Source organism: Schistocerca americana, chromosome 6 (assembly GCF_021461395.2).
Source record: "Schistocerca americana isolate TAMUIC-IGC-003095 chromosome 6, iqSchAmer2.1, whole genome shotgun sequence".
In the NCBI taxonomy this organism is placed as follows: Eukaryota; Metazoa; Arthropoda; class Insecta; order Orthoptera; family Acrididae; genus Schistocerca; species Schistocerca americana.
Genome location: NC_060124.1, coordinates 482,695,876 through 482,835,419, shown reverse-complemented (window position 1 = coordinate 482,835,419; position 139,544 = coordinate 482,695,876). Strand labels below are relative to the sequence as shown.

Here is a 139,544-nt window from a genome sequence, read left to right as displayed (position 1 = left end):
ACGTTTTGTTGTTTGCTGCAAGCTGGAATAATTAAGATGAGTGCTCTAATATAATCAATGCAGACTCAGATTTGGCAAGAAAATAATATACTCTAACTTTATCCTGTTAAACAAACTTGAGCAGCCCTGCTTGAAAAGTTGTTTCGCGCAGAGATGTACAGTCAAATCTTTGTCATCAATTGAATGAAGTGTTTTTGGTGGCGTGAATGTAGCACATTCACGAGACAGGTAGAGCTCACGAATTGTTATTTGTATCAAAATTGTGTAAGAACAAACAATGTTTCTGAATGACGGGACTATTCAGCATAAATGTACGCAAAACTGGCTGTTCTTTTTCACCAATAGAGCAGCATTTTAATGTCAGAGTTTTACCCATGTGCTGCACCTCTCGTTACACGATCAACATTCTCTCCAAATCACCACAAAAACTGTTATGCTTCGTGGTGGAATACTTACATGTATTACCTCATTTGGAGCACTGCAAATGATGGTATGTGAGTGCATCCCTCCAAAGTTAACTCTATGGTAACTTCTATGGGACCTTTGGGAGTGGCCTGTCCGTGTACAGCGGATCTAAACTTTATTTACCTTACACGGAGACGTAGCATCAATGTATGTGTTTATACGGATGTGCCGTTTATATTGAAGTGCTATCGCATCAAAACATACGTGACTAGTTTCACAGAACCATCGCTTGCTATCTTGTGACATACACTCCTGGAAATTGAAATAAGAACACCGTGAATTCATTGTCCCAGGAAGGGGAAACTTTATTGACACATTCCTGGGGTCAGATACATCACATGATCACACTGACAGAACCACAGGCACATAGACACAGGCAACAGAGCATGCACAATGTCGGCACTAGTACAGTGTATATCCACCTTTCGCAGCAATGCAGGCTGCTATTCTCCCATGGAGACGATCGTAGAGATGCTGGATGTAGTCCTGTGGAACGGCTTGCCATGCCATTTCAACCTGGCGTCTCAGTTGGACCAGCGTTCGTGCTGGACGTGCAGACCGCGTGAGACGACGCTTCATCCATTCCCAAACATGCTCAATGGGGGACAGATCCGGAGATCTTGCTGGCCAGGGTAGTTGACTTACACCTTCTAGAGCACGTTGGGTGGCACGGGATACATGCGGACGTGCATTGTCCTGTTGGAACAGCAAGTTCCCTTGCCGGTCTAGGAATGGTAGAACGATGGGTTTGATGACGGTTTGGATGTACCGTGCACTATTCAGTGTCCCCAGTGGTGTACGGCCAGTGTAGGAGATCGCTCCCCACACCATGATGCCGGGTGTTGGCCCTGTGTGCCTCGGTCGTATGCAGTCCTGATTGTGGCGCTCACCTGCACGGCGCCAAACACGCATACGACCATCATTGGCACCAAGGCAGAAGCGACTCTCATCGCTGAAGACGACACGTCTCCATTCGTCCCTCCATTCACGCCTGTCGCGACACCACTGGAGGCGGGCTGCACGATGTTGGGGCGTGAGCGGAAGACGGCCTAACGGTGTGCGGGACCGTAGCCCAGCTTCATGGAGACGGTTGCGAATGGTCCTCGCCGATACCCCAGGAGCAACAGTGTCCCTAATTTGCTGGGAAGTGGCGGTGCAGTCCCCTACGGCACTGCGTAGGATCCTACGGTCTTGGCGTGCATCCGTGCGTCGCTGCGGTCCGGTCCCAGGTCGACGGGCACGTGCACCTTCCGCCGACCACTGGCGACAACATCGATGTACTGTGGAGACCTCACGCCCCACGTGTTGAGCAATTCGGCGGTACGTCCACCCGGCCTCCCGCATGCCCACTATACGCCCTCGCTCAAAGTCCGTCAACTGCACATACGGTTCACGTCCACGCTGTCGCGGCATGCTACCAGTGTTAAAGACTGCGATGGAGCTCCGTATGCCACGGCAAACTGGCTGACACTGACGGCGGCGGTGCACAAATGCTGCGCAGCTAGCGCCATTCGACGGCCAACACCGCGGTTCCTGGTGTGTCCGCTGTGCCGTGCGTGTGATCATTGCTTGTACAGCCCTCTCGCAGTGTCCGGAGCAAGTATGGTGGGTCTGACACACCGGTGTCAATGTGTTCTTTTTTCCATTTCCAGGAGTGTATGTTAGGGTTCTTCGAATACAGCAGACTCGAAAGAATACGTTTTACTGTACTAGGTGTATTATTATTATTATTATTATTATTTCCTGCGCTTGTCATTTCCTTCAGTTTCACTCTAGCTCGCAGTGATTCATTGTCTGTAAACCAAGTTGTCGAGTGACCAGTTTATTTTTTGGCAACATTTTATACACAGAGAAAGCGGCGTTCGATAGAATTCCAACGAACTTCAAATTATTCACTTATTGCAGTTTGTGCCCCCTCAATTATTCTGTTGCTGCCCACTCGGTGTGCGTTCACTGTGTACAAGATATAGTGATAGCGAAGACTGCAAATACAGGACGTAAGTTATTAACGCATATCTGCAAGCTGTATGTACTAGAGATGCGCTGCCAAATGCGACAACAAGATCCGTCCGCAGCTGGTATTAGTTATTGCAGATGCGGTTATTTATCAGAGTAGCAGTTGCAGAACATGGGGCAGTTTCTGCGGTTATCAGTAACGGGCAGCAATATCTGCTCAGCTGTGCCACACTTTCAGTTAATATTGTTTCAAAGGAACATCTTGAGCTAATGTGAAATGTATTTATCTAAGCAACTTCAGGAACTCGGTTTCAAAAGTAAAGTGCACGAAAAATTTAATGGTGCTGTTAAACGAGAAGCAACTTCAGGAACTCGGTTTCAAAAGTAAAGTGCACGAAAAATTTAATTGTGCTGTTAAACGTGAAACTTTTAGTAAGCGTTTGGTCAGGTGTGGTTAATATACACATCAAAGAAAGGTTTGCATCACCTCAGTTCTGAGAGTTCCGTAACCTGTACAGAAAACTGGAATTGAGATTAACATAAACATCATTTCGGCCCTTTTTATTGCATGTTGTACCACCATACAGCGTGACCTTCAGAGGTGGTGGTCTAGATTGCTGTACACACCGGTACCTCTAATACCAAGTAGCACGTCCTCTGCCGCGCGGGATTAGCCGAGCGGTCTAAGGCGCTGCAGTCATGGACTGTGTGGCTGATCCCGGCGGAGGTTCGAGCCCTCCCTCGGGCATGGGTGTGTGTGTTTGTCCTTAGGATAATTTGTAGTGTGTAAGCTTAGGGACTGATGACCTTAGGAGTTAAGTCCCATAAGATTTAACACACATTTGACATTTTGAAGCACGTCCTCTTGCATTGATGCATGCCTGTATTCGTCGTGGCATACTAAAGTTCATCAAGGCACTGCTGGTCCAGATTGTCCCACTCGTCAACAGCGATTCGACGTAGATCCCTCATAGTGGTTGGGGGTCACGTCGTCCAGAAACAGCCCTTTTCAATTTATCTCAGGCATGTTCGGTAGCGTTCATGTCTGGAGAACATGCTGACCACTCTAGTCGAGCGATGTCGTTATCCTAAAGGAGGTCATTCACAAGATGTGCACGGTGGGGGCACGAATTGTCGTCCATTAAGACGAATGCTTCGTCAACATGCTGCCGATATGGTTGCACTATAGGTCGGATGATAGCATTCACGTATCGTACAGCCGTTACGGCGCCTTCTATGACCACCAGCGGCGTACATAGTCCACACATAATGCCACCCCAAAAAAGTAGGGAACCTCCATTTTGCTGCACTCGCTGGACAGTGTGTCTAAGGTGTTCAGCCTGACCGTGTTGCCTCCAAACACGTCTCCGACGATTGTCTGTTTGAAGGCATAAGCGACATTCATCCGTGATGCCAATCCTGAGCTACTTCTGTTAGGGTAAACAAACAAATGCACTTAGACCTGGCTTAAAGCAACTATCTCATATGGCTCATATGGGTCTGAGCACTACGGGACTTGACATCTGAGGTCATCAGTCCCCTAGAACCTAGAACTACTTAAACCTAACTAACCTAAGGACACAACACACATCCATGTCCGAGACAGGATTCGAACCTGCGACCGTAGCAGTCGCGCTATTTCCAGACTGAAGCGCCTAGAACCGTTCCGCCACCCCGGTCGGCAACTATGTCATTATACAAATGATTTTTCCTTTACTTCTTAAATCTGGCGCCACAATTGTTGAAGCCGACAAATTCACTGGTACGTCACAGTTTTGTAAGTATTTAAAAAATTCGTCATCTATAATTTATTCGATCATTTCTTTCGCAGAAATCACAATTCGCGAATTCGTTATCTAAAATAGTGAAGTACGGTAGTTCCACATTTAGTTGGTCCTGGATTTCTTCACCTCGGTACATCTTTTCCTTTGACGACATTTCGTCTTCTCCAGTTATCAAGTATTCCTGTTACCAGTGACGCCTAATATTTCTACATCTTAAGAAATAACTAGTTGTTCCATCAGTTATTTCCGCGGATGTACGAATATCATAAAATCACTGTTCATGATCAACGGCCAGATAGAGCGACACCGAATTAGAAGCACATTCATCAGTAAACATATGGCACCTAGCGTTACTCACCAGTTATTGCCATGGTGGTATGAACATCATATGGTTAATTTATTCACTAAAATAAGGTGGTATTTTCCACCTTTGCTGTAATAATGCCACCTCCTTTCAATAAATTTATTGCTGTGGTACCCGCTATGAAGCAATTGTATTCATTAGTCGTGGTGAGACTAAAATGGTTCAAATGGCTCTGAGCACCATGGGACTTAACTGCTGTGGTCATCAGTCCCCTAGAACTTAGAACTACTTAAACCTAACTAATTTAAGGACATCGCACACATCCATGACCGAGATAGGATTCGAACCTGCGACCGTAGCGGTCGCGCGGTTCCGGACTAAAGCGCCTAGAACCGCTCGGCCACTCCGGCCGGCGTGGTGAAACAGAGCGAGACAGAAGAGGAAATACAGAGTACGATGTATACACGTTGGAAAACAGATGGTACTGGCTGTTATTGAAATAACTGTCAAATACTGATGTCCGCTTATTTTGCTAATTGTGAATACTCAGTAACCTGTTATTTACCCCACCGGAGTTATTTGTTGCCACCTCTAGTACGTTCAGCTTTCACTTCCCCTGTTGATCTTGTCATTTACTTTTGCTGTCTTAACCAAGTATCACGTTTCTTGCGGGGTACAATAAGGAACAAATCTATACTCTTTTTTGTGAATACTGACACTGATACAACTTTATATTTTGCCTTAAGAGTCACGCATAGTTACAGGAGATCAGTGTATTATATGTCCATTGACAAGTTCAGCTTCCATCACCAAATTTTTATCCTCAGAATAAAACCCTTTGGTCCTGTCCCACTCATGTCTCATTTTCACTAATCGACTTACGTATTCCTTGTAATCTCACTTCACCCCCGTTCGCCAAAAACAATGCTCCGTCTCGCACCGTAAATACTCATCCACTGCACACAATAGTTTTATTATTATTGTGAGTACGCTTTTATATATTCTTTTACTTGTTAACACTAACATTGAAGTCAAATGCTGCTGGTTTCTAGGGAACAGAATCAAGATTTTCAAATGTAATATTCAGTATGTCATCAACGTTTGATAGAAATACATATTGCAACTGTTCACTATTTTAACGTAATTTGTTTGCTTCAAAGTTCTCCCATCATCATACGCTACTGGCCATTAAAATTGCTACACCACGAAGATGACGTGCTACAGACGCGAAATTTAATAGACAGGAAGACGATGCTGTGATATGCAAATAATTAGCTTTTCAGAGCATTCACGCAAGGTTGGCGCCGGTGGCGACACCTACAACGTGCTGACATGAGGAAAGTTTCCAACCGATTTCTCATATACAAACAGCAGTTGACCGGCGTTGCCTGGTGAAACGTTGTTGTGATGCCTCGTGTAAGGAGGAGAAATGCGTACCATCACGTTTCCGACTTTGATAAAGGTCGGATTGTAGCCTATCGCGATTGCGGTTTATCGTATCGCGACATTGCTGATCGCGTTGGTCGAGATCCAATGACTGTCAGCATAATATGGAATCCGTTGGTTCAGGAGGGTAATACGGAACGACGTGCTGTATCCCAACGGCCTTGTATCACTAGCAGTCGAGATGACAGGCATCTTATCCGCATGGCTGTAACGGATCGTGCAGCCACGTCTCGATCCCTCAGTCAACAGCTGGGGACGTTCGCAAGACAACAACAATCTGCACGAACCGTTCGACGACGTTTACAGCAGCATGGACTATCAGCTCGGAGATCATGGCTGCGGTTACCCTCGACGCTACATCACAGACAGGAGCGCTTGCGATGGTGTACTCAGCCGGCCGGTGTGGCCGTGCGATTCTAGGTGCTTCAGTCTGGAACCGCGTGACCGCTACGGTCACAGGTTCGAATCCTGCCTCGGGCATGGATGTGTGTGAAGTCCTTAGGCTAGTTAGGTTTAAGTAGTTCTAAGTTCTAGGGTACTGATGACCGCAGATGTTAAGTCCCATAGTGCTCAGAGCCATTTTTTGATGGTGTACTCAACGACGAACCTGGGTGCACGAATGGTAAAACGTCATTTTTTCGGATGAACCCAGGTTCTGTTTACAGCATCATGTTGATCGCATCCGTGTTTGACGACATCGTGGTGAACACACATTGGAAGCGTGTATTCCTCATCGCCATATTGGCGTATCACCCAGCGTGATGGTATGGGGTGCCATTGGTTACACGCCTCGGTCACCTCTTGTTCGCATTGACGGCACTTTGAACAGTGGACGTTACATTTCAGATTTGTTACGACCCGTGGCTCTACCCTTCGTTCGAGCCCTGGAAAACCCTACATTTCAGCAGGATAATGCATGACCGCATGTTGCAGGTCCTGTACGGGCCTTTGTGGATACAGGAAATGTTCCTGCGCTGGCCAGCACATTCTCCAGATCTCTCACTAACTGAAAACGTCTGGTCAATGGTGGCCGAGCAACTGGCTCGTCACAATACGCCAGTCACTACTCTTGATGAACTGTGGTATCTAGTTGAAGCTGCATGGGCAGCTGTACTTGTACACGCCATCCAAGCTCTGTTTGACTCAATCCCCAGGCGTATCAAGGCCGTTATTTCGGCCAGAGGTGGTTGTTCTGGGTACTGATTTCTCGGGATATAGGCACCCAAACTGCGTCAAAATGTAATCACATGTCAGTTCTAGTATAATATATTTGTCTAATGAATACCCGTTTATCATCTGCATTTCTTCTTGGTTTAGCAATTTAAATGGCCAGTAGTGTATTATTAGGTATGTTAGGCTGTCTTAAGGAAACTCCCACGTGAAACTGTTCAGTTACAGAGAGACTAATTTATTGCCGGGACATGGAAGTGAGCAGTTGGGGGTCGCTGTAAGCTTCTGTGCGGTCGCTGTAGATTGATTCATTGCGGGCTGCCTCCGGCTTAAGCTAGGCACAATGAGTGGCTTACCTGACTTGAGCGCAGGGGCTGCTTTGGTGCTAGAGATACTCCCAGAGGAGTGGAGGCGCTCGCATCGCATTCACCAAACAGGTAACACAGTATTGTTAGCTAAAAGGATGTTTCTCCAACGTTTCATTTATATCATTCAGACTGTCTCTTTTGTTTTTGCGCCATTTTATCACTCTTTCACTGTCTTATATTGAAACTATCATCATATGTGTGCACAGATAGGTGGGGGCTTGCTGTCTATAGATTGCCTCTGTCCTTCTTATTCGCTTCTTCAACCGATTTTTCTGCCTCTCCTTGACAGGATCACTATCGGTGGAGGAACCGTTAGTCATCAGACCCGAATATACGCTCTAGACTTCCAGACTATTGAAACAGTTAATGATAAAGATAGACAGCATCACTATAACCACCACGTATCAATCCGATTGCTCAGATGAATTCCAAGAACCGATTGGAAACATAAAATGCAAACAGTCACCGTTTGCATCCAAATATCACACTGCAATACCCTCGTAAATTTCGGTGACAAAATCTCAAGGTAATCAAAGACGTGTAGGTGAAAATGTCACTTCAGCATCAAACACTTTAGCTCCCGGAAATACTGCAAGTTATTCAAACTTCAATAGAATTGAATAACGTCAAGTCGATTTCTTTCTCCATCCCCGATCTAATATAAGTATTCCACCGAGTGGTATCAGCTGTTTGGGCTGTGTCACTGTACATTTGACTCTAGAGGTCACAGCTTCCGATGAGCTAGCACAATCGGAAAACTGCGATCGTAAAATGGTTTCCAATTCTCGTTTAGCTTCTTTCTCATTTCAGAGCAGGCCTGATTCTGATGATAGTGAATGTAAAGTGGTGTCAAATGAAATGTGGTCAAGGCTTTACCATAATTATTTAAGTGTTGGTCAAGACGATCGCTGACCACTACTGAGATTTGTTGTTTTCTGTCAATGAAATAAAACTATAAACCGCGGAGCTAGCGAAATCTCCTGGTCTCGCTTTATTCCGACCACTCGACTCCAACCACGCGGCTCTTACAGCGCGACTCGTAACGTGCGGCTCTTAACGCGCGAGTCTCACTGTACGACCCCAGCTGAGAGTCTCCAGCCACACTTCTCTTGCCGCGCATCTACAGATACGTGACTCCTGCCATGCTACTCCAGCAGTGTTTATTTATTTACATACACGTCAAGAGCCATAGGACCAAATTGAGGAGCAAATCTTCAAGTTCATGGAATATGTCAGTACATTAAATTACAACATAAAAGTAATTACAGAAAAAATGAAATGTTTATGAACCCAAAAAAAATTCAATACACAAGTTTAAGAAAACGCAATCAAAAACACAAGAATGAGCTTAATTTTTTAAGGAACTCCTCAACAGAATAGTAGTGACTCTAGCAGCACAACTCTAGCCGCGGAATCCAGCTGCGGAATGACAGCCGTGCAACTCTGCCCCTGTGACTCCGGAAGCGAGACCCACACCACGCGACTCCAGCCGCCCGACTCCACTGGTGTTTATTTACTTATATACACGTCAAGATCCGTAGGACGAAATTGGGGAGCAAATCTTCAAGTTCATGGAACATGTCAGTTCATGAAATTACACTGCTGGCCACCGTAAATGCAACACCCTGAAGGAAGCATCCGAATCAAGTGAAATTTACACCATGAGTTTGCAGCGATGAGATATGCAACTGATTAGAATATCAGCGCAGACGCACATCACGCGCGCCTGTGGCGCCACCTCATAGCGCCATTTACGGCTTGGCAATTTCGACGAGTGTACGTTCGGCACGTGTGTTTACCTTGAGGTTGTTTCACAAGACGATCAGTTATGCCTCGTAGACAACAGCGAACATCTTTTGATCAAGTATCCGAGTTCGACAGAGGAAGGATAGTGGCTTACCGAGATTGTGGATTATCATACAGAGAAATCGCTAGTCGTGTTGGACGAAACCAAACAACTGTAATGCGGATATGTGACCGTTGGATGCAGGAGGGTACGACGGACCGACGTGGTCGATCGCATTCACCTCGGTGCACCACTGCACGTGCTGATAGGCAAATTGTGCGTATGGCAGTGACGGATCGCTCAGTGACATCCCGAACCGTAGCACAGCACATTGCGTCTGTAACGCATCATCCAGTGTCTGCGCGTACCATTCGACGCCGTTTACAGCAGAGTGGTCTGTCCGCAAGACGTCCATTGCTTCGTCTACCATTGACGCAGAACCACAGACGTCTCCGTCGCCAATGGTGTGATGACAGACGGATGTGGACGGCAGAATGGAATGACGTTGTCTTTACTGACGAGGCACGCTTCTGTCTGCAGCACCACGATGGTCGGATTCGTGTGTGGAGACCCCGTGGAGAGAGGATGCTGGACAGCTGCATTATGCTCCGCCACACTGGTCTTGCACCGGGTATTATGGTATGGGGCGGTACTGGATATTACTCTCGCACGCCTCTAGTACGCATTGCCGGTACTTTAAATAGCCGGCGTTACATATCCGAGGTGCTGGAGCCAGTTGTCCTTCCTTACTTTCAGGGCTCGGCCACAGCCATATTTCAACAGGATAATGCGCGACCACACGTGGCACGCATTGTCCAAAGGTTCTTCGCCAATAACCAGATTGAATTACTTCCCTGGCCGGCTCGCTCTCCGGATATTTCGCTGATAGAAAACATGTGGTCCATGGTTGCTCAACGACTGACCCAGATAACATCCCCAGCAGCCACACTAGATGATCTTTGGCAACGTGTGGAAGCTGCTTGGGCTGCTGTACCCCAGGAACACATCCAACGTCTCTTTGACCCAATGCCGAGACGTGTGGCAACGGTGATCTCCAACAATGGCGGCTACTCTGGCTACTGATTCTGGCAGGAACCACATGTCACAGACGTCTGTAAACGCAATCATTTGATACTTGGTCAACATGTTGTCTACAAAATAAATTTTGTTGTGCTACCTCTTGTCTTTCTTGGTGTTGCATTTACGGTGGCCAGCAGTGTACAACATAAAAGTAATCACAGATAAAAAATAAAATCTTTATGAATCCGCAAAAATTCCATCAACAAGTTTAAGGAAATGCAATCAAAAACACATCAATCTCCTTAATTTTTCAAGGAACTCCACAACAGAATAGTAGTGACCCATGAGGAAACTTCAGTTTCGATTTGAAACTGTGTGGATTACGGCAAAAATTTTTGAATTCCAGCAGTAGCTTATTGAGAATGCTTTCAGCAGTATACTGCACAACATTCTGCACAAGAGTTAAGGAAGTCCGATCCAAATGCAGGTTTCATATCTGCCGAATATTAACTGGGTGCAAACAGCATTTCTTGGAATAAGCTAATATTGCTATCAATACATAACACTAAGAATTATTTATATTGAGAGGCCGATTTGGAAGTACCTGACCCATGAACGTGGGTCAAGGAGTACAAGGAGTACACGACTCTAGTGACACGACTCTAGCAACGTGACTCTAGTAACACAACTCCAGCCACACGACTCCAGCTGTGCGACTCCAAATTAAAGAGTTATAAATCGATGAAGTTATCTCAATTTCATTTACTTCATCAAACTGTGCATATCAATTACGCTGTCTGATGAAACATATTTGGACACCCCTATGTAGCGCGAAATTAGCCACCAGATGTTGTGTGTGGCGAACCCATCAGTATAAAAACTGATGGGGAGTGTTGTGTTGTCAGTTGAGAAGCAGTAACATGAGAATGGGTCAGTCGAGGAAGCTGAGTGACTTCGAGTGTTGACTAGTCACTGGATGTCACCTGAGTATCAGATCCGCCATGAACTGTTCAAACTTTCCAAAGCTTCCCAAATTGGTGATGGGATGTGATGTAGAAACGTGAAGGAAAATCTAAAGCCAAACCAAGACTAGGCAAATCTCATGTACTGATGGAAAACTGCATAATGCTGAGAATGGTTGTTATAATCGCTTGAAACCAGCAGAGAATCACTCATGAGCAGTCCAACTACCATAATGACTCTGCTTAACAGAGTTAAACACAATGAGCGACTCCTAATAAGCCAGGTGTACCTATTCTCAATGCTAAGTGATGCTTGAGGTGATGTAAAACCTAAGCAACACTTGAGGTGATGTAAAGAGCGATGCCACTGGACAATGGACGACTAGAAACGAATGATTTGGAGTGATGAATCACAGTAACCTCTGGCACAGAAAAGGAACAGTTCTGTAGTGGGTGATGCCAGGAGGTGCCATATTGAAACTCATCCAAGCTTTCCAAATGATTTATTTATTTCCACTATAGTGCCCCGATCACCACAGTCGGCATCACAGGGCCCCACAATGCTGAGGCCACCACCCCAGTGACCCAGCACAATGCGCTGCTGTGTGTTGGCCTTATAGGACTGCATTGTCAGAGCTGCGGCTGCAGCAGGCTCAGCGTTCTTCTTCCCCATTGACTCAGTGCTGCTCTGCTGGGAGCCACCATGTGGCTCACTGTGTCCTTCCTCGCTAGCGTAGCTGGCAATAGCAGGCTGTGGAGTGGCCTGACGCTGGCTCGCTGGCTATGGATCCCGCATTGGCCTCAGGGGGTCGAACAAGCGACCCACCGTGGAACGCTGGTGCTCCATCTGCTGCTGTGTGAAGCTGGTGGTGTGACATGCCTTGCCGTCCAGGAGAGCTGCCACACTTGAATAAATCTCGTTAGAAAATGGCACCTACTTATACTCGGCTGCATTCACTCTTTTCAGTAGTTCAACGGGCCTGTGGCCTCCATTCTACTTTGCAACCGTTGTTATGTGTAACTCAATGCAATCTGGCCCGCACCTGGCTGCAACTTGTGCTCAGAATATCACAAAAAACTAACTTTCCCTATCCTAAACGGTGGTTCCACTACAGTTCAGAGACAATGAATGTATCAGAATAACAAACCACCCTGTCATAAAGCAGTGTCTCTGAGAAGCTTATGTCCATGAACCAGCAGGGCTTTAGAAAGGATCACTTGTGCAAAACTCAGCCTGCCATTTGCTCACATGATATATTGCGAGCTATGGGTGAAGAGCAACAGACATGTTCCATATTTCTATAATTTCGGAAATCATTTGACATGGTGCCCAATGCAAGCTGTTAACGTAGGTACGAGCATACGGATTAAGTTAACAGATACGTGAGTGACTCTGAAACAACTTAAGCGATAGAACCCAGTCTGTTTTGCCCAGGGAAGTGTGATAGGACAGCTGTTGTTCTCTATGTACATAAATGATCTGATGGTCAGGGTGGGCAGCAATCTGCTGTTGTTTGCTGATGATGCTCTGGCGTACTGTAAGGTGTCGAATTTAAGTGAGTGAAGGAAGATTCGACTTAGACAAAATTTCTAGTTGGTGTGATGAATGGCAGCTAGGTATTAGTGTGGAAAAATTTAGGGAAGAATTTAAGGAAGAATAAACCTCTAATCTTCGGCTATAGTATTAGTAGTGTCTTGGTTGACACAGTCACATTGTTTAAATATTTGTGCGTAACATTGCAAAGCAATATAAAATAGAATGCGCCTGTGAGAACTGTGTTAGGAAAGGCGAATGGGCGACTCCCGTTCTTTTTTTTTTTTTTTTGGATAATTTTAGGAAAGAGTAGTTCGCCTGTAAAGGAGACCGCATATAGCACTTTGGTGTGACCTATTCTTGAGTATTGTTCGAGTGTTTGTGATCCGTACCAGGTTTGATTGAAGGAAGTCATCGAAGCAATTCAGAGGCAAGCTGCTAGATTTTGTTAGCGATAGGTTCGAGAAACACTGGAAGTGTTATGGAGATACTTCAGGAACTCAAATGGGAATGCCTAGATGGAAGGCAATATTCTTGTCGAGAAAGAGTATTTAGAAAATTTAGAGGACCAGCATTTGAAGCTGACTGCCAGACGGTTCTACAGCCGCCAATAGACTTCTCTTGTAAGGACCATGATGATAATATTTGAAAAATTAGGTCTCATACAGAGACATATAGATAGTCGTTTTCCCCTCGCTCTGTTTGCGAATGGAACAGGAAAGGAAATGACTAGTAGTGGTAAAGGGTCCCCTCCGCCACGCACCATACAGTGGCTTGCGGAGTATCTACATACATATATATGTCGAATATTACTGAAATGGACTGGCTTTCCCTGTGTAGCGACCTGAATCCAATGGAAAGCCTTTGGGGTAGGTTACAAGCTCAACTTTGATCCACACCCCAGCCTCCAAAAGCATAACCTTCTCTTGTTTCCGCTCTTGAGGCAGATTGACTGCCATTCCTCCACACATATATAGAATTCCAGATAACTTATCAAAAGCGTTCCCAGCAGAGATAAAGCCATGACAAAGGTGAAGGGCAGACACATCCCATAATAATGTCGCTAATAGATGTCCAGATGCTTTTGACCAGAAAGTATACAAAAACATTTACTTGTTTTACTGTGAAGCACTGACAAGGTACTATTGTAAGTTATGCATATTCGGTTATGGGCTGTTTCCGCCTGGCGGGAGCAGTAAATGGAGGGTAGTTGTTTGTAGAGGTGACTAAATCAAGAGGAAACACCCAGCATGAGAAACCAACACATCAATCTGCAGCTATGTTGATCAGCTAATAGGCTGAAATATTTAACTAATTTAGGGCCTTGATGGAGACCCATGACTCTGACTGTCTGTCACAACTCAGATGCCACGCAAGAGAAGCAACATATGGATGGATCATAGGACAGCAGACTAAAGAAGTCACATCAGGATCAGCAAACATTACATATATAAGAGCGAAAAAGTGAGACCCATGTTGACGAGTCTAGATATTTTGACATTTGCATCTCAATATAAATATCTCTTATTGTCATTTCTTGATAACAACATCAGCTTACTCCCAAGAAAAGCTGTTTACATCCAGTTAATACTCGACACATATCAGACCTGCATTTCGATCGGAAATCCTTAACTCTTGTGCAGCAAATTGTACAGTATACTGCTGCAATCATTTTCAATAAGCAATCACTCGAATTCAGAAGTCTTAGCCATAATCCACACGGTTTCAAATCGAAAGTGAAGTTTCCACATGGGTCACTACTAGTCTGTTGAGGAGTTCCTTAAAAAATTAAGCTGACTCTTATATTTTTGATTGCGTTCCTTAAACTTGTGGATTGAAATTTTTTTGTTTAGAAATATTTCATTTTATCTGTAATTACTTTTATGATGTAATTTCATGCACTGACATGTTCCATGACCTTGAAGATTTGCTCCTCAATTTGATCCTTTGGATCGCGATGTGTATATAAATAAGTAAACACTGCTGGAGTAGCGTAGCTGGAGTCGCCTATCTGGAGCTACGTGGCTTGAGTTGAGTGGCTGGAGACTCTCAGCTGGAGTTGTTGTGTTGGAGCCGTGCAGCTGGAGTCGCATTGTTGGAGTTGTGCAGTAAGAGTCACACCATAAGGGTCGCATGGCTAGAGTTGCGTGGCTGGAGTCGCAGAGCTCGAGACACGAGGCTGGGGTAACACTCTTAATGGCAAGTTCATGAGTCTGGGCATTTTGACATCGCTCTCTGAATATTGCGCGTGCGAAATCGTGCGGATGGACTCGAGCGCCCGATGTCATGCGCCCGGAGCCGAGCGCCCCGAGTCGAGTAAAGCAAGTACAAAACTGAGTGTACTTCTGTCGATAAATACCGTAGCTAATACGACAGATAGTTATAAATCCTACAAGTCGTTAATATGATATTTTCTGAGTTGAAAATGTTAATAAAGTATGTATATTAGTATCGAAGAATAACTATACAATGTAAAGCCATTCTTTGTGACCACGGAAATCCTATGTCTTTAATGTTAAAAGTACTTGGTTCAAAGATATAGTATTATTTCTGTCTCTACTGTTCAAGAATTACTTCAGTTAACTGTTCTAACGCACTATGTATTTGATGTACTTATTTTCTGTTACAGTATATGGTAAAAAGTGAATTTCCCTGCTCTTATTAAAAATCCTCTCCCTCCCTGTGGAAATATTTAAGTGAAAATAGTTTATTAAAGTGAGTTTTGTAGAAGATTGCCCATCTGACTTTCTTCTGTCGTAAGGGCGCACAGGCGACCATTAACTGGAATTTAATTAAAATATTAAATATTGTCCTTCACCCTCAAATTAACATAATAAATACTTTGAACATCAATGATAATTTTCGTGCATTGATATTTGCAAATTTCATTTTATCAGAATTTTTGCGGAATTGAATTGATAAGTTTAACTGCAGTAGACAATAAGGCTTAGGTTTGCTCCACGATATCTCTGAGTTTGCAATTAAATTTAGTTCTGTCTAGGAAATACTTAGCCTAAAATGAAGCCAGCGTGATATCAATCAAATTGTTTATCGTGAGTACAAATGGCTCTGAGCACTATGGGACTTAACTCCTGAGGTCATCAGTCCCCTAGAACTACTTAAGCCTAACTAACCTAAGGACATCACACACATCCATGCCCGAGGCAGGATTCGAACCTGCGACCGTAGCGGTCCCTCGGTTCCAGATTGTAGCGCCTAGAACCACTCGGCCACCCCGGCCAGCTATCGTGAGTACAAATCCTTACGCTACACAGCTGATTATATTGCCTCTCTCTTCATAACAATTAATCTATTGGATAGTACACTAATAGTTTCACGCTACTTCTGATTATCTTTCAGCTAGCTGTGAGTTTGCGTAACGCAAACCATTGTAAGCAAAACTGTACCTATTTTTACTAGTATCTTTGCCTGTGTAGCAACTTTGATTATCATAGGCGTATATGTAAGCCACATTTACGAGCGTGCAGAATATACGTGACGGCAACAGCGTATTAAATATCCTTTACCTTTTTCCAAATAATCCTGACCACATCTTACATTTAAATCGGTATACATTAACACCAAAGGAGGAAGAGTGAGAGAGAGAGAGAGAGAGAGAGAGAGAGAGAGAGAGAGAGACGATATAACAGGTCCTGGCAGACCCATCGGTACCAACCGACCGCCGTGTCATCCTCCCCAATGTCGTTATTTGATGTGGTATGGAGTGGCCTGGGGTCAACAGACTGCTACCGCTGTCGGCTCCCGTGGCCTTGAGCCAATATTGCTCCTCAGGTAGTTTCTCAATTGGTATCGCGCGGCTCCAGCCATGGAAAATCCCTGCAACTACCAGAATCGATTCCGGCTCTCTTGCATGGTAATCAGCCGCGCTAATCGCTCATCTACTAATCGCTCATCTACAGAGGTGGAAACTTGGCTTACGTAATGTATGGCAATAATTTAAACAACTGATGATCCAATTTGGTCATACACTGCCATTCACCTCTCGCTTACTTAGTGTTGCTGGAGCAATACAAACTTTCAGTGTGTGATTAATGACTCTCTTCTAAATCGCGAATGTGAGTTATGAGGTAGAAAAGCGTCCTATTTCACTGAAACGTTTCTAACAACAATTTCGAGATGATACTGAAAATTATGTTCTACCGCGTCCATATACAGCATCTAATCGAATATCAATTCTTAGGCAACGTATTCCAACACAGAACTGATGATCATAGAACATATTCGGGTTAGTAGTTCGATCCGCGTTTTAAACTGAATGCTACTGGCAATTTGAATCGAGTACGTTTATCTCTTTAGTCTCTGTATCAATATGAATGGCAAGGATGAATGAGTACAAAGGTTTTTTGGCCAATAACTTGCAAATGGAGAATGTTACTCGAATGCATCGAAAGAAACAGAGGTGGCCCTTACAGTGTTTTCTCTCACTTGAGAACCAGGAGGAGGTGTTAGCGCTATTAGAGGAGGAATCATTTATTTGGGCAACCCCTACAAAAACGAGGATTTGGCTAGAGCGTCGTATACCGAAGAGAAAATTTCTTTCAGTGACAGACGACGAATTTGTTTTGGGTTTCATTGAGAGTCTTCGTTGCAGGTTATACTCTAAAATGAAGAGATTGGCATATAAGGTATTATACCAATAGAAGAGCCGATAATGTAGCAGCAGTGCGAAGTACTGAACTTCGGTGCACGTACTGGATTACAACTGAGCCTGTTGTAGTAAATATGAGTTCTCCCAGCACGCCTCTCGGATCAGAACGAATCGTATATCTCACTCTTCTTTGCAAGAAATTAGATGCATAAACATACAAAGTTATGTTACGAAGTTCACATTTATTCCAAACTTTGTACACCTTTAGTAGTCCATTAGGACAACATAGTGTGCAAGCAGCAAGGCGTACTACAAAGGAGATTTAGAGAAAAACGGAAGAGAAGTTTTACGCGTCAATGATGTGTGTCGCGACCCAGAGCACGAGATGGCGGCGATCATGTGTTCAGCGTTCAAGCTATTTGATCAGTGGACCGCTGGATCGAGTCCCGCTCATGGTTTTCTAATTTATATTTTTCCTACATTAGTCCTACTATTTGGCTGGTTGGTTTATAAAGGGGGGGAAGGGAGAAAAGTACGAGGTCATCGGTCCCTTGTTCCTAATAAAAAATGCCACATGTGTGAGAATAAAACGGACGAGACATATAACACAAAACGGAAAGAAAGGAAAAACAACAAGAACGAAGGAAAAGCAACGAACACTAAAAGGAACAAAAGAGGATAAGAAAACACACAGAGACGCTAGAAACAGAAGAGAGTAAAACAAGAAATCAGATTACAGTGGCTGGCCGACCACGAGAATAAAAAGGAAAAGCCAGCCACTCTGCAAGACATTAAAACCTCCACCCTAAAAGCATTATGGTGGAGGACACAGAGGAACAAAGGACATGGGCTAAAATCTACATACAAGTATAAAACAGGGATAAAACGTAAAACTAAAGCTGCTGCTGAGGCATCGTTGCCCATCACCGAAGGTAGCGAGCTGGGAAAAGTCTGTCAAAGAGCGGCTAAAAGTGGGCAGTCCAGCAAGATGTGGATGACTGTAATTTGGGAGCCACAGCAGCACAGAGGTGGGTCCTCACGACGGAGTAGGTAACTATGCGTTAGCCATGTATGGCCAATGCAGAGCCAGCAGAGGACAACTGATTCCCTGCGAGAGGACCGCATGGAAGACTTCCACACATTCGTAGTCTCCTTAATGACACGCAGTTTGCTGTGAGGACTGTTATGCCATTCCGTCTCCCAAAGCTGGAAAGCCCTGCAGCGTAAGACAGAACGCAGGTCAGCTTCGGAGATGCCCATCTCCAGAAGCGGTTTCCGCGTCGCCTGTTTGGCCAGCCTGTCTGCAAGTTCGTTGCCGGGGATTCCGAGTGTCCTGGGGTCCACACAAACACCACTGAACGACGGGATGGACTCCTGGATGGACGCTACCAAAGGATGGCGAGGGAAGCACTGGTCGATAGCTTGTAGGCTGCTCAGTGAGTCAGTATACAGGAGAAATGATGTGCCAGGGCATGAACGGATGTGCTCGAGAGCACGAGGTATGGCCGCCAGCTCTGCAGTGAAAACACAGCAGCCATCTGGCAAGGAGTGGCGTTCCATATGTCCTCCATGAACATACGCAAAGCTTACATGGCCAAGAACCATCGAGTTGCCGGTGTAAACCACGTTAGAGCCCCGGAACACGTCCAGAATCAAGAGGAAGTGACAGTGGAAACCGGTGGAGTCCTTATGGCCATGCAAAAGGTCCGGACAAAGCTGCGGCCGAGGAGTATACCATGTAGGCGTAAGTGAACAGACCGCACATAGAGGTGGTAAAAGGAAGGACTCCAGCTCGGAGAGAAGGGACCGCGCGCGAACCGCAATCGTTAGCCCCGACCTGGGCTGCCGATGCCGGAGATGGACTGCCGCGGGAGGGAAAAGGAGACGGTAATTCGGATGCTCAGGAGAACTAAGAATGTGTGCAAAGTAACTGGCAAACAGTTGTGCACGTCTGACGTCTGATTTGCAATGGGGGGACTCCAACCTCCACCAGTACGCTGGTCACCGGACTCGTCCTAAAATCTCCCATCGCTAGTCGAACACCGCAGTGGTGCACTGGGTCGAGTAAAAGCAACGCTGAGGGCGCTGCCGAACCACAAACCACACTCTCATAGACAATTCAGGATTAGACAAGGGCTCTGTAGAGCTGCAGCAGCGTAGAGCGATCTGCTCCCCAACTGATGTTGCTCAGTCCACGGAGGGCATTGAGGGTGCTGCCAGCACTTCCGCTTAAGCTGACGAAGGTGAGAAAGCCAAGTCAATATAGCGTCGAAAACCAGTCCTAAGAATCGGTATGTTTCCACTGCAGTGAGTGGATCGTCATGAAGGTAAAGTTCTGGGTCCGGATGAACGGTACAACGCCGGCAGAAGTGCATCATACACGACTTTGCGGCTGAAAACGGGAAGCCGTGGATTACTGCCCATGAATGCGCCTTGTGGATGGCTCTGTGTAGGCGCCGCTCAGAAACACCAGTATTGGAGCAGCAGTATGAAATGCAGAAATCGTCTGCATACATAGATGGTGAGACTGAAGGGCCTACAGCTGCTGCTAGACCGTTAATCGCCACTAATAAGAGATACAATCAATACAGAGCCCTGCGGGACGCCACTCTCCTGGATATGAGGGGAACTATGGGAGGCACCAACTTGGGCACGGAAAGTACGAAGCGACAGGCACTTTTGGATAAAAATCGGGAGCAGGCTCCGGAGACCCCGCGCATACAATGTGGTTCAAATGGTTCAAATGGCTCTGAGCACTATGGGACTTAACTTCTGAGGTCATCAGTCCCCTAGAACTTAGAACTACTTAAACCTAACTAACCTAAGGACATCACACACAGCCATGCCCGAGGTAGGATTCGAGACTGCGACCGTAGCGGTCGTATGGTTCCAGACTGTAGCGCCTAGAACCGCTCGGCTACCCCGGCCGACAATGTGGCAAGGATATGATGTCGCCTGGTCGTGTCGTATGCTTTACGTAAGTCAAAAAAGACGGCAACCAGGTGTTGGCATCTTGAAAAGGCTGTTCGGATGGCAGACTCGAGGGATACCAGATTATCAGTGGTAGAGCGGCTCTGGCAAAAGCCGCCACGACGTGGGGCCAGGAGGCTATGTGATTCCAGGACCCAACTCAACCGCCAACACACCACACGTTCCACAGCTTACAAAGAACGTTGGTGAGGCTAATAGGCCAATAGCTGTCCACGTCAAGCGGGTTCTTACCGGGTTTGAACACCGGAATGACGGTGCTCTCACGCCATTGCGATGGAAAGACGCCATCGCAGCAGATCCAGTTGAAGATGACGAGATGTCGCGATCAGACTCAGGAGCTGTGTCAGGGCAATGTGCAAGGGCGCTGAGGAGCTCCCACTCTGTAAAATGGGGCGTTATAGGGTTCACTGTGGCGTGTAGTGAACGAGAGAACCCTCCCTTCCATCCGCCGTTTGAGAGCGCTAAGGCTGGGGGATAATTCTCTAATGCAGAGGCGCGAGCATAGTGGTCAGCAAAGTGCTCAGCAATTGCGTTTGCGTCTGTACACAACACGCCATTGATGTGAACACCAGGGACACCCGATGGGGTGTGGTACCCGAGAAGACGTTTGATCTAGTTCCAGATTTGGGAAGCTGACGTTTGTTAATGGTCGAGACATACCTCTCCCAACACTCCTGTTTCCGTCTTTGTCAGTAAATTTTGGACTCCTCAGCCTCGTCGAGGGGTTATGGCCGTAGGAAGGTTCAGGGAGCTGATCAATCAGGTCAGCCAGGACTTTCAAGGGTACTGCACCATCTGGAGGAAGATATAAGTTGCAGACATTTATTTCCTGCGTCGTCCTTATCCTGACAGCCACAGCTTCTAGAGGAGTTTGAAGGGGTACAGGTTCACTACACACCGAGTTCAGGACACAGAAGCAAACGCCACCTGACACCGTATTATATTCGATACGGTTCTTGTAATATCCCCTACAGCTATGGAGGGCAGGGGTTCGTATTGCTGGGAACCAGGTTTCCTGGAAGGCAATGCAGAAAACAGCGCCTTTATCCAGTATATGAAGGACCAGTTACAGCAGATGTGTAACAGCCTGCTTTGGGTTGATGATGTCCCTCATGGTTGGTGGGAGGGGTGTTGCTCCCAAGGTAGATCATGTGGGAGTAACAGGGAGGGAAGTGCCCCCAACTTTCAAGGGGGCAGGTGGACTCGGACGGCACTGAGAGCCAACTGTATATGGCGAAACAGGAGATGGTAGAACCACTGTCGTAGCGGCGGCGTATGTTTATGTCATACACACAGGATGGAGCCTCTCGTTTTTTCGCTAAGCCTCAGTGTAGGTCAAGTGGTCCAGGGTCTTATATTCCATTATCTTCCATTCTTTCTGTAGAATCCTACAGTCTGGAAAGCAAGGGGAATGGTGATCTCTGCAGTTGACACAGGGCACAGGGCACAGGGCACATGGAACATTGGGATTGGATGGACGTCCACAATCTCGACAGGTGGCGCTGGAAGTACGGTGGGAAAACATATGACTGAATTTTCAGCACTTAAAGCACTGCATCGTGGGAGGGATATATGCCTTGACATCACAGCGGTAGAACATCACCTTGATCTTCTTGGGTAATGTGTCACCCTCGAAGGCCAAGATGAAGGCACCGGTGTCAACCTGATTATCCCTCGGACCCTGATGGACGCGCCAGACGAAGTGAACACCTCGCCGCTCTAAATTGGAGCGCAGCTCGTCATGAGGCTCTAAAAGACGGTCCCTATGGAATATATTATCCTGAACCATATTTAAGCTCTCATGGGGCGTGATGGAAACAGAAACATCCCCCAGCTTCTCACAATCGAGTAATGCACGTGACTGGGCAGAGGATGCTGTTTTTATTGAGAGTGACACAGAGCCCTCCACCTCCCCAAACTTGTCCTCTAAATGCTCCTCAAAAAACTTAGGCTTCGTTGACATGAATGATTCCCCATCAACTCTCGTACATACAAGGTACCATACTAGGGTTAATAAGCTTCGCTGCCATCCTTAGCCATGCATTCCTCCCATGGTGTGGCCAGGGAGGGTAACGATTTGGGGTCATACTTCTGTGCATTGAATTGAGCCCTGGAACGCTTAAAGACTGCTGGTGGGTTGCCACCAGCAAGAGATGACGTACCACACTTCATTCCGTGTCATCCGCCCTGATACCACCCACTCCGACCAAAGGCCCTCCCCTAGGGCGCCAGCCAGCCTCAGCAAGAGCCACCTGGCAGGATGGCCATTGTTGGGAGTGCCTATGCACCAGGAAGACAGGCATCTACTCCTTGGCATATGTGGGGAGTCAACAGCGCAGGCAGCAGCAGAGCGATCCCTGTGTTGTCAGGGGGCCACAACCAAAATGGTACATGGCGGCCCCACCACAACGGACTGGTTCCAGTGCTGGATATGAGGAACCAAGAATTGGTCATCGTCGGAGCAGAAAACGACACTGGATAGTGGGTGGAGGGAAACCCACCCAGGAAGGTGTCCTCGCTCAAGAGATGGAGGATGAGCGGGACTGCAATGCAACGACGAGAAAGTGGGCTAAAGATCTCAGTGCACAATGGACACGATGCACCATGTAAGGCGCCCTTCCCCAATTGGCTCGCTCTTAGGAAAAATTTTGAAAAATGTAGGTCAAACCCTACAGGGGACCAACACATATAGGCCGAAACGTGTGAGACTCCTTTTAGGTGCCTCTTATGACAGGCAGGAAGACCTCGGGCCTATTCTTACCCCTAGACCCGCAGGGGGCTCCTACTATTTCATACATATTTGGAAGGTAATATGATAAAAAGACAAGGACAAGTGTACATGCATGAAATTTTATTGAATTTCGAATCTTATTTTATTGCTTACGAATTTTTATTACTACAACAAATATTTTATATATAACTTCCGGCAGATAAACTGACAAATGAATAAACCTATTCTGAGAAAGTATGCCTGTCGTGATTTCCGAAATCCCTTGTACCTACAATCGTGTAAGATACAGAGAACTGTTTCGCACCTGAACGCTGCGATACAGACAAACGCTTAAACGTCGAGGGACTGGCGTGGAAAGCCCAGATCAAACATCGATAAATAAAGCTGTTAATAACTTTATTTAGTAGTAAAACAAGTAAGAGTATGCCAGAATACGGGGGTAATGTTCAATTAGTCGTCGGATGTCCTTTTGACATTACAAGATTCAAGGTAGTATTTTTCGTGCATACACGCAAAAGACAAATTAAAAATGCATCTGTGACATAGAATGAATGTAGTTTTCCTGCAAGCAAAATGAATCTTCAGCTTTCTAAAGAACAACAAAGCTCGTTGACATCTTGAAAAATTTCTGTTTCTTTCGACAGTCTGGATGCAAACCATGTGTAACGTGACGGTTTTGTTATTATTGGTGCCGAGAATTGGCGTTGTTCGATTGAATGTATTTTAATAGCATCTCCATGAGACGCTGGGAGTGCCTATATGAAGACGTCTGAAGGCGCTAGATAAAGTCTGTAACTCGTCTATAGAAATAAAAGTCGCATAATAAAAAAAAATGGTTCAGATGGCTCTAAGCACTATGGGACTTAACATACGAAGTCATCAGTCCCCTAGACTTAGAACTAATTAAACCTAACTAGCCTACGAACAGCACACACATCCATGCCCGAGGCAGGATTCGAACCTGTGGCCGTAGCAGCAGCGCGGTTCCGAACTGAAGCGCCAAGAGCCGCTCGGTCACAGCGGCCGGCAGTCGATAATATTCGTTGTGATAAAAAATTTAGTAAACAACCAAATAACGTTGGGAATTCAGTAAGAATTCATGCAAGGACGTGTCTTTTCATTATGTTACCTGGCGTATGTAATATGTATGATATATGACTAATGCTGAAAAAAATAAGAATATAAAAACATGAGCGGGACTTGATCGAGCGATCCACTGATTACGGAGCATGAACGCTGACCATAAGACAGGCACCATCTCGTGCTCAGGGTTACAACCCACCAGTACGTCAAGAAGTCTCTTGTGATTTTCTCGAAATCGTCTACGTAGTTCGCCTTAGTATTTGCACATTTTGTCCTAATAGATTACTAAAATTGTACAAAGTTTGAAGCGAATCCGTTATCTGAACGTCGTGGCCTCCCTTTGAAAGTTTAAATTCATGAAGCGCTCATCCCGCTGACCTTTCTTTCTTCTGTGATTAACCGTTTACCTTTTTTTCAGTCCACGTGGTTTGATTCTCTTGTGATTGTTTAAGATTTGTCCTGACGTACCAAAGCAAGTTTTATGTGTTTAAGAAAAGGAAACGTAAAACCAGAAGACAAAGACAAAGATGACCTATGGATCTGCAAAAATAATAATCAAAAGAAATTCATGTAAGAAGGAAGTCTGGGAGCTAAGGCAAAGGTTAACACTTTTTTCTTACTATTAAAAACAGTCTTGATCACAATTTATTCATTAGGGCTATATACAATAAAGAAAATACATAAAGTTATAAAGCTATAAATCGATGAATTACCCATGAGTAAGAACCTACTTCTGCTGGAGAATCACTACTGGAGAAACCAGTGTACGTCTTACTACATACAGGGTGTTACAAAAAGGTACGGCCAAACTTTCAGGAAACATTCCTCACACACAAATAAAGAAAAGATGTTATGTGGGCATGTGTCCTGAAACGCTTAATTTCCATGTTAGAGCTCATTTTAGTTTCGTCAGTATGTTCTTCCACCTACGCTCAGTGGAGCACGTTATCATGATTTCATACAGGATATGTGCACGATGGAGCTCCTGCACATTTCAGTCGAAGTGTTCGTACGCTTCTCAACAACTGATTCGGTGACCGACGGATTGGTAGAGGCGGACCAATTCCATGGCCTCCACACTCTCCTGACCTCAACCCTCTTGACTTTCATTTATGGGGGCATTTGAAAGCTCTTGTCTACGCAACCCCGGTACCAAATGTAGAGACTCTTCGTGCTCCTGTTGTGGACGGCTGTGATACAATACGCCATTCTCCAAGGCTGCATCAGCGCATCAGGGATTCCATGCGACGGAGGGTGGATGCATATATCTTCGCTAACGGAGGACATTTTGAACATTTCCTGTAACAAAGTGTTTGAAGTCACGCTGGTACGTTCTGTTGCTGTGTGTTTCCATTCCATGATTAATGTGATTTGAAGTGAAGTAATAAAATAAGCTCTAGCATGGAACGTAAGCGTTTCCGGACACATGTCCACATAACATATTTTCTTTCTTTGTGTGTGAGGAATATTTCCTGAAAGTTTGGCCGTACCTTTTTGTAACACCCTGTATAATGGAGGCTCCGCTCACTTCTGACGCTATGATGTCATTATTAACCAATGAGTTATAAGTCGAATAGCAATGTAAAGTTTCTTAGTTAAAAGAACGTTGTCAAGAAATAAAAATAAACACACACTAAACTTAGCTTATTTAACAGCTATTGCCAATTAAGAAGCGCTAAAAATACTTAAACATGTAGGAAAATGAACTTCGTTTTGACAGTACATGGGTTCCCCTCTCAAGGCCTGTAAGTGAACCATTTGGAACCACAGGTTGCCATGGTGAAGTTGGACGCCGTTCCAAAAATGAGGCAGCAGGCTTCTTTCCACTGAAGTTGTTGTAAAGTCGATAGGCAAACTAGTGGTTGCCATGTTGATGATAAACGCCAGTGCAAAGATGTGGCAGCAGGCTTCTTTCTAACGGAGTTGTTGCGAAAGTGGAATGGCAAAGGCTGTCACGTCAGACAATGTACTATTCAGCAGCAACATGTCTTTATTGGAACGATTTTCAATGAATAGGCTGCAATAATCTTTAGCTGACAAGTATAGTACATGTTGCACAGATACGATACGAAGTAGTTGTGCATATTTATGAAATTTTGTCTATGAAGTTCTTATGTAGATTGCAAACTTTTATTTTTTAAATTAGATGTGATAATTTTTAAAAAGGTATTGCTATTACTCAAATTGCATGACAGTCTTATAAACAGATAAAAATAATGAAAAATGGAAGGAATTTAAAATTATAATATTATGAGCCGTAGTGTCAAAAATAAAAGGATGTGAATTAGCAATATGCAGTCTAAAAGCGTGTAAGCAAACATCCTAAAACAGATAGTCAGTCATAAAATAATGTTTGGTGACATAAAATTACAAAGTAAAGATAAAATATTTCCTAAAAGTCATAATAATTTTAAAAACGGACAGAAGAGTGAACATTCTAAAGCAGATCATCGAAATGCTCAAAGAAATGTCTTTCTTTGAATTGAAGTTGTTCGTTTAAAACAGATAACGGATTACTTTTATGAAGTGAAAAGATTTCAATTTCTTCTAAAGTATGTAGCAGTAGTCCTTTTGGCGCAGTATGTAATATTTTCAAATTGTTAGAGATGCAACCCTCAGAATGATTGTATCCATCCAGATGTTGACCAAATATTGATTTGGTCCGTGGAGTAGCACCAGTAGTATGTTCTTTAAAACGTGTTAGGAATTTACGGCCAGTTTGGCCAATATACTGTTTCTCACAATCATTACATAGTATTTTGTAAACGCCCGACTTTTGGTATACATTTGATTCCCCAATTGTGTGTTTCAATTTCATCTGTAGTGGGTTATTGGTTTTAAATGCTATTGTCACGCTTATATTCTTAAATAATTTATTTATTTTATTTGAAATAGGTCCCATGTATGAAACTTCCTGGCAGATTAAAACTGTGTGCCCGACCGAGACTCGAACTCGGGATCTTTGCCTTTCGCGGGCAAGTGCTCTACCAACTGAGCTACCGAAGCACAACTGACGCCCGGTACTCACAGCTTTACTTCTGCCAGTACCTCGTCTCCTACCTTCCAAACTTTACAGAAGCTCTCCTGTCATTTTTGTAAATCTCTTCTTGGAATTTATAACAGCATCATTTGTTTCTGGTAATTTTTGGTACAACAGATCAACCTGATGGGAATTATAATTGTTAGCAACTGATATCTGTTTTAATATATCAGTTTCCTTCTGGATTGCATCAAGTAATTAAGACTTGTGGTTGTGGGCTGTTACAGATGCGATCGCGCCGGCGTGACAGCACGACCTACGCCATGCAAGGCACTGGGACTGCCGTGACACTCCTGCTGCTGTTGCTCAAGGTCTGCAGCGCCGCCCCTCACGGTAAGCAACACACATAGGTTGTTCTCTTACACTTCCAACGATACATGTCTCAGCACACTGCTTGCACTTTCTTTACGGAGTGTTTTATTTGTACTTTACACAGATCAGAAGCGCTCTCAACTTTGCAACTTGATATCGTCTTTTAAAGTGCGTTTTCAAAATTTAAAAAAAAACTGAAAATTGGTACAGATTTGTCCTCTTACAAACCTGCTAACGTCGCTAGATGGTAATTGCTGGATGTACGAAATGACCTGCCCGATCTGGACGACTGGTTCGATAACTCCCTGAGAGATCTTGTGACGATGCTGATTTCTGGTACTTTGTCGTAGCTGTAACGGCAGCGAAGAGGCCGAGGTCGCCAGTGGTGAAAAGATTTGAAAGGAAGCAGGCCGTGTACTTTCAAAAGAACCGTCCCAACATTTGTGATGACATTTGGTTTGCGGGGCGGCTATCAGCACCCGTACAGTATCTCAGCCTTTGCACTGTCCAGTCTCGCCATTTTCCCGAATGATGAGGACAACACAAACACCCAGTCTCCAGTGGGGCGGGGGGGGGGGGGGGGGGGGAGAAAATCCCTGACCCGGTCGGAAATCGAACCAGGGACCCCGTGATCCACAGGCATCAACGCTAGCCGCTAGATCACGAGCTGCGGATCGTAACAGTTGTGGCAAACACGCTAAACTTCAGTCTGGATGGCTAGGAGTGGATTTGAACCGGCGTTACCCCAAATAAGAGACCTGTGATTTACCACTGCGACACCTCGCACGGTCCCTTGTAGTAGGGGATACCAGGGAGCTTTGCTTCTGAAAGAGGACAAGGTTGGAGGCTATTTTTCTTCACCTCCTAGTACGAGGACTGCTAAATGTTTATATGAAAACTGATGATCTGTTACATGAAGCTCTCTTTGTCTTTCGGAAAGGTAAGGACACCAGATAGGCAGCTTTGGCGCTATGAAGCAAGAGAAAGAAAATCAGTGCATGCTGAACGAAATCCTGAGAAAGATAAGAGTAAGGTATAGGGAAAGACGAATGGTATACTGTATGTGCAAGAACGAAGAGGGACAAGTAGGAAACGGAGACCAAGAACAAAGAGGGCATTACCGCCCAATTGAAGTCTGCTAGTATTAAACATTGTCTTTAATCTAAGGAAGAAATATTTGATAATGTACAGAATTGTATGATAGTGAATTATATACTATGGGAACACTGCAAAAGCAGACAATCCCAGTGTTTGGGATGTGGTGCTATAGAATGATGTTGAATATGTGGTGGACTGATATGATAAGGAACGAGGAGATTCACATCATACTCGACGAAAAAAGGAATTTATGGAATACACTATCAACAAGAAGCGGCGGAATGATAGGACTCGTGTTACGACGTCAGGGAATAACTGCTACGATACTAGAGGGAGCTGTAGAGGTTAAAAACTGCAGTGGTAGACAGAGACTGGAATATATCCAACAAATGACTGAGGACTTAGGTTGCAAATGTTATTTTGAGATAAAGAGGTTGGCACTAGGGAAGAATTCGTGGCCGATCGCATCGAAACCGTTAGAAGACTGAGGACTCAAAAAAGAAAATCTTGAAATCGCAATGAACAAAACGCGTTAATCGCAGGGGTGCGTGTACGGTATGAGACTCACAAGACGAAGAGAAAAAGTGGTAACTTACATGTCTCAGGAGTTTGATAAGCTGCAGACGTCTAAGTCTGAAGCATACGGCGACATCCGCTCCGAATTAGATGACGAGAGTTTGACTTCTCGGTAAAGCCTCAACTGTCACATGAGTCCAGAGGTTCCGACCCACCTCAGCTCAGCTACTAAGTAATTAAGGAAACACTGGTCTCCTTGTTCTGACTTCCGTCAGATTTCGTGGAGGAAACTGACTCTGAGAACGTCTCCTCGTAAGCTAGGGGGTGTATCTGCGTGATTCAATTGGCTGTTTCTGAGACTCTTGTCTCTACGTGGCGGAAAGCACCTTTTTTAACGAAAGGAGAAAATATAAAAATGCAGCAAATAAAGCAGGCAAAAGGGAACATAGGGTCTAAAAAAAGAGCTAGACGGGAAGTACAAAATAGCATAGCAGATGTGGCAAGACGAGAAATGCAACGATATAGAAGCACTTATAAGTAAGGGAAGATTGCTGTCGTCTATAGGAACATTACAGAATCCGTTGAGAAAAGAGAAGTAGCTGCATGAATATCAAGAGCCCAGATGAAGAAACTAATACCAAGCTAAGAAGAGAAAGGTTAAAGGCTGGAAGGAATATGTTGGGTTGGGTTGTTTTGGGGGGAGAAGACAAGACATCTAGGTCATCGGTCTCGGGAAGAAAGGGGAAGGAAGTTGGCCATGCCCTTTCAAAGGAACCATCCCGGCATTTGCCTGGAGCGATTTAGAGAAATCACGGAAAACCTAAATCAGGATGGCCGGACGCGGGATTGAACCGTCGTCCTCCCGAATGCGAGTCCAGTGTGCTAACCACTGCGCTAGGAATATGTAGAAGCGCTATACATGGGAAACAAAGTACGAATACGTCGGTCAAGAACTTCCGGAAACTTTTGGCAATAAAGTTACCCGCTTACATATTTACCCATTTATATATATTATATATATATATTGAAAAGTGGGTACATAAAAACACGCAAGAATTCGAAAGTAACGATGTTTAAAAATTCAAAGCAACCGATGAAGAACTTAGGAAGGTTTAAGATTTTAAACACACAAACGTTTACATTTTTACCTTTGTAGATCTAACAATTTGCTTCCACAAAATCTTTAATCTCTGGAAGTTCTTCACCGACTGCTTTAAAATTTTGATGCAACGTTGGATTAGAATACACGCATGTCTTTGTATACCTACTGAAGTTCCATATGGCATATGAAGGCACACTACATACATAATAATTTTATTTTTTACGTATATTACATGTATAGCCTATTTATATGGCTTATGTCGCTCCAGTCCGTATCTAAAGTTAAGTATATATTCTAATGCCACGTTGTGTCAAATTTTGAGAGGAATCGGTTTGAGATCTCCCGGATATGTTTTTTGAACACACGAATATTTACGTTTTTATTTACACAGATAAGCACAATGAAAGGTGGCCAAGTCTACATAATTAGGTACAGTAATTAAAAACTTTAAATATCATGTGAGAGATGTTCTTTATGAAAATACCATAATAATTATTGTAAATGTGTAGTTAGGCGCTTTTTAGATTGTTATTAAAAAAGTTGTCGACTTTGTCACATTAACAACCGTGGCTGCTCGATGTTGGCTTTAAGCTGTTTCCCACGTTTGTTTAGGGGGTTGCTGGGCTGGTACCCAATTTTCGCTTCACAAAATGTGATTTACAAACAGACACAGAAAAAAGTTTACACAACTCACAGACAGTTGGCGCTCACGACTTCCCTCCCTTACGAATGCGCCAACAGGAAGGGTTCAAAAAATGGCTCTGAGCACTATGGGACTTAATTTCTGAGGTCATCACGCCCCTAGAACTTTGAACTACTTAAACCTAACTAACCTAAGGACATCACACACAACCATGCCCGAGGCAGGATTCGAACCTGCGACCGTAGTGGTCGCGCGGTTCCAGACTGTAACGCCTAGAACCGCTCGGCCACTCCGGCCGGCTAACGGGAAGGGCATCTGGCCTAAATAAAAATGAAATTTTCTACAACTTGAATACAATAGACCTCTTACTAGACGAGATTCATGTTCAGTAAGTGCAGATAAAGAAATAGGAAATACAGTTGTAGTTGAACATGTACGGTAATTAAAGTGGAGATCAATTTGTAGTAGAGGTTTGCTTGGAAGCGAGAATAGCGCGTAAAACTTCTACGTTTCGTGCTATCTGTGATATCTCACGGTCAATCAAATGTTTTTATTACCAACCTTGCAACGTTCGTTGTGTTAGGGAAATTGAGTACATTATCATTATTACAATAATTTATTCTAAACTGACCTCAATCTATAATCCCCAAAAATACACATGGTGCTACTTTTATCTGATGATCGCACGTGTGGGATTGTGTTTGCCAGCCAACGGATCAGCGCAAGCCAGTCGAATGCTTCCCGGGTCTCCCAGTTAAAGCCACGGTACGCGTAATGTCGGTCATTGTCATTTGAACTGTGAAACGAGCACCACGAGTGTAAAAGCGAAATCTGCGAACTGTTAATAGTGGTAGGACTGAATTATCTCATTCCACAAAGAGTGGGTATTTACGATTTGGGCTGACGTAAAAATAACGAAATACCTAGTTATCGATGTATCTTCCAGAATATATCGATATATACAGGGTGGTCCATTGATCGTGACCGGGCCAAATATCTCACGAAATAAGCATCAAACGAAAAAAAACTACAAAGACGAAACTTTTCTAGCTTGAAGGGGGAAACCAGATGACGCTATGGTTGGCCCGCTAGATGGCACTGCCATAGGTCAAACGGATATCAACTGCGTTTTTCTAAATAGGAACGCCCATTTTTTATTACATATTCGTGTAGTACGTAAGCAAATATGGATGTTTTAGTTGGACCACTTTTTTCCCTTTGTGATAGATGGTGCTGAAATACTCACAAGTATATGGCTCATAATTTTAGGCAACAGTTGGTAACAGGTAGGTTTTAAAATTAAAATACAGAACGTAGGTACGTTTGAACATTTTATTTCGGTTGTTACAATGTGATACATGTACCTTTGTGAACTTATCATTTTTGAGAACGCATGGTGTTACAGAGTGATTACCTGTAAATACCACAGTAATGCAATAAATGCTCAAAATGATGTCCGTCAACCTCAATGCATTTGGCAATACGTGTAACGACATTCCTCTCAACAGTGAGTAGTTCGCCTTCCGTAATGTTCGCACATGCATTGACAATGCGCTGACGCACGTTGTCAGGCGTTGTCGGTGGATTAGGATGGCAAATATCCTTCAACTTTCCCCACAGAAAGAAATCCGGGCTTCGATCACCAATCCACCCGTCATGAAATACGTTATTCAATACCGCTTCAACGGCACGAGAGCTATGTGCCGGACATCCATCATGTTGGAAGTACATCACCATTCTATCATGCAGTGAAACATCTTGTAGTAACATCGGTAGAACATTACGCAGGAAATCAGCATACATTGCACCATTTAGATTGCCATCGATAAAATGGAGGCCAATTATCCTTCCTACCATAATGCCGCACCATACATTAACCCGCCAAGGTCGCTGATGTTCCACTTGTCGCAGACATCGTGGATTTTCCGTTGCCCAATAGCGTATATTATGCCAGTTTACGTTACCGCTGTTGGTAAATGACGCTTCATCAGTAAATAGAATGCGTGCAAAAAATCTGTCATCCTCCCGTAATTTATCTTGTACCCAGTGGCAGAACTGTACACGACGTTCGAAGTCGTCGCGATGCAATTACTGGTGCATAGAAATATGGTACGGATGCAATCGATGTTGATGTAACATTCTGAGCACCGACGTTTTTGAGATTCCCAATTCTCACGCAGTTTGTCTGATACTGATGTGCGGATTAGCTGCGACAGCAGCTAAAACACCTACTTGGGGATCATCATTTGTTGCAGGTCGTGGTTGACGTTTCACATGTGGCTGAACACTTCCTGTTTCCTTAAATAACGTAACTATCCGGCGAACGGTCCGGACACTTGGATGATGTCATCCAGGATACCGAGCAGCATACAAAGCACACGCCCGTTGGCCATTTTATCACAATAGCCATACATCAATACGATATCGACCTTTTCCGCAGTTGGTAACACGGGTAATGTATCACGAAGCAAATACCGTCCGCACTGGCGGAATGTTGTGTCATACCACGTATTTATACGTTTGTGACTATTACAGCGCTATCTATCACAAAGCGAAAAAAGTGGTCCAACTAAAACATTCATATTTATTTACGTACTACACGAATATGTAATAAAAAACGGCGGTTCCTATTTAAAAAAAACGCAGTTGATATCCGTTTGACCAATGGCAGCGCCATCTAGCGGGCCAACCATAGCGCCATCTGTTTCCCCCTTCAAGCTAGACAAGTTTCGTCTTTGTAGATTTTTCGTTTGATGCTTATTTCGTGAAGTATTTGGCCCGGTCACAATCAATGGACCACTCTGTATGTCCAGTATTCCCTACCACAATACATCGACATATCAAAACCGAGATGGCACTATTGAGCTCCAATATTTTTATTTTATATTACAATTTTTGCGCTATTTTCGGTAAATATATGAAATTGTTCTTTTGAAATTGTAGTAGAACGCAATTTTCCTTTCACTGAAGGAGTCTTACTACTCTTTGAGCTCCCATGACGTCCAATCTTTACCTTTAAGTGTGAAGCAAGTATAGGTGGAACAATGAAGAATTATGGTTGTGCTGGTGGTTGTGGTGAAGGTTTGAATGGAATAACAGGATTTCCCATGTGGTGAAACAGCACACCATTTGCATTAAAAATAATTTTTAACACAACTAGTGTGATACTTTCACATCGACATTCATCAAAAACAGTTTCTGAAAATGAAGACCATAATCTAAATGACATGATTGGTTTCTGTGGTGGGCGGAGATGTGTGAGAGTATTTGCTGACGTAATCGGCGCTCGGTGCTACCAATAGAACCTGCAACGTTTAACTTCACCACGCAATTTTGACATTAAAGCTGGTAGGTCGCTGTAGTTTGCAGAAATGAAAAAACAGGGAAGTCGGCATGAAGCGTTCCTGACAAATCCGATATCTGACGAAACGGATCGACGGATCCGTCGGACACCCTTTATTGCGCCACTTACACGCAGTAACTATTGTTGGCTAAGTAGTTATCGCCAAGCCTGAATGTACATCATCTTCCTATCAGTTCTTGCTCCAAGGAGGATAAGCATGCAGCTAACTTGTTGTTATACAGAATATCTAATAATAAATCAATACTTAAATATGCAAACATAAAAATATATCTATACTTATTTCGAAGTATCGACGGCTTATAATGATACTTCGTTAAATGTCGATATATCGGAATCCCGATATTTTTGAAAACATCAACAGTCCTAGATACGATTCGTATCTGCGTACAGAGTCCGTTCGTATTACCCAGAGATTGTTTGAACTGAAATTTCTAGGTGTTCGAACTCCTTGTCGTGATGCAGTTCACAAATTAGTGAAGAAATTTCGTCAAACGTGTAGTGTTCACGGCAATGAACGTAAACTATGATGTACAATTCTCGTAAAACCTCATGTAGATCACATTACACAGTAGCTGGAAAATTCCCCTAAAAAAATCTCTTAGACTTTTTCACAGCAAACGCAACTTTCTCGCCCCTCTGTACAAACAGCTGCTAAGTTCTTCATTTGTGTGATCATAGTGTCCGTAGTTGCTTTATAATTCTTGAGGGTGGAAAAACAAAGATGCGCTAGCAGACGGCATTTCCCGATGTAAGCGAGAAATCAGCCGAAACATCACCGTAAGTACAAATCAACCTACTCTGAACTAACTGTTTTTCGATCTAAAAACAAATCAAAATGTAAATAACTTAATTACAGACCACTGATGATGCTTTACCTCAATAAAGCGAAACGCGTCTGGCGAAAAAAAAAATCACGCAACGATAGAACAAAAATACCCTCAAGCTGCTAAGTTACTTGGGTTAAGCCCTATACAGTAACAAAAGTGCAGGAACTTAAACCTGGTAATCCCACGCACAGGGCTAGATTTTGCGAATGGGTTCTGGAACAAGTGCAGCGTGGTGTGTCGGATCCTTACCTCACTCTGTTTTCAGACGAGCCTCGATTCTGCTATAGAGGTGTGTTAATTCCCAGAATTGACTACATTGGAGCGCCGATGATATACTCTGCTTTATGCGGAACCGCAACACCATCAGAAAATAAGGGTGTAGGGAGCAGTTAGTGGTGACACATTAATAGTGCCAGTCTTTTTATTTTTTTATTATTTCTTTACGATAGAGTCAACAGTGAAAGATATGTACAAAACATTTTGCAAACGTTTTTTAATGAACTGAGTGAAGGAGAAAGAAGCTTCTCCATTTTCCAACATGATTCGGCAAGAACTCGTACGCCCAATGTTTCTTTGTATGCAGTTCACGATTTGTTCAATCGTAGAGTCATTAGCAACAACAACTGGCCCGCTCGAGGTCCCAATTTAACCTCGCCCGATTTATGTTTATGGGGAGCGCTAAAGGATAGAGTCAACATAATAAATCCCCACACGTTGCAGGAAGTCTAGGGTAACATACGCGAGTCAATTAATTCAATTACACAAAGCAAATTACATCTTGTGATGAATATTTTCTTGAGTACATGTCAGGAATGTGTGGAGAGCAACGACAGGCAGTTCCGGCATCTCCACGCGTCGCATGAGTGAGTAAAAGTTTTATCTGCATGTATTTTAAATTTTGTACTGCGGTAGTAGACGAGCGACACAGCATTTGATTCGCCGGGCAACGGAGCGCTCGCTATCGGTCATTCACTGCCCAGTGCACGTGGTCATCACATAAATGGTACACCATGTATTACTCGTATTTTTATCTCTAGTATTGAAGTAAATGGAAACATTTTTAATGCACCCAACTGCGTGTGCATTAGGAGGAGCGGCACCAAAACTCACTTTACATCCAAAGAGAAACCGACCTTCCCAGACATTTCTCCGGGATGGCTGACGCAGTCGGCCACACCGCCACGGCCGCTAATTATCCAGTGGGCCGCAACCCTGACAGAAGGGCATGAGCCGCCAAGAGAGGCTGTGCTGTGGCTGCCGGTAGCGGCCGCCCGCCGTAACGACCTTGTCATTCCGTCTGCCCTGCCACCGCGGCCTGAGGAAGCAGTAGTGACTCCCCTCCCCTAACGGGCCGCTCAGCCGGCTGCTGGACACTGATACCACTCCACCAACCTCGACTAAGAAGGCCTTTGGTCGCCCATTGTTGGCCACTTCCTCAATCCCACCCCTCTTCCAACTTATCTGTCGGTTCCATCCTTTCCCCAAGGGTACTCGGCATCAGAGAGCAATTTCAGTTGAGAGTACTTTAAAATTTGAAAAAAAAAGAAAGTACTGAAATAGCTTTTAAAACAATTTTAACATATCGTAACAAAAATCTCTCTTCTTACAGCCACGACAAGTAGTTTAAAACCCACGAGCTTTCGGCAGGCACTCCTAGGCCACCACCCTATATGGCGCTGGAGCGAGCACTAGTGACGTCACAGAAGGCAGTGCTGCTGTATAAGGATGGTAGCCGCAACCAAAAGACAATCACCAATTGACAATAGCCGAGCAGTACTCGGACGAAAGCTCGTGGATTTTAAACTACTTGAGGCCGCTGGAAGATCATGAGAAATTTGTCAGTACACATCGTTGCGAAAACATGCATTCATAAATTTTTATTCATAGTTTATTATTCAGTCCACGTTGGACATTTTTGTTTACACACAACTAGTTTCATTTTCCCTCGATCATTTTTAGAACTAAAAACAAAGAAAAACTAAATATGGACACCCTATAATTTCACAGAAAGTAAAAAGTAGTGTACGTAAATATTCAATTTACAATGGGCGTTCAGTAGTAATGCAACACTTTTTTTTCTCGGAAATTTCGGTTGAAGAAATGTCGAATTTCCTTCTAGTTTCGTAAAGTTCCTTTAGGTGGTGGCGCTGTATGTAGCCTTCAAAATGGCGTCTGTAACGGAGGTGAGTCCCAAGTAGAGAGATGTCTTTGAGTTTCTTTTGGTGGGAAACTAGGGCATCGCAGGTATTCATAGCCCTTTCCAAAATGTCTGCGGGGAGCTGGCAGTAAACAAAAGCACGGCGAGTCGTTGGATGTGGCGCCCGTCATCATAGAAACAAGATCACGCAAACTTGTCCGACCTCCCGGGTGCAAACTTGTCCGAACTCCCGGGTGGGGCGGCCGGCCGCACGCAGCTCTAACTTTTACGAAGTACTGCCCTCACGAAGGTAAAGAAAGGACTTGTCCGTCGCCACGAAAATGCGAACGAACTTCTCCTTTCCATGTCTACGTAAGGCCTCACACAAGTCTGCGCACCCGAGAGTAGCTCACAGAAACTCCAATGGACGGTTCTTCCTCATCCACCCTACAGCCTGGATCTCGCAGCTTCCGAATTCCGTCCGTTTGGTCCAATGACGAATGCACTCCGTCGGAAGCAGTATGTGGATGATGGGAAAGTTATTGACGCAGCAAGACGTTGGACCCGACTTCGACCAGTAGAGTGATACCATGCGGGCGCACAGGCTCTTCCAGTTAGCTGACGTATGGCCGTCGCATTGAATGGAGATTATGCTGAAAATTATTGTTTTGTAGCCAAAAGAATGGGGCGTAGTGTGGTGTATCGGGATCCTGAATAAAATCAACTTACTTTCAGAAAAAATGTGTTGCATTACTCATTGAACGCCCGTCCTATCTCCATCAGAACCACACATCAGACTACTGTGGTATGCAACTTTTGTCCATGTTTTAAACAGTAAACTTTTTTGAAGGAGGGGAGAGGAGGTGGAAAGGGGAAGAGAGTGCGGGGAGAAAAGTGGAGAGAAGGGAATTGAGAGAGGGGAAAGAAGACAGGAAGGGGGAGCAGGACTTACATTTGGAAAACATTATAGAGCTTTCGTAAAGCCATGATGGAAATGAAAGAAATGCTCAGGAGTGGGTTTGAAATTCAAGGTGAAAATATATCAGTGATACGATTCGCTGATGGCATTGCTGTCCCGAGTGAAAGTGGAGAAGAACTGCATGTTCTGTTGAATGGAATGAACAGTCTAATGAGTGCAGAATGTGGACTGAGTCTAAATCGTAGAAAGTAATGAGAAATAGCGGAAATGAGAATAGCGAGAAACTGAACATCAGGATTGATGGTCACGAAGTAGATGAAATGGGCATTCCTGGCTGCTACTATCAAAGACAGGCCTTAATTTTGGAAAGGAATTTCTGAGAATGTACGTTTAGAGCACATATTCGTATGGTAGTGAAACATGAGTGTGGGAAAACCGGAACAGAAGAGAATAAAAGGTTGGTTGGTTGGTTGTTTGGGGAAGGAGACCAGACAGCGTGGTCATCGGTCTCATCGGATTAGGGAAGGATGTCGGCCGTGCCCTTTCAGAGGAACCATCCCGACATTTGCCTGGAGTGATTTAGGGAAGACTCGGAAAACCTAAATCAGGATGGCCGGACGCGGGATTGAACCGTCGTCCTCCCGAATGCGAGTCCAGTGTCTAACCACTGCGCCACCTCGCCCGGTCGAGAATAAAAGCATTTGAGATGTTGTGCTACAGACTAATGTTGAAAACAAAGCTGACTGTTGTGGTAAGGAATGAAGAGGCTCTGCGCAGAATAGGAGAGGAAAGGAATATGTGGAAAACACTGACAACGAGAAGGGACAGGATGATACATTATCTTTTGAGACATCAGGAAATGACTTTCATGGTACTAGAGGGAGCTGCAGAGTGCAAAAACTGAGGAGGAAGACAGAGACTGAAAAATACATCCAGCAAATAATTCAGGACGTAGGTTGCAAGCGTTACTCTGAGGTGAAGAGGTTGGGACGGGAAAGGAATTCGTGGCGGGCCGCATCAAACCATTGAGAAGCCTGATGACTCGAAATTGCTTCACCAGTATTAGTAGTTAACAGGGAGTTCCATGGGTACCCGACAGAGCGAACCGCAACTTGGATACCTGCCATTTCAGGAGAGTGCACGGCCAGTTTTGCTATTTGACCTCATATCAGTGCCTTAAAAGCTTTATCTTCTCTCTTCTGTGGCACCACGCTTTCGAAAGTCTGCTGGAACACTCAGAATTAACATTCATAGTGGAGGGCCGCCTTGAAATTCGAGGGTTGTAATGACCGGAGTTGGTTTCGTAGCGTTGCGAAGAACAAAACAAGTGTGTGTGGGGCTAGCAATAGCTCGAAGATTATTGTAAATTGTTGAAAATAATTTGCTTGGTCACAAAAAGCTAACCGATCCCGAAATTGCTGAACTAACATTGTTGTTTCTAATAGTGCTTGAATACAATTACTTGATGTTTAACAATAAATTATATATCCAGCTTTCTGACAATTGCATGGGTAGTCCCCTAGTCGGAATTTTAACTGACATTTCCATAAATTGCCACGAAGAAGATTTCTTTAAAAGCGTTTCAGACTTAAAAAGTAACATTAGCTCCTACGGCTGGTACGTTGACGGTTTAATTTTTGTGCTCGAACCTACTTTATGAAGAATTAGATCAACTTACAGTAAGTTGAAAAAGAGAGTTAGTTGGAGGGTGAGCGACAGGATGCTATATATGTGAATATGATAAACCTCTTCCCTCAAAAGAATTTCTCTCCTTAATACCCCTTCCGTGTTACCACAGGTGGCGTGACATTCATCTCATTTGTACTAATACTGCAGTACACCCAAGGTGCCTATTGGCAAAGTAAGAAGCCTGCATTTACCTTCATTAAGTAGTGCACCGGAACTCCCACACAATCATCAATTACAGCCTTCAGTCGAGGTATGTCCGCAGAATTGCGAAGTAGAACCGTCACGTCATCCGCGTATGCGCGAACGGCTATAGTCCCTCCGGAAAGCGTCCAACCTTTAAGCTGGAATGCCAGCATCCGAAGTAGGGGCTCCAGAGACAACACAAACAAAGGCATTGACAGCGGGCTTCCTTGAGGCACATCCCGACGGACAATTATCGGGGGAGTCATTTGGCCATTAACCACCACCGAAGCTGAAATACCCGTACAAAGATTTGAGAGCACTCGTCGTGCGTCAACAGTAAAACCAACTGCCTCCAGAATCCGAAGCAAAAAGTAGTTGTTAACAAATGCCTTATCAAAGTCTAGGGCGCAAGGGACGGACATGACAGCATCAACCGAAACCACGTCACGATACTCGATTACTAGAGTAAGAATGGTACGACCAGGTACGCAGCTTTGATGTCTGGCAACAATCATCTCCATCAGGGCCGACATCCTACTATTAACTGTCCTCGCCACAGTCTCACAATCAAAGTTTAGTAAAGCAATTGGGTGAAAGCTATCAGGAGAAGCTGGCCCAGGGCGTTTCGGGATTAAACAATTTTTCCCACTTTGAACGAGGTCGGCACCACTCTATCCTGTGACACTTCGTTCAAAAGAGACTTAAAGGTAGCACCCAACAGCGGCCAAAAGCGCACGTAAAATTCCTTGGGAAGTCCATCCAGACCCGGAGACTTTTGAGAAGGCGATCCTACAATAAGTTTGTAAACTTCCTCAGCCTGAAATGCAGCTAATAGCATAGCATTATGTTCAGGTGTAATTGTCGTATCCAAGATACTGACAAGTGGGTCGAAAAAGGTTTCATTGGACTTACCGATGTCGTAAATGTCTACATAGTATTGGTGTAAGACACGCACTATATCAGCTTGCTCCGATATGATACGTCCATTATTTGTCGTGACAGAATGAAACCAAGTGCGTCGGCGACGGGTCTGATGCCAAAGCAAATGATATAAGGAAGTCAGTTCTTCCGTCACCAATGATCGTGGTTTGGATCACATTTTCAACCCTTTCACTCGTATTCTTTTCAAGGTCAACAAGTTTGCCCTTACACGCCTAACATCCGCTATTCGCAGAGGGGCGTGATCCGCAGAGTCATATTGTTCACCCAGGATGGAATAGTAATATTCGTAATTTCTCCGAAAGTCTAGCGCTTTGGCAGCACAAAATACTATCAAAGTTTGCCTGATCCTCGGTTTTGCAGGCTGTGTTCACCAGTCAAGGATGGAAGAGCACTTCCCCTGGACCGTAGAGTACGCTCCCACACGGCTCGCATCACGTCATTGAGAGAGGGGTCAGCTAAGTGAGCGACGTTTACCATCCACGGAGTGCGATACAATTTAACTGGTTGCCGTTCTAGATTGAGGGTTGTAGTCACAGCACGGTTATCCGTAAAGGAAGCTGGGATGACTTAAACATTACGAATGCAATCGCGCAGGCAGTCTGTTAAGTAAGACCTATGTAACCAGCTACTAAAAGTCGCAGTAAAGTGAGTAAATTTAACTGACGTCGGGTATTTACATAATTTCAGGCGTAAGGAGTGGACCAATTCATGTAATTCACGACAGAAATTGAAGTTTGGAGATTGAACTGCGGGTCGCAAAACACTTAAATTCACCACCCAACAGATTACCCGGAGGACTCTTACGCAACAGATAAACAATACCTTCTTCATAAAAACGCGTTCGATTCACTGCGCGACCACTGCCAGATCGAGCATATAAAAGAACCAAGGTAGTATTAAAAAGTTGACAACCTATGCCCGTGCCAGAATCCAACATTTCCACCTCAACGATAGGAATGCCTTCGCGAAAAAATAAGGCGGTCCCCGTAGAATATTCGGGCGCTACTTTAAGGATCGTACGAAAGCCAGGTAAGGAGAAATGCCTAAATTACACCTCCAGTAATAAGAGTATGTCCGCACATGAATCATAAATGAACTGACGCAGCGAAGCCAATCGCAAATCTGATTCCACACGATTAACATTTAAGGAAAGGAATGTGTAGGCTGGGACCATTGATGACAGCTATAAAGGGTTGTATAGGAAGTGTCCGAGCAGAATTAGGTAGACAGTTGAAAGTCATGGTCCATGGCGGAATCCACAGAGGAATCAGACATCGGAGGACCAGAACCCCGTCATCGCAACCTTTTTTCTTAGATTTCTTATGTAACACCACACGGTCAGGTTGTATACGCTGTTTCTGTCGGCTACGTGGCATGGCGGCCTCTGCAGACGGAGGTGTGGGAGGGGTCATAAGGCACAGTTTACCGCCCTTCTGAGTTAGGGTCATGCAATGCTGTTCCAGTCACTAAGGCGGAAGTATTCTGTGGAACAGCCAGTGCAAGAGGTCATACTTGGTCGCTAATTTTATTATCCTCGGGAGTTAACGGTAGTCGAAAAATTCACGAAACTGTCGGTGGCTGAAGACGAAGGAGCAGGAAGACATTGCATTGGCTCAGACTGTAACGGAGGACACAAAGACGAAAGGGGGGATGCCGCTCCCTCTCCACACACAGGCAGCAATCGATGCGGAGGAGGTTGACGCAGAAGGCACAGCCATATCCTCACCATCACCATCCTTAGTGCGACGTCTATTGTTTGTTACTGTTACAGGTCCTATCCTGGGGCAACAGGATTGTGAAACTGTCGCGGAAATATAGGCAGAAAGTCATTGACACGATTATCAGAATTGACTTCTTGTTCATTACGATCCGAAGCAGAACTAGGGCCGACGGCCGCAGGGGAAGGCACAAGATCAGCAACCGTCAATTTGCGACGCTGCACTAATGACGGCTTTAATACGAAAACCCTCCGCGGGCAATTAGACCGAATGTGTCCACTTTCATTACATAAGAAACAGGTTCCTTCTTGACCAGTACACATGACACGAACGCGGTAATCACACACTTGTAAATGCGATGGAATATTGCGTTTGACATGCATTTCCGAGGAACGAATTCCACTGAACACTGTAATCTGGGTTGAGTAGACCAGCGTTCACGACGGACCTTTTTCACGTTACCACAAGGAGTTAATGTTGCTTTAGAAAGTTGACATCAACTTCCGGTGGGAGGTTGAACATTCGAACATTGGTATATTCGATTCCAGCATCTGCGAGTGATACCATACTAACGGAATTATCGCGATGCTTGAACGGGACTCGAGAACCATGTCGCGACAGCAATCTTTCAACGTGAAGGGTGCAAGATACCCTCTCTTCCAAACTGATACTGTTATTACTCAGCTTAGCCGCGCGTCCGTAGAGGGTGGTATATGTGACGTACAGTATAACTGGTCGGCATTTCCACCCGGGCCGGCCGAGGTGGCCGACCGGTTCTAGGCGCTACAGTCTGCAGCCGTGCGACTGCTACGGTCGCAGGTTCGAATCCTGCCTCGGGCATGGATGTGTGTGATGTCCTTAGGTTAGGTAGGTTTAAGTAGTTCTAAGTTCTAGGGGACTGATGACCTCAGAAGTTAAGTCCCATAGTGCTCAGAGCCATTTGAAACAATTTCCACCCGGAATTTGCGAGTGTAACTCGGACCTTCCTTGATCCGCCTTGGTGGGTCGTGTCGTAGGATTTCCTCCTACCTGTGCGCGGTGCAGCTCTCGTAAATGTCGTCCCGTGCAGATTCTCCATTGGCACATTGGATGTCTCTGTCGGTGGAAGCTAATTATCTGAAATTGCTGTCGATCAACTTTGGTGTATCTATTTACTAGAAATTAACATTCAGAATGCCGTAATATCACTTTTTATTCCTATTAGATCAATAATAAAAGTGATATTACGGCATTCTGAATGTTAATTTCTAGTAAATAGATACACCAAAGCTGATCGACAGCAATTTCAAATTTTATTCCTATTAGATCAATAATCCCCCCCCCCCCCCCCCCCCCCATGAACCATGGACCTTGCTGTTGGTGGGGAGGCTTGCGTGCCTCAGCGATACAGATAGCCGTACCGTAGGTGCAACCACAACGGAGGGATATCTGTTGAGAGGCCAGACAAACGTGTGGTTCCTGAAGAGGGGCAGCAGCATTTTCAGTAGTTGCAAGGGCAACAGTCTGGATGATTGACTGATCTGGCCTTGTAACAATAACCAAAACGGCCTTGCTGTGCTGGTACTGCGAACGGCTGAAAGCAAGGGGAAACTACAGCCGTAATTTTTCCCGAGGGCATGCAGCTTTACTGTATGATTAAATGATGATGGCGTCCTCTTGGGTAAAATATTCCGGAGGTAAAATAGTCGCCCATTCGGATCTCCGGGCGGGGACTACTCAAGAGGATGTCGTTATCAGGAGAAAGAAAACTGGCGTTCTACGGATCGGAGCGTGGAATGTCAGATCCCTTAATCGGGCAGGTAGGCTAGAAAATTTAAAAAGGGAAATGGATAGGTTCAAGTTAGATATAGTGGGAATTAGTGAAGTTCGGTGGCAGGAGGAACAAGAGTTTTAGTCAGGTGAATACAGGGTTATAAATACAAAATAAGATAGGGGTAATGCAGGAGTAGGTTTAATAATGAATAGGAAAATAGGAATGCGGGTAAGCTACTACAAACAGCATAGTGAACGCATTATTGTGGCCAAGATAGATACGAAGCGCACCCCTACTACGGTAGTACAAGTTTATATGCCAACTAGCTCTGCAGATGACAAAGAAATTGAAGAAATGTATGATGAAATAAAAGTAATTATTCAGATTGTGAAGGGAGACGAAAATTTAATAGTCATGGGTGACTGGAATTCGAGTGTAGGAAAAGGGAGAGAAGGAAACATAGTAGGTGAATATGGATTGGGGCTAAGAAATGAAAGAGGAAGCCGCCTGGTAGAATTTTGCACAGAGCACAACATAATCATAACTAACACTTGGTTTAAGAATCATGAAAGAAGGTTGTATACATGGAAGAACCCTGGAGATTCTAAAAGGTATCAGATAGATTATATAATGGTAAGACAGAGATTTAGGAAACAGGTTTTAAATTGTAAGACACTTCCAGGGGCAGATGTGGACTCTGACCACAATCTATTGGTTATGACCTGTAGATTACAACTGAAGAAACTGCAAAAAGGTGGGAATTTAAGGAGATGGGACCTGGATAAACTGAAAGAACCAGAGGTTGTACAGAGTTTCAGGGAGACCATAAGGGAACAATTAACAGGAATGGGGGAAAGAAATACAGTAGAAGAAGAACGGGTAGCTTTGAGGGACGAAGTAGCGAAGGCAGCAGAGGATCCAGTAGATAAAAAGACGAGGGCTAGTAGAAATCCTTGGGTAACAGAAGAAATATTGAATATAATTGATGAAAGGAGAAAATATAAAAATGTAGTAAATGAAGCAGGCAAAAAGGAATACAAACGTCTCAAAAATGAGATCGACAGGAAGTGCAAAATGGCTAAGCAGGGATGGCTAGAAGACAAATGTAAGGATGTAGAGGCTTATCTCACTAGGGGTAAGATAGATACTGCCTACAAGAAAATTAAAGAGACCTTTGGAGAAAAGAGAACCACTTGTATGAATATCAAGAGCTCAGATGGAAACCCAGTTCTAAGCAAAGAAGGGAAAGCAGAAAGGTGGAAGGAGTATATAGAGGGTCTATACAAGGGCGATGTACTTGAGGACAATATTATGGAAATGGAAGAGGATGTGGATGAAGATGAAATGGGAGATATGATACTGCGTGAAGAGTTTGACAAAGCACTGAAAGACCTGAGTCGAAACAAGGCCCCCGGAGTAGACAACATTCCATTGGAACTACTGACGGCCTTGGGAGAGCCAGTCCTGACAAAACTCTACCATCTGGTGAGCAAGATGTATGAAACAGGCGAAATACCGTCAGACTTCAAGAAGAATATAATAATTCCAATCCCAAAGAAAGCAGGTGTTGACAGATGTAAAAATTACCGAACTATCAGTTTAATAAGTCACAGCTGCAAAATACTAACGCGAATTCTTTACAGACGAATGGAAAAACTAGTAGAAGCCAACCTCGGGGAAGATCAGTTTGGATTCCGTAAAAACACTAGAACACGTGAGGCAATACTGACCTTACGAGTTATCTTAGAAGAAAGATTAAGGAAAGGCAAACCTACGTTTGTAGCATTTGTAGACTTAGAGAAAGCTTTTGACAATGTTGACTGGAATACTCTTTTTCAAATTCTTAAGGTGGCATGGGTAAAATACAGGGAGCGAAAGGCAATTTACAATTTGTACAGAAACCAGATGGCAGTTATAAGAGTCGAGGGACATGAAAGGGAAGCAGCGGTTAGGAAGGGAGTAAGACAGGGTTGTAGCCTCTCCCCGATGTTGTTCAATCTGTATATTGAGCAAGCAGTAAAGGAAACAAAAGAAAAATTCGAAGTAGGTATTAAAATTCATGGAGAAGAAATAAAAACTTTGAGGTTCGCCGATGACATTGTAATTCTGTCAGAGACAGCAAAGGACTTGGAAGAGCAGTTGAATGGAATGGACAGTGTCTTGAAAGGAGGATATAAGATGAACATCAACAAAAGCAAAACAAGAATAATGGAATGTAGTCTAATTAAGTCGGGTGATGCTGAGGGAATTAGATTAGGAAATGAGGCACTTAAAGTAGTAAAGGAGTTTTGCTATTTGGGGAGCAAAATAACTGATGATGGTCGAAGTAGAGAGGATATAAAATGTAGGCTGGCAATGGCAAGGAAAGCGTTTCTGAAGAAGAGAAATTTGTTAACATCCAGTATTGATTTGAGTGTCACGAAGTCATTTCTGAAAGTATTCGTATGGAGTGTAGCCATGTATGGAAGTGAAACATGGACGATAAATAGTTTGGACAAGAAGAGAATAGAAGCTTTCGAAATGTGGTGCTACAGAAGAATGCTGAAGATTAGATGGGTAGATCACATAACTAATGAGGAAGTATTGAATAGGATTGGGGAGAAGAGAAGTTTGTGGCACAACTTGACCAGAAGAAGGGATCGGTTGGTAGGACATGTTCTGAGGCATCAAGGGATCACCAATTTAGTACTGGAGGGCAGCGTGGAGGGTAAAAATCGTAGAGGGAGACCAAGAGATGAATACACTAAGCAGATTCAGAAGGATGTAGGTTGCAGTAGGTACTGGGAGATGAAAAAGCTTGCACAGGATAGAGTAGCATGGAGAGCTGCATCAAACCAGTCTCAGGACTGAAGACCACAACAACAACAACACATCAATAATGGAACACGCATGTCACAAACTACTCGTAACCGAGAGCATGGCTACCGTCGAACAAGACAGGAAGAGCTCTAACGCCGACTGCCGACTTTGGCGCGCAGTTCGTATCTCTTACTAGTTTCGTCACAGTTCTTGGATTTCCGATCAAGTTCGTACTTACTAAGATATGCATTTGTTAATGAACGGGTGTGAATTTTCACGAGGCAAAATTATGACAAATAGTTTTAAACATTCAGAGGCTCCACCTAGTATTCATGTTGTCATAAATGACTTTCATTATTAAAAATAAATAAACAAAATCGGTGACTTTGGCGCCAAGATAGCGGTACTTCCCGTCATGTATATTTCCCAGGCTGACGCTTGTTGCTACGGTCCAGCGCCGAGCCCCACCCCACTGCGCGCGACATATGGTCGCTTCGTCACCTAGCCAGCCAGCGTGGGAAATGCTCTCCGACTCATGGCCGGCTACGGCCTGCAGCACTTCCTAACTATCGTGAATACATCAATAAGAGACAATAATTTATTAAAACTGGTAAAAATGTCTTCCTCACGTAAGAGGCACCTTACAAGGGGATCCATAAATTTCACGTGTAACACGTACTCGTCTGCATCAAAATAAGCGGTGTGGACCTGATCAGAGTTCACATGAATTGTATCGACAAGCCAGTCGTGGATTTCTAGAGACCCGGGCTGCACGTGTCGCGTTGTTTTATCGAAAGTAAAGCTCACAGCAGCTTTTCGTGGAAACCATGGTAGTCATAGCGGAGCAGCCGACGCCGCTGCAAGTACACGAACACAAACATACAGTAAAGGCGGAGCGGCGGCGCTACGACTCACTCGCCAGACAGAACAACACTAACGAGGAAAAGTTCACACAAGCGCCGCTGCGGCACGTGAAGTAAACAGGAGCATTCCCGCTCGGCACTCGAAGCGGAACTGCGCATTAGACCGCGCGGCTAGTCGGGCGGACTTTCTTGCTGTTACTTTGAGTGTAAGAAAATGATTAAACAGACTTCAGAATGTGCCGTAACCAAACCTTTTCAGATAATTCTATCCTCGTTAATTAATTCAAAGTGAATTATTACTCCATTATACCCGAAGGTTTTACAGGTAAGAGATAAATAGATAAATTTGATTGAAACTATAGCCAGTAATAACGTCTTTACTATACCGCATATTGGGTAATAAAACTGCTAAAAATTTTCACTCTAAGAGATTACAAACTGGAAAAAGAAGGAAAAGAGGCACGCAATTTTTTTTCTTTCATACAGTTTCTGGGAAACATTTCACATAACACAACCCGCTTCGCACTGAGAAATATGGGGGTAGAGATTCGTTTCCAACTAACAACAGTCTTGGAAAAAATATAATTCATTTCTTAAAGCTTTATGACGAACCGTTTTCTCATCCTGGCACCTACAAAATAAGGTGTAATGATCTTCCCTGTTTCTAAATGGACAGACAGGACAGGTCATTCAGAGCTAGAAACAAAGAACATGTATTGGGTAAAGGAGGCGGTAACGTTCATAGTTCTACTTTTGCCAAACATATAATGTGCACACCGTCTATTAAACTGGAAGACACTGTGAAAGGTGGCTACACTGAGTCACAGCGCCAGAGATTCAGCCAAAGAGTATTATTCAGCCGCCTCCACTGGCAGTAGAGATGGGTCGAACTCGTTCATTCCCGTGAACTACTTCATCCATTTCACTCTTTGCCGTGAAGCGTTCAAATGAAGTAGTTCATTCATGAAGTACAGAAGCCTGGCGAAGTTGCCCAGTTCGCCGCTCAGCCGCGGCTGCGCTCGCTTCGCCTCGCTCGTACAATAAAGCTTCGTAATACTTCATAATTTTACCAACAGATGGCCGAACTATGCAGTAAAGTGCACGCAACGTTTTACGCTCTTACAGCGTCTGAGTTAACTTAAATAGAGCATGGTCGAAGGGGACAAAGGAAAGATAAACAGAGGAGCCTGTCACATATAAAGAAGGTATTACATTTTCTCATGACGCGCCCAAAAAAGTCTTTGTCTGCCAAATTAAACATTATTTGTTGTATTCATGGACTGAAAACTAGGGCTACCAACGAAATGCAGTCCAATTTTATGTTCCTTTTAAAACTTAATCCAAAATAGAATGAGTATTTTTACCACTGTCACAAAGTCTATATACCTACGTTAAGTAATTATTCAGAAGTTTTCCTGTAGATTTTATTTTTGTTGAGAATAATAACCCTCCAGATTCAAAACATAAACTGTCACCTGTAGTCATTGGTACGATTTCAGGTAAAATCCCTCTTTCAGTGTTATTAACAAAACTCTTATTTTCATGTTGGCTGTGCATGCTCACACAGCCAGCCTCTTCGTTTGTATCTTTAATATTCATTTGTCTGCAATCGCTGCCAACGGTAGGCTACTCGTAAACGCGAAGTTTAACTGCACAAATAGTCACGGGTAATGATGTCAGCACTGCAGGAAGCAGCTGACGCTGCATTCTCCTCGCCCCTCACCTCCCCAAACCCTCGTAAACCTATTGTTCCCCACAAACACCGCGCGATTCGTCGACGGGCAATGGAGGGAGGACTGAAGTGGAGGGAGGCTGAGTGACGTAGCGCCGATGTAGTGGGTGAGGGAGAAGGGGGGGGGGGGGGGGAGAGAGTGAGTGAACTAGAAAAAAGTGTGAGTGTGCTATTTGTGAAGAGTCTGAAGTACCAGTTCATTGAAATTGAGTGGTTAGTTCACACTTCACTGGATTGAAGCGTTCATTTGAACGACTTATTCACGAGCTCCCCATCACTAACTGGCAGTGCTTGTTCAGATGTTGCTGTGGGCAGTAGTAGTAGTTCTGAGGTTCCCGTAGTCAGTGCTTGTTGCGACGATGTTGATAGCAGTACTAGTTGTGAGCATGTCGTGTGCAGTTGTTCTGATGGGCTAGACAGCCGATGCTGTTCGATTGGGGATGTTGTAATGATCAGAGTGTATTTTTCGTCAATATATATGAGGTAATAAAAAAATTTTTGTATTTCAAATTTCCTAAATAACAATGCTTCTTGGTCACAGGCTCAGTCAACAAAGCATCTGGCTTGTGTTCATGTATTAGAGTGTAATTATGATTTCTATGTGCAATCATAGTAGTTCTGGTTTTTTTTATTACTTCATTGTAAATGGCGTTTAAAGCATCTTGTCTTATTGAGGAAGAACCGTGCCAGATGTGTACGTTGAATCACACTTCCACACACAGAACAGTTACACTTGTGGGTGTTGTGTGCTGTCCTTAGGTTAGTTAGGTTTAAGTAGTTCTAAGTTCTAGGGGACTGATGACCATAGATGTTAAGTCCCATAGTGCTCAGAGCCATTTGAACCAAGTTACACTTGTGCTTTGTTGTTTCGTAGCTTTTATAGTTGCTGGGGACTTAATTAATTATTTGTGTTAACGGAAGTTTCCTTTCATTCTTTGTTGCTATTCTATGCAGTCAGATTTCGGAGTAATACTAGTCAGGGCCAACCGGTTACGAGACTTCGTAGCCGGACATGCAGCTACTAAAACTAAAAATATTTGCATTCTATTTATTTAAGCCCCCATGCAACTGTTCACACAGGGAAGAGAAAGGTTTTAGAGTGGACGTGTTGGAGGAATTTCAAATTTTGATGCGCAATTTGAACTGTAGGGGCTTTATTCTTAATGGTCATTCACAACTTAAAAACAGAAATTTTTTCGGTGACTTTCGACCTTTTATTAAATTGACATAGCAGCTATATTGATTTTTCCACAAGATGCTATTTTTCTCAAAGACGCAAGCTGTCGTTGTCCTACTGTAATGTTCACAATTTGCAAAGGTTTATATGCTGTTTAATAATGTTTTATTATGCTACCGTTTATTTAGGCTTCTGTTAATATAATTTTATCAACATATCCGATGTCTTTTGCGGATGGCACCTCTTCTATGTGGGGGCCACCTGGGTGTAAGTTTCCTCCTGGCTTGTCCCTTCTGTTGTTTTATACGATGCACGTCTGCCTCAAATTTCATGTGGATCATTTTTACTGTTGATTAAGCCTTATAGCTCTGCTGTAGCATTTATATGGATCATTTTATTGTTGAATAAGCCTCATGACCTCGTTTCTCTTTTCACGCAATACGTGGCACAAAAGTTTATTTTATATTTCTACTGTACGTTATTTTTGACGTTTCTTCTTGCTGCGCATATGATTTACATGTACTGGTTGTAACATACAGGGTGGTCCATTGATCGTGACCGGGCCAAATATCTCACGAAATAAGCGACAAACGAACAAACTACAAAGAACGAAACTTGTCTAGCTTGAAGGGGGAAACCAGAAGGCGCTATCGTTGGCCCGCTAGATGGCGCTGCCTTAGGTCAAATAGATATCAACTGCGTTTTTCTAAATAGAAACCCCCATTTTTTATTACATATTCGTGTAGTACGTAAAGAAATATGAATGTTTTAGTTGGACCGCTTTCTTCGCTTTGTGATAGATGGCGCTGTAATAGTCACAAACATATGGCTCACAATTTTAGACGAACAGTTGAAAACAGGTAGGTTTTTTAAATTAAAATACAGAACGTAGGTACGTTTGAACATTTTATTTCGGTTGCTCCAATATGATACATGTACCTTTTGCGAACTTATCATTTCTGAGAACGCATGCTGTTACAGAGTGATTACCTGTAAATACCACATTAATGCAATAAATGCTCAAAACGATGCTGTCAACCTCAATGCATTTGGCAATACGTGTAATGACATTCCTCTCAACAGCGAGTAGTTCGCCTTCCGTAATGTTGGCACATGCATTGACAGTGCGTTGACGCATGTTGTCAGGCGCTGTCGGTGGATCACGATAGCAAATATCCTTCAACTTTCCCCACAGAAAGAAATCCGGGGACGTCAGATCCGGTGAACGTGCATGGCATGGTATGGTGCTTCGACGATCAATCCACCTGTCACAAAATATGCTATTCAATACCGCTTCAACCGCACGCGAGCTATGTGCCGGACATCCATCATGTAGGAAGTGCATCGCCATTCTGTCATGCAGTGAAACATCTTGTAGTAACATCAGTAGAACATTACGTAGGAAATCAGCATACATTGCAGCATTTAGCTTGCCATCGACAAAATGGGGTCCAGTTATCCTTCCTCCCATAATGCCGTACCATACATTAACCCGCCAAGGTCGCTGATGTTCCACTTGTCGCAGACATCGTGGATTCTGCGTTTTCCATTAGTGCATATTATGCCGGTTTACGTTACCGCTGTTGGTCAATGATGCTTCGTCGCTAAATAGAACGCGTGAAAAAAAATCTGTCATCGTCCCGTAATTTCTCTTGTGCCCAGTGGTAGAGCTGTACACGACGTTCAAAGTCATCGCCATGCAATTCCTGGTGCATATAAATATGGTACAGGTGCAATCGATGTTGGTGCAGCATTCTCAACACCGACGTTTTTGATATTCCCGACTCTCGCGCAATTTGTCTGCTACCGATGTGCGGATTAGCCGCGGCAGCAGCTCAAATACCGACTTGGGCATCATCATTTGTTGCAGGTCGTGGTTGACGTTTTACATGTGGGTGAACACTTCCTGTTTCCTTAAATAACGTAACTATCCGGCGAACGATCCGGTTCAAAAATGGCTCTGAGCACTATGGGACTTAACTTCTGTGGTCATCAGTCCCCTAGAACTTAGAACTACTTAAACCTAACTAACCTAAAGACATCACACACATCCATGCCCGAGGCAGGATTCGAACCTGCGACCGTAGCAGTCCCGTGGTTCCGGACTGCGCGCCTAGAACCACGAACGATCCGGACACTTGGATGATGTCCAGGATACCGAGCAGCATACATTGCACATGCCCGTTGGACATTTTGATCACAATAGCCATACATCAACACGGTATCGACCTTTTCCGCAATTTGTAAACGGTCCTTTTGAACACAGGTAATGTATCACGAAGCAAATACCGTCCGCACTGGCGGCATGTTGCGTGATACCACGTACTTACACGTTTGCAACTATTACAGCGCCACCTATCACAAAGCGAAAAAAGTGGTCCAACTAAAACATTCATATTTCTTTACGTACTACACAAATATGTAACAAAAGTGGGGGTTCCTATTTTAAAAAACGGATTTGATATCCGTTTGACCTATGGCAGCGCCATCTAGCGGGCCAACCATAGCGCCATCTGGTTTCCCCCTTCAAGCTAGACGAGTTCTTTGTAGTTTTTTTCGTTTGTTGCTTATTTCGTGAGATATTTGGCCCGGTCACTATTAATGGACCACCCTGTATACTATTTTTAGATGTAATTACTTTTTCTGAGGAAGACAGGTTTATATCTGTAGAAACGTAGGTGCAACTTGTTAGATGTATGAGTACCATTGTATCCGTAATAAAAGGACCTTTCTGTCTTTCTTTAGGAGGCAGCGCCCCAGCTCCAACAGCAGAGATGTTCAGTCCACACAGCAACGGCCAGCTAACGACAGCACAGTCTGTCGTCGCAGAACGTGATATGGCGACGACCTGGGATACGGAGGCTGGTGTTTCGGAGCTCACCACCCACACAGCAGGTACGTCGGGGGACACCGTGCCCCCGACCACCACGGAGCTGGGCTGGACGACCCACAGGGACCAGGAAGGCACCACCACCACCACCACCACCACTGGTGACGACCACACGGAGCAGGCAGCGACCACAGAGCTCCGACAGACGCAGACTCAGGCGTGGGAGGAGTGGACCACGCAGGCATCCACGCTCCTCAACGGCGCTCTCGGTGATGTGGGGAATTCTGACTCCCACTACGTCACTGCAGAGTCAGACAGGACGGTGGCCACCGACACGCTGGAGAAGGACGAGCAAGCGTCTGCAGGTGCTGAGCTGCAGTGTCGAGATTGTATGACGCCTGCGGAGGTCCCAGCGGTCGGGACCGAGGAGGAAGCGCTCGAGACGGAAACCAAACCTGCTTCCAGAGACGTCACTGGGCCACAGCTCCACTTGCAGCATCATGCGTACGACCCCGCTAACCCGTATGACCATTTTGACAGTGACAGCGAGGAGCAGGAAATGGAGGTAAGCTCCTGCTCTTTTTTTTTTTAAGCCGCCCGCCATGAATTACCCTCATGTCCCGACCTCATCATCTCAGAGTAGCACTTGCAATCTACGTCCTCAATTATTTTCTGGATATCTTCCAAACTCTGTCTTCCTCTATATTTTTTGTCCTCTAAATCTCTCTCTAGAACCGTGGAACTCATTCTCTGATGTCTTAACAAATGTTCTCTGATCCTGTCCCTTCTCTCTATTACACTACCGGTCATTAAAATTGCTACACCACGAAGATGACGTGCTACAGACTCGACATTTAACCGAAAGGAAGAAGATGCTGTGATATGCAAATGATTAGCTTTTCAGAGGATTCACACAAGGTTGACGCCGCTGGCGACACCGTGCACACATGAGGAAAGTTTCCAACCGATTTCTCATACAAAAACAGCAGTTGACCGGCGTTGCCTGGTGAAAAGTTGTTGTGATGCCTCATGTAAGGATGAGACATCCGTACCATCACGTTTCCGACTTAGATAAAGGTCGGATTGTAGCCTATCGCTATTGCGGTTTGTCGTATCGCGACATCGCTGCTCGCGTTGGTCGAGATCCAATGACTGTTAGCAGAATATGGAATCGGTGGGTTCAAGAGGGTAATACGGAACGACGTCTTGGATCCCAACGGCCTCGTGTCACTAGCAGTCGAGATGACAGGCATCTTATCCGCATGGCTGTAACGGATCGTGCAGCCACGTCTCGATCCCTGAGTCAACAGATTGGGACGTTTGCAAGACAACAACCATCTGTACGAACAGTTCGACGACGTTTGCAGCAGCACGGACCATCAGCTCGGAGACCATGTCTTTGGTTACCCTTGACGCTGCATCACGGCCAGGAGCGCTTGCGATGGCGTACTCAACGACGAACCTGGGTGCACGAATGGCAAAACGTCATTTTTTCCGATGAACCCAGGTTCTGTTTACAGCATCATGATGGTCGCATCCGTGTTTGGCGACATTGCGGTGAACCACATTGGAAGCGCGTATTCGTCATCGCCATACTGGCGTATCACCCGGCGTGGTGATATGGGGTGCCATTGGCTACATTTCTCGGTCACCTCTTGTTTGCATTGACGGCACTTTCAACAGTGGACGTTACATCTCAGATGTGCTACGACCCGTGGCTCTACCCTTCATTACATCCTACATTTCAGCAGGATAATGCACGACCACATGTTGCAGGTCCTGTACGGGCCTTTTTGGATACAGAAAATGTTCGACTGCTGCCCTGGCCAACACATTCTCCAGATCTCTCACCAACTGAAAACGTCTGGTAAATGGTGGCCGAGCAACTGTCTCGTCACAATACGCCAGTCACTACTCTTGATGAACTGTGGTATCGTGTTGAAGCTGCATGGGCAGCTGTACCTCTAGACGCCATCCAAGCTCTGTTTGACTCAATGCCCAGGCGTATCAAGGGCGTTATTACGGCCAGAGGTGGTTGTTCTGGGTACGGATTTCTCAAGATCTATGCACCCAAATTGCGTGAAAATGTATCACATGTCAGTTCTAGTATAATATATTTATCCAAAGAATACCCGTTTATCATCTGCATTTCTTGTTGGTGTAGCAATTTTAATGGCCAGTAGTGTAGTATTTTCCACACATTCCTTCCTCTCCGCTTCCGCGCAGAACCTCCTCACTCCTTCCTTTATCAGTCTATCTAATTTTCAACATTCTCCTTTAGCACCACATTTCAAATGCTTACATTCTCTTCTGTTCCAGTTTTCCCACAGTCCGTTCTACAATACCGTACAATGCTGTGCTCCAAACATACATTCTTAGATATTAATCGTATTTATTGCTCAGATTATGGCTATGTTTGATACAAGTTGATAGTTCTATCGTCGTGATATTCTACCGTCACCCTGAAAGGGTCAGTGAATTGTGCTTCTGTCGTTTCAGTACAGCTGCCGTAGAAGACTCGAGCCTAAACAGAAACTTCGATTCTCCTCTGTTTCGGTTGTCCCACACACCATGTTTCACTACCGTACAATACAGCGCTCCAAACGTCCATTCTTCAAAATTTCTTCCTCAAATTGAGTCCTATGTTTGATACTGATAGACTTCTCTTGGCCAGGAATGCCTTTTTTGCCAGTGCTAGTCTATTTCTGATGTCCTTCTTGCTCCGTCAGTCGGTTATTTTGCTGCCTAGGTAGCAGAATTCCTTCACTTCATCTAATTCGTGACCATCAAGCCTGATAATAAGTTTCTCGCTGTTCTCATTTCTGCTATTTCTAATTACTTTCGTCTTTCTTCGATTTACTCTCAATCCATATTCTGTGCTCATTAGACTGTTCATTCCACTCAGCAGATCATTAATTCCACTCCTGAACCTTTCCTTTATTTCCATTATTGCTTCTTTGATCTACAGCTCGAACAGTAGAGGCGAAAGACTACAACTATAGCTTACACCCTTTTCAAGCCGAGCACTTCGTTCTTGGTCGTCCAGTCTTGGCTCTTGTACATAATGTATATTACCTGTCTCTCCCTATAGCTTTCCCCTATTTTTCTCAGAATATGGAACATCTTGCATCATTTTACATTGTCGAGCTCTTTTTCCAGGTCGACAAACCCTATGAACGGGTCTTAATATTTCTTCAGTCTTGCTTCCATTATCAACCGCAACATCAGAATTGCGTCTCTGGTGCATTTACCTGTCCTAAAGCCAAACTGATCATCATGTAACACATTCTAAACTTTCTTTTCCATTCTCTGTATTGTTATTAATTGTATGTAATTTACTTATATTGTAGCTCCATTCTTTGCTCCCACATACCTTTTTCGAGCTGCAGGCCAAGCCTCGACAACCATCCATAATGGTATTAAGTCATTCACTTTGTTACTACATTGCACGGACACACTCCCAGAGTTGTGAGTTAAGTAATTCTATTTTTACCGCTTATACACTTCTCAATATAGCCTTCCTCCAGACGTATCCATGAACTACGGCTTTCAGAGTTTCGCATTTATGTTTACCTGCAACCTTTCTGATGTCTTCAATCATCTCTCAATTAAATCGATGTGTCAGTCTCTTTTTTTTATCCCTGGAATCCAACATAGAATCTTCTCTGTCTGTCTGCCTACAATTCACCTGGCTGTATATCTACCCTAGGTCCTCCATAATGTGGGCGGCGGCGGTTGAATTTAAGAATCGTCGCCATTTTTACACGAGCCAGAAAATTATTTTTTCGGTCAGCCAGAAAGCGATGGAGAACATACTGACCATAATTTACAGTCTGCACGTCCATTTTATTCTTGTGCTGACTGAAAGGATATGTTCCTGCTTCCTATTTACTCAGTGGGATCAGAAAATATGATTATAAATAAAAGGTTTGAGTTCTAATTGATTAATATATTCAGTAAAAGTTCACATGCACAAACATGGTAATATTCCTGACGATAATAATAATGTCCCTATTAGAAACAGCTCTATTAGCAATTTAGAGGCAACCTCTGCTGTAAGTTCCAAGTAAACTGGTGCATGGCTCTTACTTCTAAACATCGAGTTAATTGCTCGCCAAAAATGTGGATAACAATCTCACCGCTTGCCATGCGGTGCTGTCAACATTACGGGCGCCACACAGACAGTTACTCCCGTGAAATCTAAGCTATCTAGGACGGTGTACAGTCCTCGCGAGTTCACTTTATACTTTTACTGAAAACATTCGTTTGGTAGCTGCCTTGCTCTGAAGTCATCCGAGGCAGAGCCCTTGCCGGCGTTTGACTTACGCGGTCAGATAGACAGATCGGTGGGAAGGGTCTCCTCCGCTGTACCGCACTGCACTAGCGAACGGACTGGCATACAGTCCGAGTACGGCGGAGGCTAAGTAGCATGGCTGCTGTTCCTTCTTCATGATGTGGTGATGTGGTGACCTCACGTTTGGATTGGTATAGCGCTACTTCCTCAGGTTGGCGAAGTAGTCCATGGCGGCCTGATCTTCTGGGGCAGGCTTCTTCCTGTCGGAGCTCTCCTCCGCTGCTCCTCTCGCCGTATTTATATATTGGCGCAACGCACTGCCGAACGGAACATCTTCCGCAACAGCTCCAAGCACAAGCAGCAGCGTCTAAATTACCCGTTTCTCGGACGCCTATTAGTTAATATCTCCGTCGTCTAATAATTTACAATATTTATATGGGCTCTGAGCACTATGCGACTTAACTTCTGAGGTCACCAGTCGCCTAGAACTTAGAACTAATTAAAGATAACTAACCTAAGGACATCACACACATCCATGCCCGAGGCAGGATTCGAACCGGCGACCGTAGCTGTCCTGCGGTTCCGGACTGAGCGCCGAGAACCGCTAGACCACCGCGGCCGGCTACAATATTTATAATATTTACATAAATAGTAAAAGGTGTACATCTTTGCTTCCGCCTTTTTTTCCTTTGCTTCCGCCGTTTTTTCCTCAACATTTGAGGCTTTAATGAAACAAATTGGTAACACATGTATCATTCAAAGTATTTTCCATCGCTGGCCACTACTTTCTCCCATCTTTCGGGCAGTGTACGAACCCCGCGTCGAAAAATTTGTTCATCTTTTGAAGTGATCCACGAATCGATCCAATTTGTGATTTCTTCATGAGATCGGAAGTGTTGGTCAGCCAGGCCATGCACCATTGATCTAAACAGGTGATAGGCAGGGGGAGCAATGTCTGGAGAATACGGCGGGTGGGATAGGACTTCCCATTTTAACTTTTCCAAGTACTTTTGACCTCTTTTGCAACGTGGGGTTGAGCGTTGTCGTGCAGCAAAATCACTTTATCGTGCCTCTCGCAGTATTGCGGCCGTTTGTCTTTTAATGCTCTGCTCAGACACAGTAACTGCGTTCGATAACGAGCACCTGTGATTGCTTCACTTGATTTTAACACCTCATAGTACACGATGCAGAGCTGGTCCCACCAAATGCAGAGCATGATCTTGGAGCCGTGAATATTCGGTTTGGCCGTCGACGTGGAAGTATGGCCGGGATACCCCCATGACATTTTGCGTTTAGGGTTATAGTAATGAACCCATTTTTCGTCCCCGGTAACAATGCGATGCAGAAATCCCTTCCATTTTTGCCTCTGAAGCAACAAACGCCGTTTAACAACTCTTGGTTTCAGCTAACACGGGATCCAAGTTCCTTTTTTCTGAATCATGCCCATAGCCTTGAGACGTTTTGAAATGGCCTGCTGTGTCACTCCCACTAATCGTGCCAATTTTTCTTGAGTTTGACGCGAGTCTTCACTCAGCAATATCTCCAGTTCTGCATCTTCGAAAACATTCTCTCTTCCCACTATGCCGGTCTACGAGGTGAAAATCACGGTTCTTACAGCGTTGAAACCACTCTCGACACGTTCTTTCACTAATAGCGTCGTTACCATACGTACTTGAGAGCCTTCGATGAGACTCAGCTGCTGTTCCCTTCACATTGAAACAAAACAGTAACACCTCCTGGAAATGACGAGAATTAGGCTCGTAAACTGACATTTTCAATCAAGAACAATATTTTTTCGACCGCTACTTACCTGTCGGCAAGCGGCGGAAGCAAAGTTGTGCATATTGTATAAATAGAGTTCAGTTGGCTTAATTTACAGAATTTTTTTTAACTCGTCTGCATTTAAACTTTGCCGGCTAGAAGTTTTAGAACAGAACCTACTATAGAACATGATCTTTGAACTACCTCTTTAAGAGTCCTTGTATTGACTGCTATTTACACTCAAGTCTTGAACCTTGGCACAACTGTATTATTTTCTTAATATAAACGAGTCCTGTAGTTATAACTTTCTATAATAATTACAAATGACACTTAATCTAATATTTTAGGGACGTTTTTGTTCCAAATTTGGTTTTTAGTATATATCTTGAAAACTAATAGAGGTAGCTTAATGGAGTCACATAATTAATTTTATATCATACGAATTTCCATCTTTCTTAGTCTTATTATTAGTGCCTTCAATTTTTCGTAAAACCGCCGATTTTGACCAAAATATTGCACCGATCAAGTTGAGACTTGTAACTTTTGATAGTGACATACATTTGCACATTCTGAACAATTTTTGCTACCTAGCTCCATTATTTAACGCCATTTATTTTTTCTTAAAATAACATATTTAGCAAAACTTATTCATCTGATCGTTCTGAAATTTAACAGTTTTAACATTAATACACAGAAGTATATACTGACAAAGTTTAGAAAAGCTATTTCAATTTTTAATTTCATTCTTATACTATGGCGTAATATTTTGTATGCTACACACAGACGCGTTATGATGCCGTGGCGCCAGTGGTAGTGAACTGGGGTAAGTCCCTGCACACTCGCTCGTCTCTGTATCTCTCATAATGATACAGCGCTTATTTCGCCACACAACCTCCATTTGTTTCACTGCAGTCATAAATACGCTTTTCATTTCTGTTCGTTCCCTGATATTCTTTTAACCTGGGTAAAGGTTTCCCCAATGCATGAAGGCTTCAGCGAAACGAATTTATATTGTACGTACATGATTTCTGATGTCTTCTCCCCGCCTTCCATTAAGTCCATGTCTCAGTCTTTTTTTGTCTCCTGGTATTCAGCCTGGAACTCCCTACACCAGCATCTATATCTATGATCCTCTAAAGGAGGGTACTTCGTGTAACTCTGTCACTTCCCCCTTTTCGTCCTCCATTCGCGAACGGTTCACGGAAAAACGACTGCTGGGCTCGACTCCATCCAATTTTACGTTCACGGTCTTTTCGCGAGACATACTATTCTTCTAGGAATTCACGCACTCGGAACTTTTAACAGTAAGCTATACAGTGATACAGAACGTCTTTATAGCAGAATCTGCCACTGGAGGTGGATGAGTGTCTCTGCGACGATTTCGCGAATGCTTAATGTAATTGCAACAAAACTTCCTGCTCTTCTTAGGATCTTCTCTATGTCGCCTATCAACCCAATCTGGTACAGATCCCAGACTGATGAGCAAGTATTGGGCGAATAATTGTAAGCTACCTCCATCGTGGGTGGACTGCTTTCCTCGGGATTGTTCTAATGAATTCTTGGTCCACATACTTCACATTTGCCTGGCCACATGTCACGCCAAATTCATTTTCAGTTTCGTTACAATCGTAATTACGTCCTGCACTCTGTTTCCTTAAACACTTGTTTGGTCTTCTGCCTCTCTTAGTAATTCAGGACATACAACTCTACATTTACACAGCTCAATGATTTTCACGTTGTTGTTGTTTGTTGATTTGACGGAGGGGACCAAACAGCGAGGTGATCGATCCCATCGGATTAGAGAAGGATGGGGAAGGAAGTCGGCCGTGCCCTGTCAAAGGAATCATCCCGGCATTTGCCTGAAGCGATTTAGGGAAATCACGGTAAACCTAAAGCAGGATGGCCGGATGCGGGTTTGAGCCGTCTTCCTCCCGAATGCGGGTCCAGTGTGCTAACCAATGAGCCAACTCGCTCGGTATTTTCACGTTAAAAATACGTGTTAACAATATTGCTTTCTCTTACAGATTATAACATTTTTGGAGACACAGCGGAGAGCTGGCCGGAGTGGCCGTGCGGTTCTAGGCGCTACAGTCTGGAACCGCGTGACCGCTACGGTCGCAGGTTCGAATCCTGCCTCGGGCATGGATGTGTGTAATGTCCTTAGGTTAGTTAGGTTTAAGTAATTGTAAGTTCTAGGGGACTGATGACCACAGCAGTTAAGTCCCATAGTGCTCAGAGCCATTCGAACCGTTTTTTGAACGGAGACTTCGTTCTGCAAACTCCATTTAGTGTACCAAAAGTTCTCTAGACCAATTTTACTCCTCTTTTTGTTATCCTTGTTGTCAATCCAGTAGCGCCCTAATTAAAGAACTGCTACGGTCGCAGGTTCGAATCCTGCCTCGGGCATGGATGTGTGTGATGTCCTTAGGTTAGTTAAGTAGTTCTAAGTTCTAGGGGACTGATGACCACAGATGTTAAGTCCCATAGTGCTCAGAGCCATTTTAATTAAAGAACACGTCATCTGGTTATCGAGTTCATTGTCAATACGTATGATTTACTTGCTGATACAGGGATTATACATACATTACGGGGAGGAGGCTGCTTGATATGTAGCTTTTTTGTATCTTCTCTCTATTCTTTATTACTTAGTGTAATAATCACAGCACTATTCCACTAGGTATTCTATGGATATGTTTGCCAAGCGTCTTTATTGCCAAAGAAAATGGGAGTTTAACTTCTCGTCAATATCGAGGTCGGCAGAGACGGAGCACAAGTTCGGATAGGGTAATGTTCTGGGAAGGAAATCGGTCGTGCCCTTTCAAAGAAAACATACCGGCATTCTTCTTAAATAATTGAGGGAGATCTTGAAAAACGTCTTTACTATAGCCAAATAGTCCTATAACTCGATAATTAAAGGAAATATCGTGGATTTCGGTCCTATTAGGTCATTTACTTTTCATTTTCCTTTATATCAGCAGCAGACTTTTATGTCACGCGTGGCTTGAGCACCAGTTGAATATGTATTGTATTTCTGGTTTCCCACACACAACAATGACAATTTTTTTGGCAATTTATCAGTGGCGAAAGTGCACCCACATTTATCATTTTGCCTCATTTTGTGATGTAAGCAACTCAAAAATATCATCTGGACGCACGGTCATTGTTGTGTAGTGTTCTAATTTTGTAAATGTCCCTAGTGTGCAATTACAGATATTGTACGAGGGTCACTCCAAAAGAAATGCACACTATTTTTGTAAACATACAGTTTTCATTCTGTATGTGTGAAAGTTTTACAGTGTGTAGATACATCCTTCCCGCTTGTTTCCAAACTTAGTTGAACCTGTTCCCGTGAGAAGCGCCGTCACAGCATGTCTTCAAGATGGCTGCTACACTTGATGTTCGTCAGAAGCAACGTGCTGTCATAGAATTCCTGTGCTGTGAAAACGAGACAGTGGGAAACATCCACAAGAGGTTGAAAAAGGCGTATGGAGATGCTGCTGTCGATCGCAGTACAGTAAGTCGGTGGGCAAGCCGGTTACGTGATGAAAGCGGGCACGGCAATATTAAGGATTGTCCTCGCAGCGGCAGGCCTTGTACTTTACACACTCCAGACAATGTGCAGAGAGGTAACGAATTGGTGATTGTTGACAGATACATCACAGTGAACGAATTGTCACGCTACGTTGGGATATGGGAAGGAAGTGTTTGCAGAATACTGAAAGTGTTAGCGTTAAAAAGGTTTGTCCCAGGTGGGTTCCCAGGATGTTGACAGTGGCTCACAAAGAAACGAGAAAAACGGTATGCAGCGAACTTTATCGAACTTTTGGAAGATTATGAGAATGGTGGAGATGAATGTCTTGGAAGAATTGTGACAGGTGATGAAACATGGCTCCATAATTTTTCACCAGAGACGAAGAGGCAATCAATGGAGTGGCATTATGCAAATTCACCCAAGAAAAAAAAATTCAAAACCACACCTTCTGCTGGAAAAGTTATGGCTACGGTGTTTTTCGATTCCAAAGGACTCTTGCTTGTGGACATCATGCCAAGTGGTACCACCATAAATTCTGATGCATATGTGACGACACTGAAGAAACTTGAAGCTCGATTGAGTCGTGTTCGACCACATCAGCAAAAGCAGGATGTTTTGCTGTTGCACGACAATGCAGGGCCACATGTCAGTCAAAAAACCATGGAAGCGATCACAAAACTCGCATGGACAACACTGAAACACCTGCCTTACAGTCCTGTCCTGGCTCCATGTGACTATCCTCTCTTTGGGAAACTGAAAGACACTCTTCGTGGAACAGGGTTTGAAGATGATGACTCCCTTGTGCACGCCGCCAAACAGTGGCTCCAACAGGTTGGTCCAGAATTTTACCGTGCGGGTGTACAGGCGCTGGTTCCAAGATGGCGTAACGCAGTTGAGAGGGATGGAAACTATGCGGAGAAATGAAAATATTGTTCCTACAGGATGTATCTACACACTGTAAAAACTTTCAAACACGTAGAATAAAATATGAATTTAAAAAAAAAAATAGTGTGCATTTCTTTTGGAGTGACCCTCGTATTATAAAATTTAATTAATGTACCCTTCTTTCTTGTATTACCCACTGGTTTTATAGAGTTCTCACGTTGAACACATACAAGGACAATCACGAAGCGATTTCACTTGAGACATCACACTGCAAGTTAAAGATTGCGTGCACTATTTTCATCTTATCGCTGTTCCCCTTGGGGTTCATGAAACGTTGACCTATATACTGTGTCATTCAACTAAACTGTTTATCTCAAATACGAGTGCTGTTTATTTTTTGAAGGTAACGAAATTCAAACCACACTGAAAATCCGACCAAGCTTTGTGCAGATGTGCTGTGCAGCGTGTCTGGTATGCCCGTCGATCGCGTCACCTCGCACTTTTCAGTTCAGAGTGCTCACTGAGTACGTAAAGATGCATAGAACAGCAGAATCTCCCGCCAAGTGTGCAGTTCATGCTGTCATTCGAGTTCCTCGTGCTGTAGGGTACCATCCGATTTCAAGCAAACCACATAACGTAACTCTCATTCCTGACAGTAAAATGCGGCAGTGGTGCAGGAATTTTGAAGCAGGATGCACCGACGTTCATGATACAGGCACTCACGTAAGGAAACAAGAGTCAACTTATGATCTTGTTCAGCGAATGGATCAAGCAGTTCGAGAAAATCATCTATAAAATGCAATAACTGATGACAAGCGGAGAGAAAAGGTTGTCATCAGTCACTGTCCTTTCTTTATGGTAATGGTCGGCCTCACACTGTAGCTGCAACAAGACGCTCCTGAGAAGTGTGTAATCATCCACCACACAGCTCGGACTTGGCTGTCTCTGATTTTATCTCTTTGCTCACATGGACCACTGACTATGAAGACAACGAGCTGCAGACTAGCGTAGATATTTGGCGAAAAGCACAGGGGTCTGCCTCCATGAAGAGGGTACTGGAAAGCTGGTACGACGCTACGACATATGTCTAAGTCGGAGCGACGACTGTGTAGAGAAGTAGCTGTAGCGTGTAGATAAATTTTGCAAATAAAACATTTTTGATTTTCTCTGTGGTTTCCGCTTGCCCAACAATCAGACCTTGAAAAAACAAATAGACCTCGGATTTCAGGAACTGTTGAAGATATCGTACTTTCATTTTCACCCGGATGAACTGTGACAAAGCCATCCCTAAATGACATACAGTGACTTTTCATACATACCTTAATTACAGACCTATCGGAGTCAACTTCGCTTTTTCGGATGGAACAGCGCGTTTCAGTTGATTGCGTAACACACAGAACACCCACAATGAGTCCCAAGGGGCACGGAGAGCATCCGACAGTGGAAGTGTGGGCTACAACACTAAGAAGAAATCGCTTCTCGGCTTTTCACAAGATCAGTGGGTAGTTTTATTAATTACAAGAAACATATACAAAGCATTATATAGCAATTAAAAAAGTTCTCAGACTTCCTTAGTTTTTTTGTTATGTGATGCAACACAGCTATCCATTTGTGATAAAATACACGTAAGTTTTTGAGATGAAATACTGAAAGTGATTATTTACCAGAGAATACTATCGGGTCCAAGGGGTTCTCTTGATACTACAAATTGATCTTGTCAAACGCCGAGAGGCGGATGCATATGAGTAGGTATATCTTTGCTGCTAGCAAGGCATTTCTGAAGGAGAAGGATTCAGTGGCGTTTCACGCTTCAAAATCCCATTAATAGTTTCAAGGATTACAATATTTAGAACATAGCATTTATATGAAACTTCCAGAAAGATTAAAACTGTGTGCCGAACCGAGACTCGAACTCGGGACCTTGCACACAATTTTAATCTGTCAGGAAGTTCCATATCAGCGCACACTCCGCTGCAAAGTGAAAATCTCATTCTGGAAACATGCCCCAGGCTGTGATTATCCATGGCTCCGCTATATCCTTTCTTTCAGGAGTGCTAGTTCTGCAAGGTTCGCAGAAGAACTTCTGTGAATTTTGGAAGGTAGGAGACGAGGTACTGGCAGAATTGGAGTTGTGAAGACGGGTCGCGAGCTGTGCTTGGGTAGCTCAGGTGGTAGAGCACTTGCCCGCGATAGGCATAGGTCCCGAGTTCGAGTCTCGGTCCGGCACACAGTTTTAATCTATCAGAAAGTTTTATATCAGCGCACACTCCGCTGCAGAGTGAAAATCTCATTCTGATAGCCTTCATTTATTTTTAAAATGAAACTGAAAGCTGTCTAACGCGGAAGTTCTTGATTTCAAACCCTAATGAGGAATTAGGTCACTTTCGATATGTAGGAACTTGTGGCGACTACTACACTACTGGCCACTAAAATTGCTATATCACGAAGATGGCGTGCTACAGACGCGAAATTTAACCGACAGGAAGAAGATGCTGTGATATGCAAATGATTAGCTTTTCACAGCATTCACACAAGGTTGGCGCCGGTGGCGACACCTACAACGTGCTTACATGAGGAAAGTTTCCAAACGATTTCTCATACACAAACAGCAGTTGACCGGCGTTGCCTGGTGAAACGTTGTTGTAATGCCTCGTGTAAGGAGGAGAAATGCGTAGCATCACGTTTCCGAATTGGTAAAGGTCGGATTGTAGCGTATCGCGATTGCGGTTTATCGTATCCCGACATCGCTACTCGCGTTGGTCGAGATTCAATGGCTGTTAGCAGAATATGGAATTGGTGGGTTCAGGAGGGTAATACCGAACGCTGTGCTGGATCCCAACGGCCTCTTATCACTAGAAGTCGAGATGACAGGCATCTTATCCGCATGGCTGTAACGGATCGGGGAGCCACGTATCGATCCCTGAGTCAACAGATCGTGACGTTTGCAAGACAACAACCATCTGCACGAACCGCTTGACGACGTTTACAGCAGCATGCACTATCATCTCGGAGACCATGGCTGCGGTTACCCTTGACGCTGCATCACAGAGAAGAGCGCCTACGATGGTGTACTGAACGACGAACCTGGGTGCACGAATGGCAAAAAGTCATTTTTTCGGACGAATCCAGGTTATGTTTACAGCATCATGATGGTCGCATCCGTGTTTGGCAACATCGCGGTGAACGCACGTTGGAAGCATGTATTCGTCATCACCATACTGGCGTATCACCCAGCGTGATGGTATGGGGTGCCATTGGTTATACGTCTCGGTCACCTCTTGTTCGCACTGATGGTACTTTGAACAGTGGACGCTACATTTCAGATGTGTTACGACCCGTAGCTCTACCCTTCATTAGATCCCTGCGAAACCCTACATTTCAGCAGGATAATGCACGACCGCATGTTTCAGGTCCTGTATGGGCCTTCCTGGCCTGCACATTCTCCAGATCTCACACCAATTGAAAACGTCTGGTCAGTGGTGGCCGAGCAACTGGCTCTTCGCAATACGGCGGTCACTACTCTTGATGAACTGTGGTAACGTGTTGAAGCTGCATGAGCAGCTGTACCTGTACACGCCATCCAAGCTCTGTTTGACTCAATGCCCAGGAGTATCAAGGCCGTTATTACGGCCAGAGGTGGTTGTTCTGGGTACTGATTTCTCAAGATCTATGCCCCCAAACTGCGTGAAAATGTAATCACATATCAGTTCTAGTATAATATATTTGTCCAGTGAATTCCCCATTTATCAAAAATGGCTCTGAGTACTATGGGACTCCACTGCTATGGTCATCAGTCCCCTAGAACTTGGAACTACTTAAACCTAACTAACCTAAGGACTTCCCACACATCCATGCCCGAGGCAGGATTCGAACCTGCGACCGTAGCAGAAGCGCGGCTCCGGACTGGAGCGCCTAGAACCGCACGGCCACCGCGGCCGGCCCCCCCATCTATCATCTGCATTTCTTCTTGGTGTAGCAATTTTAATGGCCATTAGTGTCCATTAGTATGTTCTGTAGAAAATAAACACCATTTCAGTGACCTCGGTTCAGTATGTATGGTGTTGCACAGAGTCCGCCATGGGCCCTGATAACTTGTTCCATCCGTCATGTCATCGACGCGTACAAGGTGCGAATGGCGTCCTGTAGTATAGCCACCCATGCTGCTTTCACCTGGTTGGCATTGGGTCACGGCGCTGCATCCATCGCTTCGCAATATCCCACACATTTTCGATTGGCGCCAATAATGGTGATCTGGAGGGTCAGAGCAAAGGGCTTACATGCTGTGACACCAAGAAGGCACGTGTTCGTGCAGCAACATGCAGTCGTGCATTGTCTTGCGAAAAAATGGCGTCTGGGGTGTTGTGCTGAAATTATGTGTCTACAGGTGGCAAGATGTCATTCACGTAGGTCACATAGGTCACAGAACCCTGGACAGGCACCTACTGTAATCTGCTGTTGTGCCCAAAAGTACCGCAAACCATGAGGCCTTGAGTTAGCGTTGTATGTCATGTGCGAACGTGGTCACTGTCGTGTGTCCCGCTCCCCCCCTCCCCCCTGGGGGGAACCAAAATGCAGCCATCGTTTTCAAACAAACCAATCCTGGATTCGTCCAAAAACCTGTCTTGGGCCGTTCCTATCACCAGTGACTCGTTCCACACACAGTTGCCGTCCAGCATGTTTCTGCACATTCGTCAAAGGTAGGCGGAGAAGTGGACGCCGCGCACGTAACACATGCCTACTGGCTGTCACCCCTGATAGTGTACGTTGTGTTACACTGTTCCACAGTTGCACCAGAGCCGAGAAGAACGCATATCTGTCCTGGAGTGCCATTCGGATGAGGTGTCGATCTTCTCGAGGAGAGGGGGGGGGGGGGGGAAGGGAGGGGGGCTTGTTTGGGTGGTGCGAACTGACTTATCTCGTCGTATTCTGTGGCATTCCGTAAACCATTCAGCACACATCCGTTGCACTGCCGAAAAAAAATGGTTCAAATGGCTCTGAACACTATGGGACTTAACATCTATGGTCATCAGTCCCCTAGAACTTAGAACTACTTAAACCTAACTAACCTAAGGACATCACACAACACCCAGTCATCACGAGGCAGAGAAAAACCCTGACCCCGCCGGGAATCGAACCCGGGAGCCCGGGCGCGGGAAGCGAGAACGCTACCGCACGACCACGAGGTGCGGACCACTGCCGAAACACTTCGTCCTAAGCGAGCAGCATTTTCCCGAATTAATGTATCACATTCTCTCATGCTAATAATGCGCCCTCTTTCAAACATTGATTTGAAGGTACGCTTCGCGCATACGTCTACAAGGCATCCTGCATGTCTGCTCAAGTCACACTGATCCATTACTTTTGGTTTATAGCGACAACAAGAGCAGCAGGCACTTTTCACTGGTAGGTGATGTTGCGCCGCGATATCGTGTTGACCTCGAACCCTCAGGCCCAAGTGGTTCAAATGCTAATCGCTTCTGTAGAATATACCAATGTACATGTTCTGTGAATATGAACGTCCTATATCTGGGCGTTCAATGCGTTCCGTTTTCCTGAACATGACTGTATTTGAAAAGTAATCGCCATAACTGTTAATACATTTATCCCACTGTGAGACATGGCGGTGAATGCGTCCACAGAGAAATGTTTGCCATTGCCTACATTTACATCTACATCTACATGGATACTCTGCAAATCACATTTAAGTGCCTGGCAGAGGGTTCATCGAACCACCTTCACAATATTCTATTATTCCAATCTCGTATAGCGCACGGAAAGAATGAACACCTATATCTTTCCGTACGAGCTCTGATTTCCATTATTTTATCGTGGTGATCGTTCCGCCCCATGTAGGTCGGTGTCAACAAAATATTTTCGCATTCAGAGGAAAAAGTTGGTGATTGTAATTTCGTGAGAAGATTCCGTCGCAACGAGAAACGCTGCACACACCGGTACCTCTAGTACCCAGTAGCACGTCCACTTGTCTTGATGCATGCCTGTATTCGTCGCGGCACACTGTCCACAAGTTCATCAAGGCACTGTTGGTCCAGGTTGTCTCACTCCTCAACGGCGATTCTGCGTAGATCCCTCAGAGTGGTTGGTGGGTCACGTCGTCCATAAACAACCCTTTTCAATATATCCCAAGCATGTTTGGTAGGGTTCATGTCTGGAGAACTTGCTGGCCACACTAGTCGAGCGATGTCGTTATCCTGAAGGAAGTCATTCACAATAAGTGCACGATGGAGGCGCGAATTGTCGTCCATGAACACGAATGCCTCGTCAGTAGGCTGCCGATATGGTTGCACTATCAGTCGGATGATAGCATTCACGTATCGTACAGCCGTTACGGCGCCTGCCATGACTACCAGCGGCATACGTCATCCCTACACAATGCCACCCCAAAACATCAGGGAACCTCCACCTTGCTGCACTCGATGGACAGTGTGTCTAAGGCGTTTAACTTGACAGGGTTGCCTCCAAAAACGTCACCGACGATTGTCTGATTGGAGGCATATGCGACACTCACCGGTGAAGAGAACGTGATGCCATTCCTGAGCGGTCCATTTGGCATGTTGTTGGGCCCGTCTGTACCGCGATGCATGGTATCGTGGTTGCAAAGATGGACCTCACCGTGGACATCGAGAGTGAAGTTCCCCATCATGCAGCCTATTGGGCACAGGTTTGGTTGTAACACGATGTCCTCTGGCTGCATGGAAAGCATTATTCAACATGGTTGCGTTGCTGTGAGGATTCCTCCGAGCCATAATCCGTAGGCATCGGTCATCCACTGCAGTAGTAGCCCTTGGGTGGCCTGATCGAGGCATGTGATTGTTGTGGATTGGCAGGAGACCAACCCACTAAATTTAGAGGTAGCCGAAAGGCACGCGTTTTAGCTCACGCAGGCTGGTGTGAGGTCTGGAACAGGACAAGGAAATTAGAACTTAGAAAAACGGACGCAGATGGTGGAATACTTAACTTTAATGCATTAATGTTGAACGTAGCTCTTGTCTGTACATTATTTACAATATCAATAGCAACTGCTAATGGCGCCTTGCTAGGTCGTAGCAAATGACTTAGCTGAAGGCTATGCTAACTATCGTCTCGGCAAATGAGAGCGTATTTTGTCAGTGAACCATCGCTAGCAAAGTCGGCTGTACAACTGGGGCGAGTGCTAGGAAGTCTCTCTAGACCTGCCATGTGGCGGCGCTCGGTCTGCAAACTCTGATAGTGGCGACACGCCGGTCCGACGTATACTAATGGACCGCGGCCGATTTAAAGGCTACCACCTAGCAAGTGTGGTGTCTGGCGGTGACACCACAGTCATCGACAGTTCCTGCCTCTCTGTATTTGCTCCATGTCCGAACAACATCACTTTGGTTCACTCCGAGACGCCTGGACGGTTCCCTTGTTGAGAGCCCCTCCTGGCAGAAAGTAACAATGCGGACGTGATAGAACCATGATATTGACCGTCTAGGCATGGTTGAACTACAGACAACACGAGCCATGCACCTCTTTCTCGGTGGAATCACTGGAACTGATCGGCTATCGGACCTCCTCCGTCTAATAGGCTCTGCTCATGCATGGTTGTTTTGATCTTCGGGCGGGTTCAGTGACATCTATGAACAGTCAAAGGGACTGTGTGTCTGATACAATATCCACAGTGAATGTCTGTCTTCAGGAGTTCTAGGAACTGGGGTAATGCAAAACATTTTTTATGTGTGTAATACTCTCAATGAGACGCCCTGCTAAACCCGCAGGACAGGACAGGTAGTTTAAGTTGTGAAAGGGCCAAAATAAGCGGCTGTAAGTTACACTCGAACATACAACCTTTTATTTGATCGAACATTACAAAAGCCAAGAAAATTAAAAAAAAAAAAAACACAGCTTTAGTTTTGGAACTTAATTTGCGTCTGAATGCGCCCTTCAGTCTCATGTCTTAAGGTCAAGATCACTTCAATTTAAAAACAGCTGAAAGCCAATAACTTAAAGCTCAACCGAAATCAGAAATTTAAAAGGCAAAGTCTTATCTTAAAACATTTCCTTAATTAGACTGAAAGCCCAAAGAATCTGACACTTGAAGAGCAAGCAACTTAAATTCTAAATCGGCTGAAGGTACAACAATGCCAAAGGCTTTGTGTAAAACAGTTCTTAAATTAGACTGAAGGCCCAAACCATCTGACGCCTTAAGGGCAAAACAACCCCAATCTAAAAATCGGCTAGAAGCCATACAAGTAGAAACAACAAGAAGAAAATAGAAAAGGCAGTACACCCAAGGGCGCTCAGAAGTTCCGAGGGTCGACCTGGAATCCAAACACTAACGCTCGCTTAGGTGAGAAGGCAGTCGGCCCAAGCATTGTCGATCCGACGACAATCCAACTGACAGATATTCAACGGACCCACGAACGAGATAACCTTCGCTTCACCCGACCAGCACACAACAGGGAGTTCAATGGAACAATGTAGAAGGTATTGGCGCCCGCAACCAATTATACATTGAGCTGAGAAGCTACACACCATGCTGGACAGCTACAACACGATGAGGAAAATACACTGCCTGAATTTTCGTCAACGGCCAGGGCGGGTAAGCGGAACGTTAACGGCCACAAGGTAGAAGATTCCGCTGGTGCACTGCAATTCGAATAACCAAGTACAGTTAAACTCCACCGGAGGGTGACTAAAATTTGCCAACTTGAAAACACACATCGTTGCTGGCGGGAATATCCGAACAGCTGAAAACGAACTCGAAACGACACAATGTGAACAGTCGTGACTTGCTGGTAGATTAAGTCAAAACTCAGCTTTCATGTCCACGATTGGTTAGCCACGAACCTCGTAGCAATGGGAAGAGCACCACACACTCCGACACTGGATAGAGGCCGCCAGCGGGCCCGGCCAAACCACACTCCGTGGAGATTTCCTCGCTACTCCAAGCCCACCGACCAACTGCCCGCACACAGCCCAGCCAGAAACTATGAGTGCCAGGCCAAAGACAGTCCAAGGTGCGAACATCGATAGACACCGCTGCTGCCACCCGCGGAAGGGGAGGATAAGAGCATAATACCGATCACCACGGGAGGCTAAACACAGAATAATAACCAAGGTTTAATCCAACGCACAACATGAGCCAGCCACTTCTCACTCAAGTTTTACTATTTTAGCTATATATTTTTGGAGATTTATATATGTTTAAGTACAAGAGTGCATTTTGCCCTATGCTTGTCCTTAAGTGGGGCGTAATGTACATATAGACGACTTTTACAGTCCGCCTGTACGTTGTTAATAATGTAGAGACATGAATCGGTTAAGATCTTGGCTGTATTGTTCCTGTTGAGTAACTGTAGGTGAACCGTGGCAGGTGGAGCAGGAGCACCACCCGCAGACTGCTGCCGGCTCCCAGGAGGAGGAGCGGGACCAGCAGCAGGAGGAGGAGGAGGAGGAGACGCTGGGCGGCCTGGAGTACGAGGACTCGCTGGGCCCGGGCAGCACGGAGGGGCAGCCGGCGGCCGCCGCGGTGGCGACCACGCAGCGCTCCTACCTGCTGCAGCTGGCCGGCAACTCCACCATCGTCATGCTGCGCCGCAGCGATTTCGCCAAGTACCTCAAGCTCAACCTCGCCGCCAGGCTCTCCCTCGAGTACGACAACGTCAAGGTGAGTGCCCACCACCGACTGTCAGACATCTACATCCACATCTACATTCATACTCCGCAAGCCACCTGACGGTGTGTGGCGGAGGGTACCTTCAGTACCCCTATCGGTTCTCCCTTCTATTTCAGTCTCGTATTGTTCGGGGAAAGAAAGATCGTCGGTATGCCTCTGTGTGGGCTCTAATCTCTCTGATTTTATCCTCATGGTCTCTTCGCGAGATATACGTAGGAGGGAGCAACGTACTGCTTGACTCCTCGGTGAAGGTATGTTCTCGAAACTTCAACAAAAGCCCGTACCGAGCTACTGAGCGTCTCTCTTGCACAGTCTTCCATTGGAATTTTTCTATCACCTCCGTAACGCTTTCGCGATTACTAAATGATCTTCTCTATCTCTTCTGTCAACCCCATCTGGTACGGATCCCACATCGGTGAGCAGTATTCAAGCAGTGGGCGAACAAGTGTACTGTAACCTACTTCCTTTGTTTTCGTACTGCATTTCCTTAGGATCCTTCCAATGAATCTCAGTCTGGAATCTGCTTTACCGACGATTAATTTTATTTGGTCATTCCATTTTAAATCACTCCTAATGCCTACTCCCAGATAATTTATGGAATTAACTACTTCCATTTCCTGACCTGCTATATTGTAGCTGAATGATAAAAGATCTTTCTTACTGTGTATTCGTAGCACATTACACTTGTCTACATTGAGATTCAATTTCCATTCCCTGCACCATGCGACAATTCGTTGCAGATCCTCCTCCATTTCAGTACAATTTTCCATTATTACAACCTCTCGATATACTACAGCATCATCCGCAAAAAGACTCAGTGAACTTCCGATGTCATCCAAAACATCATTTACGTATATTGTGAATAGCAACTGTCCTACGACACTCCCCTGCGGCACACCTGAAATCATTCTTACTTCGGAAGACTTTTCTCCATTGAGAATGACATGCTGCGTTCTGTTATCTAGGAACTGTTCAATCCAATCACACAATTGGTCTGATAGTCCATATGCTCTTACTTTGTGCATTAAACGACTGTGGGGAACTGTATCAAACGCCTTGCGGAAGTCAAGAAACACGGCATCTACCTGGGAACCCGTGTCTATGGCCCTTTGAGTCTCGTGGATGAATAGCGCGAGATGGGTTTCACACGATTGTCTTTTTCGAAACCCATGCTGATTCCTACAGAGTATATATCAAGTCTCCAGAAAAGTCCTTATAATCGAACATAATACGTGTTCCAAAATTCTACAACTGATAGACATTAGAGATATGGGTCTATAGTTCTGCACATTGTTCGACGTCCCTTCTTGAAAACGGGGATGACCTGTGCCCTTTTCCAATCTTTTGGAACGCTACGCTCTTCTAGAGACCTATAGTACACCGCTGCAAGAAGGGGGGCAAGTTCCTTCGCGTACTCTATGTAAAATCGAACTGGTATCCCATCAGGTCCAGCGGCCTTTCCCCTTTTGAGCGATTTTAATTGTTTTTCTATCCCTCTGTCATCTATTTCGGTATCTACCATTTTGCCATCTGTGCGACAATCTAGAGAAGGAACTCCATCTGCGTTGATACCATTATTCCACACCGCGTTTCCAAATTATGGTTGGTTGGTTGATTCGGGGAAGGGGATAAAACAGCGAGGTAATCCGTCCCGTCGGATTAGAAAAGGAAGTCGACCGTGCTCTTTCACAGGAACCATCCCGACATTTGCCTGAAGCGATATATGAAAATCACGGAAAACTTAAATCAGGGTGGCCGGATGCAGGCTTTAACTGTTGTCCTCCCGAATGCGAGTCCTGTGAGCTAAACCGCCACCTCGCTCATTAGCAAACTTCCTCACCGAGCACATCGAGAGATCAACTTTACAAGTCTGCCACCATTCGCGTCGCCTTTATTAGGCAATGTTGGATATTCAAATGCCTAACACAAACAAACAAACAGACGAACACACACACACACACACACACACACACACACACACTCACACACACAGTGTGACTCCAGTATCAACAGCACAAGTTTTCATAAGGTCATTCCTAGAGCAGCGTTAGTCCATAATAACATGGACAGGTTTTATATATCACTTTTATATTTCACTAGCTCGAGTGTCCGCCGTTGTTCGGGATGTTTAGTACCTTCCACACACAGTGATTGGCCCTGTGCCTTGTTAACACTCATAGCGAATCCAAGCCACATGGGGAAGTGCAATGGCTTTAAATCGAAGTCCATATTTGAATCACTCGGTGTCAACAGTTGGGACGAATTAATACATCTGTACAGCCGTATGAAAAGATGATTAACTGCGCCATCTGTCTTTACATTTTGCTATGAAGGCGCGGCAGAGGGCGGGGGTTTGAGAGGAAAGGAGCTCCCAGGGGATCAGGGGGATCAAGGCACCGAGAGGTGTAGAGGACGCTCATATGTTCAAGAATATTTGCTCTACTTTCCCCGTGCATTTGTATCAGTGATGCATTGTGGATATACACTCCTGGAAATGGAAAAAAGATCACATTGACACCGGTGTGTCAGACCCACCATACTTGCTCCGGACACTGCGAGAGGGCTGTACAAGCAATGATCACACGCACGGCACAGCGGACACACCAGGAAACGCGGTGTTGGCCGTCGAATGGCGCTAGCTGCGCAGCATTTGTGCACCGCCGCCGTCAGTGTCAGCCAGTTTGCCGTGGCAGACGGAGCTCCATCGCAGTCTTTAACACTGGTAGCATGCCGCGACAGCGTGGACGTGAACCGTATGTGCAGTTGACGGACTTTGAACGAGGGCGTATAGTGGGCATGCGGGAGGCCGGGTGGACGTACCGCCGAATTGCTCAACACGTGGGGCGTGAGGTCTCCACAGTACATCGATGTTGTCGCCAGTGGTCGGCGGAAGGTGCACGTGCCCGTCGACCTGGGACCGGACCGCAGCGACGCATGGATGCACGCCAAGACCGTGGGATCCTACGCAGTGCCGTAGGGGACCGCACCGCCACTTCCCAGCAAATTAGGGACATTGTTGCTCCTGGGGTATCGGCGAGGACCATTCGCAACCGTCTGCATGAAGCTGGGCTACGGTCCCGCACACCGTTAGGCCGTCTTCCGCTCACACCCCAACATCGTGCAGCCCGCCTCCAGTGGTGTCGCGACAGGCGTGAATGGAGGGACGAATGGAGACGTGTCGTCTTCAGCGATGAGAGTCGCTTCTGCCTTGGTGCCAATGATGGTCGTATGCGTGTTTGGCGCCGTGCAGGTGAGCGCCACAATCAGGACTGCATACGACCGAGGCACACAGGGCCAACACCCGGCATCATGGTGTGGGGAGCGATCTCCTACACTGGCCGTACACCACTGGTGATCGTCGAGGGGGACACTGAATAGTGCACGGTACATCCAAACCCTCATCGAACCCATCGTTCTACCATTCCTAGACCGGCAAGGGAACTTGCTGTTCCAACAGGTCAATGCACGTCCGCATGTATCCCGTGCCACCCAACGTGCTCTAGAAGGTGTAAGTCAACTACCCTGGCCAGCAAGATCTCCGGATCAGTCCCCCATTGAGCATGTTTGGGACTGGATGAAGCGTCATCTCACGCGGTCTGCACGTCCAGCACGAACGCTGGTCCAACTGAGGCGCCAGGAATGTGTCAATAAAGTTTCCCCTTCCTGGGACAATGAATTCACGGTGTTCTTATTTCAATTTCCAGGAGTGTATCTCTACCTCCTGCACGCTGAATTTATGTACAGTGTTACTCTGTGAGCAAATGTGTTAGTAATTTGATATGTAATGCATACTAGTAAATCTATTACATTTACAGTAGCCTTATAGAGGAAATTTCATGCTCTCTTTAATGTAAAATGTCGTTATTTAACCCAAGCAAGAGACAGTTCGTACGCGCATGTATTTAGCGCCCCCTGCTGCCCTATTTTTCCTGGTCGCTTGAACCTGTATAATCGTAACAGTTGGCCTTTGTCGCTGGCATGATGTACAGTTGCGTAAATATTTTATCCTGTGACTCCTGTTATAATTTGAGAAGAGCCTCTACCAGTGGGCATTCATTCTGAAGTACGCTAAATGTAATCTGGCTGCTATCTAAAGCCATGGCTACGGATAATTCTTGTTTTTGTCAGTTTTATATATGACAAGAGCCGCTCGGCTTCAGGTAATCTACTGTACCACCATGTATGTGATTTAACAAGTGAGTACGCTTATCTCACAAATTTTTTCTATTAATATTTTGTTAAGTTTGTAAAGTCCGCGCTGATAGCTGAATGCGCCGGCACGGTAGCTCAACGTGTTCGGTCAGAGGGTTTAGCTACCCCCTGTAATAAAAAAAATCTGAGTGAACGGATCAACGAACAACCTGAACGAGTGTCATCGGACGTCCGCCACGAACAAAGTCAACGAACAATATTGAACAAAATGAGATTTTACGAAAATGGTCATCGTGACGGACTGCCGTCGTAAGGGACCCGGGTTCGATTCCTGGTTGGGTCGGGGACTTTCTCCGCTCAGGGACTGGGTGTTGTGTTGCCTTCATCATCATTTCATCCCCATCCGGCGCCCAGGTCGCCCGATGTGGCGTCGAATGTAATAAGAACTGCACCAAGGCGGCCGGACCTGCCCCATGAGGGAGCTCCCTGCCAATGACGCCAAACGCTCATTTCATTTCCATGTTTGTAAAAATAATTTCTGTAACTGGTTGTATACATTTTTAGGGTCCACTCTTTCTGAAGAAGATATTTTTAGAAATATCGATACCTAGGTCAGTGACTGATAAGCCTTTTGTTTTGCAACTGGTTGGCTGACTTTTTTTCAACCTCATAAATTTTTTTAATTGAACAGTTTTCTCAAAATCGAATGATAAAGATTTATAGTGGAGAAAAAGTTGTTGTTTTTTTTTTTTTTTTTTTTTTTTTTTTTTTTTTTTTTTTTTTTTTTTACTAATGACCTCAGCAGTTGAGTCCCATAGTGCTCAGAGCCATTTGAACCATTCCATGTTCCACGGGCGATACGATATGGAATCTTATCGTTGTTCTTTGGCCGTCATCCCAACATAAACCAGTTAACCCGCTTCAACTAAGACAATATCAATCACATCACGAGTCACATCACGTATCGTATCACTTCAGTGACAACCACGCCTAGGTGGCTAGAAAATGGAGTCGTATTCGGTATGCCACGAATGGTTCTAGGCGCTTCAGCCAACAACCGCGCTGCTGCTACGGTCGCTGGTTCGAATCCTGTATCGGGCATGGATGTGTGTAATGTCCTTAGGTTAGTTAGGTTTAAGTAGTTCTAATGGTTCAAATGGCTCTGAGCACTATGGGACTTAACTTCTGAGGTCATCAGTCCCCTAGAACTTGGAACTACTTATACCTAACTAACCTAAGGACATCACACACATCCATGCCCGAGGTAGGGTAAGAACTTGCGACCGAAGCGGTCGCGCGGTTCCAGACTGTAGCGCCTAGAACCGCTCGGCCACTCCGGCCGGCTAAGTAGTTCTAAGTCTCAGATGTTAAGTCCCATAGTGCGTGGAGCCATTTAAACCATTCGGTATGGCAGCAGTACAAATGCCCGTCCATTTATCCAGATTTGAGTTTCCTGTGGTTTCCCTAAATCCTCTGAGGGAATTCCGGAGTGGTTTCTTTGAAAGCTCATGGTTGATTTCCTTCCGCGGCGTAAGGACAGCTCAGTGAGTGCGTGCTGTTTCATTGCAGGTGAACCGCGTGCTGCTGGAGCCGCCGCGCCTGCTGGTGAACGTGAGCGTCATCACTCCAGACGAGGGCGGCGGGGGCGGCGCGGGGGCGGCGGGAGGCGGGCCGCAACCCGAGGACCAGCAGGAGGAGCCGCTGCACGCGCTGGCAGAGGCCAACGCCACGCTGCTCGAGCTCTCCGGCGAGGAGTACCACGTGGTAAGTGGGCGGCCGCCCCAGGCTGTCGACTCTGTTATGGGAATTGCTCGTGGCCTTCAAATAAGTTATTAGAGAGATGTGCCAGGATAGCTGCTCTTTACTAACAGCAAACTGTTTCGGTGTGCATCGCCATTGTCAAGTATCTGCGACCACAATTTTTGTGAGACCATGTATAAACGTGCATGCCATTTATATGAAAGTGACTATACAGGGTGAAAAGTATTTAAACCGACAAACTCTGGGAGGTTGTAGCGGACATCAGAACTGATATTTTTCCCTAGTGTCATTTTTTCCTATGAGGAGTATTTAAACCGGTAGAGCAAGATTTCTCTGACGGCAAATTAATTGACCAAGACACACTTTTCCATTTTTTATGACCAAGGGACAACACAATAACACAACCCAATTTCAATTAAAGTAGATTTTTAAAAATTCCTCCATTGACACGTAAACAAAGGTTACACCGTCGGATCACGTTCTGTCTGACACGGGCAAAAACCACAGGAGTACCCTGAATCGTTCCTGCTGCTGCTACTATCCGGGCACCCAGATCCTCTTCTGATGCAACAGGAGTTGCGTGAGCAAGGTTGCGCATCTCTTCCCTCACAAGAAAGTCCAGAGGGGATATATCTGGGGATCGAGCAGGCCATGGTGCAGGACCACCTATGCCAATCCACGTTTCTTGGAACCGTCGGTCCAGGAATCGATGCACACGACGCCTGAAATCCCCGTCATGCGTTGTCTTGTAGCTAGCGGGACGTCTTCCAGCAATTCTGGCAATGCTCTGGCGAGAAAATTGTAATAGTGCCTACCATTTAATGGCCTAGGTAGCAGATACGGCCCAAATAAGCAGTTCCCAAGAACACCGACCCACACATTAACGAAGAACCGCATTTGATGAGCGCTAGTAGCTGTGGCATGTGGGTTCTCCTGACTCCAAACATGCGAATTGTGCATGTTGAAGACTCCATCACGCCCGAACGTTCCTTCATAGTTAAACAACATAGAGGATGGAAATGTAGGATGCATTTCACACTGTTCCAGGTGCCACTGCGAAAACTGTGCTCTGGGTGGATAATCAACTGGTTCCAGGTTGTGGACACGCTGTAAATGAAATGGACGTAACAATTGCTCTGATTCGTCCCCACGTTACGTGCAATTGCACGAGTGCTGATTGAAGGATCCCGCTCCACATGCTGGAAGACAGCTTCCTCAAATTGCAGCGTTCTTACCGTGCGGCGCGTCCCTATCCAGCCGGCCGAAGTGGCCGTGCGGTTAAAGGCGCTGCAGTCTGGAACCGCAAGACCGCTACGGTCGCAGGTTCGAATCCTGCCTCGGACATGGATGTTTGTGATGTCCTTAGGTTAGTTAGGTTTAACTAGTTCTAAGTTCCAGGGGACTAATGACCTCAGAAGTTGAGTCCCATAGTGCTCAGAGCCATTTCCATTTGCGTCCCTGTCCAGGTAATCTGCTAAATGACCCGGTCTCATGCAGACGTTGGTACACAGCAGCAAAGGTCGTATGATGCGGGATACGGCTATTAGGATATTTTTATTGATAAACCCGCTGTGGAGCTCGTCCGTTGTGGTGTGCTACATAGTACGTACCAACCATATCAGTGTACTCGCTCCTGGTGTATCGCTCCATTAGTAAACAGAGACAATACACTACTACACTGGTGGACAGCAGTTGCCTACAACTGAAGAGTATAATACGCCCTCTAAAAACTGAAGATCATAATACGGCCTCTAGCAACTGAAGAGCGTAATACGGCCTCCACCCTTTTAAGTAATTCTGATAGGAAAGAATGACATTAGGGAAACATAGTTGTTTTGATGTCCCCTACAACCTCCCAGAGTTTGTCGGTTTAAATGCTTTTCACCCTGTATTGTATTCATCTCTAGGCTGATGTGACGTCCATATTACCTCGTTAGTGAACTATCACATAACTCTCAATGTTTTGAATAGATGGTAAATGTCGTAAATATATTTAAAACAATACGTTAATTATGGTTTGAGAGGAGTCCACTCCTACGGGGTTATACGAGGGTGAGTCAAATAAAATCCTTAAATTTGTAATAACAAATCGAAATTTCGCGCCGTTATTCTGTAATTTGGTAAGCTTGCATTCTTGCGCAGAATGGCCTGTAGGTGGCAGCATAGTGCAAATGCACACATACCGTCACAGTATCAGTATAAAGATGGCCGCCCCACTTGCGACTTGCACCAGGGAAGAACAGCGTTCTGTTATTCAGTGTTTGCGTAGTGAAGGTGTGAAACCTATTGAAATTCATCGACGAATGAAGATTCAGTACGGTGATGCACGTTTGTCACAGCAGCAGGTCTACGAATGGAGTAGGAAGTTCGCAAATGGTGTGACTTCAGTGGGAGATGCTCCTCGTACAGGTCAGGCACAACGAGTTGTGACTCCACAGATCATTGCAGCAGTTGAAACCATAGTGAAGGATAACGGGGGAGTGAGACTGAATGACATTGTTTCATGTTTACAGATTATTCATGGGTCAGCACACCACATTGTGCATGATGTGCTCCAGTTTCACAAAGTGTCTGCAAGATGGGTGCCACGGCAGCTGACTCCTGAAATGAGAGTACGACGTGTTGATGCTTGTGAAGAACTTCTTCGGCGCTTTGAACGAGATGGTGATGGCTTCCTTGCACGAATCCTTACTGGGGAAGAAACCTGGGTTCACTTCCACCAACCGGAAACGAAGAGAGCAAGCAAGAAATGGCGCCATCACCAAAAGTTTCGCGCGGAACCATCAGCTGGGAAGGTTATGCTGACTCTCTTTTGGGACGAATAAGGCGTCATTTTGGAGCATTACATGCCTAGAAGAACCACTGTCACCAGTGCATCATACACAGATCTCCTAAAAAATCATCTGCGGCCTGCAATCAAATCAAAGCGACATGGATTGCTGTCAGCAGGTGTCCTTTTGGAACATGACAATGCAAGGCCCCACACTGCCCGTACAACAGTTGCAACAATCACCGATCTGCATTTTGAGTGTCTTTCTCATCCACCATACTCACCAGACCTTGCCCCAAGTGATTTCCATATGTTTGGACCACTCAAAGACGCAATGGGAAGAAAGAAGGTCCGTTCTGATGAAGAGGTACGCCACACGGTGCATGAGTGTTTGCGAGGACTACCAAGAGAACTTTTTTCTAAAGGAATTTGTGCACTTTGTAAGCGCTGGACGACTTGCATGGAGCGTGGGGGAGATCATGTTGAAAAGTGATACAGCGTTATACCAATTCTGCACAATAAATAATATTTAAGGTTTTCATTTGACTCACCCTCGTATGTTTACAAAGATTACACAGATGAACGGAGATATTATTTTAGTAACTAAATTTTGTCTCTATTATCTTTGCTTGTTGCGTGTGTTATTTCCGATTTATTCCTTTTCATGTTCTAAAACTTCAACAAAATATTTGAGGTAGCATTTGTGTCTAAATTCTACATGCTCGTTTAATATTTCTTGTGGGTATTTTCGCGTGTGTATATAGATTTCCAGTACGGTGAATTCCGCAACTTTTGGTACTCTGTGTATTTTCTATTTATCAACATCGTGGTTTCGCTTTTTTAAAGGCATAAAGATGCTCGATTGGTTATTCTCGCCGTTTCTAATGTGTTCCTTATATCTGACTTTAAAATTTCTTCAATTTTGGTCAGTGTAAAAGATACCATTTTCAGATATTCTAGTGCTGGCAGAACGTCATTTTATCGAAAGGTTTTTATTTTTTCGAAAGGGCAGTCGGAAATTTGTGGTTTTCAACCTTGTCGCTAACGACTTGACATGGACGTCACATCATACTAGACTTGACTACAATGTAGTCACTTTAATATAAATGGCATTCTCATTTAAACACGGTCGCGCCAAAATTGTGTTCGCAGGTGATAAATGCCGAAACAAATTGTCGCTAATAAAGATTATTATAAGCAGCTATTCTCTAATAATAGGCCGGCCGCGGTGGCCTAGCGGTTCTAGGCGCGCAGTCCGGAACCGCGTGACCGCTACGGTCGCAGGTTCGAATCCTGCCTCGCGCATGGATGTGTGTGATGTCCTTAGGTTAGTTAGGTTTAAGTAGTTCTAAGTTCTAGGGGACTGATGACCACAGATGTTAAGTCCCATAGTGCTCAGAACCATTTTTTTCTCTAATAATAACGTCATTATCTGACATACATCACGGTGCTGGCCCTAAAAAAGGAAAAAATTTGACGTAAATAAGATTTTTAAGTCGCGTGCCACAAATTTATCAAAAGACAATTCCATTTTCTACCTTCTACATCTACATCTACATACATACTGAGCAAGCCAACGTGTGGCACATTTTGGAGGGTACCTTGAACCGCTACTAGACATTTTGCCCTGTTACTATCTCAAATAGACTGAAGGAAAAAGGACTATCTCTACACCTCCGTACAAGCACTTGTTTCCCCTACCCTTGTGATCCACCGGCCGGGGTGGCCGAGCGGTTGTAGGCGCTACAGTCTGGAACCACGCGACCGCTACGGTCGCAGGTTGGAATCCTACTCGGGTATGGATGTGTGTGATGTCCTTAGGTTAGTTAGGTTTCAGTAAGGGACTGATGACCTGAGAAGTTAAGTCCCATAGTACTCAGAGCCATTTTGAACCTTGAGATCCTTACGCGAAATTTACGGGGGCATGCTGACATGTGATGCCACCGAATTTCTTATGCTAAAACTCTTAAGGCTTTTTAAATAACACAAAAGCTAACCTTCTACACGTTTATTATTAATTTATACATATTGACAGCCTTCTGTCACAAGAGGCCTCCAAATTTCAGCATGGAAGTGTGTAACGTAACTATATCGGTGCGTGAGAGCGTGCTGTAATTGACTTTCCAATTCGAAGAGTTCCTCCGTACATGGAGTACTCTCACCGTCAGCATGACAATACCATAACACGCATGAGTCGCTGCGACGTCTGCAACAATCCGACAATTTGCGTTCGCTGTTGTCGATCATTCTCCATACATTCCCGACTTCGTCCCACCCAGTTTTCATCCGTTAATCATGAAGCGGTGAAAGCTGAGGTGAGAGTGCGGCTCCGTCAACAAAGTCAAACACTCTACAGCGACGGTATCAGCAAACTGGTCTCTCGTTGGGTGAAATGTATTCATCGCAACGATGAGTGTGTTGAAAACTAAATACGTAGACATGAACAATAAAGATAGACAATGATAATATCAAACTTCTTGACAGATTAAAACTGTGTGCCGGGGCGAGACTCGAACTGGGGCAAGTGCTCTACCATCTGACCTACCAAAGCACGACTCACGGCCCGTCCTCACAGCTTTACTTCTGTCAGTACCCCGTCTCCTACCTTCCAAACTTCACAGAAGCTCTCCTGCGAAACTTGCAGAGCTAGCACTCCTGGAAGAATGGATATTGCGGAGACATGGCTTAGCCACAGCCTGGGGTCTGTTTCCAGAATGAGATTTTCACTCTGTAGCGGAGTGACAGAATCCTGACAGATTGAAACTGTCCCGAGTTCCACTCTCGGTCCGGCACACAGGTTTAATCTTTCAGGAAGTTTCATATCAGCGCACACTCCGCTACAGAGTGAAAATCTCATTCTGGAATGATACTATCGTTTGTTCTATACGAAGAGATTTAAGGATTTTCACATAAAAATTCGGAGGCATTGCTTTTCAGCAGGCCCTTGTACACTGGCGCCGGTGGAATCATTCTGCAGTGAACTTCAAACGCCAGTTCTCTAAAAATCCACCATAGTGTCGGCGAAAAGAATGTCATTTTCCCTCCTGGGACACCCATTTAATTTCAGTAACTCATTCGCAGTAACTCATGCGACCACCTAAACTACCGATCACAAAACTAGGAGGCCTCCTCTGAATTGCTCGTGGTCTCGGGGTAGCGTTCTCGCTTCCCGAGCACGGGGTCCCGGGTTCGATTCCCGGCGGGGTCAGGGATTTTCTCTGCCTCGTGATGACTGGGTGTTGTGTGATGTCCTTAGGTTAGTTAGGTTTAAGTAGTTCTAAGTTCTAGGGGACTGATGACCATAGATGTTAAGTCCCATAGTGCTCAGAGCCATTTGAACCATTTGAATCCTCTGAATTGTTCCAATGTCTTCCTTTAATCGGACGTGGAGGGGATCGTAAGCACTTCAGCACTACTCAAGGATGGGTCCTATTAGTGCGGTCTCCTCTGTAGTGCGGTCTACTTTGTAGGCAGTCTTCTTTGTAGTGCAGTCTCCTTTGTAGTGCAGTCTCCTTTGTAGTGCGGTCTCCTTTGTAGCGCAGTCTCCTTTGTAGCGCGGTCTCCTTTGTAGTGCAGTCTCCTCTGTAGTGCAGTCTCTTCTGTAGTGTGGTCTCCTCTGTAGTGTGGTCTCCTCTGTAGTGCAGTCTCCTCTATAGTGCAGTCTCCTTTGTAGTGAAGTCTCCTCTGTAGTGCAGTCTCCTCTGTAGTGCAGTCTCCTCTGTAGTGCAGTCTCCTTTGTAGTGCAGTCTCCTTTGTAGTGCAGTCTCCTCTGTAGTGAAGTCTCCTCTGTAGTGCAGTCTCCTCTATAGTGCAGTCTCCTTTGTAGTGAAGTCTCCTCTGTAGTGCAGTCTCCTCTGTAGTGCAGTCTCCTCTGTAGTGCAGTCTCCTTTGTAGTGCAGTCTCCTTTGTAGTGCAGTCTCCTCTGTAGTGCAGTCTCCTCTGTAGTGTGGTCTCCTCTGTAGTGTGGTCTCCTCTGTAGTGTGGTCTCCTCTGTAGTGCAGTCTCCTTTGTAGTGCAGTCTCCTTTGTAGTGCAGTCTCCTTTGTAGTGCAGTCTCCTCTGTAGTGCAGTCTCCTCTGTAGTACAGTCTCCTTTGTAGTGCAGTCTCCTTTGTAGTGAAGTCTCCTCTGTAGTGAAGTCTCCTCTGTAGTGCAGTCTCCTCTATAGTGCAGTCTCCTTTGTAGTGAAGTCTCCTCTGTAGTGCAGTCTCCTCTGTAGTGCAGTCTCCTCTGTAGTGCAGTCTCCTTTGTAGTGCAGTCTCCTTTGTAGTGCAGTCTCCTCTGTAGTGTGGTCTCCTCTGTAGTGTGGTCTCCTCTGTAGTGTGGTCTCCTCTGTAGTGCAGTCTCCTTTGTAGTGCAGTCTCCTTTGTAGTGCAGTCTCCTTTGTAGTGCAGTCTCCTCTGTAGTGCAGTCTCCTCTGTAGTACAGTCTCCTTTGTAGTGCAGTCTCCTTTGTAGTGAAGTCTCCTCTGTAGTGAAGTCTCCTCTGTAGTACAGTCTCCTTTGTAGTGAAGTCTCCTCTGTAGTGCAGTCTCCTTTGTAGTGCAGTCTCCTTTGTAGTGCAGTCTCCTTTGTAGTGCAGTCTCCTTTGTAGTGCAGTCTCCTCTGTAGTGCAGTCTCCTCTGTAGTACAGTCTCCTTTGTAGTGCAGTCTCCTTTGTAGTGCAGTCTCCTCTGTAGTGAAGTCTCCTCTGTAGTGCAGTCTCCTCTATAGTGCAGTCTCCTTTGTAGTGAAGTCTCCTCTGTAGTGCAGTCTCCTCTGTAGTGCAGTCTCCTCTGTAGTGCAGTCTCCTTTGTAGTGCAGTCTCCTTTGTAGTGCAGTCTCCTCTGTAGTGAAGTCTCCTCTGTAGTGCAGTCTCCTCTATAGTGCAGTCTCCTTTGTAGTGAAGTCTCCTTTGTAGTGAAGTCTCCTCTGTAGTGAAGTCTCCTCTGTAGTACAGTCTCCTTTGTAGTGAAGTCTCCTCTGTAGTGCAGTCTCCTTTGTAGTGCAGTCTCCTTTGTAGTGCAGTCTCCTTTGTAGTGCAGTCTCCTTTGTAGTGCAGTCTCCTCTGTAGTGCAGTCTCCTCTGTAGTACAGTCTCCTTTGTAGTGCAGTCTCCTTTGTAGTGAAGTCTCCTCTGTAGTGAAGTCTCCTCTGTAGTACAGTCTCCTTTGTAGTGAAGTCTCCTCTGTAGTGCAGTCTCCTTTGTAGTGCAGTCTCCTTTGTAGTGCAGTCTCCTTTGTAGTGCAGTCTCCTTTGTAGTGCAGTCTCCTTTGTAGTGCAGTCTCCTCTGTAGTGCAGTCTCCTCTGTAGTACAGTCTCCTTTGTAGTGCAGTCTCCTTTGTAGTGAAGTCTCCTCTGTAGTGAAGTCTCCTCTGTAGTACAGTCTCCTTTGTAGTGAAGTCTCCTCTGTAGTGCAGTCTCCTTTGTAGTGCAGTCTCCTTTGTAGTGCAGTCTCCTTTGTAGTGCAGTCTCCTTTGTAGTGCAGTCTCCTTTGTAGTGCAGTCTCCTCTGTAGTGCAGTCTCCTCTGTAGTACAGTCTCCTTTGTAGTGCAGTCTCCTTTGTAGTGAAGTCTCCTCTGTAGTGAAGTCTCCTCTGTAGTACAGTCTCCTTTGTAGTGAAGTCTCCTCTGTAGTGCAGTCTCCTTTGTAGTGCAGTCTCCTTTGTAGTGCAGTCTCCTTTGTAGTGCAGTCTCCTTTGTAGTGCAGTCTCCTCTGTAGTGCAGTCTCCTCTGTAGTACAGTCTCCTTTGTAGTGCAGTCTCCTTTGTAGTGCAGTCTCCTCTGTAGTGAAGTCTCCTCTGTAGTGCAGTCTCCTCTATAGTGCAGTCTCCTTTGTAGTGAAGTCTCCTCTGTAGTGCAGTCTCCTCTGTAGTGCAGTCTCCTCTGTAGTGCAGTCTCCTTTGTAGTGCAGTCTCCTTTGTAGTGCAGTCTCCTCTGTAGTGCAGTCTCCTCTGTAGTGTGGTCTCCTCTGTAGTGTGGTCTCCTCTGTAGTGTGGTCTCCTCTGTAGTGTGGTCTCCTCTGTAGTGTGGTCTCCTCTGTAGTGCAGTCTCCTCTGTAGTACAGTCTCCTTTGTAGTGCAGTCTCCTTTGTAGTGCAGTCTCCTCTGTAGTGAAGTCTCCTCTGTAGTGCAGTCTCCTCTATAGTGCAGTCTCCTTTGTAGTGAAGTCTCCTCTGTAGTGCAGTCTCCTCTGTAGTGTGGTCTCCTCTGTAGTGTGGTCTCCTCTGTAGTGTGGTCTCCTCTGTAGTGTGGTCTCCTCTGTAGTGTGGTCTCCTCTGTAGTGCAGTCTCCTCTGTAGTACAGTCTCCTTTGTAGTGCAGTCTCCTTTGTAGTGCAGTCTCCTCTGTAGTGCAGTCTCCTCTGTAGTACAGTCTCCTTTGTAGTGCAGTCTCCTTTGTAGTGAAGTCTCCTCTGTAGTGAAGTCTCCTCTGTAGTACAGTCTCCTTTGTAGTGAAGTCTCCTCTGTAGTGCAGTCTCCTTTGTAGTGCAGTCTCCTTTGTAGTGCAGTCTCCTTTGTAGTGCAGTCTCCTTTGTAGTGCAGTCTCCTTTGTAGTGCAGTCTCCTCTGTAGTGCAGTCTCCTCTGTAGTACAGTCTCCTTTGTAGTGCAGTCTCCTTTGTAGTGCAGTCTCCTCTGTAGTGAAGTCTCCTCTGTAGTGCAGTCTCCTCTATAGTGCAGTCTCCTTTGTAGTGAAGTCTCCTCTGTAGTGCAGTCTCCTCTGTAGTGCAGTCTCCTCTGTAGTGCAGTCTCCTTTGTAGTGCAGTCTCCTTTGTAGTGCAGTCTCCTCTGTAGTGCAGTCTCCTCTGTAGTGTGGTCTCCTCTGTAGTGTGGTCTCCTCTGTAGTGTGGTCTCCTCTGTAGTACAGTCTCCTTTGTAGTGCAGTCTCCTTTGTAGTGCAGTCTCCTTTGTAGTGTGGTTCCTTTGTAGTGCGGTCTCCTTTGCAGTGTGGCCTCCTCTTTGTAGGCGGTCTTTTTTGTAGTGCAGTCTCCTTTGTAGATGAGTTACTTTTTTCTGAAAATTTTCCAATATACTTAAGTCGGCCTTTTGCCTTACCTACAACCAACTTTATGCACTCATTCCATTGCATATCGCTTTTCAACGTTATCCCCAAATATTTAACAGACAAGACTTTGTCAAGCAGCTCCCTACTGATGCAGAATTCCATCATTGTAGGATTTTATCCAAGACATCTGCATTAATTTACATTTTTCTGTATTTAAAGCAAGATTCCATCCATCACACCATATACAAATTTTGTATAGCTCATGTTGTATCCTACCACAGCCATTCAACAACGACGCCTTCCCATACATCAAAGCGTCGTAAGTAAATAGCCACAGACTGCTGGTTACATGGCCTGTCAGATCGTTGATGTTTGTAGATAATATGAATAGTTCTATCACATGTCGTTGGGGCACTGATAACAACACCCTTTTCTCTGATGGACACTAGTTGTCGGGAACAACGTACCGCGTTCCATTAAGAAGTCTTGGAGCCACTCACATATGTGGGAACCTCTTCCATATGATCGTACCTTCGTTAACAGGCTACAGCGGCGCACCATGTCAAACGATGCCCCGAAATGTAGGAATATGGAATCTGCCTATTGCCCTTCATCCATGGTTCGCAGTATATCATGTGACAAAAGGGCAAACTGAGATTTACACCAGTGATGCTTTCTAAATTCGAGCTTATTTGTCGATAGGACCTTTTCTGTCTCAATTTCATATATTTGAACTGAGAACATGTTCAAGAATTCTGCAGCAAAACGATGTTTAGGATACTGCGGGCCGTTCTCTTATCCTTCTTATACACAGAAGTCACTTGTGCTTTCTTTCAGCCTCTTGGGACTTTATGCTGGGCGAGAGATTCACGACAAATGCAGCTAAATAAGAAACCAATGCTGTAGAGCACTCTTTGTAAAACCGAACTGGCATTCCATTTGGACCTGGCGAATTACTTGTTTTCAGCTCTTTCGGTCGCTTCTTTACGCCAGGAATGCCTATTACTTTGTCAGCCATACGGTACTGTGTGTGGTCAAACAACGATATTTTTGTACTGCCCTCCTAAGTGAATGAATTCTTACGGTATCTTAAACGCAAAATTTAAAACTTCATCTTTCTTTTTGCTGTCTTCTATTACCACAAGAGACTAGTCGACCAGTGATTGGATGGAAGCCTTCGACCCGCTTAGGGATTTTACGTAGGGCCAGTATTTCCTCGAGTTCTCGGAAAGACCTTTTTCTAAGATATGACGTTGGTAGTTGTTGCACGCTTCGCGCATAGATCTTTTTACGGACGCACGAATTTCTGCTAACTTCTGTTTGTCGTCTTATTCGCATTGTTTTTTAAACTGAGAGTGCAACAGTCTCTGCTTCCTCAACATTTACCAGGTTTTATTATTAAACCACGGTGACTCTTTTCTGTTCTTAATCCACATACTCGGGAAGTAGTTCTCCAGATTGCAGATTATTGTCAGTTTAAGCTTTACCCATAATTTTTCTGCATCCATCGGACTGGAACTAAATGATATTAATTCGTTGTCTAAGTGGGATGCTAACTATTGCATATCTGCTCTTTCTAGCGAAAATATCTTGGTTGTAAGTCGATCTCAATTATTTATTTTACACGACCGGGTGATTTCGACGAAGTGCCAGTTTCAAGTACTCACACGTGTGTAAACGTAATTTTACACGGTTACCCTGTGTGGATGTACACAATGTACATGTTTCACTTACACTGTATACATTCACACAGGGCGACTGTGTAAAATTGAGAGGATATGAGTAAGCACTTGAAAACGACACGTGGCCGCAATCATGCGATACTGTGAAATAAAGTATTGTGATCGTCTTACACCTAAGCTGGAAAATGGAAATTCGTATTTGGCGGTACATTTTTGAAATACTTACTGACTAATCCATAATCTATCGTCAAAGTACGGTACTTCTCCCCAAACACTGCTGCACCCAACTACCCTCAAATTTGGCAGCCTATTTTACTGTCTACCTCACGTTTCATGCCCCTACACCTTTCACACTGCTCGCTAAGCCAAATCAAGTTCTTTATGATCTCTGTGTATTCATTTCAAATTTCGCCCGTTTCTAAGTGATAAGCTCAATAATAATAATAAATTGTACTTGTCTCGTTTTGTTTTAACATTGTAACATTATATGTGTAGATTACTTTTGGGCACGCATACGAATTTTAGAAATTATCTATTCGTATCGTGCTGTAGTTCGGTGGCTAAATGGATAACATCAGACTGGAAAAATACATCGTCCGTCCAAAAGGTTTCGCGACTGATTTTATTCCTGGCATATTGACGACGTCAGCGCAGTGATTAAGATGGCAACCTAAACTGACGACTGTGAACACCAGATGTGTATTCGACCAGTCAGTTGTGGTTCCAAAAATGGTTCAAATGGCTCTGAGCACTATGCGACTTAACTTCTGAGGTCATCAGTCACCTAGGACTTAGAGCTAATTAAACCTAACTAACCTAAGGACATCACACACATCCATGCCCGAGGCAGGATTCGAACCTGCGACCTTAGCGATCGCGCGGTTCCAGACTGAGGCGCCTAGAACCGCGCTCGGCCACCAAGGCCAGCCAGTCAGTTGTGAATAGGCAGTGTTAAATAGTGTGCGTGGGACCATAGTGCCTCAAAGTTGTTGTCTCAGTAATCGCAATGGAGCAACGAACTGGACATAACTAAATCACGTGTTCAAGACATTCTCCAGAATGTTTCGAAGAAGGCAAACGTGTGTGAAAAATTTGTCACGCAAAACCTTGACTCAGAAACAAAAAACAACGACGCGTGGACGCCGGCCGCGAATTGATCGAAATAAAAATCGCGGACAACAGTTTTCGGAAAAAAAATCATCATGGATGACGAGACTTAGTGTTATCAACACGAACCTACCATAAAACGACAATGTGCAGAATGGGTCTCCAATGTTTTCCATGACCAAAGAAGGTGCAAATGTAGCACGCGAGTTAAACCATATCCCAAAGAAATGCTTTTCTCACAGTCTCATATGGCTGTATAAGCGTTCTGAGCTTTGTAGGTAGGTGTGGTTGTGCAGGTAGGTGTGGGTATGTGTGGAGAAGGTTGGGGAGGGCTGCGTGACTATGTAGAACACCTGAAGCATTAAAATCAGTATCTTAACTTTTCACTACTGTTATTAAATCGTTCTCGAAATTTTATGGCATGACGAGGTATATAATTCTCCGTCAGTCACATTTTACTTTATCCACTGGACATATCGATGGTTAACAATCATCAGATGGAAACCATATTTCGTATAGGTGTTGTTAGTGGCGAGAGTCGGTGATTTCTTGCGGTAGCGGGAAAGGTGGGCGCATTGTCTCTGTCTTTACAGGAGTGTGTCTTACGAACTGAACACTTTTCTTTGCAGTGAGCCTACGTTATTTATTCGTATGTCCTCTCAAAATTCCGTTTATTCATCTGTCCTTTGATTCATTCGTTGGCTCGCCTAGTCCCACGGAATAGAATACGTGAAAGAGATTACAATAAATAAATAATAAACTTTTTTCATATCAGGTGTCACAGTCACAAATTTATTAAAATGCAGTTCCGATTTCCACCTTACCTGTCTTACAATAACTGCCCTTTTATATCACATGATCAGTGTAAGCCATCTGCAATTTCCAATTGCAACTCCTATCGCCGTAGCTTTGTACCATTTCCTCATGGGAGGTGTATACAAATGTGCGTAGACTCTAGCAAGAACACAGTTCCATAATCGTCAGCGATGAAAAATGAACTCCGTTTTCGCTCGAGTCTTCTACGGCATCTCTTACATGCTTAAAGAACAGAAGCACACTTCTAGGCATCGCGTAATATCACGACGATAGAGCTATCAACTACTATCAAACAAAGCTTTAATTTGAGCGATAAATACGGTAAATATCTGAGGATGTACAAAAATTGGTTCAAATGGCTCTAAGCACTATGGGACGTAACATCTGAGATCATCAGTCCCCTAGATTTACAACTACTTAAACCCAACTAACCTAAGTACATCAAACACATCCATGCCCGAGGCAGGATTCGAACCTGTGACCGTAGCAGCAGCAGGGTTCCGGACTGAAGCGCCTAGAACCGCTCGGTCACAGCGGCCGGCTGAGGATGTACATTTCGAGCACAGCTTTGTACGGTACCGAAGCACGGACTGTGGGAAAACTGGAACAGGAGAGAATCGAAGCACTTGAGATGTGATGCTGCAGAAGAATGTAGAAAGTAAGGTTGACTGATAAGGTAAGGAATGACGAGGTTGTCCGTTGAATCGGCGACAGAAGGAATCTGTGGAAAACGCCGACAAGGAGAGGGGATAGACGTAAAAACTGTACATGAAGACAGATCGGAATGTATCAAACAAATAGCTGAGGACGTAGGTTGCAAGTGCCACTCTGAGATGGAGAGGTTGGCACACGAGAGGAATTCGTGGTGGACCACATCAAACGAGTCAGAAGACTGGTGACTCAAAAGAGAAAAAAAAAAAGAAAAGGGAGGAAAAAGCTACTGGATGTTCACAGTGTTGCGACAGGTGACGTTTCATCCTCCACCAGATACTTGACCTTTGGTGCGTACGTTTAAACGCCTGAAAGTAATCATCCTGCGACAATCGTCGGAAGTATGCAGGCCGAAGGAGGGAGCGTTATGGTCTGGGGAACGTTCTCGTGGCATTTTGTGGGTAAACTCGACATCTGGAAGGCACGTCGAATCAACAAATGTGTGCGTCCATCCTTGGAGACCATATCCTCCTCTACAAGGAGTACCTCTAAATCACGGGGATGCGGGTTCGATTCCCGGCCGGGTTGGGGATTTTCTCTGCCCAGGGACTGGGGTTTGTGTTGTCCTCATTATTCCATCATCATTCGTGAAAGTGGCTAGATTGGACTGTGTACAAGTTGGGAATTTGGATGGGCGCGGTCTAAGGCGTTGTAGTCATGGACTGTGCTGCCGGTCCCGGCGGAGGTCCGAGTCCTCCCTCGGGCATGGGTGTGTGTGTTTATCATTAGGATAATTTAGGTTACGTAGTGTGTAAGCTTAGGAACTCATGACCTTAGCAGTTAAGTCCCATAAGATTTCACACACATTTGAACATTTTGTATGGGTGCTGATGACCGCGCAGTCGAACGCCCCAGCCGGCCGCGGTGGTCTAGCGGTTCTAGGCGCTCAGTCCGGATCCGCGCGACTACTACGGTCGCAGGTTCGAATCCTGTCTCGGGCATGGATGTGTGTGATGTCCTTAGGTTAGTTAGGTTTAAGTAGTTCTAAGTTCTAGGGGACTGATGACCATAGATGTTAAGTCCCATAGTGCTCAGAGCCATTTGAACCATTTTTTTGAACGCCCCACAAACCGCACTATCAATTGTGGAAAGGGGCCAAAAATGAGTGGCTGTCAGTTACACGCGAACACATATAACTTTATTTAGTTGCCCAAACATTACAGCGCAAATTTCCGAGCTTAACCATCTACTGAATATGTTACACAATCTTATGGCTTAAGGGCACAACTTCTTCAATTTTTAAAACGGCTGAAGGCCCATGATTTAACACAGCTATAATAAATTTTCAAAAGGCAGAAAGCGCAAGGTTTTATCCTTAAATGCAATTTCAAATGAGGCTCAAGGCCCAAACAATGTAAGACTTGGCAAGTAAGTAATTTTAATTTTAAAACGGCTGAAGGCCCATGATTTAGAAACACAACTACAATAAATTTTCAAAGGCAGAAGGCCCAAAGCTTTATCCTTAAATAATTTTTAAAAATAGATGCTGAAGGCCCAAACAATCTAAGACTTAACGATAAGGAAATTTATTCTTAAAACGGCTGAAGGCCCATGATTCAAAACACAACTACAATAAATTTTTACCAGGCAGAAAGCCCAAGGCTTTACCCTTCAATATTTTTTTTAAATGAGTCTGAAGGCCCAAACAGTGCAAAATTTAACAGGTAAGGAATTTAAATTTTAAGACGGCTGAAGGCCTATGATTGAAAAACACTACTACAATAAATTTTCAAAAGGCAGAAGGCCCAAAGCTTTATCCAGAAAAAAAATTTTTAAATGAGGCTGAAGGCCCAATCAATCTAAGACTTAACAAGTAAGGAATTTTCATTTTAAGACAGCTGAAGGCCCATGATTGGAAGACACAACTACAATAAATTTTCAAAAGGCAGAAGGCCCAAAGCTTTATCCAAAAATATTTTAAAAGAGGCTGAAGGCCTAAACAATGCAAGACTTCACATATAAGAAACTTTCAGTTTAAAACGGCTGAAGAACCATTATTTAAAAGCCAACTAAAAGCATACAAATTCAAACCATCGGCTATGAGCCATGAAAATACACAGTCAAACACCAATAAGAAAAGGCAGTACAGCCAGCGGCGCTCAGAAGTTTCCGGGGGTCGGTCTGCACTTGAAATATTAACGTTCGCTTAGGGGAGACATGTAGTAGGCCCAACTGTATCCGATCCACCGGCAACCCAACCAAGAGACAGCCCCCGAGAAGAAGACTTGGTTTCCACCCGACCAGTACACAAGGAACTCCAAAGACAAAGCGTAAAAGACGTAGCCTCCCACAACCATGTACACATAAGCTGTCAAAACTACACACACGTGTTGGATAGCGACAACACGGTGAGGAAAGGACACTGCCTTAATTTTGCTAGGGCAGGTAACCGGAACGCTAACGGCCAAAAGGCAAAAAATTCCGCCGGTGCACTTGGACTTCAAATAACCAAAATACATTTAAACTCCACCGGATGATGGCCAAACTTTCGCCAACTCGAACACTCGCTGTTGCTCTAGGGGAATACCCCCAACAGCCAACCATGAAAACCCACGGCACAATATGAACACACTGGCTTCGGTAATTAAATCACCACCCAACTTTGATGTCCTGGGTCGGTGAGCCACGAAACCTGTAGCAATCGGAACAGCTCCCATACACTCCGACACTGCGTAGAGACCGCCAGCGGGCCCGGCCCACTGCGCCGCGCGGAGATTTCCTGGCTGATCCACACCAACCGACCGACTACTGCACACTGGCTAGCTGGCAACTATAGGCACCAGACCAAAGATAGTACAAGGTGCAAATATCGATACACACCACTGCTGCCACACGTAGAAAGAGGAAGAACCACGGCATAACCGCAATAACCGCGGGAAACCATACGCAGAGTAACAGTCAAGGTTTAAACGTACACATAAGCCGGGGCCAGCACGGCTCACACAACAACAACATCTACATGCAGTTTGTTGCTCCTTGGCACGTTGACATCTACCAGCAGGACAGTAAAACGTGTCAGCCAGCTCGCAGTGTACATGCATCTACATCTACATCTACATCCATACTCCGCAAGCCACCTGACGGTGTGTGGCGGAGGGTACTTTGAGTACCTCTATCGGTTCTCCCTTCTATTCCAGTCTCGTATTGTTCGCGGAAAGAAAGATTTTCGGTATGCCTCTGTGTGGGCTCTAATCTCTCTGATTTTACGCTCATGGTCTCTTCGCGAGGTATACGTAGGAGAGAGCAATATACTGCTTGACTCCTCGGTGAAGGTATGTTCTCGAAACTTCAACAAAAGCCCGTACCGAGCTACTGAGCGTCTCTCCTGCGGAGTCTTCCACTGGAGTTTATCTATCATCTCCGTAACGCTTTCGCGATTACTAAATGATCCTGTAACGAAGCGCGCTGCTCTCCGTTGGATCTCCTCTATCTCTTCTATCAACCGTATCTGGTACGGATCCCACACTGGTGAGCAATATTCAAGCAGTGGGCAAAGAAGTCTACTGTAACCTACTTCCTTTGTTTTCGGATTGCATTTCCTTAGGATTCTTCCAATGAATCTCAGTCTGGCATCTGCTTTACCGACGATCAACTTTATGTGATCATTCCATTTTAAATCACTCTTAATGCCTACTCCCAGATAATTTATGGGCTTAACTGCTTCCAGTTGTTGACCTGCTATATTGTAGCTAAATGATAAAGGACCTGTTTCGAAGAGCACCAGGTTAAGTTTACCGATTCCCCTAACCACGAGACTCCCCGGATTACCTGTTCGCGCCGCAGATCCTCGACCGAGAAACCTGGTCACAGCACTGGAATTGGTAAGGCTCCTCGTCGCTGTCGCACATTCCAGAACCTCACTTACGTCCTTGCACGCCTCGCGCCTCCGAACAGCAAAAGGTGGCTAATCAGGCTTTTGAGAGATATTCACACTTATGTGAGTGACCAGAGTGTAACAGTGGAGTTACAAAATGCACTTATCTTTGAAACCTTCCCCTCTCCTCTATACCTCTTTTGTTAATGATAACATTCCCTTTTACAATAAACTATGAAACCTTTCATTAGGAAATGAAATCTTCCCTTTGAAATTTATTCTCTTTCTCTATCTTCGCATACAAATTTAATTGCAGCTTATTAAAAGTGATTTTTTTGATTATTTCGAAGAAACGTTGGATGTGTCGCCGGCGTAGCCCTCAGTCGTTATGTGCAATAACCCAAAACTGTTCCTTACCTTTTTTACTGTTACTGAATCGCCATCTGACTGCTACATCGAACTGCGTCATGAATATACTTACTCGGTTTTACTATACTCTATTAGCTGCTGGTGGCTTTCATAATAAGTGGCTGTATTTATTACCAAAGCTGACATTCTTTAATACCAAAGTTGACGTTATTCTTTAATTAATTTGACTGAAGTTACGTAATTCATAGCTAAACTTTTTCTTGGCAACAATAAAATTTTGCAAAGTTTTACGTTTATGGTTTTTGGGATGGATTATGATCAGTAATGCAATATCGCTGGCAAAAGTTAATTATATTCTGAATGAAATGATTTTACAAACGTTCAAATGGGACTTACTTCTTACAATAATCTTACAACTAGCATTGCGCGAAACGTACCTTCAGTAGTCTTGAGTTTCGCAAAGAAAATAATTCAAGAATATTAGTTCCTCTTATAATACTAGGTAGCAGATGTCTCTGTACATCCGTTTATAATCTCTTGTAAATCATAGCTGGTGGCTGGCAGACACACCGCTCCTCTCAACCTCTCGCTTCAGACCTGCTACCGACTCGCTTCACATCTCGCTTACTACTGACTCCTACGAACGCTAAAGTGCGGTCTCTCCCGCCAACAACGCTTTCTGGTGCAGACAATCCCTGCTACCATTACCAAATGTATCAATGCGCGGTCTTTCCCGCTCTTTTCTTAAAATGTATCCATACGCGGTCTCTCCCGCACTTTTTAAAATTATATCAATTTGCGGTCTCTCTTGTCAACAATACTTTGGTGCACACATTCCCTGCTACCACAGTTATTTCCAACATGAAAAATATTAATTATTCGAACTATCAGTTTAATAAGTCACGACTGCAAAATACTAACACGACTTCTTTACAGACGAATGGAAAAATTAGTAGAAGCCGACCTCGGGGAAATTCAGTTTGGATTCCGTAGAAATATTGGAACACGTGAGGCAATACTGACCCTACGACTTATCTTAGAAGCTAGATTAAGGAAAGGCAAACCTACGTTTCTAGCATTTGTAGACTTAGAGAAAGCTTTTGAGAATGTTGACTGGAATACTCTATTTCAGATTCTGAAGGTGGCAGGGGGTAAAATACAGGGAAGGAAAGGCTATTTACAATTTGTACAGAAACCAGATGGCAGTTATAAGAGTTGAGGAGCAAGAAAGGGAAGCAGTGGTTGGGAAGGGAGTGAGACCGGGTTGTAGCCTTTCCCCCATGTTATTCAATCTGTATATTGAGCAAGCAGTGATGCAGACAAAAGAAAAATTCGGAGTAGGTATTAAAATCCACGGAGAAGAAATAAAAACTTTGAGGTTCGCCGATGACATTGTAATTCTGTCAGAGACAGCAAAGGACTTGGAAGAGCAGTTGAACGGAATGGATAGCATCTTGAAAGGAGGATGTAAGATGAACATCAACAAAAGCAAAACGAGGATAATGGAATGTAGTCGAATTAAGTCGGGAGATGCTGAGGGTATTAGATTAGGAAATGAGACACTTAAAGTAGTAAAGGAGTTTTGCTATTTGGGGAGCAAAATAACTGATGATGGTCGAAGTAGAGAGGATATAAAATGTAGACTGGCAAAGGCAAGGAAAGAGTTTCTGAAGCAGAGAAATTTGTTAACATCGGGTATAGATTTAAGTGTCAGGAAGTCATTTCTGAAAGTATTTGTATGGAGTGTAGCCATGTATGGAAGTGAAACGTGGACGATAAATAGTTTGGAAAGGAAGAGAATAGAAGCTTTCGAAATGTGGTGCTACAGAAGAATGCTGAAGATTAGATGGGTAGATCACGTAACTAATGAGGAGGTATTGAATAGGATTGGGGAGAGGAGAAGTTTGTGGCACAACTTGACTAGAAGAAGGGATCGATTGGTAGGACATGTTCTGAGGCATCATGGGATCACCAGTTTAGCTTTGGAGGGCTGCGTGGAGGGTAAAAATCGTAGAGGGAGACCAAGAGATGAATACACCAAGCAGGTTCAGAAGGATGTAGGTTGCAGTAGGTACTGGGAGATGAAGAAGCTTGCACAGGATAGAGTAGCATGGAGAGCTGCATCAAACCAGTCTCAGGACTGAAGACCACAACAACAACAACAAATATTAATTATTCCTAGTTAATCCTATTAATACAATATAAACATCTTTCATAAATTGTGGTTTGACAATAGACAATAGAAATATACACGTCTTACATCTGTAAGAAATAAATGTCAATAAAACGTGTTCATCGTTGCTGTTGCGGGTCGAGTCGCCGCTCGCCACTACGGAGAACCCGGTTGCAGGTGCGGATGCTGCCGCTGCGCTCCCGGAAGTCCTCGCGAGACGGCGGCGCCGGCGGCGACCAAGAGGAAGAGGGAGACGCGGAGGACCTGGAGGCGGCGGAGCGCTACACGGACGGCGAGCTGGCCGCGTACTGCGTGCTGGGCGGCGCCTGCGCCGTGGCCGCCGTGGGCGCGCTGCTGCTCGCCTCGGCGCGCTACCTGCGCGGCCTGGCCGCCTGCCTGCTGGGCGGCGGCGGCGGGGGCGGCGCCGGCGCCGGGGGCGGCCACGGCGGCGGCGAGGCGCTGCTGCAGTCCTTCTTGTCGGCACCGTGGCGCCTGCGGCACCACCGCATGGCCGACGCCGCCGGCGCCGCCCCCGGGGCGCCGTCCGTCATCTACTCGGGCTCGTTCGCCGGCAGCGGCGCCGACGCCACCGCCTCCTGGACGTCTGGCCTCCAACCACAGCAGCAGCAGCAGCAGCAGTCGCCGTCCACCCCCGCGGCCAGCAGGCTTCGCCTCTTCAGCTGCCGTTCCACCAGCCTGCTACTGCCCCCTCGCAGGATTGGTCTTCCGACCAAAGACCTGTTGCAGCCCCTCAGTACTCCTGCCGGACACGAGAACCCTGCCTACCGCGAATGAAGTATATTGTGGCCCTGCGGGAAATCCTTTAAGACATGTATTTTCTGCGACAAGTATTTTTGTAACAGGGCTTCGGTAATACTGTTGCGAGTCGTTGTTGCGATGCATCGTTCTTATTCAAGTGACGTCTGTGGAATGTGTACAAAACATGACCCATCATATAACAAAAATTTATTACGCAAAAGATCATTTAAAATTACAATGTTTACATAAACGGTTTCAGCACTTCGTTGCCACATTCATATGTGACTAATCCGCTAAAACATTTGTTATGGCATATGACAATTGAGGGCAGTGGCTACACCGGTTCCCGTCAGATTACCGAAGTTTAGCGCTGTCGTGTGTGATCATCCGGGCCGCCATGCGCTGTTGCCATTTTTCGGGGTGCACTCAGCCTCGTGATGCCAACTGAGGAGCTACTCGACCGAATAGTAGCGGCTCCGGTCACAGAAAACCGTCATAAGGACCGGGAGAGCGGTGTGCTGACCACACGCCCCTCCTATCCGCATCCTCAGCTGAGGATGATACGGCGGTCGGATGGTCCCGATGGGCCACTTGTGGCCTGAAGACGGAGTGCATCTTCTTTCATATGACAATTGCACGCAAGCATTCTGAAAATCATGAATACAGTTCTTTAACATGCGACGATATGATGTATTTATTGGCGTATTTTATAGGCGTAAATTGTGAAATCTGCTCAGTTACAAAAATTATTTATTTCTAAAAAGGAAAGCACCACCTGGTGTTATTATATTTGCGCCATCTTGAGGTGCACCTGCAAATTTTAAAAGGATAATAGCACCTGGCCACATGTAGCATACGAAAATGTAACCAGAACAGATAGGAATTCGTTAGAGAAACTCCCGTACGTTTCTTAAAATGTTAGTCCATAAGATAACGCATAACTGAGTTTAATGTATGTTAAAATAGTGCGTCTGAGGTACATGGGATAAGCAGGATATCCTCTTCTACCCCAGTCCCGCCAGATCAATTATGTTTACGGCCCGACATCCCAAATTCCCAACGGTCCGGGCTTAAAGGCGTGCCACATATGTATCCGCATGAAGATATGGGTATATAGACTGTACACCTGTAGTAATGTGTGAAAACACAGTGTAAGCCCCCTAAGTGAAGTTTTCGACTCACCAGTGCTTGATACAGGTCTGGTGGGCGGGTACGCTGCATCAGTTTATGGCCTCGCATATGAAAGTAAATACAGGGGTTTTTCTAATGAATTCCCGTCGGTTGTGTCTAGCTTTTCTTATGTTAACAATATGTGGATACGTGCTATTATCGATATAATATTTCACAGCTCCCGCTGAAGATGGGATAAAGCTCAGAAACCGAAACCGGATTCTGCTTTTCCTTTTTAGAAATAAATAATATTTACAACTGTAGGAGATTTTTTCACTGATGATGGTATTGTTATATGTCTTACCGAAGTTGTTAGCAGATGAATCATTTCTGAAAATCGCAGTCGAGTTCTGAAACCGGTGATATAAACACTGTGTGTTTAAGCAATCGTGGGCATAATGAATTATTATTACAGGAATATGTAAAAGGTCACACACCTCTGTTTGGGCAGTACGTCAGATTTTTTAAACTTTCTGATTCGTCACTTCATCTACTTTTGTCACACACTAGGATACGTGTTTAAGACGTTTTCGTGGAAGAAGCGCGTCTGTCTCACATAACATTTTGTGGAACATGGAACATGATACATAAGGCTAGGGTGAGTATAGTTAATAGCGGTAACTGGCAGCGGTGAAAGTGTGCAGTAACAGGAGCAAAATATTCCGGGAGGCAAGGGTTGAAAAGGAGCCGTTTGCGATGTATTTGTTAATGCGCGGTTACGAACCGCCACTGATTTCGGTATGAATTATTCTCCTAGTTAGTAGAAATGTATTTGAAATATCAACTTTTCGATGAATTCCCCATCTGTTAGTGGGTGAATCTCACCTGTAGACTACTGTAACGAGATATACAGTACTACTTCGAGAACCTTATGCAGCGCGTCTGTCCTAATAGTCGTAGGGAAATTTTCTCTGTTGTTTCCGCAGTCATATGCAATTTCTTTTTCGCATTGTGCAGCTGGAGTCAGCCCATGCAATTAGCGATCAGCACGTCTTTCATGCGAGACCCAGTACCTACGGAAAGCGACGGTTTGTTCAACGTTACAAATAAAATGATTTTTAAAGCGGAATTTCACGTGCTCGTTCGACAGAGTGCTCCCAGATTAGTCCAGTGCGATGTTCGTTTTATCGATATGTATTAGCAGGGACAGTAAAACACGAAGAAGAAATGACAGCACTACCATGCCACGCGCTGACTGCTACTGCCATGCACTCAAAGCTGCTGAGTCGCTCCTGGATTGATGTTTAACCCTCGCGTTTTACTGCCCCTCCTAATATACAGGGGAGTCAAAAAAAAGTATCCACTGTTTAAAAGTCCATAACTTGCGAACTAATTGTCGGAGTTGTCTCATTTTTGGTGAAAGTGTAGCTTAAAGTCCAACTTAAAGATATCACTGTAGGTGTTCCAAATGGTCACCATTAACATCCACACGCAAACGATGCCGCCGAATCGCAGCACGAACTACTGACTGCAACGTGTTCAGTTGGATATTTTCACATGAATGTACGATGGATTCTCGAAGTTCATCCAATGTGCGTGGCTTTTGTCGATAAACGATGTCCTTTAGTGTTCCCCACAGGTAAAAGTCCAGATGAGTTAGGTCTGGGGAACGTGGTGGATACTCCACAGCACCTCTACGGGCTGTCCATCTTCCTGGTAGATTTTCATCGAGATACGCCCGAACACGATTTTGGTAGTGGGCTGGGGCACCATCTTGTTGAAAGTAAACTCTCCCCTCTCCATACAAGTTTCGGATGGCACGTAAAATTGATGTCTGAAGCTTCTGAAGGTACACCTCACCGGTAACTGTACCGTCAAAGAAGAATGGCCCAATCAAGCCCCGTTAAGACAACCCACACCACACATTTACTCTTGGCAAATTCACGGCTTTGTCTACATGGACGTTGGGATTTTCGGCGGCACAGTAGATGCAAATGTGGCGATTTACTGTACCATTGAGTTTGAATGTGCCTCATCAGACCACACAATCATCTCTGCAAACTCTTCATCGTTGCGCACCATGTTAGTAAACCACTCGCAGTACTCCATTCTACGATCTGGCTCGTCCTCGTTCATTCCGTGTAACAATCGTGGGATGTAGCACTTCCACTTTGCTGTCTTCAAAATTCGCCGAACACTTGAGCGACTCACTCCAGTTTCACGGGCACACTGTCTCACAGACTTCTGTGGTGAGCGAGTGAACTGTTGTAACACACGACGGGAGTTAACTGGACTTGTTAGTGTTACAGGTCGTCCAGATCGTTGTTTGTGTACATCTTTAACACAGCCTTCGGCTTCAAAATTGTCTCGAATGCGACGAATCGCTAAACGTGTCGGTGGCTCTGTGTGATTCTCATTTCGCCACTGCCGTTGAACCTCATTAATTTTTTCGTACTTAAAATACCACTTCAAAACTGACTTCCTTTCATCGAACGTAAGCCTTGCGCCAGCCATGTTTACTCGAGTAACTAGGTGCAACTAAGAACAAAACACTTACTATCTGGCGACTGTCATCTGACAAAACAAAACAATGCAATATAATGCTTGTGTGGCGATTGCCGGAACTACAATCTAACAAACTATTACACTACCAAAGATGAGACAACTCCGTCAATTAGTTTGCCAGTTATGGACTTTTAAACAGTGGATGCATTGTTTTGGACCCCTCTATATTACTAAAACGAATATTGCACTGGAATAATCTGGGAGCACTCTGTCGAATGGGCACGTAAAATCCCGATTTAAAAATAATTTTCTTTGGAATGGGAAACAAACCGACGCTATCTGTTGACACTGGGCGTCCCATGAAAGATATGACAAGCAGCGTTTGTTTGGTCCGACAGGAGCTATAAAGAGCATAACTGAAATTGAAAATAACTGCAGAAACGCCAGATAACATGTGCCTGACGAATCTTAGGACAGACACCCGTTATATACCAATTTACTGCACACTTCCCACTCTAGGCCCTTGTAATCGTCTCGTCTGCAGACACACGTTTTTACTGGAATGGTTTTACTACTTGTATATTTTCACCCGCGCCATAGTTCGCTATTAATTATGATTCACCATATACACGTAATTATTAGGGTTATAAATCTTCTGACAGTTTTCACACTGGTCTCCACCTTTCTCTATGTTGCGCTAATGTTTTCATATCTTCGTAACTGCTAAATTCAGCATTCCTGTACTCTGTTTTGCATATCCAAGTCTTTGTGTGCCTGTGCTGTTCTTTTCCCCTCAATTGTTGCTTCCAGCCTCAAGAAACTGTCAGTGGATGACGTATAAGATGCCTCCCTAAACAGTACCTTTCTCTCATAAGAATCATCCACATGTCTTTTCCTCTACCTATCCTTCATATCACTTCGTTTCATATTTTAGCTGTCTTCTTCACTTCTGTCATCCATAAAATGCATTATATTTCAAAAGCTTCCAACCTCTTTCGCTCCCGGTTTCCAGTGGTCCACGTTTCGCTTCCATACGATGTCCAGCTACTCGCAGGAAAGTCTTCCTCATTTCAGTCTCAATATCGGAAACCGGGAGAGCCTTCACCTGTGCCAAATTACTTCGGATATCTCCGATCTTCCTCTTTCCTATCATCCTGCGCAATCTTACTCCCCACACAGCACAATCGTTTCACTTCTTTCAGTACTTAGCGGTTCCCAGTTTTGATATCTACGGAACACTATGCTATACTACTCCGACAATTGCTGTTCTACATCTTTTCACCCAAACATTTCTAGTCGTACTTCAGAACCCCATTCCTAAAGCTGTGCCAAATGTTTCCTGTCTTCCATTTCATGAGGATGTTCATAGAACGCAGATAAAATCATTGAAATGACTCTCTCAAATGACATTCGTAATAGTACTCTTGGACTAGGGCATATTGGAGTCCGAACTTCGCTGTCAAGAAATAAGGACGTCATGCGGACTTTGTCAGGACATGCCATGTCGTCTTACGCTGATTTATGGATAATTATAGGAGAAAAACAAATTTTTACCTTATATTACATCCGTAAACAAATTAAAGTACAACAAAACTAGAAATTATGAGTCTGTGTTTGAAAAATGTAATTGCTTAGTACTGTCTCAAATTATGTTGTTTCTTCATGGACCGTCAGGAACCAGATTTGAGCGTGCATTTCTTTCCGTTTGTGAACGTATTTTTAAATACGTTTGTTATAACCAATACGACACAAGTATTTCAAAATATAAATGAAAGAACAATGCTTCTCCTGCCACATTGTGTTAGATACTGTGATATTCACACAACAGTTCACTAGTGGCAGTATTGGAAAGACACTACATCGGCCACCTGTTGCATTACTGTAATGAACAAATACTTCATACTTAAAAATGGATGATTAATAAACTGTCGATATCAGTATACTACCCCGCTGATGGGCGTCTTCGAGGTGTTTGATTTTGAATTTAAGAAAGTGTGTATTTGCCTGATCAATATGGAGTTAGAAGAAAGACAACATTCGCAGATATCCATTGCTTCCACTGTTATAGACACTTATTAAGACATTTTTATGTTTTTGATGCTGCAGTGTCATGTAAGGAATGTGTGAAACATCCATAGCAAGATATATTTTCGTAATAACTATGTGCCGAGCTAATAAGAAACATTTAGGATTACAAACTTGTTAATATCTGTTGTTGATCAGAATGAATGTGTGTAGCACTTGCTGGAGATAGTTTTAGTACTGACAGTTAGTGAAATGCAGCGCTTAGCTACTGTGTATGTTAACCTGTGAATTGTTCACCGTTACTATGCGTAATATAAGACAATCAGCAATTTATGCAAAGCAACATTTCTGAGCTTCCGTAACATAAAATTCATCAAGGTGGCTCTATCAATCATTAACTATGCAGTAGAGGCCAACGTTTCAAATAGCGGACCATTGTTTACACGTTAATAGTCTTCAAACACATATTGTACCTTTCAATAAGCTGCAACAACTGTTGTTACTAATGGAACTATGCATTTGAAGTGCCAAACTCAAATGATGCTGCCGAAGATTTTACTCCCCTAACACATACCTCTCTAAATTTTGATTTATACACGATCTATGTTAGTATATGCACAAAATTAATCATTTATTAAGTTGTATCCTGTATTATGTTTTTAAATAGTCTTTACATTAATTTCTTATGCGTAACATTACATTAAGTTTCTTACGACTTCAGTGAAAATAAAGAGAAGTTTGAAAATATTTTGAAAAGATTGTTTATTCATTTCGTCTGCACCTTCGTTATTTTTTCCTGCGCTAACAGCGATCTGAAACCAATTACAGAAAGTCGCCACTTCTTCTGGAGAAGATTAGCAGACATACAACGGCTCGCTCGACGAAAGATCCGTAACTTAAAGACTGGAACATTGCACAGGTCACACCAATACTCAAGAAAGGAAATGAAAAATCCACTGAATTACAGAACCATATCACTGACGCCGATTTGCAGAAGCATTTTGGAACATATATTGTGTTCGGGTTGGGGTTGTTTTGTGGGAAGACACCAAACAGCGAAGTCATCGGTCTCATTGGATTAGGGAAGGACGGGGAAGGAAGTCGGCCGTGTCCTTTCAAAGGAACAATCCCGACATTTGCCTGGAGCGATCTAGGGAAATCAAGGAAAACCTAAATCAGGATGGCAGGACGCGGGATTGAACCGTCGTCCTCCCGAATGCGAGTCCAGTGTGCTAAACACTGCGCCACCTCGCTCAGGTATATTGTGTTCGAAGCTTATGAATTATCTTGAAGAAAACGATCTACTGACAATGGCATGGATTTAGAAAATATCGTCCTTTTGAAATACAACTAGCTCTTTATTCACACGATGTAATGAGTGATATCGACAGGGGATCTTAGAGTCCATATGTCTACATTTCCAGGAGGCCTTTGATCATGTTCCTCACTAGTGACTTCTAATCACATTGCTGGCATGTGGAGTATCGTCTAGTTGTGAGACTGCGTTCGTGATTTCACAAAGGCCACAGTACTTAGTAATCGATGGAAAATCATCGAGCAAACAGAAGAGATACCTGGTGTTCCTCAAGGAAGTGTTATAGGCCCTCTGCTGTTAGTAATCTTTATAAACGAATTAAGAGACGCCCAATCAGCCCTCTTAGATTGTTTGCAGATAATGCTTTCGTTTATCATCTAGCAAAGTCATCAGAAAATAAAACCAGTTTCAAAATGATTTACGTAAGATTTCTGTATGGCGATTGACTATAAACAATGACGAGCGTGAGGTTACCCACATGAGTACTAGAAGGAATTCGTTAAATTTCTGTTACTCGATAAATCATACAAGTCTAAAGGCTGTCAATAAAATCAAGTACCTAGGGATTAAAATTACGAACAACTTAAACTGGAAGGATCACATAGATAATGTAGTTGAGGAGTCGAACATAAGACTTTGTTATATTGATAGAACAATTAGAAGAGGCGTACACCACTCTCGTCCGTCCTATTTTGAATTATCGCTGCGCGGTAATGAATCCTTACCAGAAAACACTGACGAAGGACATCGAAAAAGAAAGAGGGGCAGCTTGTCTTGTATTGTGGCGAAATGGGGTGAGAGTGTTACGGATATGGTACGGGTGTTGGGGCGAATGTCATTAAAATAATGGTGTCTTTCGTTGCGGTAAGATCTTTTCCCGAAATTTCTATCACCAACTTTCACCTCTTGCGAAAATATGATTCACACCCAACTTCACAGGAAGAAATCATCACGTAATAAAATAGGAGAAATCAGAGTTTGCAAGATTAAAGTGTTAATTTTTCCGCCCGATTTAATTTAATTTATTTATTTATTGCTTATTTAGCCTGATCAGATTAGGGCCTTACGGCTCTCTCTTACATCTGACGGGGAGCAAGTCATTCAAAAAATGTTACGAAACTTCCCAATAATAACAATAATAATAAAAATTACGATGATAATAACAAGCCACGTTTGGTGTTATCAGAAGCGGAATGAATGAAGAAAGAGGAGAAGATTCAAATGACAGCGATAGTCGCAGTTAGGAAACAACATGATATAAGTAGAGAAACCTGCCGACAAGGGGTAGGGAAAAGTCCTGGGGGAGGGGGACTGACAAGAATGAGCTACGCAGAATTTAGGAATGATGGTTTTTGTGACATATGGTGGACCTGATAGAGAAAAATATTTATGGAATGTGACAGTGTTATGTGATGGTACAGAGGAAATTTTACTTTGTTGAGAACGAGTACCTCTGCTGTGCTGTTCAGATAGTAGACTATGAGCTCAAGACAAGAGAGAGTGCAGTGACTGAGATGACTGTAGAGCAAACATAGAGTATGATGTTCTCTACTCTTATCGACATGTAGCACTGATAAATGTTCACAAGCTGATCGAAAAAGTGCACGTTACAAATGTATCGTACACAAACGTTCATTGCCGTTTACAGCTTGCGTGAGCTCTCGTACGAAAGTTCTTGGAGAAAGGCCTCGCCACAGTCAAGTATGGAGAGTATTAGTGTCTCTAGGAGCTTCCTTTTAAGCTCGAAAGATACATTTTTACATTTCTGCAGTTACAGACTGCAGTTGTACATTTAGTCGAGTCTAACTGATGGTTCAGAATTATCCGAAAATCCGTTGCAGAAGAAGAAATGGTTATTTGTGCTTAGGATGATTAGTGACAGAGATTCTCTGAACTGAGGGGTAGTAAGGTTTGTGAGCGACTAAGGTCGCTTGCGTTTAGGTGGGTTATGTTTTAAGCATATGCTCTTCACCCACACTGATAGGGAAGTAAATCGTCATTTATATGCTGGATGATTGTGGGAAGATTTGTCGAACTTGCAGTTAGGTATAACTGAATGTCGTCAGCGTATTGATGATATTTTCAGTGGGAGAGAATAGTTGACGCACATTAACATTTCATGAGAATAGTACTGGGCCCAATACTGATCCTTGTGGGGCCTCTGATACTACATCCCTCCACTGGAGCTTACTTGTTGCTGTCGTTAACACTGTTGGTGTTGCGTTTAGGTGGGTTATGTTTTAAGCATATGCTCTTCACCCACACTGATAGGGAAGTAAATCGTCATTTATATGCTGGATGATTGTGGGAAGATTTGTCGGACTTGCAGTTAGGTATAACTGAATGTCGTCAGCGTATTGATGATATTTTCAGTGGGAGAGAATAGTTGACGCACATTAACATTTCATGAGAATAGTACTGGGCCCAATACTGATCCTTGTGGGGCCTCTGATACTACATCCCTCCACTGGAGCTTACTTGTTGCTGTCGTTAACACTGTTGGTGTTGCGTTTAGGTGGGTTATGTTTTAAGCATATGCTCTTCACCCACACTGATAGGGAAGTAAATCGTCATTTATATGCTGGATGATTGTGGGAAGATTTGTCGGACTTGCAGTTAGGTATAACTGAATGTCGTCAGCGTATTGATGATATTTTCAGTGGGAGAGAATAGTTGACGCACATTAACATTTCATGAGAATAGTACTGGGCCCAATACTGATCCTTGTGGGGCCTCTGATACTACATCCCTCCACTGGAGCTTACTTGTTGCTGTCGTTAACACTGTTGGCAAGATGTGGGCTATGAGTGAAATGACTGTACAGCGTTTCAAGCAAAATTTTGATTTGTGAGGTTAGCAAGTAGAATGTCAGAGTCGACAGTGTCGAAAGTTTTGCTTAAACACTAAAATAACATAATAGTGGCCTGTTGTTTATCCATAGCTTGTTTCAGTTCATCACTCGTGGTGCTGCAATTTTGCTAAGAAAGCCTACTTGATGTTAAGTAATTAGTAAGTTGTTGTGAACTACGCACTCCACAACTTTTGATAATGCTGGTAGAATGCAAATGGGTTTGCAGTTGGAGGGCTGTTGGGAAGTTTCCTTCTTGGGTAATTATTTCATGAGCCCCTGTTTTCACGCTGTTGGAAAAATGCTGGATAAAACACACCCTGTACTATTATTAGCGTATTTGGCATTACTCTGAGTTGCATACATTAAGTACAGGAAAATCTAAGTATGTTCGAGGTTGTAATTTCGACTGATGCATAGAATTCCAGAGAAACATGTTGGGCGACTAGCACACTGTAGTATAAAATAAATAAATTATTCTTATGAAAACTTTCTGGACAGTAACAACAAGTGAAGACACATCTGTAACTGCGCTTTAATAGTGGAAACTAAGGCATAGTAGTAGAATGAAGTATGTGTGGCCCCACATTCCATTGTTGCCAGATGTATCCAAGATGGCGACGATTATGTCATCCAAGATGGAGTAGTGTGTACTTGGCAACAGTGCATGACATCATCCAAGATGGCGGACGTGACGTCACAGACACAACTCCAAGATGATGTAACCCCAAAGCAGGTCACTCCAGATGGCGACTGTGACTTCAAGATGGCATATTTATTATTTAACCAAATTCAAGCAGGTGTGTTCTCCATTGGGTCAGCGCCAGCAGACGACGCCACCATGACATCTGCTGATGATACAAGTACTGTCATTCAAGATGGCTGCACCCAGTGTATCCACCACGAGCTCCAGAGCCCAACTGGCTTAGTTCATATCGTGCCATCGTGGATACATCTGGCAACAATGGAATGTGGGGCCACACATACTTTGTTCTACTACTAGGCATTACTACTAACCTGCCACAACACGATATTTATACAATTAAAATCTGTAATATAATTAGTTTGTAGCGACGCCGTAAGATGTATTAATAAATTCCTACAAGAACACTGACTGTGGGTAAGATGTACCAGGCTCCCAGACGGAATAAAGTTACGACAACTCTGCTGCTGTGCTATAAAACACAGTCGTAGAGGCTGAAACGTCCATTAGCCATCTCTCGAAAAACCTCTGAAAAATCTCGGACTAGAAAGTGCACGTTTGTGTCGACGCTACCGACCCAGGGGCGACGGGCACCAATATCAGTGCTGCACCGGTACCGCTCACGTAAATTAAACGGCTAATGATGGATAAGAACTACGACCGCCTCATAGTGCAGACATCGGCTGACAGCAACCACAGGAAATTTTCTTACATCTCTCGGGTCTGGCGAAATGATCTCAAACACCTGGCAGGGTAACCGAGCATTATATCACCTACAAAAGGACTGTCATTGTTGCTGTTTTGGGTAGTCGATTTTCACGTTAAAACTATAGGCTTACAGGGCATGGTTTTATAAACCATTATGCGTCCTGAGTGTCTTTTTTAAGTAGAGCACCGATGTATGGTATTGCATTCTGCCCTTACCTAATGATCCATTAAAACCACGGTCTTCCACAACATGTACACACCCAGCTAAAAATATAGCACTTAAGTATTCAAATTTTGGGTTTCCTAACTAGAAAAGACGTCATGATCAAATGATCAACAACATCTAAGCTAGTAGACAAAACTGTAGAGCGATCTTTGGACTACGTATATGAAAACATTAACAGGTAACAGTCAAAGTCTGCTCATGACGTATTGCCTCCTTTACCTATCGGGAAGATATAATGTGTTCTATATCTTTGCTTCTATATCTTTGCCACCAAGACAGTCAAGCCTTCTAGAGATGTATAGTTTTCTCTGAATTCTCAGATTTACTGTCGCCAGAATTTTGCATATTCTTAACTCCATATTTTTGCATATTCCTTATGTAAATGTCAATGTATATACTCTCTTATTGTTTACGTAATCTGGTTGGCCTGCTGTACATGTATCAACGTTTTGCGCAGATCTCTGTTACTTTGGAAGCATATGGTGCTGTGATTATAATAGTTCTCTCTTCCCTGTAGCTTTCTAGAAAGCTATAAAAGAGATCTCCAGCCCTTTGACCTATTACTTACGACAAATAAAATTTCGGTTACACTCTGATAAAATGCAGATGTCCCGTATAATCATGCTGTATCCGGATTTCACAGAATTTTGTGTCATTTTCCACATTTTTTACGTTTTTTCGATTTTTTCCATATTTTCCTAAAATTTTGCATATTCCTCATGTAAATGCACAGTGTATATATGCTCTTATTGTTTATGTAACTAAGTGTGGCTTGCTACTTCTTTTCTACCATCCCGTTGTGATACGGAGTCCCAAATCAGCAAGGGTCCCTACAAACCGCTCTCTCCAAACTCAACACTGAGTGCCACAGCCAACGTTAAAATACACATTCCCGTATATGGTTTGCATTTGTAGTAAAGTGCCGACGTCATTCCGTTGTAAACACACATACACACAAAAGCATTTTCTGTATGTGGTTGTGTTGCTATACAATTATTAAACAGACTGACGTCAGGTGTCAACTAGCATCTTCAGGAAAGTTAAAGTAAATAGTGCGGGCTTCTGTGGATGCGCATACAATACAGGTAAAGAGGACCGATTACTGGTGAGAAAGCTAGTTTTCGTATATTTATAGTTTTAATTATTTTTCTGGATATCGATTACATGAACTACCAAACAGCGATGCCGACAGTTCTACTGCCTATTCGCCATAAGCCAACTAGTATGGGATACAATAACTTACCAGAGCCTTTTTCTAAGTTAAGAATATGGAAACTTCTAACGGTAGTAGACCTGAGAATTCAAAGAACAGCTATACATCTGTAGGAACTTGACTGTCTTGTGGCAGAGATATAGACCAAATTATACCTTCCGCATATGTAAAAGACGCAATGTGTGTCGAGCTTTAAAATACTTAGTCTAAAGGTCGCTCTATAATTTTGTATCCTGGGACGTAATACTAGCTTAGAAGTTGTTGATCATCTGATAATGACGTCTTTTCTCGTTAAGATCCTAAAATTAGAATACCTAAGTGTAATATGTTTAGCTGTATCTATAGATGTTGTGGAAGACTGTAGCTTTACTGGATTATTCGGTAATGGTAGAATGCAATGCAACACATCTATCTACATCTACAGGGATACTCTGCAAATCAAATTTAAGTGCCTGGCAGAGGGTCCATCGAATCATTTTCAAAATTCTTATTATTCCAATCTCGTATAGGGCGCGGAAAGAACGAACACCTATATCTTCCCGTACGAGCTCTGATTTCCCTTATTTTATCGTGGTAATCGTTTCTCCCTATGTAGGTAGGTATCAACAAAATATTTTCGCATTCGGAGGAGAAAGTTGGTGATTGGATGTCCAGCCCAAATCCTGTATCATTTCTGTGCCACTCTCTCCCATATTTCGCGATAACACAAAACGCGCTGCCCTTCTTTGAACTTTTTCGATGTACTCCGTCAGTGCTATCTGGTAAGGATCCCACATCACGCAGCAGTATTCTAAAAGACGACAGACAAGCGTAGTGTAGGCAGTCTCCTTAGTAGATCTGTTACATTTTCTAAGTGTCCTGCCAATAAAACGCAGTCTTTGGTTAGCCTTCCCCACAACATTTTCTATGTGTTCCGTCCAATTTAAGTTGTTCGTATTGGTTGAATAGGGCTTGTTGATTAGACTGATTTATCGTGTAACCAAAATATAACGAATTCCTTTTAGCACTCATGAATGACCTCAAACTTTTCGTTATTTAGGGTCAAATGCCATTTTTCGCACCGTTCAGATATCTTTTCTAAATCATTTTGCGATTTGTTTTGATCTTCTGATGACTTTACTAGTCAATAAACGACAGCGTCATCTGCAAACAACTGAAGACGTCTCCTCAGATTGTCTCCCAAATCGTTTATGTAGATGAGGAACAGCAAAGGTCCAATAACGCTGCTTTGCGGAACGCCAGAAAACACTTGTGTTTTACTCGATGACTTTCTGTCAGTTACTACGAGCTGTGACCTCTCTCACAGGAAATCACATATCCAGTCACATAACTGAGACGGTATTCCATAAGCACGAAATTTCACTACGAGCCGCTTGTGTGGTACAGTGTCAAAAGCCTTCTGGAAATCCAGAAATACGGAATCGATCTGAAATCCCTTGTCAATAGCACTCAACACTTCATGCGAATAAAGAGCTAGTTACTTTTACTTTACTTAAGAAAGTCATTCAGAACGTACAATGATTCATAAAACCATGCACTGTAATCCTACAGTTTTAACGTCAAAATCGATTACCCACAACCTCAATACTGACAGCTTTGTTGTAGATGATCTAATGCGCGGTTACTCTACCTGGTGTCCGAAATCATTTCGCCAGGCCCGTTATTTCCTGCAGCAACAAGTCTGTGAAACACGCTTTATTATGCACTCTCAGCTGTGGTTGGCAGAAACATACGCATCGCAAATGTGTTGCGGTCAGAAGAGCATGCGATCATGACACCTCTACCAAAATTTCTTTAGAACACACAAACACACACACGCACGCACGCACACACACACACACACACACACACTCACGTATTCCGTACGGAACTACACTCCTGGAAATTGAAGTAAGAACACCGTGAATTCATTGTCCCAGGAAGGGGAAACTTTATTGACACATTCCTGGGGTCAGATACATCACATGATCACACTGACAGAACCACAGGCACATAGACACAGGCAACAGAGCATGCACAATGTCGGCACTAGTACAGTGTATATCCACCTTTCGCAGCAATGCAGGCTGCTATTCTCCCATGGAGACGATCGTAGAGATGCTGGATGTAGTCGTGTGGAACGGCTTGCCATGCCATTTCCACCTGGCGCCTCAGTTGGACCAGCGTTCGTGCTGGACGTGCAGACCGCGTGAGACGACGCTTCATCCAGTCCCAAACATGCTCAATGGGGGACAGATCCGGAGATCTTGCTGGCCAGGGTAGTTGACTTACACCTTCTAGAGCACGTTGGGTGGCACGGGATACATGCGGACGTGCATTGTCAAGTTGGAACAGCAAGCTCCCTTGCCGGTCTAGGAATGGTAGAACGATGGGTTCGATGACGGTTTGGATGTACCGTGCACTATTCAGTGTCCCCTCGACGATCACCAGTGGTGTACGGCTAGTGTAGGAGATCGCTCCCCACACCATGATGCCGGGTGTTAGCCCTGTGTGCCTCAGTCGTATGCAGTCCTGATTGTGGCGCTCACCTGCACGGCGCCAAACACGCATACGACCATCATTGGCACCAAGGCAGAAGCGACTCTCATCGCTGAAGACGACACGTCTCCATTCGTCCCTCCATTCACGCCTGTCGCGACACCACTGGTGGCGGGCTGCACGATGTTGGGGCGTGAGCGGAAGACGGCCTAACGGTGTGCGGAACCGTAGCCCAGCTTCATGGAGACGGTTGCGAATGGTCCTCGCCGATACCCCAGGAGCAACAGTGTCCCTAATTTGCTGGGAAGTGGCGGTGCGGTCCCCTACGGCACTGCGTAGGATCCTACGGTCTTGGCGTGCATCCGTGCGTCGCTGCGGTCCGGTCCCAGGTCGACGGGCACGTACACCTTCCGCCGACCACTGGCGACAACATCGATGTACTGTGGAGACCTCACGCCCCACGTGTTGAGCAATTCGGCGGTACGTCCACCCGGCCTCCCGCTAGCCCACTATACGCCCTCGCTCAAAGTCCGTCAACTGCACATACGGTTCACGTCCACGCTGTCGCGGCATGCTACCAGTGTTAAAGACTGCGATGGAGCTCCGTATGCCACGGCAAACTGGCTGACACGGACGGCGGCGGTGCACAAATGCTGCGCAGCTAGCGCCATTCGACGGCCAACACCGCGGTTTCTGGTGTGTCCGCTGTGCCGTGCGTGTGATCATTGCTTGTACAGCCCTCTCGCAGTGCCCGGAGCAAGTATGGTGGGTCTGACACACCGGTGTCAATGTGTTCTTTTTTCCATTTCCAGGAATGTATGTGCCACTCACAAGAGCGGAACTGGAGGGAGAGGGCACCGTCTGTATGTAACAGTCCTAATTTCTCGTAGCTTACGTTAGCTACGAATGTTAGTTCACAGTAGTGCTAATAGCTGAAGCCACCGGTAACAAATCGAGGACTGCGTTTTTGGTTTTGAGAGTAGCCTTCTGCTGTGTCAGGGGAGTGTGATACAGCATATCTGCAAGCATCTACAGATTCACTGCTGCGAAATGTGGTCAGCAACCTTATAAAACTCATAGGTTGATCTTAACTCTTTCTCTTCTTCGCAGGATTCGAGGTGTGGGTCTGTCTTGTGACACATGGATCGTAATTTGCCACTGCATAGGTATCCAAAACGCATTTTTAAAGGACACATCCCTACGGCAAACATGACTCAAGTTTTTGCGTATTTGTCGAAGAACTAATTTTGCTAATATAATTGACGTAACAGATTCTTGCTGTGTAGGTAAATTCCTCTACCCTTAGAAGTACTCGTACGTCATTCAAATGGTTCAAATGGCTCTGAGCACTATGGGCTAAACGTCTGAGGTCATCAGTCCCCTATAACTCAGAAGTACTTAAACCTAACTGCCTCAGGCAGGATTCGAACCTGCGACCGTAGCGGTGGCGCGGTTCCAGACTGAAGCGCCTAGAACCGCTCGGCCACTCCAGCCGGGCTCGTACGTCATTACTGGATTTATTCTCAGTGTTTAGAAAGATGTATAACAAGAAAAATTTAAGAGCGTTTTTATTCATTCGTAGTTCGCTGGATACTTTTCGTTTCCGACAGATGACATGTTGCTAGCCTTAACATATTCCTGCAATTAGAGAGCGTGAAAGGGTCCTGTAGCCACCTTTCATTAGTCCGGTAGCCCAATTTCACAAGTATTTCTCTTTCTTTTCCTTGTTTCTCTTTTCTCTTTACTCTCATAGTGGCGTGATTGAATGAATGTGGTTGTGTGTCACGTTGCTAGACGGTGGCGTAGTCTGCTGCAGAAAGTCTGCGATAGTCGTACAGATTCAGCAGCACTGGTACAGAATAGCCAACTCTCGTAGTGGTCAAGTAGGCAAAGAGGTTTGCGCTACTTGTGAGAAATCCACCTGCGTTGGGTTGGTGGCGGAAATGGCATCTTTGGGCTTTCCGGTCCACGCGGAGCGTGGAGGAGGCTGGAGAGGAAATAGGGAGGCAGTCTGCCGCCGGTACGGGAAGCGTCCACAGCTGTGCTCCAGTCGAATAAGGGTGAGTTAGACTGACCGTGTGGCGCGTTGTTACTTGGCGAGGGGAGAGCTGTTAGCTTTTGGTCTCGCTTTTCAAATCTGGAAGATTGCTTTGCCTTGTCACAGCAAGGAATGCAAAACTTTGGTAGATTTTTCTTTTAGCAAATTCCTGTAGCAGACTTGGATCCGCCGGAAGAGCGCTACACAAATGTGTCGACAAGAAGTGAGCACTCGCTTCTGTGCCCGCATCTCGTGGTCGTGCGGTAGCGTTCTCGCTTCCCACGCCCGGGTTCCCGGGTTCGCTTCCCGGCGGGGTCAGGGATTTTCTCTGCCTCGTGATGGCTGGGTGTTGTGTGATGTCCTTAGGTTAGTTAGGTTTAAGTAGTTCTAAGTTCTAGGGGACTGATGACCATTGATGTTAAGTCCCATAGTGCTCAGAGCCACTTGAACTTGAACTCGCTTCTGTATGAATGTCTGTTTGCCTTCAGCTGTTCCTGCATAAGCTTTCACCTTTCTAAATATTTAGAGCCTTGCCTTCTCGTAAATTTTCCTTGCTTTATGTGTCTTTCGTCCGTGGGGAGCCAACCACGTGGTAGAACATTACAGTTGTGGGGCTACCGGCATCACTAACTGTCCGACAGCATGTTTGTTTTAGATAATGTTAACATGATTGTGTGATGTGATATTGTTGGAATTTGGCACTATACCTAGAAATTGTGTCTCCACAAACCACGTGTTATCAGGAATCGTGTACATGCCTCACACCCTTATCTTAAGAATAAATGATTTTATCTACAATTTTCTCTTGTGTTCCGAGATTACGTTTTTGCACCTAAGCCACTCACCTCGTAGCTTTCCCGTTAGCACATCCAATGCGTTTCCTTATGCACAGGTCCAGTGATTAGTCTCCCCTCGTATTTCATAACAAATTCTTTAGATTAAGTCTTATTTTCAGGTGTGTTGCTGGGAGCTGATCTTATGCAGTGTTCATGCATTTTCTATTTTATTTTAAAAGTTTGATTGTCGTGAACAGTGCACGGGCAATACTATTAATTACATCGTATCCGCTATGAGCGACCTCACAACGTATCCATTTTTGTGAGTTTTCGGTCTGTGATCAAATTAATTTATCTTCCGACTCCACCAAACCTTCGATTAGTTGTATGGTTAGAGTCGGTGGTGACCCTAATCTTCTCATGTTAACTTCACAAGCAATAAGTATTTACTTTCCCAATAATAACGTAATAACCGATAGTAACAGGTTAGTTACAAGCATATCACCAGTGCGCGGACATTGCTGAGATCGCGTTTACTTAACAGCCGCAGAGCAGGCCTCAGTATTCTAGACTCGCCGATTACGGGCGGGGGAAGGAATTTCTTGTCTGTTACTGCTAGCGACACACTCAGGCCGGTGACACCACACTTCCCTCCCCCCCCCCCCCCCCTCCCCCGCCTTCCCCCCATTTATTAATTTTCGTATGACGTTCTCCCATAGATGCTGTCACGCAATGTGCGTACTTAAGGCTGTGTGCTTCTTACCCATGACAAGCCATTACGCTTACGCGAGAAGTACTATGGCAGAAGTTTGGTGGGCAGTAGCTGTCTGGTCAGCATCCTCAGGGCTGACTGGTGGCTCACATCGCTAACGTAGCTGGTTGCGGCCCATGGGTCAGTTGCACCAACACAGACGGGCAGGATCTGATCCGAAATTTTTTCAGATCCTTGTCAGCAAACGCCTCGTGAACGCAGCAGCTCTCTCTACTGTATTGTGTGTAAGTAGGCTGTTTAGGTTTTCTTATTGGTAACGCCACGTAGCGCTCTGTATTAAAATCACTGGCTGTGCTCTGTGCAGTCTGTGGCTAGTTTGCAATGTTGTCTGCCACTGTAGTGTTGGGCAGCTGGATGTTAACAGCGCATAGCGTTCGGCAGTTGGAGGTGAGCCGCCAGCAGTGGTGGATGTGGGGAGAGAGATGGCGGAGTTTTGAAATTTGTAAGACAGGATGTCATGAACTGCTATGTATATTATGATTTTTCAACACTGTTAAAGTAAATACATTGTTTGCTCTCTATTAAAATCTTTAATTTGCTAACTATGCCTATCAGTAGTTAGTGCCTTCCGTAGTTTGAATCTTTTATTTAGCTGGCAGTAGTGGCGCTCGCTGTATTGCAGTAGTTCGAGTAGCCATGATTTTTGTGAGGTAAGCGATTTGTGAAACGTATATGTTAATGTTAGTCAGGGCCACTTTTTTGTAAGGATTATTGAAAGTCAGATTGCGTTGCGCTACAAATATTGTGTGTCAGTTTAAGCACAGTCATATATAATTTTTCAAAAGGGGACGTTTCATATGGCGACCCTGCCAGGATACCACACTGGAATCTACTGACTTTTTCTTGTAGTTTGTGTAATTAGTGTAGCTTTTGTTTATTGCTAATGCATAATTATAGAGAGAATTTCCTTTGTAGTTGTAGTTTTTCATTGTTGTACAGTAAAACAGTTGTGGCATGCATGTAGATTTGCAGCAAGTATTTCGCAGCTGCGCTCGCAATTAACTAGATATTATTTTCAGTGCTATGTTAATGTGTTCTCCTTTTTGCTCTTCAAATTGTGTTTTTCTGTGGTGTCGTGTGAAATATTGTGACAATAATGGCGTTTTGAAAAACGTAATATTAGGCTCCAAAGTAAACTGAGAAATGACAGTGAAGACGAAAGCAGAGTGTTAGTGCCACCGTGTAATGAATTAACTAATGTTCAACATAGTAATTTGGTAATTCTGGATAGGGAAACGGAGCGGGCGGCAAACAATGGCGTAGGTAGTGAAGCAATTAGTTAACAGGGAAGTATTATCGATCGATCAGTCGGTAACAGCTCACCTCAGGAATCCGAAATGACAGGACACAATTTTGCAAATACTGTAGATTCAGTTTTGCGTCCTGACCCTTTTCTCAAATAAGTCAAGACACATTTTCTGCTTTTCAAAATGTGAATGTTGCCGGTGCAAATGCACTGCCTAAAAGCGTAGAGGTACAGATTCCAGACACTAATGCATTGTTATTACAGCTAATGCAACAAAAGGAACAAAATCAGAGACAAACACAGCCAAAGCTTCAAAAGCTAGACACAATGGAACAACACCAGAGACAAACACAGCAAAAGCTTCAAAAGTTAGACACAATGGAACAAAATCTTCAAAAGTTAGACACAATGGAACAACACCAGAGACAAACACAGCAACAGTTAGACGCAATGGAACAAAATCTTCAAACGTTAGACACCACACTTGAACAAACACGGGAAGATTTAACTACTGAGTTACATAAAATCGAATCGAAATATCAAAAAGTCTGCAATGACGTAAAAACACAAATTTGTGAGCATTTCCAACCTATTTTTTCGCGTCATGAAAATGCATTACAGAATCACGAAGCAGCCATAAAAGAACTGCAAACTATTCTTCATGAAAATCACGACACCTTGCAAGCTAAAATTGACTCAGTTGCATCTACCGATTCGGTTATGCAACTTGCAAAAACTCAGGAAAACTTAAAGAACACAGTAGATACGATTTCAACACAAATGGACACACTGAAATTGGGTTCAGAAAAACACACAGAGGAAATAATTTCACTAACAGATAAAGTAGCCAAACTTTCAGATCAGTTCACTAACTTATCTACAAAGGTAGATGAAAATCTGAATGACACAAGACCTGTAGCCATCACTGACACAGAAGAGTACGAACAAATTAAGAAATTCAAACAAAATCAGAATCAAATTAATACGCAACACAAAAGAGAAATCCGGGAAGTACAAGATCAGTTGGCACAAGTAATACAAAAATTACATATTTCAGAGGACACTCGCGCTCCAACACGGGAAGAGGGACTTAGAAATACGGAACAACCACAAAATAATAACACAGGACACTTCGGAAATTATGAAAGAAACTGGCAAGGAACACCGAATTTTGAGATGGAACCGCCGAAACGACGTAACAATGACCGACATGTGACTCGCCGACATGGTGATTTTGACTATAAGCAGTTCATTACTACACGTAAATTTAAAACATTTAAGAATTCTGGCAACGACATTCATCCACAGGCATGGCTCGATCAATTCTCTCATTGTTTTCCTCCCAACCGGTCGTTAGAGCACAGATTAGAATTTATGTGTGGCTACTTAGAGAATGAACCAGCTGAAAGAATGCGATCGGTCATTCACGATTGTCACAGTGAAGAAGAATTTTATCATGCCTTCCTCTCAGCATATTGGTCTCAAGCTACACAAAAACGAGTAAAACATAGCATCATAATGATGAAATGTTTCGAACAAACTGAATTTTCCAGTCTTTTGAAATATTTTGAAGACATGTTGCATAAGAATCAGTATCTTTCAAACCCATACAGCCCCTCAGAACTCATCCGCATTTGCTTAGTCAAATTACCTGAACATTTACGACATATTATTTTGGCAGGACGTTGCAAAGACGACAATGAAGCTTTTCAGGGGCTCTTACAAGAACTGGAAATTGACACTGACAATCGCGGAACGCGAAAACAGGAGCACAACAGTTACAGGTCACATCCGTCACAATTCCGCAATGACAGAAATAATAACTGGACACGACAAGGCTATTCTTACAACGTAAATCGTGACCGAAACAGACACCACCCATATGACAACCACTGACAGAGTAATAGTTACAGAGAAAGATCGCATTTTCGTAGTAATGAATGTGACAGAGACAACCATTAATTTTTTCAGATCCTTGTCAGCAAACGCCTCGTGAACGCAGCAGCTCTCTCTACTGTATTGTGTGTAAGTAGGCTGTTTAGGTTTTCTTATTGGTAACGCCACGTAGCGCTCTGTATTAAAATCACTGGCTGTGCTCTGTGCAGTCTGTGGTTAGTTTTCATTGTTGTCTGCCATTGTAGTGTTGGGCAGCTGGATATTAACAGCGCATAGCGTTCGGCAGTTGGAGGTGAGCCGCCAGCAGTGGTGGATGTGGGGAGAGAGATGGCGGAGTTTTGAAATTTGTAAGACTAGATGTCATGAACTGCTATGTATGTTATCATTTTTCAACACTGTTAAGGTAAATACATTGTTTGTTCTCTATTAAAATCTTTCATTTGCTAACTATGCCTATCAGTAGTTAGTGCCTTCCGTAGTTTGAATCTCTTATTTAGCTGGCACTAGTGGCGCTCGCTGTATTGCAGTAGTTCGAGTAACCAAGATTTTTGTGAGGTAAGCGATTTGTGAAACGTATAGTTTAATGTTAGTCAGGGCCATTTTTTGTAGGGATTATTGAAAGTCAGATTGCGTTGCGCTAAAAATATTGTGTGTCAGTTTAAGCACAGTCGTACATAATTTTTCAAAAGGGGACGTTTCATGTGGAATACTAATAACTATGCACCGTTTATCTTGAAACTTCCTGACAGATTAAAACTATGTGCCAGACCGAGACTCGAACTCGGGACCTTTGCCTTTCACGGGCAAGTGCTCTACGAAATGAGCTACCCAAGCATGACTCACGACCCGTCCTCACAGCTTCAGTTCTGCCAAGTCTCGTCTCCTAGCTTCCAAACTTCACAGAAGCTCTTCTGCGAACCTTGCAGAACTAGTACTCCTCGAAGTGAGAACATTGTGGAGACATGGCTTAGCCACAGCCGAGGGGATGTTTCCAGAATGAGATTTTCACTCTGCAGCGGAGTGTGCGCTGATATGAAACTTCCTGACAGATTAAAACTGTGTGCGGGACCGAGACTCGAACTTGGGACCTTTGCCTTTCACGGGCAAGTGCTCTACCATGTCTCGGCAATGTCCTTTATTCCAGGAGTGCTAGTTCTGCAAGGTTCGCAGAAGAACTTCTGCAAAGTTTGAAAGGTAGGAGACGATGTACTGGCAGAAGTACAGCTGTGAGGACAGGTCGTGATTCGTGCTTGGGTAGCTCATTTGGTTGAGCACTTGCTCGCGAAAGGCAAAGGTCCCGAATTCGAGTCTCGGTCCGGCACATAGTTTTAATCTGTCAGTACGTTTCATATCAGCGCACACTCCGCTGTAGAGTGAAAATCTCATTACAGCGTTTATTTTGCTTCGATATCCTAATTATAAACATGTTTCATTTCACCTGGGACTGCTGCCCGGCTAAAACGCCGTCGCCCACCCTCGAGCGCGAATGTGAGAAGCATGGTGCTAGGGGAAGAAGTGCGATTTTGCTTCTTATTGATCTAGAGAGAAAGCTTGGCACTTAAACTGTTAGCAGTGTTTATCAGCAAAGCCGTTGGAGAGTTACGAATAGCTTTATGTGGCAGGATGTCCCCTCCGTGATCGATTGAATACCTTTTGTGCCAGCCACCAGGTCAGAGATGATAACACTTTTAGTATGCTACTTTATCGGCCATTGCTGGGTTTGAGCAGTGTCCGCGACCATACATCACATGTCGGAGTTTGAAGCGTGGGTATCTTTTCAGGCTACTTGGAGCTTTTCTGTTTGAGATATTGCTCACCTCTACGGGTGTATATTTTTGTAGCGCTGTGCTACACACACAATATGTTAAGTGGGGAACATCATAATTTTGCAGTGATTTCGTTACTTGCACCAATATGATAACGAACTAGTTTTAATGCGTCCTAGTGCTGCAGGGATGGCTTTGCGAAAGTTTCATGTATCGATCTGTGGTATTTTTCCTAAGTGTTCCCAACAGCCCAACCTCATCGAGCTGATGGACGCACACGATTCACCTATATTCGTGAACAGACTACGATTTTGCAAAACAGCTAACAACTCGCAAGAGGCAAATTTATAAATAAATTAATTCTTTCTATGTGCGTATTTTGTATCACTGTTCTTATACACATATACTATTTTTGCTTGGAAGCGTGAGATTTTTACAACGTCGTCACACAATCATGTAACGCAGAGGTGACTTTGCAGGGCTTTGTTTAACATAGTGTGGAATTTCGTATGCGTGCAGAATCTTTCATCAGAAATTGGTAAAACTGCAATGCTTATAGAATTTGCTATGACGTAGTTATTTCATCAAACGTATTCGTTTCTAACACACTACGCTGTCACACACATCAGCGGTGAAGTGGTGGTTTATTAGTGACAAAGAAATCGGTCACATTTTGCATCGTGACATTTACATGATGCGACGTTACGTGGCGTGATGCGATGCAACGCAGCAACGTGATTTCCAGAACAGTGGGTAAGAACTTCCGTAGTTGGGTAAAATGTGAGAAATTGTGGAAAATGTGTAAAACTGTGGAAAATATGGAAGAATGGATGTGTTTACCTACCTGCTTTGGTGTGGCCCCTGCTGTGTCTCGAATGACGCAATATTAAATTTTTATTAAGAAATAGACCTGATGTGACATAACGTATTCCGTAATTAACAAATAGACACGGGCTACAACCTCTCCCTGCGCTTAGCGGTAGCAGTCATTGCACATATGCAGATGTGGAAAGACCGATTGTGGGTGCCAGAAAGACCACAGGGTCCAGCCAACTACAGGTGGTTGCTTAAGTCGGTACGAACGATGTGTGTCGCTGTGCATCGGAAGTGATTCTCTCTGGTTTCGGGTGGCTAGCTGAAGCGGTTAGGACTGCGAGTATTGCTTGCGAGATGGAGCTCATCATCTGTAGCATCGTCGACTGAACCGACTGCAGTCCTTCGTCACAGAGCCTAGCGCAGGCTTATGCGGTTCCGCGACCGTGTAGGCTGCATATATCTCGACTGGCCCCATAGTGGTGGCTTTTCCAGCTTCTGCTTAATATGTCAGAGGTCCACTACACACAGGAAGCGGCTACATGGATAGTGGGGGCTGTGGGGAGGAAACTGGGTGGTTTTAAGGGTTTAAGGGATCTGCGAAACTACGGAAAGGGCATCTGCCTAAAAGGCGCAGGGCAACAGAGGAGGGTAGGCCTAGAAACAATCGCCATTGTTGTTGTAAATTGTCGTATCTTTGTTGAGGAAGAACCAGAACTCTATGTGCCAATAGAACATATTGAGGTCCAAATCCAAAGCCGGTAATGAGCCGTAATTTTTACAAAGGGTGACCGTGTTCAGAACGAGTAGATTGAATACCGTTGGTGGTGTAGTGTTTATTGCTATCAGAATTAATTTGCCTTGTAGTGAAATTGAAGTAGGTAGTTCTTTTGAGTTGCTGTGGTTGAGGCTACACTTGAAAACTGGAATAAGTTAATAATTGGTTACTTTTATCAACCCAGACTTAGATGATACAGTTCCTGAACAGTTAAATAAAACTCGAGCCTCATTTGAAACAGGCAACCCACTCATGCAATTATAGTTGGTGGTGACTTCAACCTACCCTAGATATGTTAGCGAAAATACGTGTTTAAAGTCGTTTGGGCATAAAACTTCATCCGAAATCATACTGAATGCTTTCTCTGAAAAATATTTTGAACAATTAATTCATGAACCCACTCGAATTGTAAATGATTGTGAAAACGTACTTGACCACTTAGCATCAAATAATCCTGAGCAAATAGTGAGCAGTAAGACGGACACAAGGATTAGTAATCATAAAGTTTTGCTAGCGAGACTGAATACCGTAACGACCAAACCCACCAAAAATAAATGAAAAATAAACCTATTTAAAAAGCAGATAAAATTCACTTGTCGCCTTCCTAAGAGACAGTCCCTATTTCTTCCGATCTGACTCTGTAAGCGTAGAGCACAAGTGGTTTAAATTCAAAGAAATAGTATCGACCGCAATTAAGAAAAAATGGTTCAAATGGCTCTGAGCACTATGGGACTCAACTGGTGTGGTCATAAGTCCCCTAGAACTTAGAACTACTTAAAACTAACTAACCTAAGGACATCACACACATCCATGCCCGAGGCAGGATTCGAACCTGCGACCGTAGCGGTCGTGCGGTTCCAGACTGTAGCGCCTTTAACCGCTCGGCCACTCCGGCCGGCCGCAATTAAGAGATACATATACCAAATACATTAATAAGAGGTGGTACTAATCTCCCTTAGTACACAAAACAGGTCAGAACACTATTCCAGAAGCAGCGGAAAAAGCATGCCAGATTTAAAAGAAAGCAAGACACCAAAGATAGGCGAAGTTCTACAGAAGCTCGAAATTTGGCGCGAAATTTAATGCGAGATGCTTTTAACAGTTTCCACAGCGAAACTCTGTCTCGAAATCTGACAGAAATCCCAAAGAGATTCTGATCCTATATAAAATATACAGCGGCAAGATATAACCAATACCTTCACTGCGCGATAACAATAGTGATGTTACTGATAACAGTGCCACCATTTCATTGTTACTGAAGACGGTTTTCCGAAATTCCTTCACCATAGAAAACTAAGTAAATATTCCAGAATTTGAATCAAGAACAACTGCCAACATGAGTAACGTAGTAGTAAATATCCTTGGCGTAGCGAAGCATCTTAACATAGCAAAGCCAAGGCATGCTGTCCAGATTATATACGAGTCAGGTTTCTTTCAGAGAATGGTGATACAATAGCTTCGTACTTGGAAATCACATACAACCCGTCGCTCGCCGAAATTTCTGCGTATAAAGGCTGGAAAGTGGCCCAAGTCACATCAGTATCCAAAAAACAAAACAGAAGATAGCCGCATAATTACAGACCCACATCACTAACGTCGATTTGCCAGAGGATTTTCGAAAATATACTGTGTTCGAATATTATGAATTTTGTACCTCGAAGAAAATGGTATATTGACAAAGAAAGAACCAACAAAGAAAATGTCGTTCTTGTGGAACACAACTAGCACTTTGTTCACAAGAAGTAATGAATGCTGTCGACAGGAGCTGTCAGTTCCAAATTTTTAGATTTCAGAAGACTTTCGACACCGTTCTTCACAAGCGACTTCTAATCAAGTTGCTTGCTGTGAACTATCGTCTCAATTATGCGACTGGACTCGTGATTTCCTGTCAGAAAGGTCACAGAGAGTAGCATATGACGGTAAGACATCGAGTGAAACAAAAATAATATCTGGCATTCCCCAAAAAAATGCTGTAGGCCGTCTGCTGTTTCTGATCTGCTTAAACGATTTAGGAGACAATCTGAGCAGTCCTCTTGAACTGTGTGTGGATGATGCTCTCATTTACCGTCTTTTAAAGTCATCAGACGATCAGAGCCCACTGCAAAACGATTTAGGTAAGATATCTGTATTGTGTGAAAAGTTACAACGGAATCTAACTAATGAAAAGTCTGAAGTGATCCACGTGAGTGCTGAAAGTAATCCGCTGAATTTCAGTTACGCAAAAATCACACAAATCTAAACGCTGCAAATTCAGCTAAATACTATGGGATTACATTTACGTTTAAGTGAAATTGGAACGATTACATAGATTATGTTGTCGGGAAGGAAAACCAAAGACTGCGATTTATTGGCAGAACACTTAGAAACTGCAACAGTTCTACTAAAGAGATTGCTTACACTCCGCTTGTCCTCCCTCTTTCTAGAATACTGTTATGCGGTTTGGGATCCGCACCAGATGGGATTGACAGAGGACTTCTAAGAACTTAAAAAAAGGAAACTCGTTTTGTGTTGTCGTGAAATAGGAGAGTGCCATTGTTATGATACACGAATTCGACTGGCAGTCATTAAAACAAATATGTTTTTTACTGCGGCAGGATCTCCGCATGAAATTTAAATCAGCAACTTTCTCCTCTGAGTGTTAAAATATTTTGTTAGTGCCCATCTACAGAGGGAGGAATGATCATCATAATAAAATAAGAGTGACCAGAGTTCACCGGGAGAGACCGAAATGCTCTCTCTTTTTTCGATGTGGTTCGATGAACTCTCTGCTGGGCACTTAACTGTGAACTGCAGAGTAATCATGTAGATGGTGCCCACTCAAGTGTCCCAGTTATAAAAGATGAAGATGGCCAGGGGGTGTTTCAACAGCAGTGATAAATAATTCTTGATCATGCTGCTGTATGGTTGGCGGAGAGCATCAAGACGTCGACGCAGTATGGGAACATTGGGTTGGAAAAAACACGAAACAGTGTGGTGAAGTATGAGGTTCATTCAAATGAAACCTGGTCAGTGCATCTACCTTTGTCTTGCACGTAAGGTGGCGCTACGTAACTGCGGGTATGGTGGCGCCGTCTATTGGTAGAGAGACTGATGCGTGCGCACCATCTGATGTTGCATAGCGCCAGTGTGGTTTTACGCCGAAGAGAAGGTGGTCACACAAGTTATCGTCCACTACCGAACATGCAGGCGAGTAAGCAGGAACAACGAGGAGTGATTCGATTTTTGGCGGCGGAGGGAGCTGTAGGCCGTGAAATGCATCAATGGATGAAGACTGTACGGTGAGTACAGTCTGACTCATTCAATTGTTCCCTGAGGGCCGCGAGTCAATGGAAGACGATGCTCGTCCTGGACAGGTTCATCGTGTCATCACACCGGAAATGGTTTCGGAAGTGAATGCTTTTGTCTTGAACAACCGCAGACGCCGTGGACCGCCCACACCACAATGTACCGACACTTGAACGTTCGGAATATCTGTGCACAATGACCGCCGAGCAGCACAGTACTCGAATGATGCTGTCTTTGAGTCATCTGCAACGTTATCATGAGGAGGAATACGGCTGTCTGTCTCGTATTGTCACGGGTGACGAATAATGGTGTCACCATTTTGAACCGGAAAGTAAGCATCAAAGCAAGCGGTAGAAAATGCGACTTCACCACCTCCAAAGAAATCAGATGCCGTACACACCAGTTTTGGTAAGAACATGATGTCCCTTTTTGACCACAGGGGCCCACTGCTTGTCGAGTTCCTGGAACGGGGAACGACCATCAATGTCCAGCGTTACAAGCCACTTCACAGAACCTTAGACGAGGCATCGAACGAGACACCGAGGCATGTTGTCCAATGGCGCTATCCCCCTGCTTGATAACGCCCGCCCACACACAGCCAACGCGATGAAGACGACATTGCAACAGTTTTGAAGGGAAACGCTGTAACATCCCCCGTACAGACCCGAACTTTCACCGCGTGGCTTTCATGTGTTTGGACCTCTAAAACAAGCTATTCGCGGACACCGATTCGCAACGGACGACGAAGTGTGTGACTGGATCCAGGCAAAGGGATAAATGTGTCAACAGTTGTGGCGACTATTTTTGAGTATGTGTACTGTGTATAACTACATTTTTGAGTTAATAAAATCTTTACCGTTACTTTGCACCAGTGACCGGATTTCATTTGAATGCACCTTATATGTATAATTGTGGGAAATACGGAAAATACGAAAATCGGTGAGAAATTCTTAAAATTGGGAAAATGCGAAAAAATTTGGAAAATATGGATAAATACGTAGAAGTTTGGAAAACAGAGTACTAGCAAGTCTTCCTGGGTGTGGCCTCCGCTGATGCCTCGAACAACGAAAATCACAAAAATCTTAAATTGGTATTAACAAATAGCCATAGTGTGAAACTTATTGCGATGTGACTTAATGTAATAAAATTAATTTGTTATTAACAATTAGCAATAGATTACAGCCTCTACCTATGCAGTCCATCTCGAGAGTGAGCCTCTCCTACTCAAGTGTCCCAGTTATAAAACATGAAGACAGGGAGGGGTCGCTTCAATCTCAGTCGCCCAGGGGTATGTGTGGGATTCCCATAGGTGATCTTGACCAGTTCCTGGTGGTTCCCAAAGGGAGAGAAGTGAGGGTAGTCTTTAATAAAAGGAGCCCTATTGTGTAATCTGACACCAGATGTGTAACATAATACCGGATGTAATAAGAGCGTTATCTTATCCCTAATGACCAGAGGTAACCTATTCAAGTCTTCAGTGTCTCCTCGTAGGGGCTGCGTTCTCTCGTGAGCGCCGCCTAACGATGACCGCGGCGTATGTCAGCCACTGTGCGGTCCGCCCATCCATATCGGAGTCGAAGCCTCGGTCACCATTAGGCGGGGATACAAGAGGTAACAGATTCAAGACGACTGGAGTCCATATTGCCTGCAATTCACACACATTCATCTGTAGTGTGCTGTTTACAAAGAAGGCCTAGAAAATCGTGGCTCATGAGCAATTACCATTCTTCTTCAACAAGTGTCTCCCTTTCCAAATACAGTGCTTTGTCTGTTCAACGTGAAGATGTACTCGATTTAATTCCATTGTTAACGACAACAGGTCTGGATTCTCTTAATGACGTTAAGAAGTATGTTGAGAAAATTGGTGGTTTAGAAAATGGGGTTCGGTTTCTGCCGATAGCATACTAGCTATGGTGGGTAGGAAAATAGCATCGTACTCAGACATTTCGCTCTTTACCTATTCTGATCAACACTAAACTCACACACAATATTTTCAGCGCAACGGAATCTGACTATCAATAATACCTACAAAAGAATGTCCCTGACTAACATTAAACTATACCTTTCACAAATCACTTACCTCACAAAAATCTTCGTTACTCGAACTACTGCAATACAGCGAGCGCTACTACTGCCAGCTAACTACTGAAGGCACTAACTACTGATGGGTATAGTTAGCAAATGAAAGATTTTAATAGAGAACAAACAATGTATTTACCTTAATAGTGTTCAAAAGCCATAATATATATATCAGTTCATGACATCCAGTCTTACAAATTTACTGTCTCAGTCCAGATCATCCGCTCTCAAAACTCTGCCCTCTCACTCCCCACATCCACCACTGCTGGCGGCTAACCTCCAACTGCGCAATGCTATGCGCTGTTAACAGCCAACTGCCCAACACTACAATGGCGAATATTACTCCAACAATGCAAACCAACCACAGCCTTCACACAGCACAGTCAGTGATTTTCATATAGAGCGCTACATGGCGTTACCAACATAAAAACCTAAACAGCCTACTTACATAGCCCCCATGCTCCCCACAAAAAATTTTACAAACTGTTTTGGGCAGTGGCCAATACAGATTTGAAAAAAAATTTCATAATTACAATAACAAAGATATCAAATGCACACACTTATTGATACAATGTTGGTCGAAAGCTAAAATTTTCTCACAGTCCATAAAGACAGTCCTGATCATCCATCACAGTAAAATTGCAGTCTTTTTTTTTTCTCAAAGTCTGAGCAGTAAAAGAAAATGCACACGGAAGTAGTGGATTTCCATGCAGACTTGAAGAAGTATTGTTGTCCTTCCAATGGAAAGACAGTGCTGACTCTTGACATGCAGACTGGTAATGGGACACAACAGAGCAAACCCACCGCAGAGTCAGTCGAAGTTTTGAAGAATATTGGTAGGTAGGTCGTCACAGAGCAGACCCACTGTAGTCCTGGTAGAGATTACGGTAGTGGTGGGGTCCCAGAGATGCAGACCCACTGCAGTCCTTGTAGAGATGGCCAGCAACCATCTGTTGCGTCTGTGCAGGTGCACAATCACCACTCAAGAGTCTTGTGGACAATATAGCAAGTCCATGAACCACCACTTGTGCACTCACAATTTTTTTTTTTTTTTTTTTTTTTTTGCAAACGTCCTTAGAACCACCAATACTGCTAACCAGCCCCTTGCTGAATTATTAACACACGTGCAAGCACTAACAGTCCCAACTTCTCACATACTGTGCATATATTATGACCAACAGAAATGTGTGTAGTGAAATGATACTTAATTTGAAGAATTGGTTTCTATACAATTATAAATTTACAACGTAAGAATACAACTACAAAGGTACAAAATGCAGCATTAAAGAACATAACAGCACAAATAACATTTGTAGTAACACAGGCTTTACAAAAGAATATAAATAAACATATACATCAGTGTTACAGGAATTATGATGTAAGTAAATATATAAAAGGTCTGAATAAGATTCGAAACATCAACTTCACACATGAGCATTAAAACAAAACAGAATAAATAATGTCTAAACATCTTTACAAAGTAAATAACATATTATAAATGAAAATTATATTTGAGGATTACAGTATTCCTCTGTGTATTAGAAAATTTTTACAACATAATTCTTACCAGATAAACACATAAAGACAGGAAGAACACAAATACACAAGGGTACACAAACACATAGCGGAATAATACAAAAGGGAAGGACAGGGTTTGTTTTACTGCAGTATTTTGCAAACAAAACTTTCTTTACTTCTTGGAGATCTCCCTTCATTCATCATTATTCCCAAAAAGTCCTATCTATACCTGCTTTCTGTATTCTATTCATATTTCTTTCAAAATAATTATTTCTCAGTGTACAATACTCACTTTCTCCCAAATCTGTTGCATATAACTTCTCATTGCATTATTTCCCTATTCTCCATAGTTAGTTTCTTATATAGTCTACCCATCTCTAGCTAAGTTAAATCTACTGAGCTGATATATATACTAAGGGACGAGCAATGCAGCAGTACAAAACAATTAACACAAACAGCAATGACAAAAAAATGCAAATTGGCAAAGCAAGCAGCAGTATATCTAAATTAGCAAAGCAATTGCAATATTACAACTAATATAAGACACTGTGCAGCAAACAAGAAAAATAAATCAGTAGTAAAACTGGCTTAACAGAGTAATACAGAGTGAAATTTACTAGCACTGTGGCTGGCAAACAGCTACAGCAAATGCAACAACTTATGTCTAAACATGACAAAGTTCAAGCAGAAAAATATTACACTAAAGATGGCCATGTCTAATACCTATGTCACATCTTAACACTAGAGTGATGCATCACTTTCACTTACTGTAACAAAAAAGTTACCAAGTCACTGACAAAAATTATCTATTCAATTCCTGTGAAGGGAAATGTCTTTTTTGCTCCCTCGTTTTTTTGGAAGTAGATCATAAAATTATTATTTACTGGATATGTAGGCATAAAAATATATATTAGTATATCTATTAAATTTTATTTTAACCAATGCTGCTTCAGCTAGAAACTAGATATTAAACGAAATGAGCAAATATATATATAAAGCAACATATGAAATGTCATTCACTAGGCAAATGGCATCTCCAAAGGCAAAAAAAATCTCTCAACTAGATAGACAATAGATGTAAAATGTTTCTCGTCATTTCATTAGGCATTTTAGTAAATATCATAAATTAAGAGCTCCACAGTGTAATCATATGTTTTCAAGTTGAGCGTGTTGTATTTGCGATGCTTTCGACAAAGAAATGTCAATAACGAGGATAATGGCCTCTTTTTTTTCTCCACCTAATGGCTTTCTTTTGTCAGACGACTATCTCTCAGCTGGGAGCCCAAAACGCATTACGTCAAGGTCACTACCTTTCTTACCGAAATATTTATGACGGCAGTTTCCGCTACAGTGGCAGTCTCATATAAAATTTCACAGGTGGAGAATTTGCGTTACAAATGTGTAGAAACAAAATCCTATAAATATAACAGTGTCCAAAAAATTTTCGCCGGCATCATGATACATTCACGCATTTACACACATTTCATAACTCTTAAAGTACGATTCTTGGTTTCCAACATCCTTTTCATAAATCAGAGTCCCTAACCACTACTCCTTATTCCTTACCTTATTACACATATACATATTCATCAACATGTCTTCAATATTTCATCATAATAACTACATAGCATAATCAGATTCCTCATATAGCATCATCTCATTGATCATAAACATACCTCAACAGCATAGTACACATCGTCGTCGTAATAATAACATCGTAACACCTCAGTTAAATCTCAAAAACGGTGTAGCTTTCTGCAAACATTTCAAAACCTAAAAAAATTCTCTGCTCATTTCAATAAAGTCACCTACCTCAAACATACTTTAAAAATCATGATCCCATACCAAATACATCATTCAAAGCTCTCATAGTATCACAACGGTTCCGAAAAAAATATGAAGAGTTCACAAAGTACAGACAAAATACAATTTCATATGTCTGAAGTTATCCAACTGTGTAACTGCGTAAACATGTGTCACTGACGTAGAGAAAAAATGTTTGTCTCTCTCAGTTAAATGATCAGATAGCTGTGTAATTTATGTGTTAGAGAAATATGGTACCGATGTGTAAAGTTGTGTAAGCAAATACCATATTAGCTAGGGCTCGTTGTACTTGCCAGACACATGATACACAAAGTAAGCGTGTACCACCCTGAGGATTAATGTAATTATACCATCAAGTGTTACAAATTACAGCAATGGAATGAAATGTATAACGAAAAACCTTTGTATCTTTGTAATTCAAAAATCTTTAAAAATAAATGCTTTAAGTACAAAATTAATCTCTCAAATACGTGCACTGTAGCGCTAAACTGTGCGTCTTGTTGTAAGATAATCTCTGTCATTACTTAAGGGTAAAAAATGTGCCAACTGTCGTAATTATCGTCATCCATAAGCAAAGTTCTGTGGAAGTCAATGTACCTACCTCGTAATAAACAAAAGCGAAATGCTATGCTTATAGATATCGTAGTTATTACGTACAGTGCCATATCAAGAAAGTACTGTACTGTAACGCATTGTTGTGCTACGAAAAAGGCTGTCTCATTGTAGCTATACCACAAACGTTACTACTAAAACATGTTTTACTTTCCAGAAGAATTCAGAAACACTGTGCAGATATAAAACAGATACACCGCAAAAGCAACAATGTAAATTGTGTCACACATTAGTAGCGTCATGATATAATCGTGTATCTGTCAAAGAAACCAAATGCTAAGTCATCTCTAATCTCACAGAAAGTACTTTAAATCCAGAATGTATTCTCAAGTAAACCAAAATGTTGCATTACAATCTCATTAGCAGTATATGTTCTAAGTATGTAAGCCTTATAGTCGTTACGTAATCGTGAAACTAACAAGCAAGAATGTACACACACAATAACACTGTGTCGTCTGTTCACTATAACAATGCATTCGTAATTACTGTCTAAATATTTTCCCTAGGTTCTAGACTGGATAGTTAATTTTAAAACATCGTTGCATGTTAACAGTTTCTATGTCTGACAAAGCATACTAGTAACGTGAAGTGAAAAGTTTTATGGCAAAGACAAATTTTACATGTGAAATGTGGTGCAAGCCTTTACTCTTCCTACGATGCAGAGCTCCAGCGTCAACGGAATTATCATGTGGTAAATGGTACATCGGTAAAGAATGCTCAAATTTTTCTCAAGGTTAGCGTCTACATTATTTTTCTCTGAGTCAGCCGACGCACGTGGCTGCCTGCGGTGCGAGTCATTGTCTGCTATCTCTTTGTTGGCGTGCGTTGTTATTGGGATTAGGAGACCTAACCTCTACAAATTCACCTTGCCGAGAGGGCCGAGCCCTGTTTGAATCCCGCCAGTTCTGATGCAATTCAGGTCTGTCGTTACGATTATATCGTCTGTCGTCATGTCGGTAATTTCTGTAATTAATTTCTTGTCGGTCACGTGGTGGAGAACTTCTTCTCCCTGAGTCGTAACTGCGCGGTGGACCGTTGCGTCTGAAGTTATTCTGTCTCCCATGATAATAATTATGTTGGTTCCCATGTTGTCTATTTCTCTGGTTGTTTCTGTCACATTCATTACGATGGAAATGCGATCTTTCTCTGTAATTATTACTACTCTGCCAGTGGTTGTCATACGGGTGGTGTCTGTTTTGGTCACGATTTGCGTTGTACGAATAGCCTTGTCGTGTCCAGTTATTATTTCTGTCATCGCGGAATTGTGACGGATGTGACCTTTAATTATTGTGCTCCTGTTTTGCGTTCCGCGATTGTCAGTGTCGATTTCCAATTCTTGTAACAGTCCCTGAAAAGCTTCAATGTCGTCTTTGCAACGTCCTGCCAAAATAATATGTCGTAAATGTTCAGGCAATTTGATTAAGCAAATGCGGATGAGTTCTGAGGGGCTGTATGGGTTTGACAGGTACTGATTCTTGTGCAACATGTCTTCAAAATATTTCACAAGACTGGAAAATTCAGATTGTTCGAAATGTTTCATCATTATGATGCTATGTTTCACTCGGTCTTGTGTAGCTTGAGACCAATATGCTGAGAGGAAGGCATGATAAAATTCTCCTTCACTGTGACAATCGTGAATGACCGATCGCATTCTTACAGCTGGTTCATTCTCTAAATAGCCACACAAAATTCTAACCTGTGCTCTAATGACCAGTTGGGAAGAAATCAATAAGAGAATTGATGAAGCCACGATTTTGGATGAATGTCGTTGCCGGAATTGTTAAATGTTTTGAATATACGTGTAGTAATAAACAGCTTATAGTCAAAATCATCATGTCAGCGAGTCGCATGTCGGTCATTGTTACGTCGTGTCGGCGGTTCCATCTCAAAATTCGGTGCACCCTGCCAATTTCTTTCATACTTTCCGAAATGCCCTGTGTTATTATATTCTGACTTTTCCGTATTTCTAAGTCCCTCTTCCCGTGTTGGGGCGCGAGTCTCCTCTGAAATACGTAATTCTTCTATTACCTGTGTCAGCTGATCTTGTACTTCCCGGATTTCTCTTTGGTGTTGTGTATTAATTTGATTCTGATTTTGTTTGAATTTCCTAATTTGTTCGTACTCTTCTGTATCATTAAAGACTACCGGTCTTGTGTCATTCAGATTATCATCTACCTTCGTAGATAAATTATTTAGCTGATCCGAAAGTTCGACTACTTTCTCTGATAATGAACTGATTTCCTCCATGTGTCTTTCTGAACCAATTTTCAGAGTATCTACTGTGTCCTTTAAGTTTTCCTGAGTTTTTGCAAGTAATGTAACTGCGTCGGTAGATGCAACTGCGTCAATTTTAGCCCGCAAGGTCTTGTGATTTTCATGAACAATAGTTTGCAGTTCTTTTATGCCTGCTTCGTGATTCTGCAATGCATTTCCATGCCGCGAATAAATAGGTTAAAAATGCTCACAAATTTGTGTTTTTAGATCATTACATAGTTTTTGATATTTGGATTCGATGTTATGTAACTCAGTAGCTAAATCTTCACGTGTTTGTTCAAGTGTGGTGTCTAACTTTTGAAGATTTTGTTCCATTGTCTCTAACTTTTGAAGATTTTGTTCCATTGTGTCTAACTTTTGCTGTGTTTGTTTCTGGTTTTGTTCCATTGTCTTTAACTTTTGAAGATTTTGTTCCATTGTGTCTAACTTTTGAAGCTTTTGTCCCATTTGTTGCATTAATTGTAATAACAATGCACTGGTGTCTAAAACATGTTCCTCAGTGCTATTCGGCAGTGCATTTGAACCGGCAATATTCGCGTTTTGAAAAGCAGGAAATGTGTCTTGACTTATTTGAAAAAACGGCGAGGACGCAAAACCTGAATCTGCAGTATTTGCAAGATTGTGTCCTGTCATTTCGGAATCCTGAGGCGAGCTGTTGCCGACCGATCGATCGATAATGCTTCCCTGTTCACTGATTGTTTCACTGTCTACGCTATTATTTGCCGCCCGCTCCATTTCCCTATGCACAATTACCAAATTACTACTTTGAATGTCTGTTAATTCACTACACAGTGGTGCTGATAAGCTACGCTCGTCGTCACTATTATTTCTCAGTTTACTTTGGAGCCTAGTGTTACGCTTTTCGCACGCCATTACTGTCACAATATTTCACACGATAACACAGAAAAACACAATTTGAAGAGCATAATAAGAAAACATATTAACATAGCACAGAAAATAATATCTAGTTAATTGCAAGCGCAGCTGCGAAATATTTGGTGCAAATCTACATGCATGCCACAACTGTTTTACTGTACAACAATGAAAAACTGCAACTACAAAGGAAATTCTCTCTACAATTACGCGCTAGCAATAAACAAGATCTACACTAATTACACAAACTACAAGAAAAAATTAGAAGATTCCAGTGAGGTATCCTTGGCTAATGGTCGACATATGAAATTTCCCCTTAGAAAAATTTATGAATGACTGCGCTTTGCTTTTCAAACAGCTGAGAAGAACTGAACGTACTCAGACATTTCGCTCTTTACCTATTCTGATCAACACTAAACTGACACACAATATTTTCAGCGCAACGCAATCTGACTTTCAATAATCCCCACAAAAGAATGGCCCTGACTAACATTAAACTATACCTTTAACAAATCACTTACCTCACAAAAATCTTGGTTACTCGAACTACTGCAATACAGCGAGCGCCACTACTGCCAGCTAAATAAAAGATTCAAACTACTGAAGGCACTAACTACTGATAGGCATAGTTAGCAAATGAAAGATTTTGATAGAAAACAGACAATGTATTTACCTTAATAGTGTTCAAAAGTCATAATATATATATATATATACATATATATCAGTTCATGACATCCAGTCTTAAAAATTTACTGTCTCTGTCCAGATCATCCACTCTCAAAACTCTG

General features: G+C 44.0%; 1 protein-coding gene across 1 annotated transcript; it reads left to right on the top strand.

The window, feature by feature from the left end:
• The first annotated feature begins 21,122 nt into the window (after window positions 1-21,122).
• Window positions 21,123-101,111, top strand: LOC124620225. Its single transcript, XM_047146893.1, has 6 exons — window positions 21,123-21,158; window positions 27,477-27,582; window positions 53,769-54,418; window positions 73,681-73,974; window positions 79,705-79,899; window positions 100,494-101,111. The coding sequence occupies exons 1-6, from the start codon at window positions 21,123-21,125 to the stop codon at window positions 101,109-101,111; spliced, it is 1,899 nt and encodes a 632-aa protein (XP_047002849.1).
• The last annotated feature ends 38,433 nt before the right edge of the window (window positions 101,112-139,544 follow it).

Coding starts and splice junctions, on each gene's coding strand:
- LOC124620225 (XM_047146893.1), top strand. CDS start 21,123: ATGGCCGTAGGAAGGTTCAGGGAGCTGATCAATCAG. Junction 27,583..53,768: donor CTGCAGCGCCGCCCCTCACG/GTAAGCAACACA, acceptor GTCTTTCTTTAG/GAGGCAGCGCCCCAGCTCCA. Junction 54,419..73,680: donor GCGAGGAGCAGGAAATGGAG/GTAAGCTCCTGC, acceptor GAACCGTGGCAG/GTGGAGCAGGAGCACCACCC.